The sequence below is a fragment of the Schistocerca gregaria genome, chromosome 6 (genome assembly GCF_023897955.1).
Source record: "Schistocerca gregaria isolate iqSchGreg1 chromosome 6, iqSchGreg1.2, whole genome shotgun sequence".
Classification (NCBI taxonomy): Eukaryota; Metazoa; Arthropoda; class Insecta; order Orthoptera; family Acrididae; genus Schistocerca; species Schistocerca gregaria.
Window position 1 is genome coordinate 158,401,213 of NC_064925.1, and position 144,179 is coordinate 158,545,391.

The 144,179-nt window shown below is 41.3% G+C and overlaps 1 protein-coding gene across 1 annotated transcript; it reads left to right on the top strand.

The window, feature by feature from the left end:
• Positions 1-5,632: 5,632 nt before the first annotated feature.
• On the top strand, positions 5,633-87,930 carry LOC126278198 (uncharacterized). The gene is made up of 5 exons (XM_049978115.1): positions 5,633-5,847; positions 51,556-51,697; positions 61,126-61,257; positions 66,089-66,286; positions 87,400-87,930. Exons 1-5 carry the CDS (start codon positions 5,648-5,650, stop codon positions 87,490-87,492), a joined length of 765 nt encoding a protein of 254 aa, XP_049834072.1. The 5' UTR covers positions 5,633-5,647; the 3' UTR covers positions 87,493-87,930.
• Positions 87,931-144,179: the final 56,249 nt, after the last annotated feature.

Below are 144,179 nucleotides of genomic sequence, written 5' to 3' on the forward strand. Positions count from 1 at the left end.
ACAAGACCATACTGAAATAGATATTGTGCCTGAAACTAATGTGATGGACGATGTTGATCTAGAGTGGCATCATAATTTTGTACAATTAGCGCCTAAAAAAAGATACACTGTGGAGGAAAAGAGGACTCACTTAAATATTTCCTTTTGCCGAGTGGTACAACTGTTACTCTGAGCCGGTGGGTAACCTTGAGAGTCCCTACCAATTTTTAAAAAAATGTGTCACTGATGTTCTTGTACATAAATGTGTGAAATGCACAAATATTTATGCAGTTTACCGAAGTGTAGGTAATTTTACACCTACAACAGAAGAAGAAATATTTTCACTTATAGGAATTCACATTCTGTTGGTAAATTTGAGATACCCCAGGATTATATGATACCGGGAGCTGCAGCTATGTATTTCCCAAATAGCAGACACTATGTCAGTTAAACGTTTCCTAAAACTGAGACAGAACTTGCACTGTGTTGACATAACAAGTGATGCTGATAAAAATGATCGATTTTGGAAAGTCAGACCAATATACAATTCCATAAGAGAACAGTTGCTGCATTTACCAATAGAAGATACTGAATGTAAAACAGTATGTGAAGGGCAAACCGAAACCATGGGGAATAAAAGTATTTGCACTCTGTAGACCAAGCGGTCAAATGTTTGATTCTATAATATATCAAGGCTCGACGGCAGAACTTGAACCAGCAATATAAAAAAAAAATTGGTCTTGGTGCATCAGTAGTGGTGAAATTAGCAGAAAGACTCAATAAAATAAACGTGCTTCTCATTTCCGCTAATTATTTCTCAAGCTATAGTCTCCTGCAGTATTTAAGGAATAAGAATATGCACGGTGCGCCAAAATCACTTCAAGAAGGCACTTATCTTCAAGTGACAAAGACATGAAGAAACGTGATAGCGGCTCTGCTGGGAACAGATAAATGAAGATGGAGAAGGTATAGTAACAAAATGGTATGACAATAAGCCAGTGGTAATGACGTCGAATTTTTTGGAAACTGGAAACAAAGATGTGTGTAAAAGATGCGATAACACTGGAAAGAAATACACTCCTGGAAATGGAAAAAAGAACACATTGACACCGGTGTGTCAGACCCACCATACTTGCTCCGGACACTGCGAGAGGGCTGTACAAGCAATGATCACACGCACGGCACAGCGGACACACCAGGAACCGCGGTGTTGGCCGTCGAATGGCGCTAGCTGCGCAGCAATTGTGCACCGCCGCCGTCAGTGTCAGCCAGTTTGCTGTGGCATACGGAGCTCCATCGCAGTCTTTAACACTGGTAGCATGCCGCGACAGCGTGGACGTGAACCGTATGTGCAGTTGACGGACTTTGAGCGAGGGCGTATAGTGGGCATGCGGGAGGCCGGGTGGACGTACCGCCATATTGCTCAACACGTGGGGCTTGAGGCCTCCACAGTACATCGATGTTGTCGCCAGTGGTCGGCGGAAGGTGCACGTGCCCGTCGACCTGGGACCGGACCGCAGCGACGCACGGATGCACGCCAAGACCGTAGGATCCTACGCAGTGCCGTAGGGGACCGCACCGCCACTTCCCAGCAAATTAGGGACACTATTGCTCCTGGGCTATCGGCGAGGACCATTCGCAACCGTCTCCATGAAGCTGGGCTACGGTCCCTCACACCGTCAGGCCGTCTTCCGCTCACGCCCCAACATCGTGCAGCCCGCCTCCAGTGGTTTCGCGACAGCCGTGAATAGAGGGACGAATGGAGACGTGTCGTCTTCAGCGATGAGAGTCGCTTCTGCCTTGGTGACAATGATGGTCGTATGCGTGTTTGGCGCCGTGCAGGTGAGCGCCACAATCAGGACTGCATACGACCGAGGCACACAGGGCCAACACCCGGCATCATGGTGTGGGGAGCGATCTCCTACACTGGCCGTACACCTCTGGTGATCGTCGAGGGGACACTGAATAGTGCACGGTACATCCAAACCGTCATCGAACCCATCGTTCTACCATTCTTAGACCGGCAAGGGAACTTGGTGTTCCAACAGGACAATGCACGTCCGCATGTATCCCGTGCCACCCAACGTGCTCTAGAAGGTGTAAGTCAACTACCCTGGCCAGCAAGACCTCCGGATCTGTCCCCCATTGAGCATGTTTGGGACTGGATGAAGCGTCGTCTCACGCGGTCTGCACGTCAAGCACGAACGCTGGTCCAACTGAGGCGCCTGGTGGAAATGGCATGCCAAGCCGTTCCACAGGACTACATCCAGCATCTCTACGATCGTCTCCATGGGAGAATAGCAGCCTGCATTGCTGCGAAAGGTGGATATACACTGTACTAGTGCCGACATTGTGCATGCTCTGTTGCCTGTGTCTATGTGCCTGTGGTTCTGTCAGTGTGATCATGTGATGTATCTGACCCCAGGAATGTGTCAATAAAGTTTCCCCTTCCTGGGACAATGAATTCACGGTGTTCTTATTTCAATTTCCAGGACTGTATATTGAAATCGAGCAGCCGAAAATTATTTAAGTTTACAATCAACATATGGGAGGGGTCTACAAGATGGATTTTCTGATCACAATTTGTCGCACTTTCATCAGATCGCGGAAGTGGACACAGTTGATATTGCATGTGTAAATGCATTGAATGAGTAAAAGAAAAAAGGCCTCAAAATTAGGTGTTCCTAAAAATAAGACCCTTGATTTCCTTCACTTTAGGGCAAGTGTGGCCAAGGTATCGACAAAAATAGATAAGCCATCTGTCAGGAAAAGGGGGCGTCCCACTAGTGAGAGTTCAATGCCATCTTCAAGTACTTCAAAATTAGTCAGTGCGGATGTTCGTCCAAGAGCTCGAAGAACTGGATAGAAAAGCCATGATATATTTTTTTCAGGAAAAAATAATTTGTGACCGAAAGTGTTAATACAGGATTTTGGCGCATAGCCTGGTGAACAGCGACTGCACCTCGCCTCTCCTCGTAGGACAAATCTCAGCGATAAAAATTTCTCCCATCGCCATTAACAACCTACTGTTCGGGCCGAGTGTCATCTCCTAGCAAGGCCACGAAGACAGATAGTGTGACAAGAAATTTTATTTCTTTAAGAAGTGACATATTGTCGGTTATAAGTATGCGACCTTAGTAAATGTTTATACAGAAATTTACTGTCTCACTATTGCTTAAATATATACAAAATATTTACATTACCGGCTTCGCCAAGTAGTTGCCGTTCTAAGATATGCTTAATTGTCTAATGACTTGCCGAAGTCGGTCAAGTGAATATTTTATATATATTTGAGCGATCGTGACGCAATAAATTACTATACAAATTTCATTTCAATCAAAATTATTCTGCAACGTGAAGTATTCATTCTGGAAGGTTGCCATGTCAACTGGTCGTTATTGATAGTCCATCAACATCGATTGATGTGTCGCTCACTTGATTGTGCGTAGGCAGAACATTGATGTTATTGATGACCTACTTTTTCTTCTCGCATACCCATAAATGACCCTTATTGGTTTGGTTCTTCTTGTGTAAATGCCTACTAATATCTTCAGACTTTTCTTAATTATTGTTTTCACGGATTTTTCCAACTGACAATGCGTAGTCTTTTTGTGACATGGACATAGTGAAAGACAAATTTGCTTCTTATTTGTTGTCAAGTAACCAAACGTCTTTTGACTATACCCGGCGGTTCGTCATTCTCTACGAAAGTTACGAGGCTATTCCTGCAACTGCTGAGGTTGACCAACGACGGTAGAGCCAGTTGTTGGTCGTGTTGTGATAACGTCTGAACCTTCCCATTAATGTACCGCTGGCTTCGCTCCAGGTAGTTTCTGTGTAATTATTGCCTTCGGGTAAAAGTGACATTTCTGCTCATCTCATTGCGTATTTCTTCCACTCACCTGTACTGTGTTGTATTTGTCTTTCTACGTATTGTCAAAGCTTTGTTGAGCTGTGTTACTTGGCAGTGACACATCAATCGAAAGTTACTGTCGTCCAATGTTTTACACATCAGAGTAGATTTGAAGTGCAGTTCATGGTGTATAAAAAGATGTCCTTCATTAGGCATACCCTAAGACAAAAGAACAACGCATCACGAAGGAATTGTCCGAATAGGACGAAAATCGATAGATGTGATGAATATGTGCGAACAAACAAATGATTGCAATTTTAGAAAAACTGGATGATTTATCACAAACTTAGCTAGTCAAAGAGGCGGTCCACATTTGGTCCTTATGCAAGTAGTTATTTGGCTTGGCATTGCCTGGCAGAATCGTTGGATGTCCTGCGAATATCGTAACCAATTCTGTCCAAATGGTGCGTTAGAACGTCAAAATCCCGAGATGGTTGGAGGACCCTGTCCATAATGCTGCAAACATTCTCAGTTGAGGAGATATCCGGCGACCATAATGGCCAAGGAAGGGTTTGGCAACACGAAGATAAGCAGTAGAGACTGTCACCTTGTGCTGAAATGGAAACCCAGGATGGAAAACAAAATGGGATGTAGAATATCGTGACGTACCGATGTGCAGTAAGGGTGGCGCCGATGACAACCAAAGGGGTCGTGTTATAAATATAAATGACACCCCAGTCCATCACTCCTGGTTTTCAGGCTGTATGGTGGGCGGTCGTCAGGTTGGTACCCTACCACTGTCTGGGGCGTCGCCAGACATGTCTTCAGCGTGGAATCTCACTGACTGGAGTAGAACTGTCTTCAGTGATGTGTCACGCTTCAAATTAAATTCCGATGGCGAGAAATGTCTGGAGATTCGCCAGACACTGGTGTGATACTAGTCTGCCGCCGGCCGCTGTGGCCGAGCGGTTCTAGGCGCTTCAGTCCGGAACGGCGCTGCTGCTACGGTCTCAGGTTCGAATCCTGCCTCGGTCATGGACGTGTGTGATGTCCTTAGGTTAGCTACGGTTAAGTAGTTCTAAGTCTAGGGGACTGATGACCTCAGATGTTAAGTCCCATAGTGCTTGGAGCCATTTGAATCATTTGATGTTGCCCACCTTACGGCGTGATAAAAAGGAATGATGGGCTGGGGTGCCATTTCATTCCATGGCAGGATCCATTGGGTTGTCAACCACGGCACCTGCACAGCTCTTCATTACGTCGATGATATTCCACGTTTTGTTGTCGTTTGTGGCAAGCCATCCTAGCATTACATTCCACCAAGCTAATGCCTGCCCACACGCGACAAGAGTTTCTACTACTCGTCTACGTGCTAGCCAAACCCTACCTTGACCAGTAAGATCGCCTGTCTCTCCCCATTTGAGAACTTTGGAGCATTATGAACAAGGCCTTTCAACCACCTCGGAATTTTGAGGATCTAACACCCCATGAGACAGAAATTGGGAATATACCCCTCAGGAGCACATCAAATAGCTGCATCAATAAATACCAAGCCGAATAATTGCTTGCGTAAGTGCCAGAGGTGGACCAACGTATTATTGACTTGCTCAACTTGTGAAGCTCTTTCGCTTGAATAAATGATCCATTTTTTCTGGAATTGTGCTCATTTCTTCATCTGCACAACTACATCACATCTACTGATTTCCGACCCATTCGGATTTGTAGATTAGGTTGGATTTGATTCTCTGTTGCTGAAGCTTCAAGGTGAATTTGTGCCTGTTGACAGCAGGTGAGGCCATGTCTGAGCTGAGCGCCATGTGGACGACGCTGCAGCTGCTGGCTCAGGTGCCCGGCCCTCGAAGCGACAGGGACAAGGTTCAGCGCTGGCTGGACGCCGCCGTCAGCCGGATCTCGGCGGCCAGCCGGTTGCCCCTCCAGCTCCAGACCCCTACCCCGCTGCCTCCAGCGGTGCGGCCGAGGCGCAGGACACACTCGTACAATGATACAACCTCCAGGTGAGTTACAGCTGTGCGTACATCGCATAAGAGTCACTAAAGGTCACAGGGTAGTTTTCGGCTCCATATTTTGTGAAAAGCGTCGCCTATTTCTTTCAAGCGCTACAGGGAGGTGAAAGATGTCATGGGAAGCCTCCTAATATCGTGTCAGACCTCTTTTTTCCAGGCGTAGTACTGCAGCTCACCGTAGCAAGCACTCAGTAAGTCGTTGCAAGCCCTTTACAGCAATATTGAGCCATGCTGCCTCTATAGCCGTCCATAATTGCGAAAATGTTGCTGGTGCAGGATGTTGTGCACGAACTGATCTCTCCATTATGTCCACTAAATGTTGATGGGATTCATGTCGGGCGTTCAAATCAATCGCGACAATTATTCCCTGTGAGGTGGCGCATAGCCAAGCATGAAAATCCCATCGATTTTCGGGAACATGATGTTCCTGAATGGCTGCGAATGGTCTCAGTGCAGCCGAACATAGCCATTTCCAGTCAAATATCGGTTCAGCTGGTCCAGAGGACCCAGTGGTTCAAATGGCTCTGAGCACTACGGGACTTAACATCTGTGATCATCAGTCCCCTAGAACTTAGAACTATTTAAACATAACTAACCTAAGGACGTCACACACATCCATGCCAGAGGCAGGATTCGAACCTGCGACCATAGCAGTCGCGCGGTTCCGGACTGAGCGCCTAGAACCACTCGGCCACCGCGGCCGGCGAGGACATAATTTCGCTGTCTTTTTAGTCATCTTACGGTGATTTCACAGTGCCCCGAGCCAAAGACAGAGGAAGGCCTCTTACTGAAATTGACGATCCATTCACTTTAAACACAGCCCATACTATTGCATACAATTGTGGAACTACCACCAGCTTGCACAATGCATTGTTGACAACTTGCGTCCATGCCTTCGTGGGCTCTGCGCCACACTCGAGGCCTATCGTCAGCTCTTACCAACTGAAATCGAGACTCATCTGACCAGGCCACGGTTTTCCAGTCGCCAGGGGCCAACGGATATGGTCACGAGCCCAAGAGAGGCTATGCAGGCGATGTCGTGCTGTTAGCAAAGGCGATCGCGTCGGTCGTCAGCTGCTGTAGGGCCGAACTGTCCAAAGGGATACGTTCGCCACACATCCCAAATTGATTTCTGCAATTATTTAAAGCAGTGTTGCTTGTCTGTTAGCAGTAACAACTCTACCCATGCGCCACTGCTCTAGGCCGATTAATAAAGTCCGTTGGTTACTACGTTCTTTGTGGAGAGCGGTAATGCCTGAAATTTGGTATTCTCTGCACATTCTTGACACTGTGGATCTCGGAATTGTGAATTCCCTACCGATTTCCGAAATGGAATGTCCATGCATCTAGCTGCAACTACCATTCCGCGTTCAAAGTATGTTAATTGCCGTCGTGCTGCCACAGTCACATCGGACACCTTTTCACATGGACCACCTGAGTACGAATGACAGCTTCGCAAATGCACTGCCCTTTTATACATTGTGTACATGATACTACCGCCATCTGTATATGTTCATATCGCTATCTCATGACCTTACAAGTTAGTGTAAAATTCCCTTTACAAGCTTCTAGGACTTGTAGACAGGACTGAATAGACAATATTTTGAATTGAAATTCATGTTCGGAAACGTACCGTTTGAAAATATGTTTGCTAGGTAGGTATGCAACAGCGTAACCATGGTGGAAGCGCTTACGTCAAATTAGCTGATATCACTTGACGCCTGTCCTACCTCTCGGACCTGGTTCGAGCCGCATTCAGGTGTCTTGTTAGAGCAAAGTGTTTGAGTACACGTTTGCAGAATACATCGACATGATCCCTCTGTATGCTGAAGCTGATGGTCATGATACAGCTGCTCGTCGGCTTTATCAAGTTCGTTATCCACAACATCCGGCTCCATCGCATACCCTTATCGCCACAATAAACCAGCGGCCCCGAGACAGGGGTACCTTCACCGTCAGCAGGTGTGACTGTTGTGTTCCAAGGAGATGTCACACAGAGACACCAGGTGTGCTAGAGCGTGTGTACCACAACACCATTCGTAAGTACAATATTGAATGATACCTATCGTCTTTTACTACTGTAAGGTCCTGGAAGACGAGCAGCGCAAAATATCTTTTTACTGGTTCCCTAACTCCCAAGAATGACTCTGCGCAAGTTGATGCTACGTTTGCTTGCCTGCAACAAGATGGGCTTGCAGCAGTACAGCCGGGCGGAGTGACCTTGCGGTTCTAGGTGCTACAGTCTGGAACAGCGTGACCGCTACGGTCTAAGTTCGAATCCTGCCTCGGGCATGTATGTGTGTGATGTCCTTAGGTTAGTTAGGTTTAAGCTGATGACCACAGCAGTTAAGTCCCATAGTGCTCAGAGCCATTTGAACCATTTTATGCAGCGGTACATTTCCGCTTTTTGGCCGAAAGCGTGATAAAATACAGCATTATGGAATATTCCGTTGGTACCTGGAGGAAAATAGACTTTCTAACAACTGAAATACACAGTATCAATGTTTCACAATTACATTTATTTTATATTTTGTTGCGGAGCGGCTTTCTGCTTTACAGTCTATCAGCAGACAGCGTAAGACTGAACGGGCTGTACACACCTCAGTGAGAGCTTCCACTTGCAGAAAGACTGTTATTTCCAAAGGTGTGAGACGATTTTACAATTATATATCGATGCGAAAAACAAGCACTGCAATATGTGGGAATGTTTAGTGTAGGACAGTGGGAGGATGGAGACGTGGAGTGACGGATAGGAGTTACTTGGATGGACGACGGAACATGGTTATGAACAGAGAAGAAAAGAATAGGGCGTAGAAGTAGATGGCTACACTGTTGTAATAAATAGACACGAATGGGATAGATTTGATAGGAATGATAAACTTCATGGCTTATTTGACTGCCGGACGGGAGAGACTGTAGAAGTTTCGTAGGAAAAGTCATGGTGGGTGTTTTGGTGTAGATTCGGTGAGATATAGGAAGATTGTAATTAATATTCCAGTTTCAAAACGCCGTAAAAACATAACCGCTGCTGAGAATGATATTACCCGACAAACTTCTTCCAATTTTGATTCTTGTCTCTAAACCCTCGTAAACCTTTTTAAGCGAAGGAAAATATTTATTACTCCCGAAATAAAATAATTCCAGTTCCTGTGGCCGATTGGAGATTTCGGGAAGAAAAAATTGAGAGTGGAAGACCCAAGAAATATGGCAGACGGAAATTTTTTGCAGCAAACGAAAGCTGTTTTGAATTATGCTTGGAACAATGGAAAACACTGTCGCATACATAATTTAAAAATAGTGTTAGATTTTCATATGTTTTCTGCCATTGTAAATATTTCACCTTTACTGCATGGGACAAAGATTCATGAGCGCGCTGCACAAGTACTGGATGACATCTGTGACACTTTGTTTAATGTAATCTGTGGTGCGCGTGGTCGCCAGTCAGTTGTGTAGCGTTAGGACATTCTTATTAGAGGCATCGTTGCGAGTAGTTGAGGTTTAGAGAGGGAGATCTGATATTTGTGATTCTGGGAGAAATTATCTAGAACAGAGATGAAAAGTTGCTTGTAAAGACATTGTCTTGACTGTGTGAAGGGAGAAGATTTTTGGAGGAATATTTCAAGGCAACCTATTCACGCGCAAGAATGAAATGTTTGTTTGTCAGAACTATTAATTCACGGAAATCTTTGTCCCTTATATAATCAATAATATGCATGACTAATGTTAATTTGATCTCTTTGTCTTCATTGTCTCAAAATAGTGCAATTGGTTTAAATGTCTCTAATTTTTGTAATGAGTCAATTTCGTTATTGTTAGTCTTCTTATGTTGTACAGTCTTTTTCGACAAAAATCAGAGTTTAATTTTTGAAGAACGCCGTCTTTTAAAAAGTGAAATCCTCCTCCATCATTCTTAGTAAAGTTTTAAATATTTTGTCGTGTGTGCAAAGCACCTTTCCCCACACGCAGCCATAGACTGTTTCTGAAAAGAAAAAAAAAAGATTTTGTAGTGAGTAGGGTTTTTTCTTTAGCTGCTGCTTTTGCTGATTTCAGCTTGCTTTCGAGAACGTCAGTGCAGCAAACACGAAATAGAATGCTGAGCAAGACATAAGCTATTTTTCTTTCAGGACAGATCTCACTTTGTATTCTTGTGAGCAAACAGTACGCAGTCAGGATTTTCAGGTGTGGTGCTAAGTAAGCAGATTAATTTACAGTGAACAGTGAAGGCAATGTTAAAAAGTTATTTTCTTCCGAGTTGACTAATATTTTATTTTGTGGATATTACAAGTCTGACATTGCACTTCATGTTACGTAACTTTCATACCGTTCTTCAGCATTGAGTTTCAGTTAATAGTTTTCATTGTGCATACAGTTTTTTTTCTTTTGGGATTTAATTAGATTCATTTTCATTATTTCAAATTCAACATTTTTCTAAGATTACAGTTTTGTTTCACAAGCGCAATACAGAACTAACCAACAGTCAGTATTGCTCAGCAGTTGAATACGATATATAAGGACACGTACACGAGGAGAAAGTTTTTGAAAAAGAATGTATAGAATATACAGATAAATTACATAGGAAGCTTACAATGATACCAGTCCCCCAGTTCTCTTTATGGTGCTGTGGAGATTTCTCTTGGTTATAAGGCAATTGTCGGGACCCTCTCATTTATTCCCAACTGGGAACCCATTTACCACACCTGCCAGCTTGCTTGAAAATTGGCTGAAAAGAACAGCCACTATGGATAAGAGGTCGGATCCCAAACAGTCCGCTCCACGCCTTGGATCAGAGAATAACAAGAGAGAGAGAAAATAAGACACAGACGTGTCGTACTCTCATGCAAGAAAACTAAAAGGATATTTTCTATTAGTATACATTTCATCCTCAGGTCGCACTAATGGTGTCATTACGAGTTTCGAATCCTTATGAAATCATCAGATGATTTTTATCTGAGTTTCAGCTTCTGGCTAGGCACACAGACTAGAGATTATAATTAGAAAAATTATAATAGTGTCACTTCAGTTCCCTAAGGCAGTTTATCTAGTCCGTGTTGGAAAGTACCGCTCGTGCGAAACTCAGCTTACCATTTCCTAACAGGATATTTTGCAAACGTTGTATGAAGAGGAAAAGGGAAGATTCCATATTTTTAGATTTCCAAAAAGCATTGGACAGTGCCCCAATGCACAATGTTAATGAAGGTACGAGCATATGGAACTTAAGTAACAGAACCCAGTACGTTGTCCTCGACAGCGAGTGTTCATCAGAGACAAGGGTATCGTCTGGAAAGTGTGATAGGACTGCTGTTACTTTCTGTATGCATAAATGATCTGGCGGTCAGAGTGGGCAGCAATACGCAGTTCTTCACTGATGATGCTGAGGTGTACGGCAAGGCGTCGAAATTGAGTAACTGCAAGATGACTTAGACAATATATCTTAATGGCAGCTAGATCTACATGCAGAAAAAGTAAGTTAATGCTGCTGAATAGGACAAACAAACCCGTAATGTTCGGATGCAGCAATAATAGTGTCCTGTTTGACACAGTTATGTCGTTTAAATATCTGGGCGAAAGTTGCATAGCGATATGGAATGGTAGGAGCATATGAGGGTTGTGGTAGGCGAATGGTAGACTGGGGTTTATCTGGAGAATTTTAGGGAAGTGTAGTTCATCTGTAAAGGAGGCCGCATATAGGCCGCTAGTGCGATCTGTTCTTGAGTAGGGCTTGTTAGGGATCCACATCAGGTCGGATTATAGAGGCAATATAGAGACGGGCTGCTAGATTTGTTACCCGTAGGCTATAAAACAAACAAGCAGCTATTACGGAGATGCTTCGGAGAATCAAATGGGGATCCCTGGAGGAAAGGCAACTTTCTTCTCGAGGAACAGTATTTCGAAAATTTAGAGAACCGGCATTTGACGCTGACTGCAGCCGACTGTGCTGCCGCCAATATACGTTTCGCTTAAGGCCCTCGAAGTGAAATAAGAGAAATTATGGCTCGTACGGAAGTTATATAGACAGTCGTTTCTCCCTCGTTTGCGAGAACAGGTAAAGAAGTACCTAACAGTGGTACAAGGTTCCACCCACCATGCATCATCTAGTGCCTTGCGGAGTATGTATTCTGTAGTAGACTAAGTCTACGAAACGCGCCAAGCTAAAAGTTATTCTAAAGATGAGTGTAAGCACTGTTTTAATTTGCAAAAAAACTGATCTCTGGCAATTTACATATATGTTACGCCACTTGGATATTTGCTTACTGCCACTAGAGGTGCCTTCTTGCAGTACTCCTTACTAGTGACTGCTGACACGTGCTTTTTTTTTTTTAAAAAAAGAAAATAGTTGTTCTATCGCTCAATATCTTTCAGTGTGCAGCTGCACACGAAAGGCTTCCGTGCCAACACGAGTCCACGATTTAAGACAACAGACAGCCGTCTCGGAAGGAGCCAATAATCTGATAAGAGGTTTCCCTTGTCGGCTCCACACACTTCAAATAAGAAAGAGCTCTTCCTTGTATAGCACCAGTTCAACAGCTATCGTGAGGTGTATAACGCGATAAACATGCAACTACCAGAATTTGTCCTGAGAGTGTTTATATTTCTGAGCGTATGATAAAATGTCTCACAGTAATAACGAGAGTAACTCTTTTTAAAACGTGATAACTTCAGACTTATTTATATTACTAAGCGACTGTCCCGGATTCTGGAACCCAGTATCAGTTGCTAGTTACCTATCTAATGGTTTCAAGGGCCAAAAAATTTCATTCTCAACATTTCGCGTAATTGTTGACATAATTTAAAAATTTAAAAAGCCGTGATAAACCACTCATTAAGAGGTATAATCTTAAGTTAAAAGTTTAAACGGGCATTGTATGTCCTAAGTCGCCAATGTTAAATTGTCGAATTTTGTGACCCATTATCCTGGAAACTTTTTAAGACACCAACTTACAATTTTCCATAATTATTGAATGCACTTTTCTAGATACACTGAACTAGAATTATTACTAAAATTATATTGTGGGGAATGTTATCTTTTTTCAAACACTCAATTTTTGACAGAATTTTGTAAACAAATGAACATAAAAACAAAACAACTCAGGATATTTTAATTATTCTAGTTCCATATGTGTTGAATCTCACACTTGGCATGTTTTAAAAATTTCATGTCTCTACCGTCAGTACTTTTTTAGAAAACGGGTTATTTATCGCAAAAATGTAGTTAAGAGATATTGAGGTTTAAAATTTTTTTATTACAAATTCTTATACATACTTATTTTATGCGTCTTTTATGCACTGGAATTGCCCTGGCCCACAGTCTGCGTCTGTTTCAGTATCACAACAGCCCAGTGCTTGCCTCCTCCTTTTCTTTCTTGCTTCTTTTGTCATTTGCTGAGCAGCAACTCTGCTTCACGTACACGAAGCTCATCCAGTTCCTGCAGTCCTTTAGCGGTGTTCTATTCAAATCTTACCCCTAACTTCTCCAGAACCTTAAGTATTTCATAATTCCCACCATTAAAAGTTATTACAGCATCAGACACTGCTGACTTTAGAGTCATAAGACTAAAAAATACATTTTTAGTCACACGGCACCACACAACATTATTGAAGGACTCATTCACATTCTGGGTCTTCTCATGTAAACACTTCTTTAGTAGCTCATAATTCGCCAAATTTCTGTAAGTAGGTTTGATTGCCTCCATTACTACCAAAGGAAGAGAATGTTTATGTGTAAATTCATGCAGGGTGCCAGAAAATTCAGCTTGCCTATATTTACACCAAGTGTTTGGTGGAGGTGGACACAAAGCATGAGCCGGCCATGGTGGCCGAGTGGTTCTAGGCGGTACAGCCTCGAAGAGCGCGAGCGCTACGGTCGCAGGTTCGAATCCTGCCTCGGGAATGGATGTGTGTGATGTCCTTAGATTAGTTAGGTTTAAGTAGTTCTAAATTCTAGGGGACTGATGACCTCACAAGTTAAGTCCCATAGTGCTAAGAGCCACTTGAAACCATTTGAACAAAGCATGAAATGGCTTTTCAACGGTTGATATTCGATGAAATAGTGTCTACACAACTCTTTTCATCTAGCGTTTCTTGAAGTTCTCATGAAAGATAGAGCAATTCTCCTTCTGTACACCATTTCACTTACACTGTCTGTATTACAAATGCAGTCCACGCTTACAGCTTAAACTTCACGTTCACAGAGTGCGGCAGCACGCAGGAAATCGATTGTAATTATTTTACTCAGAAGAGATCCACACTTCAGTTTTTGAAATATGTATTTACATAATTTACTTGTGAAATGTAACTTGCACTGCTTGTACTCTTAGTCCCTCACTTGTTCAAAATACATTTTATTAGTTCCCAAAACATTTACTATTGCTTCTGAGGGAGTGCATATATGTGCCAACCATAAATGCACATGACAGTGAAATTTTTTTAAAAAAGTTTTCGATAATGTTAGTCAGATCGTAAACTGTGTCAAAGGGGACAACAGAATTCATCCGTCAGTAAGAGAAAGAGCAGAAAATAGTGGAAGAGTTCACTCTTGATAGATGAATTGAGACTTATGAAAGATTAATAGATTTCCGTGCTCAGTACGAATTAGTCATTGCACAACCGCTTTTAAAGAACACTTTGAGAGGGATATATATATATGAAAGACGTTAGGAAATTAAAAAAAGACATCAGGTCGACTATATGTTGGTAAGACAAAGGTTCAGGACTCAAATTAAGAACTGCAAGAGTTATCCAGGTACTCAGATTAGTAGTGACAGTTATCTATTACAAAAGAAATGGCAGTTGAAATTCAAGGAGTTAAATGGAAAACCGAACCGTTGGACAAAGTTGAAGGACCTCAAAACTCCGATTCCGTTGCACGGATGAAATAAATAATGACGCTTCAAGGAGTCACTGGTGTCAAAGACTGATAAAATCGCCTTAAAAGAAGTTTAGAAAATGCACCAGAAAAGGTAGATAAAAGAAAAGTAAGAGAAAACCGTGCATAACAGATGGCATTCTGCAATTAACAAATAAATGGACACAATGTAAAAAAGTTTAAAGTGAACAGCAACAATACAGATCACTTAGAAGCGAAATTAGATGGAAATGCAGAAAAAGTAAAGAATGATGTGTCATAGTCTGCCCTTTGTATCTGCACAGTGAGTGTACCCATGTGTGCAAACTTAGCTTACCACCTAGCGCGCAAATGGACAAAACATTTGAACTGTCTTCTCAAGTCCAGGATGTCAAACAGACATTCTACATAACCTCGCCCTGTAAGACAGCTCATGTTAGGTGCAGATAATAACAAAAATCATTAGAAATGGTGCAGCAAGTAACTAGATTGCATGAGTTAATAAAGGTGAAAGTTTGGGGTCTATTCTAGAAAGACAAAACAGCTATTCCTTTTTTTATTCTACATATACTTTATCAGCTGTGCTTTCTGTGGTCAAGTGATATGCAACAGTCATGTTCAATTGCGTTTGACACTCAATAACAAAATATTTAACTCTTGGACATATTGATCTGACGATTATTAAAATCGCTGCCTCTACATATGAAAAGTTTTTTTATCACAGGAAAGAATGATTAAAAATCTTCATCAACTCATTTACATCTGCGTTGTCGTAGCTGGTCAATGCACTGAGTTGGTGGGGAATAAATTTACTTTTTGTATTAATGAAAAAATTCTCATGTACTCAATGTGAGGGTAGGTTAGTATCGTGGCTTTTGATATTCAATGGCCAAAGTGTTGAGTGTTGGAGTGAGCAAAATCTAGACTCAACATTTACTGTGGCCTAATGCGCAGTGGTACTTTACCAAGCGGCATCTGCAATTGTCTCCAAGCTGGATCTGAAACACTAATTCCGTACTCTGGCCTTGACTGAATTTAGTCAGTCTCAAATTTCCTGCATTCTGTAGATCGTTAATCTTTCCCTAGTCGAAATAATGGCCGTTGCACACCCGCTAATTGTTGCAGCAACGTGCACAATTTCTTTGCCTGCAAAAATTTCTGCAAGAATAATTAACTACTTTGCTATCTGTCGCCACGATACGTGAAATGTATCGTCCTCACTTCGCAGAAAGCAAAGCTCACAACACCCTCGCTATTTTCCACACTCTTATACAGTCTGCCGCGAGATGAGAGAGAGATCTCCCCACTGTGTAGGATCTGCGTCGTCCAGTATGGCTTCAGCCAATCACCGTCTTTCTAGTTGGTTAAATGTTATCCTTGAGCAAGGGACTCTAGAAGAGGTGCATGTATATTTTATCTCAGAAATAGAATAGATAAAGAATGAAGAAGGCACCGATCCAGGGCTCAGATCGGATCTCTTCCCCTTGATATGTCATGTACAGATAAAGCGATCAGATTTATTGATAATGGCGTCGATGATTACAGAGTAGGTCCCGGCTCAAATTTTCATAGCCACAACCTTTAACTAGACAAGCCTGTTCGCTAGAGAGACGTCTTAGGAAGCTGAATTCCAGTAGCCATCCCTACAAGCCACCAAGGTGACTTTTTTTCTGAAAAAGTAGGAAGATTGATAATTTCTGTGACGAGAAGTAGGGGATGCGTTGAGATGGGGGGTTGTAAATTGTCCAGTAGGGCTCTCTCTCTCTCTGTCAGTTGATGCACTTAGAAGTTCTAGCACGCTTAGGCAGTAGACAGTGAATTAACGAACACTGGGATCACAAAGAACTTTGGTTTCGAATTATGTTGCACATTACTAAGCAACAAACATCTGCAGTGTTAGTTAACTCTCATTACTAAGCTGAACCCCGTCCGAACAGGCCTCGGAAGGCCCACGATACTGACCGACCGCCGCGTTATCCTCAACCTGCAGGCGTCATTGGATGAGGATTCGGAGGGGCATGTGGTCAGCACACCACTCTCCCGAGCGTGGTCAGTTTTCGTGACCGGAGACGCTACTTCTCAGTCAGGTAGCCCCTCAATTTGCCTCCCAAGGGTTGAGTGTACTCCGTTTGCCAACAGCGCTCGACAGACCAGACAGTCACCCAACCAAGCACTAGCCAAGGCCGACAACTCTTAATTTCGGTGATATGAGGGGAACCGGTCTTACCACTGCGACAAGACTGTGGGCTAGCTAACTCTCTTCGCTTCAAGTAATAGCTATTTACTATACGGTAGTCATAGTTCTGATGGGGTGTTCGGCGTTTTTATTAGTTTTGCACTTATCTCTGATAGGGCACGCATTTTTCTTGCGACAATGACCATGTTGTGTGACCTTGAATGGTTAGAACCGCACGAAAATGTGCTTAGAATATAAATCGCTTATCCTAAAACAAGCAGTTTTAGCCATTCGTATGCGAAACTGCAAGTCGTAACTCCGAGAAACATTGAATTATCATCTATACACAGTCTAAGTGAGGAACTTTGGTAACGTTAAGAAACAAAATATCGATATAATAGGCCAAAAGACATGTATTTCAATATAGTGTCTTACTGCTGTATCCCTTTGCTTAAAGTAATTACGCTCTCTGAACAGCAAACGGTTGCCACTGAAAGCGTTGGACGGCTATTGAAAGTACACGTGTGGAATTTCAACGAAGTGGTCAAAGTAGTGTAGAACAAAACAGTACGCAAGTCTGAATAAAGGCAATTTTTCGCTTTCAACATCACTTCTGCTTTCAAACAGTCCAATATCAAACGTCAAGTTTGAAAATGTAATTGATGTGGTGGCGTTTGATATAGGACGGCTTCAGTGCAGAAGTGAAATTGAATGTGACAAAGTGACTTCAGTCAGATGCGCAGTTTGTTCCGTCCCACTTTGCTTGGACCACTTCACAGAAATCCTATGCCTGCACTTTGAAGACTGAATAGCTGACAAGCATTGTCAGGCACGTAGAAAAAGTTTGCTGTTCAGACGGCGTAATTATTTTAAGCGGAGGGAAATATAGCTGTTAGACACGACACTGGAATTTAGGTTTTTGGTCCCATTATATCGACATTTTGTTTCTTAGTTTCACCGTAGTTCCTCTCTTAGATCTTGTATAGGTAATCATTCATATGTATCTCGTGAAAAGAAGCACAGTCTTGCATGCGAGTGTCTAATACTAGTTTTTTCGGGGACAGTGTTTTATATTCGAAGCGCATTTTCGTAGAGTGCTGAGCGTTAGAAGCCACGAACTTCCCCTGTCAGATGGTCGCCTAAACTCAATTTGTCAAACGAAAGTGTGTCGTAATGATCTGACGCAGCTCTATAGATTATTGTGTGAAACGCAGAAACGAGTGACGGAAATCAATTTTCGTGTGACAGCGCGAGAAGTCACAGGTGCTAGGAAGTTGTAGGGATTCCGCTCGCGTATTTCGCAGAAACGTGACACATATTTGGCATATTTCTCACGGAAATGTTCAATAGACCATTATCACACAGTTACAAGGACCGACAAATTTTCCTACGACAGAAAGCTTTTTTTTTTTTTTTTAAATAACACGGAACTCCGTGCTCCTTTTTCCACAAGGGGACCACATGGCAATTGGAGTTTCTTTATAAAGGGCTGTTCAAAAAGGTGGAGGCAATTTAATTGTTCTGTATTTCATGAGGCATATATTGCCCATAAACAGTTTACATATCAATGAAAGGATAAAATTTTAAAGGTTTTCTTCCCCCCTGTCTCTGACAGGGGAATCCCCATCGCATCTAGAAATAAAAAAACATTCGCGCAAACAAAAAGGGACGTAGCTCTACTAGCTGAGCCGAATAAACCAGAACCGGTGAATGCCAATCGCTGTTTGTTTATGTGGTTGTTTGGATGTGCGAATGATAAGCGTCGTTATAATTATTAGCGAAATCCATAGATTCACACTACCAGAATGGAAATAAACGGCTAACAGGAATAACAGGTAAAAAAGATTACGTGTTATCTTCTCGATGTACCCAAGAAAATGAGATTTTGACAGAAAATTTTTGTTAGATCGCTACCTACTAAGGGCCAGTTGTACAGTCCCCGGTTAGGAGCCGCATAAGTTCTATTCACGGAACAACGCGGAAAACGCGTTGTACGAACACGTATCGTGCGTAAGCGTTTGTCATGTGAGCCTGCTCTTATTCAGCGCTTTACAACTGCTGAATAACGGCGCGAGTACTCTAGCGGCCATTTACGCAGCTATCACCGCCCTAGCGGCCGTGTACGCGTCTAGCGGTTAACAAAACAAAACTTTAGCCCTTCGTCTTTCCTCCGGTTTAAAGGGTGAACATGAATAAAACCGACAAGCTGCAGGGACGGATTCCTAACTGGATATTGAGGAAAATAGGTTCCATAAACATGTGTCTGGAAATGGACGGTGTGCATGCAACGACAACAAATCCTCTCGGAACACAGTACGGTGAATCGCATTCACGTCACAATACACTTGTATGTTCAAAGTGGCCTCTCTGGCATCCAGAACACGAGTTCACACGTCGCATCATGGACTACCGCAATCTTTCGCACAGTCCGTCCTCTCCCCGAATAGCGTCACAGATGTCGCGAACACGCTGTTGAAGGGGCTGCACAGCAGGAACTGGTTCAGCATACACAACGTTATTCAGATGCCCCCAGAGGTAAAAATCCAGGGGATTCAAGTCCGGTGATTTAGCAGGCCATGCTACATGATCTCCGCGTCCTATGCAACGCCCTGGAAAGATGTTTTTGAGGTGTCGGCGAGCTGTAATGCGGAAGTGAGACGGTGCTCCGTCACGCAGAATCCACGTAAGCTGTCATATTGCCAAAGTCACATTCTTAAGCACCCCAGGCAGAGTACTCCGTAGGATGTCCACATAGTTCGTCCGTCGAGGAGTTGTGGAATAATAACCGGTCCTAGTATGTGGTTGCCAAGAACTTCCTTTCGTCAGCGCTGAGCCATGCCGATTTTGCTGCTGTCGATATTTGTTCAGAGATGCTAACCTTTCAGCGTTTGTGAGTCCGTCGCGAGGCGGCGCGGCAGTGAGCGGATCGAGAGGGGAACGCGAGTGAGTTTAGTTGGAAGGTGGAGAGAAGACGGTGCGATTGTCAGAGGAGGAGAGGTAACCCAGTCGGTGAAGAGGTGTTTTGAAAAGGCATTATACAGGCGACAGTCCTAACGGTTGTCTTGAGATGGTCTGCGCAGCCAAGCAGTTGGTGGCCGTTAACCGATTATACCTTATTGGTAGTCTGTAGTGTCGACCTACTTCTCTGATGCTGCTGGACGTTTATTTCGCCGACCTGATAAGGTGACATCCTTCTAGTTACGTCTTTCACCGGCCATGCATTTTCTGCCTTGCAAGTTTACCTCACCTGAAACAAACTACACTCCTGGAAATTGAAATAAGAACACCGTGAATTCATTGTCCCAGGAAGGGGAAACTTCATTGACACATTCCTGGGGTCAGATACATCACATAATCACACTGACAGAACCACAGGCACATAGACACAGGCAACAGAGCATGCACAATGTCGGCACTAGTACAGTGTGTATCCACCTTTCGCAGCAATGCAGGCTGCTATTCTCCCATGGAGACGATCGTAGAGATGCTGGATGTAGTCCTGTGGAACGGCTTGCCATGCCATTTCCACCTGGTGCCTCAGTTGGACCAGCGTTCGTGCTGGACGTGGAGGCCGCGTGAGACGACGCTTCATCCAGTCCCAAACACGCTCAATGGGGGACAGATCCGGAGATTTTGCTGGCAGGGTAGTTGACTTACACCTTCTAGAGCACGTTGGGTGGCACGGGATACATGCGAACGTGCATTGTCCTGTTGGAACAGCAAGTTCCCTTGCCGGTCTAGGAATGGTAGAACGATGGGTTCGGCATGCTACCAGTGTTAAAGATTGCGATGGAGCTCCGTATGCCACGGCAAACTGGCTGACACTGACAGCGGCGGTGCACAAATGCTGCGCAGCTAGCGCCATTCGACGGCCAACACCGCGGTTCCTGGTGTGTCCGCTGTGCCGTGCGTGTGATCATTGCTTGTACAGCACTCTCGCAGTGTCCCGAGCAAGTATGGTGGGTCTGACACACCGGTGTCAATGTGTTCTTTTTTCCATTTCCAGGAGTGTATTAGAGAGTGCTGAGTTATGAAAATCTGTTAGTAATCCATGTTGTGGTCGGACTCTACGCAATTTGTTGCACCATTTTGATGGAACTCATGTTGCTTGGTGTCTAGTAGCGTCGGCATTCTACATTACCACCCAAGTCGTGGGGCTTATTGTGTATAACGTTTTAAGACCGAGTATTTAGTTTGTTCCAGACAATCGGGTGGAGCTTGAACTGTACCAAAGTACCCTAACTCCGTGAGACACTTGTGCGGAGATATGAATGTCGGCATCCACCAAGGGCTCAATTATCGTAAGGATAAAACATCATTTGGTGTTTTCTGGGGAGCTCAATGCGTTACTTAAAATATCTCAACCCAGAATGTGTTGAAGTGTTACTGGTAATCTAAATTTAGCAGTCGCAGCTTGTTTTAATTCTTGCAATGCTGCTGCTATGCCTTTTTTATTTTAAGTTGTTTTAAGTGGTTGATTTTGGTTGTATTAACATAGCATTGTTTGAGGCATTTGGTTATAGCGTGTTGTTGCTGCGTCAGCACACGCGATTTGTTGGACTATAATTGTTGACAATTTCTTCCACATCTGTGCCTAGGTGGTGGGTCTGGGTTCGCGCTTGTTCTTGAATCGTTCCGTTAAGACCCAGGTGCGCACAATGACAGCCCTCTGGATTAACAGTTTGGGGGGTAGGAGCACCCGGGAAGTGAAGTCGGTCACACCTACTGTACTCCGCGCCCTCGGTCAGGTAGATAAGTCGGGCCCGAACGTCACAACCAGGTGTGGTCCAACAAATTGGCCGCACCGCAGGACGTTCATGTGCGCACTTGGCAGATGCCGTGAGGTGAGAACTATTTGTAAGAGAAGTGTCCGATGTGGATTATTGCCTGTCTAGTTGGGAGTCCGTATGTAAGGTCATTCTTTCTTTTAAATGAATGTATTTGGGTAAGGTTTTAAAACTGTCTGTAAGTGTACTTACGACAGCCCTTTAGACTGCAGTCTTTTCTATTTTCTATAAAAAGGTATTACCTGCCTCATTTGGAAAGTTGTACGTTTGTTAGTAACTAAAGCCAAGTGATAGGCTTCATGTATAAATGTTCTCTGACTGGGAGTTTATTATTATAAATGTTATTTCTTCATTATTTAATGCAAAATACAGTTATTCACAGTTCATTTGTAAGATTACTCTTTCTTTTAAATGAGTATATTTGGGCAAGGTTTTAAAACTGTAAGTGAACTTGTTGTAGCACCTTAGGCGTTCAGTGTATCCTACTTTTTTTTAATATCAAAAGGTATTATCTTTCTCACCTGAAGAGTTGTTATACTTGCTTTCGTATCGAAAGCTAACTGATGGGTTTGATGTACAAATGTTATCTCGCTTGAAGTTTATGACAATTGTTATGTGTTGACTGACTTTCATAAATATTGTGAACGCCGGACGTTGTGGCCGAGCGGTTCTAGACGTTTCAGTCCGGAACCGCGCGACCGCTACGGTCACAGGTTCGAATCCTGCCTCGGGCATGGATGTGTGTGATGTCTTTAGGTTAGTTAGGTTTAAGTAGTTCTAAGTTCTAAGAGACTGATGACCTCAGATGTTAAGTCCCATAGTGCTCAGAGCCATTTGAACCATTTGAAATATTGTGAACAATAAAAGGTGAATGCTCCCCCGCCCTAAGGTCCACTCCTTCCGCTTAGTCCTGTGGGCGTTTTATGATACGCCGTGGTAAAACCTGTTTCAAGCGTCATGTACCGTGACAATGATACATTTCAGGACACATGTTCATAGGACCTTTCTTTCCTCAATTTGCAGTCACGAATCCGTCTCTGAAGTTTGTCGTTTTTTTAACGTTCACCCTGTACAGACCGTCCATGTCCAATTTATATGAAGTGAAATGCAAATTAAATTGGGTCCTTTTTTTGAATACCTCCGTATTTGTGATAGGCGAAGTTCAGAACTCAAGTATCAATCCCCAAATGCCGTTCGATGCAATTCTCAAAAATTATCGGGAGAATCTACTTCGAAGTTTTCCAAGCGTCCAATACCCTGAAATAAGCTGTAATTTTGTACAAGCGGTGTGGCTCTGTGGTATAATGTTCACTTGCCTCGACTGTCTGCAAATGGAAATTTTTATCAATCGGTAGCTCTCGAGACTGGCAATAGCTGGATCGCTTGTTCGAGTCTCATTTCGATCATTGTTTTTAGACTTTTTTCCTGTTCAGTACAAATACTTACATCATTTAAATATAAAGTACATCAAATATGTGCTGATTAACACATATCTAATTGTCATTGTTAGGAAAAATACACATCACCTTGTTTCTAGTTACATGCCATACACAAAAATCGAGTTTTCATTGCAAAACCGATCGTTTTAAAATATTGTTAGTAAAGATTTCTTAGATTAAAAAATATTACGAACTGAATTTTTTCATTTTTGTATGTTTTAAGCTTCACGGATATGCTCATGGAAAGTGTACCTTTGTTTAAATTTTACCAAAGCTGGGAGCTGAACGTAGCCCTCTACCGTGGCAAGTAAGCATCCTACCACAGAGCCCGGAGGTCCTTCGAAAACCGCTATCGTAACGTGGGAAATCCAGGTTTGAGTCCTGGTCCGGCACAAATTTTCATTGTGGTTATCCCATTACACAGTTGATAGTTGTCCAAGTTGTCCAAGTTAGCCTGTTTATGGCTGGAACTCCGGTGAGGACATTTTCAGTGCGGTATCTGAGTCTCGGCTTTCCATTCTTCAACAGGTGAAACTATGGTAGGTAGCGATGTTGGGTGCTGGGGTAGTGTTGGCTCACCCTTACCCTTAATGACAGCTTCCACTCTCGCAGTCATACGTTCAGTCAGGTGCTGGACGGTTTCTTGGGGAATTGCAGCCCATTCTTAGCATAGTGCTGCACTGAGGAGGGGTATCGATGTCGGTCGGTGTGGCCTGGTACGAAGTCGGCGTTCCAAAACATCCCAAAGGTGCTCTGTAGGATTCAGGTCAGGACTCTGTGCAGGCCAGTCCATTACAGGGATGTTATTGTCGTGTAACCACTCGGACACAGGCCGTGCCTTATGAACAGGTGTTCGATCGTGTTGAAAGATACAATCGCCGTCTCCGAATTGCTCTTCAACAGTGGGAATCAAGAAGGTGCTTAAAACATAAGTGTAGGCCTGTGCTGTGATAGTGACACGCAAAACAACAAGGGGTAAAGGCTCCCATAAAAACACGACCACACCGTAACACCACCGACTCCGAATTGTATTGTCGGCGCTTCACATGCTGGCAGATGACACTGTTCCAAAACAGTGTCAAGGTTCTGACTCACCCCAAAGGTGCTCCACTGGGTTCACGTTGGTATTATGAGTAGAACACTCCATTTCAGGAATATTATTGTCCACAAATCACTGCCTCACAGATGCTGCTTCAAGACAAAGCATTGTTATTCTGACGCATGCATCATTTCCGAACTGTTCGTTTACTGAACGCAGTAAACAGTGCTGCTAAATGTGTTTATGTCCTCCTGTATTTAGCGTTTTCTTAAGCGCAGTAAGGGAAGTACAGCCTACACTATCTGATCAAAAGTATCCTGACATCACCAAAAACATACTTTTTCATATTAGGTGCATTGTGCTGCCACTTACTGCCAGGTACTCCATATTATCGACCTCAGTAGTCATTAGACAACGTGAGATAGCAGAATGGGGCGCTCCGCGCAACTCACGGACTTCGAACGTGGTCAGCTGGTTGGGTGTCACTTGTGTCATACGCGAGATTTCCACACTCCTAAACATCCCTATGTCGACTGTTTCCGATGTGATAGTGAAGTCGAAACGTGTATGGGCACGTACAGTACGAAAGCGTACAGGTCGACCTCCTCTGTTGACTGACAGAGACCGCCGTCAGTTGAAGAGGGGCGTAATGTGTAACAGGCAGACATCTATCCAGACCATCACACAGGAATTCTAAACTGCATCAGGATCTACTGCAAGTACTATTACAGTTAGGCGAGAGGTGAGAAAACTTGGAATTCATGATTGAGCGTCTGATCATAAGTCACGTATCGCGCCCGTAAATGTCAAACGACGCCTCGCTTGGTGTAAGGAGCGAAAACATTAGGCGATTGAACAGTGGAAAAACGTTGTGTGGAGTGTCGAATCACGGTACACAATGTGGCGATCCGATGGCAGGGTGTGGGTATGGCGAATGTCCGGTGAACATCATCTGCCAGCCAACAGTAAAATTCGGAGGCGGTGGTGTTATGATGTGGTCGTGTTTTTCATGGAGGGGGCTTGCACCCCTTGTTGTTCTGCATGCTACTATCACAGCACAGGCTTACACTGATGTTTTGACCACCTTCTTGCTTCCACTTTTGAAGAGCAATTCAGGGATGGTGATAGCACCTTTCAACACGATCTAACACCAATTCATAATGCACTGCCTGTGGCGGAGTGGTTACACGACAATAACATCCCTGTTATGGACTGGCCTGCAGAGAGTCCTGACATGAATTCTACAGAGCACCTTTGGGATGTTTCGGAACGCTGACTTCGTACCAGGCCTCACCGACTGACAGCGATACCTCTCGTCAGTGCAGCACTCCGTGAAGAATGGGCTGCCATTCCCCAAGAAACCTTCCAGCACCCGATTGAACGTATGCCTGCGAGAGCGGAAGCTGTCATCAAGGGTAAGGGTGAGCTAACATAATGAATTACAGCATTGCCGATGGAGGGCGCCACGAACTTATGGTTTTCAGCCAGGTGTTCGGATACTTTTGATCGCATAGTGTAACTATGAAAAACACTCCCATTCCGTAACACTATGTCCTCGATACTTAACTGTTGGCACTACATATGGTGGCAGATAATGTTCTCCAGACATTCGCCAAATCCAAACGCACAGGGCACAGGCTGGTTCACAACTGCATTCACTCGTTGTCAGTCACCCACTGTCCAGTGGCGTCTCTCTTCTCACCGCCTCAAATGCCATTTAGCATTGACTACAGAAATGTGTGGCTTATGAGGAGCTGCTGGACCATTCTTTTAAGATCCTACACACAATCACGGAGCTAGCTGGACTGCTGGTAGCACTCTCGATCTCGCGAGGCATTCATTTGCTGATTTCTTGATATTTCCAGAATAAGCCTTTCAGTATGCAGTGGAGTGTGCGCTAATATGACGCTTCCTGGCAGATTTAAACTGTGTAAGGTAGGAGATGAGGTACTGGCGAAAGTAAAGCTGTAAGGAGGAGTCGTGAGTCGTGCTAGGGTAGCCCAGTTGGCAGAGTAAATGCCCCCTCATTCGAGTCGCAGTCGAATGCACACCTTCAATCCGGTAGGAAGTTTCATATCATTTGGCGGATGCCAATGTGTTTTCTAACACGACTTTTATGAAATATGTTGCAACAAGCATCAGTCTGCCTCTATAGTGCAATGGTGCGCATCTCTGACTGCTATGCACGTTCAAGTCCCAATACTGCCAAGGATTTTTCTTTGGTGGGAGGACTGGGACGGAGTACATTCAGCCTCGTGATGCCAACTGAAAGGTCTACTTGTAAGGAGCAGTGGCTCCAAGGATTAGAAATAAGACAACGACCTGAAGAGTGGTGTGCTGACCCCATGCCCTTCCATACTGCAACCAAATAACGGGAGGTGACACGGCGGCCGGTAGGTCCCGATTTCCCTGTCTGGACCGGAACACTAAGGTTTGCTTTTGGAACACTCTGTATAGAAAAATTTTCAGAATGATGTTTCGGTTAAGGAGGCCAAACACGACAGAGAATTTAGTGATTCTGAACTCTCAGCCACCACTTCCGTAAGCATATTGAGAGCTACAGCCAGGAATTATGCAACAAAGAATAGCAGGAGTCTCGGAAAGTAGGAGAATATCTTAATCACAAATATACCCTTTGTTACCAGTGCGTCAGTGGAAAGAAAACTGCCAATGTTCAGTGGGCTTCAGTACCACCATCACTCGCTTTAAACTTAACATCAGATAAAAAAAATGTGTGTAAATCAAATTTTCATGCACAAACACTAACTTTTCATTTATTATCAGGAAGTTTTATGCTTATTTTTCGTTAAAATATAAAAAAGAGATAATGATATTTATAAGGACACATATCTACAAAGAAATTTACCGTTAATATCAACTAAACAAAATTTTTAAACAATGCAGACTCAGAAACAAATAATCTTAATTTTTGACATCCCAGTCACTATTCTGCTGTACCGCCCTTGACAACAGATATTGTGAAATACTTGTTTTAATCCCTGTCTAGACTCAACACCTGTTTAGCAGTATTTCCTCCAGTCCTTCCACTTTTCACCAAATGTGATCGGATTTGATAATAATATTTCTTTGTGTTATATAAACCTAAAAAAGTCTAAAAATGGAGACATAATTATAAATACACCATTGGCCATTAAAATTGCTACACCACGAAGATGGCGTGCTACAGACGCGAAATGTAACCAACAGGAAGAAGATACTATGATATGCAAATGATTAGCTTTTCAGAGCATTCACACAAGGCTGGCGCCGCTGGCGACACCTACAACGTGCTGACATGAGGGAAGTTTCCAACCGATTTCCCATACACAAACAGCAGTTGACCGACGTTGCCTGGTGAAACGTTGTTGCGATGCCTCGTGTAAGGAGGAGAAATGCGTACCATCAAGTTTCCGACTTTGATCAAGGTCGGATTGTAGTCTATCGCGATTGCGGTTTATCGTATCGCGACATTGCTGCTCGCGTTGGTTGAGATCCAATGACTGTTAGCAGAATATGGAGTCGGTGGGTTCGGGAGGGTAATACGGAACGCCGTGTTGAATCCCAACGGCCTCGTATCACTAGCAGTCGAGATGACAGGCATCTTATCCGCCTGGCTGTAACGGATCGTGCAGACACGTCTCGATCCCTGAGTCAACAAATGGAGACGCTTGCGAGACAACAACCATTTGCACGAACAGTTCGACGACGTTTGCAGCAGCATGGACTATCAGTTCGGAGACCATGGCTGCCGTTACCCTTGACGCTGCATCACAGACAGGAGCGCCTGCGATGGTGTACTCAACGACGAATCTGGATGCACGAATGGCAAAACGTCATTTTTTCGGGTGAATCCAGGTTCTGTTTACTACATCAGGATGGTCGCATCCGTGTTTGGCGATATCGCGGTGAACGCACATCGGAAGCGTGTATTCGTCATCGCCATACTGGCATATCACCCGGCGTGACGGTATGGGGTGCCATTGGTGACACTCTCGATCACTTCTTGTTTGCATTGACGGCACTTTGAACAGTGGACGTTATATTTAAGATGTGTTACGACCCGTGGCTCTACCCTTCATTCGATCCATGCGAAACCCCACTACATTTGAGCAGGATAATGCACGACCGCATGTTGCAGGTCCTGTACGGACCTTTCTGGACACAAAAAATGTTCGACTGCTGCCCTGGCCAGCATATTCTCCAGATCTCTCACCAATTGAAACCGCCTGGTCAATGCTGGCCGAGCAACTGGCTCGTCACAATACGCCAGTCACTACTCTTGATGAACTGTGGTATCGTGTTGAGGCTGCATGGGCAGCTGTTCCTGTACACGCCATCCAAGCTGTGTTTGACTCAATGCCCAGGCATATGAAGGCCGTTATTATGGCCAGAGGTGGTTGTTCTGGGTACTGATTTCTCAGGATCTATGCATCCAAATTGCGTGAAAATGTAATCACATGTCAGTTCTAGTACAATATATTTGTCCAATGACTACCCGTTTATCATCTGCATTTCTTCTTGGTGTAGCAATTTTAATGGCCAGTAGTGTAACTTGTATTATTATCTATCCACATATTGCTTTCCTATCTTTGGGAACGCTAAATATCATAGAGTTCCTCAACTATCCTAATTAAATTTTAGCGTACATTTGTTTGAGAGAAAGAATGAAAAACGAGAGACAAGCGCTCAGATTGAATGGAGTAAAGCAATAAGCAGACTTTCTTCTATACTACTCAACCCATACATTGAAGAAGCAATGAAGGAAATAAAAGAACAGTTCATAAGTGGGATAAAAATTCGGGGTGAATAAATATAAATGGTAACTTTTGCTGTGACCTAGTAAACTTTCCTGGAACAACAACTTGAAGAGGGAAATTTAAATGAAGGACAGAATAAGCCCAGATCCTACATTACTTCCATACTACCAAAAATACTACAATATTTTAAGGTAAGTCATTAAAATGTCAATAAATATGGTCCTGATGGAAATTAATAGTGTAGATAAGATTAAAACTATATGAGGTGTTGTCAAATGAGACACAGTGCCGGCAGTCAGTGCACAATATGCCATAACAATTAAACTAAATAATGTTGTGACTTATAATTCACATGTTTTGAGCTAATAATCGTTTTGTAAATGTAGAAACAGAAACAGGACTAAATGATTCAGTTGAAGGAACAAGAGACTAGATTACAAATGTCATTCCACAACACTTTAAGCAGCTAAAAGTAACACCAACATCCTTCAAAGAAATTAATAACAATTCTATGAAACAAAAGCCCATATGGTGTTGATGGAATTTCAAAAAATATTTTGAAAAATTATTATAACTTAACAATTAACGACCTAAGTGGTATACTGGGTGGACAGAAACAGTCTGGAAAGCTTGTAAGGGTGTTGCAGGGCTGGTTGTGTTAAGAAATATGTTCGAGACCTTTCTCCGTTTCCGACTTAATTAGCAGATACAACTAGTTGTTCCCATAGCGCAGATGTTAGCACACGACGCTGCTTAGCCTCAACCTCGAGTTTGGTCACTGTTCCATGTCCAGTTTTTGTTTCGCCCTCTTGCTAGGATTTAGTAAACCAAACGAAAACGTGTTGGTGACACCATCTACGAATTTGCGTGTGCAACAGCCTTATTGGCTAACTTCGGTGCAAACTAACTCGGAAACGGTGCAGCGTAACGAAATTTTTTCTTAACATTTATTTCTCAACACTACCTACCCTGTAGCCACTTTACAAACTTTTCAGACTGTTTCTGACCAACCTGTATAACGACCTATCATTATTATTTGTACTGTAGTGCCATTGTTTTACTTTTAGTCCCCTCTGCCTTGCAGTACGGCAGATGATACTAACAATACGGTAAAAACGCGTTGGAAGAGACAAACAACGAAGTCCTGATCTTCTCATCACTATGTTTGCTTCTAAGAGTCCTGTGTCATATATTGATATTCATGACAGGCTCTACACATTATTTAAGTATGACAAATGTAATGTGGTGGCTTAAACCATTTCCACAGTTCCGTGAAGATGGTCCATGATTGAAACGGTTGATATTTCGGTTTAAAATAAAAGCAGCTGATGGTCAAACATGCATTTTATACAGTAACTTAAAATATCGGTGTGTATGGCATATGTTGAAAGACACACATATACACACACGCTGTAAACACTAGCGCCACCACACATCTGAAGACAACTCACGTCGGAAGTAATCGATAGCGAATATTGATTACAATGGCTGAGGTAGCATTAACTCTGTTCCTCTGGTTGTTTACCAGGGAGAGAGCAGAATTCCAATCAGATTTTAAGAAAAAAAAACTCTATCCTTGTTTCTAACGGCACTTAATAATTTAATCTCTCGTTAACAACAATTTGCCTGTAGCTGTAACTGCATGCCAGAATCTCTGTGTAGTTATATGCCGTGGGATGACCATTCTCAAAGCGATGTTCTTCACGGCTGTTATAAAGTGTGAGACGACTATGCTTAATCAACTGTTCCTCTCTGGTACCGATGGTGTGACCAGTTTATGGTATATCAAACCTACAAGGATTGTGGTGGACACCCATCATACGCAAACTAAGATGGTCCTCTGGAGAACCTAAAAGGGTCTTAATCTTAGAACGTAGTTGAAAAACACGTTTCACACCACTTTTCCACAGAAAACTGCCAATACTGTTGGAAACGCTACCTGTGTAAGGCAAAAGGTCCTTAGACTTTGACATCACCTCGTTATTTACGCGACTCGCCTGATTTACGGTCGGTCGATAATGCAATGAGCGTCTGGTCTGTATTTCTGCTTATAATCCTGCTCTTTCCCTAATAAAACAACAGAAGGTCAGAGTTTTATGCTACCTCGCCCGTTGGTAATAACAATCGATAACATCTGAAGTTATCATTTTTGGTTGTGTGGAGGCGTTAGTGTTTACGATGTGGGTCTGTTTCAAAATGTGTCCCTCGTACTGTAGTTTTAAACTTCCTTGCATCGTTCTCTCTCGTTGTATTTGTACCTTGAAAATGACAGGATATACATCTGTCGAAATATCAGCGGTTATCGAAGACGGCATCCGGCTGAATTCTTGCAAGCTGTTTGGACATTTTATACACTGCGAGAAGCTCAAGTGGAAGTACATTCCATACCAGACTGTCCATCACGGAAGCGCAGCTCCAGGAAGAGTAGCCAAAACCGAAATTTTACTTATTGTGTGTATACCTTGTAATAGGAAGAGTGCATGATCTGAAGGTGATTTTGTGTTGTAGGAGGTGCGAAATTTACTTCACAAGGCTGAAACCACTGGCACCGACAATGTCTTGAACGTGGTTGGCCAAAGAAGTTGAATTGAGCTTGGACAACACATGTATATACGTTATTCCATACTGCTTTTACTCTGTGTCAGAAGTCATCAATCGTAGTGGCTTGTGATAGATCGGTGCGAGGCTTTCGACAACTTTCTGGCCCGGCCATCAGTTCAACAGCCTCTCAGTCGAGGAAGGTCAAGACAGCATACGCAACATGCTGTCTTATAATATCTTGGTGAAAGATAACGTCAGAGAGACCTCGAAGATATCGTACTGCTGCGGGCCTGAACACGTCAGAAATGTAACGCCTGCTGTTCAAATTAGCGGCTATGCGAACCGGATGTGATCATTGCAAGTGGGTCGAAAGCTTCTATCCAGAAAGTCGTGGACCGATCTGGGTAGCAATGGAAGAGAGCAGAAGGAATGCTGAAACTGAAATTTAGCGCTTAAGAAGACATACAAACACACCGTTTGTTGGAATCGCACAGACTCCCTCATGGAGGATACACGCTGCCCAAAAGGATTAGGGAAACGTGACTTTGGGCGTCTGCCATACTCAATTGAGCTGTAATTGAGAACTGGGTATGTTACCAAATTACACCTTTATCTTTCACAAATTAAGTATACAACAAAATACCATTACACCCTCGATAGTTTACATAAAAAGAATTGAAATGTAGACAGGTGTCGAAAACATAGTGGATTCAGTCATTCATCCCATCATCCTGGGTGCTTTTCATTGGACTTTGAAGGCTTCTATAACGCGCATGCCGTCCGTGAGTATGTGTGTCTGCCTGACACCTATGTGGCTTGCTCTGTGGAGGCTATCTGTGGTATGTTTCCATTCTTCAATGAGAGTCCTTGAAGAGTCTGTGATGGAACAGGACGACTACAAACACGTCTGTCAAGCATGTTCCACATATGCAAGAGGAGGTTTACGTTGGGAATCACCGCAGCTGTCCATTATTTCAATTTCCAGGCTTCACATGACATCCCTGATGAAGCCCACCGCATAGGCCATGGCATTACAAGGAATTCAGGGCCACCACTGTACGCATAGTCCAACAATATCTATTTTGTGTACTGCCTGGCTGTAAGGCGACAATGGTCAACAGTAATATCCATATAGCTATCAACGCTGAAGTCTCCCTACACCATCACAGATCCTTGGAAATCTGTTGATTTCTTTGGCAACACTTGGCAAGTGCCGTTCACGATGAGTCTCCGCACGCGGCCGGCTGGTGTGGCCGAGTGGTTCTAGGCGCTTCAGTGTGGAACCGCGCGACCGCTACGGTCGCAAGTTCGAATCCTGCCTCGGGCATGGATGTGTGTGATGTCCTTAGGTTAGTTAGGTTTAAGTAGTTCTAAGTTCTAGTGGACTGATGACCTCTGATGTTAAGTCCCATGTGGTCAGAGCCATTTGAACTATTTCTCCGCACACGAACACGGCCATCTCCCTTCGTCCGAGATACCTGGACTCCTCTGTGAATAACGTTTCGCCAGAGCCTAGGTAACCAGGTGATATGGGAACGACAGAACTGTAGGTTATTTTGATGCTTACTGGCGCTCAACGGCAAGATTATCAGAGTACAGAACTGAAGGCGAGCAGCTAAATGTTGTCGTGGCAAGCGGGGTACTCGCATAGAACATCTGTTTCGTAAGGTTCTTTCTCGCAACCTGTTCATTACAGTCTCATCGGACCCAGCGGCTCCAGCGACTCTTCTGAGATCGTCTTTCAGTGCTCTGGTAGTATCCGTACGACGCTACAACGCAGAGATATCGGTCTTCACATAGGGTTGTAATGCGTCGGCGACCTTGTCCAGGAAGCTTTGTGTACTGATATGTCCGCTACTGCGTGTCCAGAACCTATGGATGACACATGGAGAGGCATTGGCATCTGCCTCAACACGACCGGAAGTCAATTATTTTTGGATCAAACAGACCGTCATTGCAACTTGTATAGATTTGTTGTATACAATGCCCTCGCTAGAAAACGCTGGGTCGCTGGTACTCACTTCCTTCTGAGAGGTCACCTAACACTGTAGTGCGTTAACACAGCCAACAGATGGCGAGTGATTTAATTGTTACCTATATTGAAAGCGAAGATCTCAAGCGATGCAATAAGACCTGTAATCCTGAACCAAAATACATTAACATTCCTGACGTTTATACATGTGTTCCCCTACTTTTTTTGAACTGTGTAGGAATAGGCATCCCGGGCGTAGAGAAGTAGATGAAAGAGCTGAAAACAAGTGAGTCGCCAGGTCCCAATTCTGTTTCACATACAGTATTCTGCGGCATTGACCGCTTGCTTAGCTCGCCTTTATCAAGAACCTCTCGCCCTGCTCAAAGTGCCAAGCGACTGAAAAAAAAAAAAAAAAAAAAACTGCAGGTGATTCGAGTAGATAAGAGAGGTAAGATACTGAACCTGCTTAATTACAGACCAATATCCTTATCATCAATTTGCTGCAAATTTCTTGCCCCACAGCAGGCTGTTCACGAAGGCCTGCTTATACGGATTAGGTTCTGAAATGTACCCGTGGCTCGAGTAATTTTTGAGTAACAGAAGCCAGTACGTTGTCCTCGACGGCGGATGTTCATCAGAGACGAGGGTATTGTCAGGAGTGCCCCAGGGAAGAGTGATAGGACTGCTCTTATTCTCTCTGTACATAAATGATATGACGGGCAGGGTGACCAGGAATTTACGACTGTTTGCTGATGAGGCTGTGGTGTACGGGAAGGTGTTGTCGTTGAGTGACTGTAGGAGATCAAGATGACTTACAATAGAATTTATAGTTGGTGTGATGAATGGCAGCTTGCTCTAAATGTCGAAAGATTTACGAGGTGCGACAATAAAGTAATGAGACTGATGTGTTTTAGTCAAGTTTAGTGTTGTCTCCTTCAAAGTAGTTCCCTTCTGATTGCACACACTTTTTCCAGCGCTTCTGCCATTGATGGTAACATTTCCGGAACTCATCTTCTGTAACATCCTCCTAGACCCTCGTCACAGCTTTTTGGACATCTTGCGTTGTTTGAAAATGGTCCCTTGACCTTGACTCTTGGAAATAGAAAAAAGTCGCACGGAGCGTTATCTGGTGAATAAGGTGGCTGTGGTAGTACTGAAATTTGTTTTGAGGTTAAAAATTGCTGTACTGACAGAGCAGTATGGGATGGCGCATTATCGTGATGCAGAATCCAATTATCAGCAATGTTGGCACGGAAACGAAGAACTCTTTTACGAGGTCTTTTTAAAATTTCTTTGTACTAATATTGGTTAACTGTTTGCCCAGGAGGCACCCACTCTTTATTAACAATTCCCTTGGAATCAAATAAGCACACAGTCATGCATTTCACTTTTGACTTTGACACGCGAGCTTTTTTTCTTCTGGGTGATCCCATTGAGCATCATTGTGAACTTTGTCGTATTGTCTCAGGATCGTACTGAAAAAACCAACTTTCATCATCAGTGGCAACATGGTTCAACAATTCTGGATTGATTTCCGTTTGCTCTAACAGATCGGCTGCCACATTTTTCCGTGTTTCTCGCTGTTGTGAGAGATTTTTGGGAACCATTTTTGCACAAATCTTTCTCATATCAAGATCTTCAGTTATTATTAGATGAACCGTTTCTCGATTGATGTTCAGTTCTTCTGCAATCATTTTCATGGATAATCTTCGATCAGATCATACGAGTTCACACACCCTGGCCAAGTTGACATCCGTCTGTGAGGTTGATGGTTGTCCACTGTGGTCTTCATCTTCAACATTCGTCCTGCCTTCACTAGACATTTTATGCCAACGAAAAACTTGAGCTCTTTACATAACCTCCTCTACAAAAGCCTTCTGAAGCTTACCGTAAGTTGTCGTCGCGTTTTCACCCAATTTAACCCAAAAAGGAATGGCATACCGTTGCGCAATATTATGCGGTTCCATTCCATGACGAGAGATACAAACATGTGTTAACTTATTACAGCACAACTCACGGCCAAGCAGTTGCATAAATGTGCCACTTGGACTAGAAGCAGGTTACAGACCAAGGTCAAAGATATAGTGCCAACGCAAGCCTGCATAGTTGCCACATCTTGCAAAGAAAATCAGTCTCATTACTTTATTGTCACATCTCGTAAGTTAATGCGGAGGAGTGGGAAAAACAATCCTGTAACGTTTAAATATAGCATTACTAGTGTGATGCATGACACAGTCACATCGATTAAATATCTAGGCGTAATGTTGCAAAGCAGTATTAAATGGAATGAGAATGTCACATACACCCAACAATTTGGAACATTCCATCCTATTTACTGACTCTTTTTGACGTGCTTGAATGTTTGGAATGTCTCTCTTTATTGTACAAAACTATATAGTGTTTTTTTTTTTTTTCAAAACTGAGGGAGAGTCCAGTTTCAGAGAAGCTCTTAGTAATTCTCTTAGAAACATTTGCAATCGCTTCTGTGGCTTTGTCTGTAAAATACTAGTATCGTCTGAAAAACGTACCAATTCTCCTTGTTGTATGATAATTGGAAGGTTTTTCATGTATATAAGTGTATCCAAAATTGAACGTTGTGGACTCCCTTTGTGATTTCTCCCCAGTAACTAAAATATTATACCTTTCCAACATGATTGGAGTTACTCAGCACCACTTTTTGCATTCAATTTGTTAAGTTTAATTCAAACCAGCTATGTGTGAAGCAATTAATTCCATAAAACTTTAATTTTTCTGATAATATAATATTATCTATAGAAGCAAATGCCTTTGAAGGATCACAAAAATACCAACTGGTGATATCTTATTATTTAAGGCTTGTGATATGCGATGAGTGAATGTATAACTAGCATTCTCAATTGAGCAAACCTTCTGGAATCCAAACTGTGATATGGCAAGTAAATTGTTTCTACTTAAATATTTGTACGTTACTTTACTAAATATATATCAATACGCTTTAGTTTCAAAATAATTTACTGATGACCTGGGTCTTACCGACACTATACTACTCAACCTGGAGATGTATTCTAGGAGAGAAAACGTGCGTCATGAATAAAAAAGCAATAAAATCAATTCTGCAACCAAGGCTGTTGTTTTGACCACATTCTGCATAGTGGTTGCTGCACCAACACACCATGAAGCGGAAATCCTTTTACTTAAATGTGAGACTACTCTTGATTATATTAATTTTTCGAATATTTTGGAAGAAAACTGAGCAACAGATATTCTAGTCTTTGTGGTCAGCTTTGTTATAAAGAGGTTTAGCAACTGCATATTTTAATTAATCTAGAAAAATTCCATGCACCAGTGATGTATCCCATATATCACTAGGACACTGCCTGTCAAGTTAGAACAAATTTTCAACATTCTGTCTGAAATTTTATCAACATCGAATGAACTTTTGATTTTTCAAGTGAGGACTAATTGGCTTCACATTTGTACACCGTATTGAATAATGACAATATGCCGTTAAATGAGTCACAGGAATTAAATAGACTGAGAGTGTTTGTAAACGTTCACTCGCAAGCATGAAACCTGATTAACCAGTACCTTACAAAACAATGTAATCCTTACTATTCAAAAAATTAGATATAAAACTGACCATCCGTTTTCATCATTGCTATAATAATATTTTTTAAAGATTCTTTCGATTTCACAACACTTATTTTCTTCAATGACAACAACAGAAACTTCCAGTTTTAGCTTACACATCGATACTAAAATTTCACTTTGACCCCATTTGGAAGTCACTAGTTCACGTAGTTGTCTGCAGCTCGTGGTCTTGCGCTAGCGTTCTCGCTTCCCGCGCATGGGGTCCCGGCGGTGTCAGGGATTTCCCTGCCTCGAGATGACTGGGTGTTGTTGTCATCAACATTCATCCCCATTACGGCCGGAAGAGGGCAATGGCAAACCATCTCCGCTAGGACCTTGCCTAGTCGGCGGTGCGGGTCTCCCGCATCGTCCCCTACGCTCCTCGGAATATTGGACCTCATCATTTTCATCAGTTCACGTGGTTGTTGGTAGGGATCTCTCTCGTGCAGCTAGCTTGCTCACTCTTTCATTACATTGCGAGAACATGCAAAAAGTTTGATTTTCACCAGGGACGGAGCGCAACCACACTGTTATGTGCATGTAAGAGCGTTTCTTAACTATGAGCTGAAAATAGCGCGGCGTGGCACATAGGTGGTGTGGATAACAAAGAAATTTTGATTTTTTTTTGGTGTGTTATGAGCGCAGCTTAACCTTCTTCAGCATCATTTTCACACTAACAGAATTACAAACCTCCTCAGTGGAAAAACATCGTCTGTGGCTTGAAAACGTCTTGAGTTCGTTGAAGAGGGAGGCTATGACAGATGTAAATAGCTATGCTGCAGACGTTTCGATGATCGCATGAACTGAATTAACTTTGAGCAAGGTGCAGTAACCTAAAAGGAATTACGACCGAAGAGGTGATTTTCACTGCCAAGCAGAGATCTTTTCGCCCTGTACTCTGTAGGGAATATGATAATGCCGTGCCGTATCTTGGAGATGAGAGACGTCAACAGTTATATTGTCTCGTGCGAATGTCGGGGCGTACATTACGTTAATGCGACTATTACAAGCGTATCTTATGTTGTTACGGGGAGTAACGCATTCGCTCTGTTATTGATTTTCTCTTGATGAGCCACTTTCCGTCTTGATGGGCTACCAGCAAAACGTGTTTTGCTATCGATTGTACAGGGTGGAATGTGACCAAATGCTTATGAAGTGGGTTAAATCATTCGTCTGAGAGATTATGATTTTGTTTTATGTTTCAAGCAAGCCAATTCAAATGTCAGTCTTTACAGAAAATGTTAGTGACATTGTGACCGCAAGAAGTGATGAAATAATAGCATTCATTGCAGATTTGGAGAATGAGCAGTATTCGTCCGCTTTGGTGTTAAGCACTTCGTTTTACTAATGTTAACATTCCAGCAGCGCTAGCCGTTGCGCTTAACGGAACCTCATCATCTATGACAATTTGCTGCTAATGGAATATGGTGCATGTGAGAGTGTTTATTCTATCATCCCATACACCTCGAGATAAATAAGGACGCTAAAACTGTATGTAAGCTTATCTGTTTTCTGCCATCGTAAATAATTCCCCTTTACTGTATTGGAAAAAAGATGTATGAGAGCACTGTAGGAGTAATGAATAAGGATCCTCGACTCTGTGTTTAGTTTTATGTGCGGTTGACTTGCTAGTCAGTTGTGCAACGCTGGAGCATTCTTTGAGGCATAGCAGCGTGCAGTTGAATTTTCCAGAGGAACAGATACGTTATTCGTGAATCTGGAAGAAATTATCTTGAATACTTTACTGAGGAGGTGAAAACACATTTATAATACTTTCTTGTTCTGTATATTGACGGAGAAGATTTTGGGGGTATTTTTAAGGTATGTTTGTAATTTTTGTAATGAGAGAATTTTGTAATTGTTAGTCTTCTTATGTTGTGCTGACTGTTTCTCAATAATGAGACTTTCATTTCTCAAAACCGATTTTATTTAAAGTAAAACCCACCTCCGTGATTCATAGTAGCGTTTTTAATTTTTATCGTGTGTGCATTGCACCTTACGCCACACGAAGTTACTGACAAGCAGATTTAGCTGCTGCACCAGCTGATTTGTCAGTGTTGAGATATAAAAACAGCATGCTGGGCAAGAGGTAAGTCACTTTTATTTGAGGGCAGATCTCAACACGCATTGTTGTGCAAATAGTGTGTAGTCAGCATTGTCAGGTATCGTGCTAGCAAGAATATTAATCTTCAGTGAACAGTGTCGGTAATTTCAGACAGTTATTTTGTCCCGAGTAGAGCAGTGATTTATTTTTGTGTATTTCCTAGTTTACCATTGAAGTTCATTTGACGCATTGTTCATAATGCGCTTCGGTACTGTGTTTTAGTTATATAGTTTGATCACACAATTAGTTCCTTTTGGCATGTAATTAGATTCATTTTCTTTATTTCAACTGTTGCATTTCATGAAGTTTGAAGTTTTATTTCACGATACTGTTCACCTGCACAATACAGGGCCAACCAATAGTCTGTTTTGCTCAGCAGTTGAATGTGTTATCTAAAGTACATGTTACATGAAGGAGAAAATTTTGAAACCAGTATACTCAGTTTCTCACAAACAGACGATATTTTTATAGCAAGCTTACAAAATAAGTGAAGTGTCCTCTGTATCGACTCGCAACGGTATTTCAAAGATGCACTTTTGTGCTGCTAAACCATGCTTCGGTGTGTGGGGGAAGGGACTTCGTGGACAACTACTATTTCCCAATCTACTGTTCCATTCACTAATAGGACGTGTGGAAAACAATGGTCGGTAGTATTAGGTATAAATTCGAATTTCTCAGATTTTTACCGTCTGTATCTGGCCATTGCGTTAGACAAACAAAATTTAAGGGTCACAATTCTACAGGTGGCAGAAATTCCGAAATTGAGTATTTCGTGGTAAGGAACCAATGATCGGTATTAAATACACTCCTGGAAATTGAAATAAGAACACCGTGAATTCATTGTCCCAGGAAGGGGAAACTTTATTGACACATTCCTGGGGACAGATACATCACATGATCACACTGACAGAACCACAGGCACATACACAGGCAACAGAGCGTGCACAATGTCGGCACTAGTACTGTGTATATCCACCTTTCGCAGCAATGCAGGCTGCTATTCTCCCATGGAGACGATCGTAGAGATGCTGGATGTAGTCCTGTGGAACGGCTTGCCATGCCATTTCCACCTGGCGCATCAGTTGGACCAGCGTTCGTGCTGGACGTTCAGACCGCGTGAGACGACGCTTCATCCAGTCCCAAACATGCTCAATGGGGGACAGATGCGGAGATCTTGCTGGCCAGGGTAGTTGACTTACACCTTCTAGAGCACGTTGGGTGGCACGGGATACATGCGGACGTGCATTGTCCTGTTGGAACAGCAAGTTCCCTTGCCGGTCTAGGAATGGTAGAACGATGGGTTCGATGACGGTTTGGATGTACCGTGCACTATTCAGTGTCCCCTCGACGATCACCAGAGGTGTACGGCCAGTGTAGGAGATCGCTCCCCACACCATGATGGCGGGTGTTGGCCCTGTGTGCCTCGGTCGTATGCAGTCCTGATTGTGACGCTCACCTGCACGGCGCCAAACACACATACGACCATCATTGGCACCAAGGCAGAAGCGACTCTCATCGCTGAAGACGACACGTCTCCATTCGTCCCTGTCGCCTGTCGCGACACCACTGGAGGCGGGCTGCATGATGTTGGGGCGTGAGCGGAAGACGGCCTAACGGTGTGCGGGACCGTAGCCCAGCTTCATGGAGACGGTTGCGAATGGTCCTCGCCGATACCCCAGGAGCAACAGTGTCCCTAATTTGCTGGGAAGTGGCGGTGCGGTCCCCACGGCACTGCGTAGGATCCTACGGTCTTGGCGTGCATCCGTGCGTCGCTGCGGTCCGGTCCTAGGTCGACGGGCACGTGCACCTTCCGCCGACCACTGGCGACAACATCGATGTACTGTGGAGACCTCACGCCCCACGTGTTGAGCAATTCAGCGGTACGTCCACCCGGCCTCCCGCATGCCCACTATACGCCCTCGCTCAAAGTCCGTCAAGTGCACATACGGTTCACGTCCACGCTGTCGCGGCATGCTACCAGTGTTAAAGACTGCGATGGAGCTCCGTATGCCACGGTAAACTGGCTGACACTGACGGCGGCGGTGCACAAATGCTGCGCAGCTAGCGCCATTCGACGGCCAACACCGCGGTTCCTGGTGTGTCCGCTGTGCCGTGCGTGTGATCATTGCTTGTACAGCCCTCTCGCAGTGTCCGGAGCAAGTATGGTGGGTCTGACACGCAGGTGTCAATGTGTTCTTTTTTCATTTCCAGGAGTGTACTTCAGGCGCCGCGAGGCCTCGAATGAGCACTGTGCGTGAGGCAAGTTTTCTTCAGCAGTTTGTGTTTCGTAACAAACAACTGATGCGTCGATGTTGGTGGTGCTACCTTGAAAAACAATTTAAAATCGGTTGTGATGTTTTCATGATGCTTGTACTACTGTTTACATTTCACGACTGGTGGGTTACTATTGATAGGTTCTGCATTTAATGTGTCGAACAGTAGGATGTATTGCTCAGAAAAGACGAACGAAAGTTTAGAAAGAAGCCGTTACACTCACTGGAAGAATGCAAAAGCCATTTAAAGTATAGTGCAGCAAGGAGTACGCGTAGTGTTCATTCGAGATATTCTGTCATATTTCTTGGAAAGTGTATGTCTTTTTGTTCGAGAGAGGGTGATGTTTCAATATAGTATTGTTTCACTTCGATGTTAGTATTAGCGTGTTTCTGAACAGTACGTAACCCTATTGTTGGATTTGAAGGAAAGGTCTTCCAGGGTCGCTAACTGATTGGTAGGCTCCTAGCTGTTTGATTGTGCAACAGGTAACTGAGCGAACGCGACAAAATTTTATGCGTTGTTATGAGGCATGCGTAGATACATGCGGTTATCTGAACAGCTGCTATGAGCTTAATTTGTTAGTTTATGCTGTAAGCTGCTTGCCTCAGTAAAAATATCTTTATTTCCGGTCGTTAGTTTCTGATATCTATGTACTCGTCTTAGGATCCTCTACCGTGTATATAGCTTGGACTGCCAGGCTTTGCGTCGCAGTGTGGGGGAGGAAGTAACATGCAGCATGGCTTATCTTAGAATGCAAGCTGTCAGAATCTGAACAGTAACGAAGCATATGACGCCACTGCCACTGGAGTTTGATTCGCTGATGCTTTCCTACTTACCGACCGAATCCGTGGCAACACGTGCTGTTCTCTTTTGCATCATCTTTTTCTCCTCTATCAATGGATTTTAGATTATGATTAATTTTTTTCTTCTCTGGAACATCTATTTGTCATCTGTTAATGTATTTTAGGTTAGGATTCAGGCAATGAATTTCAGTTTGGTAACTGTTTCTCCTACAACTAGTTCTGTGTTGACATTCCGATTTAAATCGCTCCTGATGTATTCTCCCAGCTGTTCAGTGTCGTCCTAGCGCAGATGTACTACAGCTTGTCCTCACCTATTGTTTCCAGATGGAGGGACCTCTGCCTTGGCAGTCCCATTCACCAGTTTTTACAGCCTTAGATTTTTTCTCTATGTAGAAAGCTAACAGATAATGTTTACAAGGACATAACGACTACACGATATGTTGTTAAACGACCTATTACCGCTGCTTGCGCTGAAATTTCTAATGACATCCTAAAACGTTTGATCAGACTTTACAAGGCAGACTGGATGCATGCACTGAAGCAGGTGGTCAGCATTTGAAGACGAGCTTTTAATGTCAATTCTCTTTCTTCTTGAGATCTGAAAGCATTTGCTTATTCCCTCTTTTTTCTCTTAAACTGATAACACATGGAGTAGACAACTGCTGGTATATACAATTTTCTGATTGTGATTGCTCGTTGACTGCTTCTAGAATCCGGAAAAAAAGACATTCAAATTTAGCGACGAAAACAACCGAATGAACACAATAGATTTAGTCGGTTGTTGGAAAGCAGTCTACTCATTCGGTTGTAGCTTCATGTATCGGTTGAATTATTCATTCATTCTTTTGAGTGAAATAAGTCTGTGAGAGCAACCGAATGGAAACAATCGCATCAGTCGGTCGCAGTTTTACGTATCGGTGGATTTTTATTCATTCATTTCTTTCGCATGAAACCAGTCTCAGGAAGAAACTGAATGAAAACATTCAACGTAGTCTTTCCTTGCCAAGTGAAAGCAGTCTCTAGTTTTTAAACAGCCGGATGGCCCATCACTATTCAAATTTACTCTACTTTCATTTTTTAATGTCATCAGCATTGTTCCATTTTTTAAAATGTGGCTTCCTAAAATAAATACACAATATAGTGATTGTTGAAGTATATGTCTAGACTCTAGAGTGCAATTGTAGGCCTTTGGTAACATTTCTTGTCTATAAAAACAGCACATCAGTAGCAACTTTGGAGTGCAACTTTTAGTTTATTCAGTATTCGATTACGTAGAGGCTTAACTGACAGTAGATGTAGCAAGTATCGTTCCTCTGTGCGTCTTCCTGAATTTCTGTCACTGTTCTGTCAGGTCTGTAAGTAATTAATTAGAGGAAGAAATCACATACACCGCCTACCACTGTTTCCCTTTTAACAAGTAAAGATAATCTTACCTGCCAGTCTTCTGTCCACTGACCGTGGAAATGTCAGACTAATTCTCCTACTACAGGTGTTCCAGCTACCAGAAGAAATAATGTAGGGATGGAGGAAAGAGGGGGAAAACCACAGACCAAGCAAAGACAACGAATTTCAAACAAATCAGTATACTATCTGTTCAAATAATTTAAATGCTAGGTAGTACCGTTACAAAAATGGAACGAGATCAATCCAGAGTGTTGATTACTTGCCACGTGGCTGTCTTGCTGTAGGATAACAAAATTACGTGTAGAATCTACAAAAACATGACATTCGTTCACTCCAGAGTTGTGGACCCGAATTCAAAGACAAGGGAATCGCGAAAAAGCTTAGTGCGCCAGCATTGATGAAATCACACTGCTCACTGCTAACGAAGTAACCATGAGCGTTCTCTTGGAATCGACCGTGCACAAACCTGGCAGCAAGGTAATGGAAACCAATACATGCAGAATAAGATAGCGGTAACTTCCGCACTACCACCAGTAACGATGTGGTACCGAGGAAGAACTGCTGAGGAATGGCGGCTCAAGTCTGGTCCACAGTGGAATGAGGGACCGTCTAAGGTCCACAATGGAATGGGGCTCGCAGAACGGTCCCACCGTGGTTTTAGAAACTCGGGCGCAGCTCCTAGTGAAAGAAGTTCCTATGGACAGTTTTACTGTGGGTGACAGTCCAGACGGGTCCTACTGCTTCAGGCTGGCGGGCGACTCGCCCTCCGTCGTTTAAGTTGGCTAACCTGTCCTGGCGCCAGGTCAGTAGACGCTGGAGAAACTAATGTTGCTATCCATACGAAATTTGAGCATAACAGCTCTAAACTTCTACTGATTGTCCCTATTTTGTAGCTTTTCTACGGTATGTGATTAGTGATCGTGAAACTGACCGACTCTCTGCGAATTTGAACGACCGTCCAACCCCGCCGTCGCGGTCAGCGCGTACCGCCAAAGTGACTTCGGCCCAGTGTGTGATTTGCAGGAGGGGGGGAGGATGGGGGGATTTCCCCCCCCTCTGCATCAGACCATCCCCTGGTCTGGTTTTAGTTTCTCCATCCCAACCTGGGATGTTTATTTCCCAAGCACTGGAGTAAAACTTTACATATAATTTAAATTTGTGGAGCCGAACACTGAAAGTTTACTATTAATACTATTAATACTATTAATATGTTTGCTTATTAATTTTGAAAAAGTGTTATGCAGTAGTTAAGCAATTCAAAACATTTAGAACTAAATGACAAGACTACGCACGCCACATTTCCGTGGCATGCCACAATGTTGCAAGACGTCGCCCCAGCATAAACGAGGCTTTAGAGTCTGGTCTGTATTGTATGGTGGATGTGATGTGTTCCGTACGAAACTAAAACCTGCAATCAGATCCAAACGTCGTGGAAAACTGTGAAGAGGTGTCATATTGCAACAAGATAACGCTCGCCCACATTCTGCCGACGCAATAAAGGAGTTGAGATTCGAGGTTCTGGAACATCCACCATATAGTCCAAACCTGGCTCCAAGCGATTTTCACATGTTTGGACCCTTAACGAAAGCACTACAGGGAAGAAGATTTGAAAGTGATGAAGAGTCATTGCTGCGGTGAAAAATTGGTTACATATGCAAACCGATAAACGTATTTTCTGATGAAATAAAAAGACTCCTAAAACGTCGAGAAAACTCCAGGGAGGTTACGTAGAAAAATAACGCATGTTTCAGTTTCCTATCATCAGAATAAGTATAACTTTTCACAAATGTGCCTTTACTTTTTGAATTCCCCTCGTATACCTGTATGTAGATGATTTTGTAAATAAGCTTAACCTATAATATACTTTTAATGATATAACAAGGGATGGCTTTTCTGATAGTATATACGCGTGAATAGTGAGTTTCGGCATTAACATCTATTTATAAATAACTGTTCAACCATGATTAACGCCACGGTACAAGCTAGTAACATATATAATTATACTAACCCCCTAAAACATCCCCCCCACTTGTAAAAGCACAAATTGCACACTGCTTCGGCCACACCTGTCGAGACTGCGCTACGCGACCGCTTCGGCGCTGTCACCTTTTCCTGTGGTCAGGATTCCTGTGAGAGGACCAGCAAGTGAAGACGGCAGAAACCACTTGGACTGCATGGGCACGTCTTGCTGGATGTGCCGGCCGGGAATCGTTGACAGATCTTCCACCCAGGATATGATGTCGCAACATTGGCTTGCTCAGTTTTTCTTGTCTGTATGTAATGTTTGGCCAACTGGAAAGTTGTACAAAGGCAACCTTTACTGGGTTTTTGAGGCTCTGTGAAACTCCAAGTCTAATTCTGGATCACCTGTATCCCCCATAATGACTCAGATTTCTTCTTTTGTCACGTCATGAGACACTTCCTCCCCATAATCGTGGCTTTCAATGTACTCTTTCCACTTGTCACCTCCTGCGTCTGCGTTTACCATTGAAATTCCCACTGCACTCTTAATGTTGCCGCCCCCGCTTTTAATGTCGCCGAAAGTTGCTGTTTACTTCCTTCTTTCAGACATCAGTTAAAGTATCTCCTCTGTTATCTAAGGTTTCTACGCACTTATTTGTCTTGTTCCTATATTTGTCTGTCCAATTTCTGTGATTGTCCTTCTTACAGATGTCCATTCCTCTTCAACTGAACTGCCTATTGTTTTATTCGTTATCACAGTAGACAAGTTCAGACGTATATCATTTCTCAGCGTTCAGTAATTCACTTCTCTGCACACTGATTCTTCCGGACGATTCTTTTAAACTTAAGCCTTCATTACTACAAACTTTTGATCCCAGTCTCTTTGCTTGTGGACACGCCTTACTATCCAGTATCTTATTTTGAAATCTCTCTCTGACCACGCTGTATTCCAGCCGGAATCGTCTCGTATCCCTTGGTCGTTTCCCAGTATAACCTCTCCCCTTGTGACTTTTGAACAAAGTATTTGCTATTGCCATTTGAAATGTATTGTAGTGCTTAGTATTTATCGTCTCTCATTCCCACAACCTAGCCAATACTCTCCCATAATTCTTTCCACTGGTTCGCCTACTACAACGTCTCAATCTCTCATGGTTATTGGATTTTTCATTCTCTTTACATATTGAAGGCAACGGCCTTGCCGCAGTGGTAAAACCGGTTCCCGCCAGATCACCGCAGTTAAGCGCTGTCGGGCTGGGCTAGCACTTGGATGGGTGACCATCCGGTCTGCCGAGTGCTGTTGGGTGCGCTCAACTCTTGTGAGGCAAACTGATGAGCTACTTGACTGATTAGAAGTAGCGGCTCCGGTCTCGTAAACTGACATACGGCCGGGAGAGTGGTGTGCTGACCACATGCCCCTCCATTTCCGCATCCAGTGACGCCTGTGGGCTGAGGATGACACGGCGGCCGGTTGGTACCGTTAGGCCTTCGAAGGCCTGTTCGGACAGAGTTAGTTTACTTTAGTTTACATATTGAACTATCCATTCAGTATTGTCATATACACTCCTGGAAATTGAAATAAGAACACCGTGAATTCATTGTCCCAGGAAGGGGAAACTTTATTGACACATTCCTGGGGTCAAATACATCACATGATCACACTGACAGAACCACAGGCACATAGACACAGGCAACAGAGCATGCACAATGTCGGCACTAGTACAGTGTATATCCACCTTTCGCAGCAATGCAGGCTGCTATTCTCCCATGGAGACGATCGTAGAGATGCTGGATGTAGTCCTCTGGAACGGCTTGCCATGCCATTTCCACCTGGCGCCTCAGTTGGACCAGCGTTCGTGCTTGACGTGCAGACCGCGTGAGACGACGCTTCATCCAGTACCAAACATGCTCAATGGGGGACAGATCCGGAGATCTTACTGGCCAGGGTAGTTGACTTACATCTTCTAGAGCACGTTGGGTGGCACGGGATACATGTGGACGTGCATTGTCCTGTTGGAACAGCAAGTTCCCTTGCCCGGTCTAGGAATGGTAGAACGATGGGTTCGATGACGGTTTGGATGTACCATGCACTATTCAGTGTCCCCTCGACGATCACCAGAGGTGTACGGCCAGTGTAGGAGATCGCTCCCCACACCATGATGGCGGGTGTTGTCCCTGTGTGCCTCGGTCGTATGCAGTCCTGATTGTGGCGCTCACCTGCACTGCGCCAAACACGCATACGACCATCATTGGCACCAAGGCAGAAGCGACTCTCATCGCTGAAGACGACACGTCTCCATTCGTCCCTCCATTCACGCCTGTCGCGACACCACTTTAGGCGGGCTGCACGATGTTGGGGCGTGAGCGGAAGACGGCCTAACGGTGTGCGGGACCGTAGCCCAGCTTCATGGAGACGGTTGCGAATGGTCCTCGCCGATACCCCAGGAGCAACAGTGTCCCTAATTTGCTGGGAAGTGGCGGTGCGGTCCCCTACGGCACTGCGTAGGATCCTACGGTCTTGGCGTGCATCCGTGCGTCGATGCGGTCCTGTCCCAGGTCGACGGGCATGTGCACCTTCCGCCGACCACTGGCGACAACATCGATGTACTGTGGAGACCTCACCCCCCACGTGTTGAGCAATTCGGCGGTACGTCCACCCGGCCTCCCGCATGCCCACTATACGCCCTCGCTCAAAGTCCGTCAAGTGCACATACGGTTCACGTCCACGCTGTCGCGGGATGCTACCAGTGTTAAAGACTGCGATGGAGCTCCGTATGCCACGGCAAACTGGCTGACACTGACGGCGGCGGTGTACAAATGCTGCGCAGCTAGCGCCATTCGACGGCCAACACCGCGGTTCCTGGTGTGTCCGCTGTGCCGTGCGTGTGATCATTGCTTGTACAGCCCTCTCGCAGTGTCCGGAGCAAGTATGGTGGGTCTGACACACCGGTGTCAATGTGTTCTTTTTTCCACTTCCAGGAGTGTACTTTATCTCTTCATGCTCTACTTGCGACGTCGACACGTGTACCTAAGCTGTTGCTGGCACTGGGTTGCTGTTGATTCTGATGAGAATAATTCTGTCGCTGGTTCACAGTAACTCACTTTCTGTTCTACCTTCCTATTAATGACGAATCCTACTGCCATTACACTATGTTTTGCTGCTATTGATATGACCCTCTATTCTTCTGACAAAAAACTCTTTTATCTTCTTTCCATTTCTATTCATTGAGCCACACAACGAGATTAGACTGTGCCTATGCATTTTTCCTTGCAAGTTTTCAAGCTTCCCTACGACATTGAGACTTCTGGCATTTTACGTTCCTGTTCGTAGAATATTATCCTTTGAATGGTTATTCAGCCTTCTTCTCATGATCACCTTCATGGCGGTTCTGTTCTCGAGAACCAAACGGGGGATTAATCCAGATTTTTTTCCAATGAAGAGATAACCACAATACTTTTTCATTTATATTCGACATGTCCTGTGGATACACATTACGTACATTTAATGTATTGCTTTCCATTGCCTTCGGCATAATAACAATACTGACCATTAGTGATACTTCTAATTTTTTGGGGCGGTTTCTCACCCCAACTGCATGAGGATGCCTCAAGCTTCTGTCCACTCCGTCGCCCTCTTTGACAAGGCCATTGGTAACACGGGAATGACTCCTAGTAGACTTTGGCTGCCATTGATACTGATTTCTATTCAAAATGATTAGTGAATGTTTTCCGCTAGAGTTGGTGGGTTGGGGAGCAACAAATGCAGTTTATTGTCAATACTAGCCTATATTTATATTCCAACAGTATTTACTGGTAGCTCAGGCTCGTGCCCACGTCACGAGGGCCCTGGGGGGTGAGAATTGTGCTCTCAGACGTTGGTGCACGGAGCGTTGTCGTAGCGCAGCCTGGTCGCTTGTACATCTAGCTCAGCACAGCGGCGCACGGTCCTTGTGACGTCAGCATACTCAGGCCGCTGGTGGTGCTGTTTCATTGGTGACACGAGGTGGCACTTTCGGGATGGGCTGCAGACCAAGCTGGCTGGCAGGTGGTCAGTCAGGTGTGAGGCAATATAGGCAAACAGTGTACGAACGCTCGACCTGCGTCAAACTGCCGGCGTCTGATGCTGGTGGATTCCCAGTGGCTTGGCATCTAGGAGGGCTTCAGTTCACCCATCAGGTCATCAGTGCAGCAGCCAGACGCCCTGACAGGCGGTCCTGTCAGGAAGACGGTGAAGTGAGCGATAGTGGCTTCACAGTGGAAGGCAACACTATAACAGGCGTCAACCCGATCACTTAACGATTTTCTGACCAGTCTGGCCAGACAACCAGTATTTATAAGTGCCAAATAGAGTTTATTGTGTTGCAGCTGCCACAGATATGATGCACGTTACATGTCGACGTGTCTTTCGTTTCCGGAACTGACATGTGGGCTCTTTTACCTATGTGGGTGCCTTGGTGCGATGTCATGCCAGCATACTGCAGCAAATAGCTGATCTATGGCAAGGAGCCCTCTTGAATTAAGCTTACGCCATTATATGAAAGACGTTAACTTTAGCGATTCCAAATCAGTATTATCCACCTGACCCCCCACGACACATGTACTACTAGCCATTAAAATTGCTAACCCACGAAGATAACGTGCTACAGACGCGAAATTTAACCGACAGAAGAAGATGCTGTGATATGCAAATGATTAGCTTTTCAGAGCATTCACACAAGGTTGGCGCCGGTGGCGACACATACAATGTGCTGACATGAGGAAAGTTTCCAACCGATTTCTCATACACAAACAGCAGTTGACCGACGTTGCCTGGTGAAACGTTGTTGTGATGCCTCGTGTAAGGAGGAGGAATGCGTACCATCACCTTTCCGACTTTGATTAAGGTCGGATTGTAGCCTATCGCGATTGCGGTTTATCGTATCACAGATTGCCGCTCGCGTTGGTTGAGATCCAATGACTGTTAGCAGAATATCGAATCGGTGGGTTCGTGAGGGTAATACGAAACGCCGTGCTGGATCCCAACGCCCTCGTATCACTAGCAGTCGAGATGACAGGCATCTTATCCGCATGGCTGTAACGGATCGTGCAGACACTTCTCGGTCCCTGAGTCAACAGATGGGGACGTTTGCAACACAATAACCATCTGCACGAACAATTCGACGACGTTTGCACCAGCATGGACTGTCAACTCGGAGAACATGGCTGTGGTTACCCTTGACGCTGCATCACAGACAGGAGCGCCTGCGATGGTGTACTCAACGACGAACCTGGTTGCACGAATGGGAAAACGTCATTTTTTCAGATGAATCCAGGTTCTGTTTACAGCATCATGACGGTCGCATCCGTGTTTGGCGACATCGCGGTGAACGCACGTTGGAAGCGTGTATTCGTCATTGCCATACTGGCGTATCACCCGGCGTGATGTTGTGGAGTGCCATTGGTTACACGTCTCGGTCACCTCTTGTTTGCATTGACGGCACTTTGAACAGTGGACGTTACATTTCAGACGTATTCCACGCTACACAGACTTGCCTCATCCTTTTCCATACAGCATCCTCTCTAATACATACCATATCTCAGTGTGTAGCCACAGTTATCAGAAGTCCCGTCATATCAGTCTTAATAAAGTTGGGTACATCACATTAATCGTGTCTTAAATATCATCTTTTTGCCATCTTAAATCTTCTAATATTTAAATTGTAAACTATTGAATGTAGTGGCTGAATTGTGACATTTTTGCTGCTGCAAGCTCATCATCATTAGGGAAATTGTAAGTAAATCTTTAAGATAAAATACCAATACGATTGTTGTACAAAAGCTTAGCATAAGGAAAGAGAAAAGTGCACAGGCTCCAGCATTGCAACATGCAAGGTTTGCTGCTCTGTATCAGCAAACCTATCCTCAGTAGCGTTTGATACACTGGAGACTCGAGAAAAGGTGAAATCTTGTACGATGCTCCTCATATACCGTGGTTAATGTACAGTGTATTCCAGCGGCAGCTACCAGTGGCTGCCTCAGCAGATAACCACCGCCAGAGGCCTGCGCCTGATGGACCGCCAGTACATGCTGGCGCTGCAGAGGCGCACTCTGGAGAAACACCTGCAGGCGCAGAGGGAGCGCATCCAGCACAGGGAGGTGAGCGAGCTCAGGGAGCGCTCTCTGTTATCTCTTAATTCTAAAACATAGATTAACACTTATCTGCACTGCAGCTCCACAACAAATTGTTTAACGATAAGATCTTGTAAGTTCCATTTCATATTCCTCAACACTTCAATCCCTCGGGTACGATTTTCTTTAGAGTCGTTCTGTCGTCCCAAGATAACTCAATACTGTAGAAAACTGTATCGACTCCATTTATAAAAAGCTGTTTTCCCATGCTTTTTCGAAGGAGCTACTGGGTTAGAACCTTCAGGCTGCCATTTGTGGGCAATCATTAGATTACTACAAATAACAGATAAGGAAAGAGAGAAGGAAGGTTATCACAACACACTCTGAGTAAAGAAAAACGTCATACCATTATCTGAATGGACGGAAATCGTTAGATGTGTTGTCCATGAACACACAAACAAATGCCTAAAATTTTAGAAAAAACGGATAAGTTCTTTAAAAGAAAAAGCTTCACAAATTCGGCAAGTCAATAATCAACAAGTTGTTGGTCGATAGCCTTCAATTAACGACCGAGAATAGCGGCTTTTGCGTAGAATTGTCAGTGCTGGCAGACAAGTAAGACCGCATGTAGTAACTGCAGAAATCAACGAAAATATACGAACTAAATTGCAAAATCGTATTATGAGCATACTATTGCATTTTCTAGAAGCAGGTCATACAAAAAATTAAAATAATGTTCAATAATTCACTTTATATTTCTATATAATTCTAAAACAAAAATTTACAGTTTTCATTATAATGTTATGAAACTACAATATGGTGATAATATTGATATATGTTAATATGGATACTGCTTCTTTTATTTATAACAACTAAAGCCTTCTACAAAGATATGAAATGAATGAATTTGACGCTAGTGATTACCCAAATGATAATATTCATATAATTCCACAAATCAATTAGACAGTTCTAGAAAAATTGAAAGATGAATACCATGGAAAAATTATGATAGACTATGTTAGTTTAAGATACAAAATGTATACATATCAAGTTGGTGATAAAGAAGAGAAAAAATCTAAAGGAGATAAGAAATTTGTGGTAAACAGAGAAATTAGTTTTGTTCATTAAAAAATTGTTTAGATAACAAAAATAAAACAATATAGAAAAATAAATTTGATTAAGATCATTTAAACACCTATTGTATACAGTTGAATGTAAAAAAATTGTTTTAGGTGCTGATGATGGTAAATGTGTTTTATTACAAGATAGAATTAATATATTGAAACATGGTCATTATAAATTAAAACCAAATAAAATAATAAATGGTAAAAATAAATTCTTATAGGAAATAAACAATTGCAAAGATAATATAAATAATTTCGTATAGGAATTAAACAATTGCATAGAAAATAAAAATGATTTCTTGTGGGCAGTTAAACAGTTCTGTAGGTGAAAAAAAGATCTGATGGGAATTAAACAGTTGCACAGAAGATTAAATAAAAGAAAACAATGAATCAGTTTTTAATATTTTTTCATGATATGATAATTTTTAAGTCATTATTGTTAACATTTATTTGAATATCAAAATATATTCTATCTTCTTTAATGAAAGGATGAGTGTAATGAACATTATATTCAATAGCAAACATGTTTAAATTATCCATAACATATTCAATAGCAAACATGTTTAGATTATCCATAACTAACTCCATTTGTGTATAATTTTTTTATTAATATTTAAAAAAAAATTACATGACTTTTATTTGCCCCCCCTATTGTGCCAATCATTGAACCTAACCATTAAACATATACATTATTATATTTTTTATTTAACACTTTTTCAACAAGATTATCATCTAAAAAATAATTTTTCATTAACCGTCGTTCTTAGAAGTTGCCTTTTATATGTTTGCCATTGAAATGTTAGATTTGATATGTAATTGGACTAGAATGAATAATATCTTCAATTTCAAACATTTCTGTGACCAGTTGGCACTATGTCCTTTTTCAAAATTTCTTTTGAAGTACTTATTCTTACTTTATCACCAATTTGATATTTAGCACTAGTTACGTTTTCAATAACATTTCATCATTTTCTTTGTTTACATTTTGGCTTCATTTTTATTGCAAAATATTTTGTGTTGTTATATTGATCAACTAATTTTGAAACTAAGCCAATCTATTTATAATTTCTGTGAAGAGCAAATTTTTTCCACATCTTTCTGTGTTCTATTAAATTGTTCAACAACAGATGCTTAAAATTCACTAAAAGTTGAGTAACGTTTAATTTTAAATTTTTCTTTAATTCTTGAAATTCTTTATTATAAAATTCTTGACCAGTGCCTGTTTTTAGTTTTTTTGAAATTTCTTGACTCAAGTATTTTTTCTAAAGAATCAACCTGTATTATCTTTATCTGAAGAGCCCAAGCAAATTTTGTAAAAACATCTGTAACAGTTAATAAAAAGTTATATCCTTTATATATCACTGAATTTCCTTGCAAATTACCAGAAACCATTTCAATTAAATCATCGTGTCATAAATCAACTAGTCCAAAATAAATTATATTTTTTCTTTTCAAGTTTTTTCCATTGATGCATGTAATTCATAAATAATTTATTGACGAATATTTAGCCCTTTGGCCACGAAATTTTTTACCAGATCTACTCCTTTTAATTTACCTTCGATTCTTTGTCATCAAACATTAATTGGTAATCTTTGAGGATTACATATTTCAGCAAACTTTTTGCACTTCAACCAGTAAATGTGATTATCATTCTTCATACATATAGAATAAAAATAATTATTTTACTTTTAATTGTTTGATCCAAAAACTTCAGTTCTTCTAGATATTTTACACCTTTCTAATCTAACTTATTAATTTTCGAAACTAATGACATATGTTTACTTTCTGGTGAAACAATTTTAACTAATACATGATGGAGACTTGTTCCCTTTTTACTTATTTCTTTATTATGACATTCCATGATGACATCATAAAGATTATTTTTCTGCTTTGAGTCTGTGAGCATCTTGTTGTATTCTGGTTTTGTAATAAGAATTGATAAATCTTTCTGTAAATATTGTTTGATCACTATATCTTTTATTTCTAATGAATCATTCACATTTCTTCTACCTTTAGAACCACTATAAACTCTAGTTACTTTGAAAAAGTTATTTGATTGTTTTTGAAATTATTTATTTACATTAATTATTATAATGTTGCTCTTGCTCTTCATTATTAATTTTTGGGTCTAATGATTGATAACCTTTTATTTTTTTAAACGTTATTGAGTTCAGCTTATAACTTATTTACAAAAATATTTAAATTTAAAATATCACTAAACTTATAGTTTAAGCCCAGAAGAAAAATGTCCACAAATTACTTCATCAAAGATTTGTATTCTCTGACTATTGTAGTGTAGATTGTTTTATGCCAAGTAGTTAACTAGTTGCTTAGGTACATTCCCTCCATATGAATCAGAACAACTTTCAAATTTTTGATTACAATAACAAAACAAGTGAGTAACTACATGATCAGAAGTATCTAAATTTACTATTCCAGATAGTTGGCTTATGAGGACGTTCGTGAATCAGAGAAATCCAATAAAATATTTAATTCTTCAATGTCAAAATTAGATCAATTATTAAATTTTGTGATGATTTATTTGAAATTTTTTTCCACATCCAGCTCCAGCTGAAGCAAGCTTAGGACTGTGCCACCTTCCTATAATTTCCATTACTAAATTATATCATTTTTGTTCTTCTAATACTTTATTTTCAATAAAACGAGCATTCTTCTCATTAAATTTATCATTAACTTTTTCACACCATTTTATAAATTCTTGAAACTTTTGTTGCTCTAAACTTTATGATTAAACATATCAGTGATTAATATTTTCCACTTTAACCATCCATGTTGTTGTAGTTGTTGTTGCTGTGGTCTTCAGTCCTCAGAGTGGTTTGATGCAGCTCTTCATGCTACTCTATCCTGTGCAAGCTTCTTCATCTCCCAGTACCTACTGCAACCTACATCCTTCTGAATCTGCTTAGTGTATTCATCTCTTGGTCTCCCTCTACGATTTTTACCCTCCACACTGCCCTCCAATACTAAATTGGTGATCCCTTGATGCCTCAGAACATGTCCTACCAACCGATCACTTGTTCTGTTCAACTTCTGCCACAAACGTCTCTTCTCCCCAATCCTATTCAATACTTCCTCGCCGTGCGGTTCTAGGCAGGTCAGTCTGGAACCGTGTGACCGCTACAGTCGCAGGTTCGAACCCTGCCTTGGGCATGGATATGTGTGATGTCCTTAGGTTAGATAGATAGTGTTCAGAGCCATTTGAACCATTAAAAAAAATACTTCCTCATTAGTTATGTGATCTACCCATCTAATCTTAAGCATTCATCTGTAGCACCACATTTCGGGATGCTTCTATTCTCTTCTTGTCCAAACTATTTATCGTTCATTTTTCACTTCCATACATGGCTACACTCCATACAAATACTTTCAGAAGTTACTTCCTAACACTTAAATCTATACTCGATGTTAACAAATTGCTCTTCTTCAGAAACGCTTTCCTTGCCATTGCCAGTCTATATTTTATATCCTCTCTACTTCGACCATAATCAGTTATTTTGCTCCCCAAATAGCAAAATTACTTTACTACTTTAAGTGTCTCATTTCCTAATCTAATTCCCTCAGCATCACCCAACTTAATCCGACTACATTCTATTATCCTTGTTTTGCTTTTGTTGATGTTCATATTAAATCTTCCTTTCAAGACACTTTTTTATTTCTTCTCCATGAATTTTAATACCTACTCCGAATTTTTCTTTTGTTTCCTTTACTGCTTGGTCAATATACAAATTGAATAACATCGGGGAGAGGCTACAACACTGTCTCACTCCCTTCCCAACCACTGCTTCCCTTTCATACCCCTCGACTCTTATAACTGCCATCTGGTTTCTGTACAAATTGTAAATAGCCTTTCGTTCCCTGTATTTTACTGCTGCCACCTTTAGAATTTGAAAGAGAGTATTCCAGTCAACATTGTCATAAGCTTTCTCTAAGCCTACAAATGCTAGAAACGTAGGTTTGCCTTTCCTTAATCTTTCTTCTAAGATAAGTCGTAAGGTAAGTATTGCCTCACATGTTCCAGTATTTCTACGGAATCCAAACTGATCCTCCCCAAGGTCGGCTTCTACCAGTTTTTCCATTCGTCTTTAAAGAATTCGTCTTAGTATTTTGCAGCTGTGGCTTATTAAACTGATTGTTTGGTAATTTTCACATCTGTCAACACCTGCCTTCTTTGGGATTGGAATTATTATATTCTTCTTGAAGTCTGAGGGTATTACCATCCATGTGCTAGAATATAATTATCAGACATTAATTTTGTTTATCCATAACAACTTGGTCCTATAATTGCATATTGAATTGCACTTGGTAACAGTTTTCTATGTATATCTTCAGATTTCTTTTCTGGAATTCTTATTTTTTGTTCCAGAATTGTCATTTATTTTTGTAATTTTTATTAATATTAATGAGTAGATTGTTTGAAGTGAGTGATAATTCAGCTGTTCTAAAATAAGATTAACTGTTCCAGTAAGAGAAACTTACAAAAGCATTTCACTTGTTGGTTTTTATTTAACTTAATTAACTTCAGATACTACATAGAAAAATAATAAATTTTACTGTGGTGCAGAAATAACAACGTTATTACAAAACTAAAGTATATATTAACAAAGGAACAAGAGAAATTGTTATTCATCAGTATAGGTTGAAAACTTTAGAAAAAGGTATGCACTCGGAAAAACCTAATACACACATTAAGAAGATAAAACTCTAAATAGAGTTGTTATTAAAAGTGATTTTAAAGATTTTAAATTACTTATAGGTAAAGAAGATTGTGTTGTCATGTTTTAGGATTTAACAATCAAATTATTGAAGCAAATGAAAAACTGTAGCTATAAATAATTCTAAAATTATTCCATTTGAATTAATAAATGTAAACTGTAAACTAGCTGATGGAATGTTTGTTAAACATAATGAGAATTTTCATTGAGAAATTAATGTTATTGCTTCATTCGAACCTACTGCTGAATTTGGTGGTCCAATAATTTGTCAACCAAATCCTTCCAGAAATATTCCAATTTTTGATTCTATTCAGAATTTAGAATTAACTATAAGTGATGAAAACGATTGCTTGATTGACTTTAATGGTGCTTATGTGACAGTTGTTTTACCAATGAATTAATGAATTTTTCTCTTAATAAATCTTATGAGATGGCGAGAGTTGTCAGTTTCACTCATTTCCTGTTAATGAAAAAACAAAAAATAATTTAACTCATCCTAAGTAGGAAACAGAAATCAATACTAGTCTTGGTGATCATTAGATTCATCCTAATTGTTCACAACTTTATATGAGATTTGATGTTATTCTCATAGGTGGAACTGATTTTTCAGCATGCAGTTGTAACTCAAATATTAAACTAATTGATTACTTTGTTTTATATTCATTGATGTTATTACAATTAAAAAAGGAAACAATATTTTATGTAGAATAGAACATCCATTTATTTCTTCTTCAGCTCTTATTGGTTAACTTTATTCCTGATCAAATGAATTAAGTATGCTTAATGAAGTAAAAATTAAAACTAAACTGTACTTTATCGATTAGAATTATTTGGTGGATTTTTAAAGATTGTAAAGAAATTATCTAGGAAGAAAATTTAACAGTAATTTTGACTTGCAGTTATAGAAAAGATCAAGAAGATTATGTTCTTTGCTAGACTACTGATAATGATAGTAGTATGCTCCCAAAAGAAGGAAAAATTGTTGTCAAAAGTATGGAAATTCGTGTTCCTGTTGTTAAATATTAATCAGGATATTCACTTGAACTAGAACAAGAAAGTCTGAAAAATCCAAAAATTCCAACCTCTTTCTTTGAACTAGAAACAACTGAATTTGCTGGATTATGTGGATAAAGAAATTTTGACCTACATATCACTAATTATTATTATTCTCTCGAGTTTTATTTGTCCTAGATTATTTTCGTTGTTTTCCAAACTAATTCAAAAAATAATCAGTTGAATAACTCTTCTTTATTCGCCCATGTTACAATATAAATTACCTACTGAAGTTTTTCCATGCAAGTTATGGAATCCTTATTTCCTGAATAACTTTTTAAAAGATTACGATGCTTTTAGAGGTTTTAAAAGAATAACCCACTTAAATAACGATGTAAATGTAAGTCCATTCAGTTTTATTCAAGATTATCCTATCTATGTTGTAAATATGTCTAGAAGAATGAACATTGCAACTACTCAAGAAACAACAGTGAAATTGTGTGCATTCTTAAATGAAAATGTACTTAATGAATAATTGCATACGTTATTATGTATGACAGAAAAAGTTGTCTTACAATTCATAACATGGAATGCATAGGGAAAATTTTTAATTAGATAGAAGAATAAAAATAAGAAAATGTAAAGGAAATTTATTTTCATGTTTTTATTTTCTTTCGAAACATTTTCATAAAAGTAGAGAAAGTAAAACTCAACATTTTAAATTTTCAAAATTTACAACGTTTCAGGGGAACAAATCATCTATCTTAAACTTTCCAGTGTTTGAAACCTTGCAAAAAACTTAAATTTTTTCTATATTAATAAAAAAAATGAACAAATTTTATAGCATTCAAAATTTAGTAAGTGAACTTAGCAGTTATAGTAATTGTTGTGCAGAAGTGTTCATTAAATTATGAGAGCTGAAAAAATGTAAATCTTTCACTGTTTCAAAAGTGAAAATTTTGTCATAAGTATGATGAAAAAGTTTTATTACTTTTGGATGATACATTAACATTACTCTTCCATACAGTTACACTAAAATCTTTTCAGAAGAACATGAAAAATTAGGGACAATTGTTGGATTAAATTTTATTTATTGAGGTAAAAAACAAAATAAAAGTCATTCAATTCATGTTCTTGCATTTGAATAAATTTTAGATTTTTTAAATTTAAATTTTGTATATTAAATCATAACTGAATAATTTATTTGTTAATTAAATTTAAATTTTTTTTGTGGGTATAGATAAATTTTTGGTGTGGGCATATGGCAAAATTGGAATTGGTTTACATCCTGGGTTTTTAGTCCAATATGCTCTTTGTGCAGAATTGGCATTCATATACTACTTACATGTAAACACATAATATTACAGATCTGAAGATAAAAGTATTACCTCTCAAAGCAAGTCAACAGACAACAGTTCTGATCGCAATGTTTGCTACAAAATATTTCTTTAAAATAAATGCAGATCCTGGTTTCACATCTCTCAAGCTGAGAAACTTCAAACAAATATAAGTATTCACCACCGCAATAACTCGAACATTATTGGGGAAGGGGATACTGTTTTTACCACTGCCACAATGTGGTGCTACCTGACAGTACCATTACATGAGTGTACAACCAAAATATCCTGACGTGTTTACAGGAAGCAGCCAAGACCAAGCATTGTGGAACAAAGTCCTAGCTCATTTTCCACAGGATAAAGGCAAACATGCTGCCTCTTTGGGATATCAGATATTCCCTTCCCCCAGCCACGTATTCTCCTGATATGGCACCCAGTGATCTTATTGTCTACCTTTGGAAGAGGAAATCGTTGCATCCCACGAATTTCTGGAATGACAGTGAGATGATTTTCGAAGTGAAACAGCTAAAATGCCGATTTCTACAACTAAGGTCTCCACCAAGGTATCCATGATTGGGGAAAATGTGTCAGGTTGAACGGTGAATGTGTAGAGGAGGGCTAAGCCATCACGAAGTTTCATGGTCATATTCTGAATTTTTCTAGATGATAATCAAAACATAACGACCTCACCTTGTATTTTTTATTGGATGGTGAATTAGAGATGTAGTGTCTCAATACTATTCTGCCATTTTTACATATTGACTCAAAAATTTTACAATTGGTACCTGTGCCCAGAAAGAATGTTGTGTAGGTGCTGATAACCTAGGAGTTGAGCGCATGAAATCCAGAAAACATCAACAAGAATTGAGTGATGTGGTTAAGGCACTGGAATGACGCTAGGAACCACCAAATTTAGTTTTCCCTAAGTCACTTAAGACCAATGCAAGGGTCGTTCCTTTGAATCACGGAATGGCCAGTTTTCTGCCACATCACTGCCCAATCAGATATTCTGTTCTGTCTGTGATGATATCATTGCGAGTGAGACATTGGAACCATTATCTTACTTCATTGTGCTGAGGTTAAATCCTGCACTACATGAACAGTGTTACAGAATTCCTGTGTAAATAATTCAAGAGCTGTACACACCTACTGCGTGACGAAGTACATGTGTATATAACAGGTGAAAGGTAGTTCAGCAACAGTAATGATGATTAAGATATTTCAGTTAGCTCAGTAACCGTCTGTACACAAGTTGCGTTCTGTTGCAGGCTGCAGAAAGAGAACGTGAAAAGCAACTGGCTCTGCAGAAAACGCCGCCTTTTCTACAGAAGCTGATTCACAACTCTGCAATGGGCGGCCACCCAGGAAGTAGATACGCCACTACAAAGCGCAGGCTGCAGGTGAGAACGATTAGGGGACCCATCGAATCTTGGTTAAGAGTAGCGTATAATGCTAATCCACAGAAAAATGATGTACTTGACTGAACATCTAAAGTCCTTACATATAGCAGTCACTGCAACATTGTGTGTGTACTGACCTGGGACAAATGTATCACAAGGGGCAATACGTTTTCAAATTTTATACCAATCTATTACTCCGATTCCACTACCATTTCATCTGTTCCTTATCTCATGTTTTCATTCCCTAAAGATATGTGAACAACTGCCGCCCAAACAGAACGTTAAACTGCAATTCACTGATGTGGAAAAGATTACCCAGTGCTCACCTAACGCCATTTATTTAGGGTTTATGGTTTTAGTGGAATTACACCACTTTCCAAAGAAAACACACAACACAATGTGAATACAAATTGTACTGCCAAGCTTTCAGGAATTATTTGATTTATATGTTAAGTTCCAATTGTCTTGATATAACGCTCACACAATTAGTGAGTAGCTACATGTCTCAAGAAATTATATCAGGACTTCTATGAAAATGTGTCTAACTAAGACGCCCCAAACTTCGACAACACTGTGCAATGTGCAATCAAGTGTATTTGGATAGTAGTTAAGATATTGTGAAGACACTCAGAGTCGTGGAGATTTTGATATATCTATACGGTCAAAATTCAAGAACTTAATTAAATGGTAGTGTGGTTTTTGTTTAGTGTGTAAGTTAAGAGTTAATAAGTACAAAAATGTGCATAAAGATTTTTTATGTGTTTGGAGATGAGAGAGAGAGATACTTCGCTAGGTATGTAATTATTTGATTATTTCACTTTGCAATTTGTGATTATTAATTGTTATGAAGATGGTGGTCACCGTTAGATAGTTTCTTTTGTACAAAGATGGTTCGTTGGTTGGTTGGTTTGGGGGAGAGGACCAAACAGCGAGGTCATTGTTCCCATCGGATTAGGAAAGGATGGGGAAGGAAGTCAGCTGTGTCCTTTCGAAGGAACCATCCCACAATTTGCCTAAACCGATTTAGGGAAATCATGGGTAACCTAAACCGTATGAAGAACGACGCCATGAGTGCAAGAATACGTCTACTATATAGTTGGCACTTCGCAGTTAGGACGAAACATGCAGAGGCAACATAACAGATTTGTTTCTTTTCTGGGATCAAGTCATGAAACATATTGGTTGTTTTCAGATTGGAAATTGTTTAGGTTTCTTCAGTTGCGTTGATTCAGCAGTCTTATGCTGGCTCGTCTGTTGTTTGGTTTCTAGGCTACATCCTTAACATAATGTCTCGTCACTGTAATGATTCTAGACAGTAACTTGGTGTTAGCATGTTGTTATGCCATATCTAGAACTGCACCATACATGTGGAACACCGATTACGATTCAAGCACTGTGACATAACTTTTTCTACTGTTTGTAGTAAAGGCAGCAGGCGGCTGCACCCATCGTACTATCCCTCCACCTTAAGGAATGAAACTGTGGCTACCCTTGCAACCACTACTGTATACTTGTGTCTCGTATAATATTCATGAGTACCAGATACATAGGCGGCTTGGACAGCTGTCTGTGTGTGTGTGTGTGTGTGTGTGTGTGTGTGTGTGTGTGTGTGCGCATTCCTGAGTCATCAAGAAGGTTTGCAACACAACAACAAGCCCACTTATTTGTAAGGAAATGCTTGTACTTCGCTCATATGTCTTCATGCATTTGGGACTGAGCGGTGTCCCTCAGCTATCAGTAAGACATTGAATAAAATAACCCCTTTAGAGCGATGAACATACTTGAATTAAGCCGAACCTGCAGGCTTTTGGGAAAGCCTCTATGTCCAGGTTGTAGCTTAAACAGAATACCCACGTTCTCAGTGCCTGGTGGCGAAGTATTACAATACAAAGCATTGAAGAGCTGCTGGTAGACCAAGCCCTATGTTTCTGAGCTTATTTGCCGACGTTTTTTGTGACACCCCAGCAATCAAATGTTGCCTGTATCCTCACAGTCTGTGATTATCTTCGTAATAAATCAAGCATCTTTGAGTGAGTGCATCAGTGGATGGAATGCATGTGACAGTTGTGCTGCGACTGTAATGTCAGGCACATCCAAAATATCTTGTAGCCTAATACGATTTATTTTTTCTTCTAGAATCTTAAGAAGGCTTCTGGTCTCAACTACGACTTACGCTGCATTATCTCAGTTCCAGTTGATGTGAACACATCTTTAAAATTGATGCTGTGTGTAATTGAGATCAAATAAGCAACAGCTTCTGTCCTACTAACTATCTGTGCAGGTGATTAGCTGTTGTTCTAAAGATGGGTATATGTGTTATATCACATCTGGTCTCAAGAGAGCATCACAAAAATTGATAACAAATGCGAACTTGTAAATACGAAATGTTTTAAAAATTTTTGAAAAGTATTGCGGTACATAATGGGAAAGAACAATTAGAAGTACAGCAATTTGGTACAAAAGCAAATAGCATAAAAGATCTTAACATGCGCTACTGTCTCCAACTGTACGAACCCATTTTTTCCTGTATGTTTTCTTTCATCAACTACCAATTTCCATTATGTAGTCATTTTGTGGTTTTCTTATCTATTGGAATCGTGGCTAAATGTCCGACGCATGTCCATTTGATTTTCATGACAGTTTAATTATATCTTCCACTCTAGTCTGTTCCAGGATCCATTCGTTTACCTGTAGTTCCAGCTAACTGCTAAGGTGCATACCTCGAGCCATTTTCAGTTTTTGATTAGCTTTACCTTTAAAAGTCCATGCCTCCCTGCCGCGCTTCGTCCATTTCTCTTCGATATGCTGATTACACTGGCCTACTTTCAAACTTGCTCTATGAAATTCTTTTATTTACGAGAACTCTAAATCCTCACAGAGGACAAGATTTATATATATTTGCTTTCGTGCACTAGTTTACGTATTCTTTCACGCCATGGTTAGTCTGTGTCAACCTCCAAGCCAGTTCATCATCTGTTTGTTGTTCCTAACCGTCAGCTATTACATCACGACACTTTAAAATCTGTTACTATACATCTCTAAGGAGTGCTAACCTCCCCGACATGGGCGCATCTCGAGAAATCTTGTGCACTTGGTTGGGTGAGGACTCGGTACGCTCCATTCACTCATGAAACGTGGAATGTAGCGGTCTACTTCTGGTCGGTTGCAGATTAAATCGGTGACGGTGCTGCAGGGAGGGCTGCTCAATGACAGTGTGAGAGGGGGTCTTTCAGTCTCTAATTTTACCCTAAGACTGCGAGAATACTCTGTGACTCCCATCAGCATAGATATAGATCGTAAATTAAGCACTATGCTCGAGGTGTTAGAAATACGCAGAGCGCTGTCTGATATACCTATGATGATGTATGTGTTCGAGAGTTATCAATGAATGGATGTACTGCATAGTCATCTATCCACATTTGCTATGATACTCGCTAAGTGTGGAAGGGGTGGTTTAGCTATTATACTGAAATTGGGAAACACACTATCACATTATTGGTCGGTGATGAAATTAGTGTAAAATTGCTAAAATTATTCACAGTATCAACTGTGATGCTTATTATTTAAGTACATCGATGGCGTCTTTTCCATCCCATCCGTCCACCAGCACGCTGTTTGTTACGATGCAATGATTGACTGACAGCGCTTGTTTGAGTTGGAGAAGGAGTTTTGTGGAGGGGTGACACCTCCTAGTGATGGCTAGAACCAAAACATTGACCACATACTTGACTGAAACATGAGGAAACAGTCTAAACGGAATGCAGAGCCATCAGCTATTTAGTCAATGTGACAAATGAGTTTAAATGTAGTTTGGAAAACCACAACATCGCCGTAAAACTCCTCCAATTTCCTTATGTTGTAAATGACTTTTATTTAAAATCATCCAGTGTGTGCGGTGTGTGTTATGATAACAGCAGTAACAATATGATTTACACAGTGCGACGTCTAGAGGTAGCCCAATTGACCTGTCTTCCCTCCAAAATTCAAACTTCCCGCCAGAGGGGCTTGACAGGAGGTTGTAGCACTTTCCAGCTACCTTTGTAATGGTACTCGCGTCATCAGCGTATTTGTTTTCGATATATGGGAGCAGGAAGATGCAGTGAAAATCTTAACTAGTTCTCTATCGAATGAAGTTAGTTGAGCTTTTGTAGTTCGTAATTTTTCTCTGATGGGCGGCACAAATAACGAAGGTAGCATGTTGGGGAGATAGATGTGAATGGGCGTGGATCCGACTTACATTGGAGCGATCACATGCACAAAGCTGCATTGATGGTAGCGCAGAGAGGCTAAAAATGTGATCCAACTAAAAGATTCATATTTCTTTGCGTTCTACACGAGTATGTAATAAAAAATGGGTGTTCCTATTTTGATATCCATTTGACCTATGGCAGCGCCATCTAGCGGACCAACAATAGCGCCATCTGGTTTCCCCCTTCAAGCTAGATGAGTTTCGTTATTTGTAGTTTTTTCGTTGGATGCTTATTTCGTGAGATATTTGGCCCCGTCACTATCAATGGACCACCCTGTATATTTACAGGCGCTTGCGCTTATAACTTCGATGTTCCGCTGCGTCGTTGGATGCATTATCCGGACATGGGTACCTATGTAAAACTTGATCCCCTTCACAAGATCTGGAAGTGTGTAACGTAGATTGTGAAACATATTGTGCATAATTTTTGCTGATCTTAGAATTTTTCTGTACACACCTTTAAAAATAAAAAAATGAGAAGCGTAAGAGATATATATTACGAATTTCAGAGAGAGTGCTTTCTACTGACATTATTTTGTCCGAGAAAGTAGGAAGAAAGAAAACTGTTCCGTCTGTTTCCAGGCGAAGCGTCGCCGGAGAGCGATACGCGCGATAGAGGACTTCTGGTTGGACCGGGACCCTCTGACGATGATCGCCATCTCTGCGCCGTGGCCGCCACAGCAACAACAGCAACTGCATGGGCTGCCCGCGGCCCCTGCTGCAGAAGATGACGACGGGACCCCCGCTCCGCCAGACATACAGAAGCTTTTGGAAGCCCAGGTCGGCACTGAGCTGGCATTCCTCAAGTAGTGCTTAACGATTTACGTGCACCAAGCCACATTACTGTCACTTCCAAAGCTGCGACCACCAAAGCACACACTCCCACCATATTCGTCTCTCTCTGTAATTGTGCCACAGGATCAACATTTCCCCCAGACATGCGACCTGCGTTCGCAGACCCCTAGAGCTGGTCATGAGTTTCATTGTTATTTGTTCATCAGTCTCCTGACTGGCTTGACGAGACCCGACACGGCTTCCTCTCTTGTACGAAACTTTTCATTTTAGACTATACTTACACCCAACGTCTTCCATTATCTACTGGATAAATTTCAGTTTCTGTCTTACGCTGCAGTTTTTATTTTCCACGCCTTTAATACCATTATTTATCAACTATAAATTTATATTCCTTGCACAGCCACTAATAATGTCCAAAGGTAGTAGACACACCAAACCCTAGGACAGGCAGTGACCTCCCACACCCACATAACCACCAAGCAACGACTGAAGGAAGATACTTCCTGACGTCTGACTCAACTAATAATGGGAACCTACGAATTTCCCCTCGCCGAATTTATTCATACTGACATGGCGTGTACAGCACGGCTAGGACTTCAACGTACGTAATGAGGAACATCAAGTTCTGAAAATTTTAGGCCTGCTCTTACACTTTGAATGATAGCTTAATATGCAAGAAGCTTACAGCCGAACGGGTGAGTGCCTTTCGGCACTTCGGCACACTGGCGGCACGGACGCCTTGTTTACGACCTCGCCGCGCAGCTCGCTCACGGAGTTGTTTACGTGATTCTGCCGTCTTAGCGAGCTATATTTCCTTCGACAGAGAATGGCTTATGCCCACAGAAAATCGACACTGAAGATTAGCTTTGCAACTGAAAATGCTCGGACAAAAGCACTGTAAATCGAACAGTTTATCAGAGGTGAAGTCAAGACTGGACTGCGGACGATACGTGTATTTGAACTCCCTTTCGAGGTGCCTTCAGAGGTAGTGGTATCTGCATTTCGTCCATATGGGAAGGCGATTAGTCATACAGCTGGGTTGGGTTGTTTGGGGAAGGAGACCAGACAGCGAGGTCATCGGTCTCATCGGATTAGGTAAGGATGGGGAAGGAAGTCGGCCGTGCCCTTTCAAAGGAACCATCCCGGTATTTGTCTGGAGCGATTTAGGGAAATCACGGAAAACCTAAATCAGGATGGCCGGACGCGGGACTGAATCGTCATCCTCCCGAATGCGAGTCCAGTGTGCTAAGCACTGCGCCACCTCGCTCGGTGTCATACAACTGAAAAGTGGGTTCAGTTCACTACATACCCGATTCTCAGTGGAGTACGACAGATCCGCATAGAGCTAACCAAACATGTGCCGTCCTTATATATTGGTGGCTGCCGTGCAATTATTATTTACGATGGCCAGCCGAAGACATGCTCGGGATGTGGCAAAGAAGGACACCTCCGTTCCAGCTGCCCGCAGCGCAGAATCACACAGTTACCGCCTGGGTACCTGCCCGCCACGAGCGCTCCGGCGACGCTACCTCTGACGTTCGTCGAAGTTCCGAAGTTTTCCATAACGACCCCTGACCGCGATCACCACTGGCTAGTACTACTGCCACATCGTCGTCTCCGGTAATGCCTCAGGCTGTTGCGGAAGGACCGACGCCTTTGCCTCCTCCTCCCGACATGCACATTGGTGTGCAATCTCTAGGACAGGGGACGGCCCTTGACTCCATGGTTGTGCCTACCAATGCTTTTGTGCCCGAACATCCAGATCCTCAGGCGTCTTCGGACACTGAAGATCACGTGCGCAAGCAACGGTCGCCGAAGAGACGTCGGAAACGGCGGATCGCCCCATCTGATACCTGCAGGACGCAGTCTCAAGACGATGATTATCACACCTACCAAGATGTTGCCCCGATGGACGATTCCATGGTGGAAGCACCAGTCTGCACCCCGTCGGAGGTGCAACCATCTCTGCATGCACCAGACGCTGTACCTATGGACGTTGAACAGCAGCTGAGCCAGCACCATTCTTCCACCGGCGACGTGACGCCGCCTTCGGACTCCACAGCTGCTTCACCGGACGCACACAGTTCACGCACCTTTGCGTGGTCTGACGATGTAGACGACGAACCACCCACCGTTGAGACAGCAGCGAATGCTGCTGCTCCAACCCACGACTGCTAATCGACAGGGTTGCTGGATGGGGATGTGCAGCCTACTGGGACAACATTCCTGAACACTGCTGCTCTTCGCGCCTCCATGAGCGTTCCAGTAGTCCAAATTCCACGACAAACTTACAGGATTGGCTCCATCAATGTCAACACCATTGGCACCCCTGTCAAACTACAATTGCTCCGTGAAATGTTGAGGGCGTCGGACCTCGACGTTTCCCTTTTACAGGAAGTTCGCCTGGCGACGTTTCCTAATATCTATGGCTATGTTTCCTACCTCACGCCGCGTGCTGGCGGAGGCAGTGGGACAGCTGTTCTTTTAAAGAAAGGCATTGAGGTAGACGACGTGATTTACCTACCATCGCCTAGGAATCTTGCTGTGACTGTCCACGGTGTCCGAATCATGAATGCTCCCTTGGACATGGCCAAGCGTCGGGAACGGTCGCGATTCTGTTCCATACAGATCGCTCCTTTGTTTGTAGGCCGCTACAACCATATTATTCTCGGCGGCGAATTAAATTGTGTGTTATTCTAGAAGGACCAACATCCCCATTCCACCACATGCCAGGAACTCAAGCTGCTCGTGCATGAACTGAACTCACCAATACTTGGGACCGCGTGCATGGTGATCGGCCTGGATATATACGTACATCACCAGCCATTCAGCAAGTCGTCTTGACCGTGTCTACGTTTCCCAAGGAATCGTAACTGCCACACTTGACACTGAGTTATGGCCTACCACCTTTTCCGACCATTTGCACTGTTTCGTTCCAGAGGCAGAAGGTGTGGTGCGGTCGAGGCCTGTGGAAGCTGAATGTCGCCCATCTCAAAGATCCGGATTGCAGGCACGTCGTAGAAACAACGTGGAACAACTGCGTGAGACGCCTTCCAGCGTATCCTTCAACACTCCGGTGGTGGCTCGACTGCACCAGGCCTGCTTTACGTCGTTCGATGATGAATTACGGTCTCGACCAAATGCTGTGGCAACGACATACCATGGAATACTATTTCACAATTCTCCGGGAACTCTCGAACGATGCCCCTCTGTTCAACGACAGGTTGAAATTCAACGTATTAAGGCGAAGATAATTTATCTTACGCGTCACTGCCTTGAACGCACAATAGTAGACGCAAGATGTCGTGATTGTGTACTAAGAGAGCCTCCGTCCATGCATCATATTATCCGAGAGAAGCAGCGGTGTCGGAGAAAGCTGGTCAACGCCCTCGACATGCCAGATGGTCGTCTATTGACGTCCCAGAATGACATCGTAAAAGCCTTTGTGGATCACTACAACCAGTTCTATGCAGCAGAGGACCATAACATAGCGGTAACGACTGATGTCCTCCATTCCTTGACGGATACCCTGGATGAGGCTGCTGAGAAGATACTCACTGCGACAATTACGGCTGATGACGTCGCCGATGCAAATAAAGCCCCAGGTCCAGATGGGTTCCCGCTGGAGTTTTACCGCACATTCCACTACATCATGAGCTCACACTGGACTGCGATGTATGAAGAACTGATGAATCCCTCCCACCCTAATTCGTAGAAGGCGTGCTTATTCCGGTCCCCAGGCCATTGGTAGGTCGGGGAGTTGGGCATTATCGGCCTTTGACCATGTTAAATTGTGACTTCAAGATTTTTACCTTGATTCTCGCCGCTCTCCTTCTTCGACTCATTCCTCAAGTCCTAGTCAGTGGCCGTGTGGCGGGCCCTATTGTCATGCGGTCGGTCCGTCAAGGATGTCCGCTGTCGATGCTGCTTTTCGCCATCGCCCTTGAGCCACTGTTATATGTTTTGAGGAGCCGGCTCACAGGGATAACAATGAGGGGGAATGCTTTCATCTGCCGCTCCTATGCAGATGACGTGGTGTTCTTGGTTCTATTGGGGGGACGAAGTGCGAGAGGCACTGACTGGCATGGATCAACCAGTACGGGACTGCAGCGGGCAGCCGCGTGAACCTGACCGTCGGTAGAGGTCTTCCAGCAGAGAGTGTGGCTCCATTACCATTAGTGGACAAGCTCAAATGTTTGGGGATCACCTTCATGCGTGATATACAGCGCACGATCTCATTTAACTTTAAACGCCTGCTTCAAACTACCCGCACGAACGTTCGTGGCAACCTCCTGAGAGCATTGGACATGTTACAAAGGGTGGATTTTGTTAACACTCATCTAGTCTCGCGACTACCCTATTTAGCACAGATTTTACCGATGCCAAAGGCAATGGAACGCAGACTTCAGGCTACTTTGTAAGCGCGGGTCTTATTTTCAAAGTCCGCTACGACACGCTGACACTTCCTCCTCGAGATGGCGGCCTCGGCCTTGTCAACGTCGAAGCGAGAGCAGCTGCCCTTTATGTAAGTGCGATGGTTAAATTGTGGACCCACCGCCGAACTAGATTATTGGGAAGCTTGTTTGACGAACTGGCCCTCCCTCTCGAGTGGCACCTGTGACAGTAGCCCATATTTCTTCCTCGCTCTCACATGTCAGGACTTTTTTCATCGAATACAGTTATGTCTATGCCGACTTGCCTACTTCGAGAATCCCTACCGCTCGTGATGTTTACCGCCTAATGATGAGAAATCATACTCGGAATGCTGTGGAACCCGGATATCCTACGATCGCATGGCCCGTGGTTCTGCTTTCTGTACACCATATCCTCCTCGACACGAGCGCTCGTGCGACCCGGTATCTGGTCGTTAATGGAAAATGCATGACACGACTTCGTCTACATGCCATAAAAATGACAGATTCGCCTCTGTGTCCTCCTTGTCACACGCTTGATACGGACGAACATCGACTGATGAGTGGATCTTCTGCAGAGGTGTGGCAGCTGATTCAGAAGAAGCTTGCCTTTCTTCTACGTACGGCTCCTTATACCATTACACCGAAATCTCTTCTGTTCCCAGATGAGACATACTTCCCACGTACGAAGACCAATGTTGTGATCTGGATGAAAGGCCTCTCGATCTCTTATTTTTTGTGTGAAGGTGATAAGAGTGTTCTTGATTTTTGGACGTTCATGCAAGGTCGCTTTACTTTTCTCGTGCACCATCCGCGATACCATCAGTACTATGCCAACTTTTTGGGTCGTGCATTCTTCGATCCCCCCAGCAGCTGGGGTTTCGTAGGTATGAGGTGATTTCAGTGAGATTGTGTAATATTAGGAATCGGTCCAATGTACCGGCAAAATGCAATATTCTTCGTGAAGACGTGCTTGGAACATGCCTGACTGCCTCGGGATTCAGTGTGCGTCTGCCCACAAGTGGGAGGGATGTGGACGCCATTTTGTCTGTTCTGCCAGGAGGGCGTTTTCTTTATTTTCTACAATTCCCTTTTTATTTTGTTTTTATTAACGGTAATTACACATAACTGTGTTTCGCCTGGAGGGCGTCCTATGTGATCTTAACAAATATATAAAAATAAATAAATTACCATGATACACGATCTGAAAACCAAAAACCTGATATCAAAAAAGTTTACTTACTTACATTTTCAAGAAATATTTTTTTTTTATTTTATACAGAAGGCCGTCATTTATTTTAGAACACCATATATTTTTATTTTCTTTGTAAAAGAAAACAAAAGAAAAAACATAAAAACGGGTAGGCGATTAGCTTCAAAAGCCGGAGGTCTCTAGAGCTGATGTCGCTGGCGGTACCACCTTGTTTTGTGAGCTGTTTCTACCAATGCTTGAGAATATGCTTCGAAATGTGTGATACGCTACGAAACTGGGTGACGACCGAGTACCGTTTATGATTGTGAACCAGATTTTTTTGCACTGAAAAAAAACCACGCACATGCAAAAATTCAGCGTTCATTAAATGTGCTGTATGTCGCAATAATTGTTTTTCATGTTCTATTATCAGTATAATACTGATTCGTGCAGTGCTCATAGATCACACATCGCACTTGTCAGAAATGTAGATACAATAATAACAATAAAAATAAAGTCACTATACTGATTTGATTGATTGATTAGGAAGATAGTAAATGAATGAGTAAATATTGATAATTTGCACGTCCGTAATAAATCCGATGTTAGAATTACGTGGTAATGAAAAAAAGAAAACTACTGACAGCCAAATTAGATCAAGAGACATGGCGCTTATGAAACTACGCGCCTACTCACTCGGCAGCGAGCTCCAAACGCAATTCCGTCCCTAGGAAGTATGTAAGCACGCCTAAAATTTTCAAGCTCGATTTCCTCGAAAACAGTTGAGAGTTGCGTCTTCCTATTTACAAACGTTACAGTGCCCTATACACCCTGTCAACAGAAATGAAATCGGTGGGGGAAGTTCGTATCTTCCCCGCGTATGCGCAAAACTTTTTGCCGTCGTAATGGTAGCGAATGCCGGATCTACGCAAGAATGATACCACAACAGTATCAGATAAGCAATTCAGTGTCCCTTCATTAATTGCGATGAAGTGCATTTCACCTACCGCGAGCTCATATCGTGAGCATAAAAGGTGCGCTACTGGTTACCTGCCCATCTTTCATTCGCTCCTGACAAGTAAAAAGGGGGCGATTAATCAGAGTTGTTAAAGGAGACGAGTATTGGCGTCCTGTCCAACGATGGCGCTACGTCTTCAGGCTAGCGATTTGTAACGTTCCCTCTTCTATTGTGATGAAAGCGTATAGTTACTGGGGGAATGGCAGCATCACAAATGATGCGAATTCTATCACGAGGTCAAAGTATATTCTCTTGCTTGTCGACAGATGTGATCTATATAGTCACCGACAGGTTTGTTAAACGCAGCTGTGAAATATCAGTTCTGTGAATCATGCTATGTGTGCGACCCGGTACGTACATGATAGCCATTTCGTCTTTGTTTCTTTACTGCGTTACTCTTTACTTTGTTTTTACTTTTTTTTATTGGCATTACATGTTTCTGTTATACACCCTCATCATCAGGTGACGATAAATTAAATTATTTTCGGATGATGAATGTTTCTGTAACCATGTGTTACTTTCAGCCCTGAAACGTAAATCTGGACTTGAAACTGTTCAAGAGAGTGTCGCCGTCTTATTTAGCTTCTCTTCTCAAACGTACTCATCACTAGAATGATCATGGTCATCGATTTTAGTTTTAGGGCATCTAATAGGAACGATCGAGTAAGATGAGGAGCATTCTTTGCACATCAGTTTTTCGGGAGAGAGGGGGAGATATACAGGGTGTCGAGCGAAAGAATCCCTGATTTTATAATTAAATACCTCGAAAGCTAAGACTGGTAGACGAGAGCAACGTAAGATTGCTTGTTGTGAGAGCTGTAAGAATTTCATACGGAAGTTTGCCGCGCGGGATTATCAGCGCGACCTTAGGCGCTGCAGTCATGGGCTGTGCGGCTGGTCCCGGCGGAGGTTCGAGTCCTCCCTCGGGCATGAGTGTGTGTGTTTGTCCATAGGACAATTTAGGTTAAGTAGTCTGTAAGCTGGGGAACTGATGACGTTAGCAGTTAAGTCCCATAAGATTTCACACATATTTTGAATATACGGAAGTTTCGAAATAGTTCGAAAAGCTGCAAACAGATGACGCTGTATGCAGTGCACCTCGTACTGTATCAGCGTGCAAAATTAAACTCGTCCTGTGCAAGCAGTCTGTGCAATCACGTCACAATCTTTTCGAAATGTGCACCGCTCGCGGTACGGAGATGGCGACAATGAACAATGAAAGTTGGCCTCATACTGTCTCAACGGAAATGGATTCAAATGCCACACTGATCGCCGATTCAAGCTCTTTCAACGTGATGAGGTGGTTCCGGTAGACAGTGTCTTCCAACGTGCGCCACAAAAATTAGTCATAACGAGAATATGAAGGCCTGTCCATACCTGCGCAAATAAATTTACAATAATCCGCCGCTATGACTCTATTCTCGTAATATTCAACGAGAAAGACAAACACCTGTTCGGTGAGATGTGGTCTGGCCCCATCTTGGATGAAGCACTCGGTCTCTAGTCGTTTGTTCAACACTAATTCTGTGACGACAAATTGTTCAAAAACTGCAACGTAGGCTACTGTTTATTAGTGATCGTGTCTAACATTAAAAAAAGGCTTATAATGCGCCTACTGCATATTGCAACCCAATCAGTATCTTCAGAAGAATACTGTGGTCTCGCTTCACACAAACGCGACTTTTCGGAAACCCAAAGTCGCCAGTTTTGTTTATTCACATCCAAGTTCAGCTGAAAGTGTGCTTCGTATGTGAACCAGATACAGTCAACATCAAATTCTTCATTATCAGATGGCCGCGGTGACCGTGCGGTTCTAGGCGCTTCAGTCCGGAACCGCGGGACTGCTACGGTCGCAGGTTCGAATCCTGCCTCGAGCATGGATGTGTGTGATGTCCTTAGGTTAGTTAGGTTTAAGTAGTTCTAAGTTCTAGGAGACTGATGACCTCAGATATTAAGTCCCATAGTGCTCAGAGCCATTTGAACCATTTTTTTTTTCTTCATTATCAATCATCGTGAGAATACGGTTCGCAAAGTCAGCCCTCTGTCGCACAACTCGCGAGGGTATGGCCTGTTAGCTTTGAATTTTGAGTCAGTATTTTCTGGGCACTGGAATGCTTAAAACTACTAGTCTCTGCTGAAATTCTTCGAAGTGATTTCCTTCGATCTTGCTTAAAGATTCCAGAAACCGTGGCCACGTTTTCAGGAGTAACTACGGACTGCCTGGGACTAAAATTCCCCGCTAGATCATCAGCCACGCTTATTGTCAGTTGGAATTTGGCGAAGAGCTTACGAACGGTTTTCGCATCGCGTCCTTTACTAACAGCAAATCATGTTTGAGAACTGTGCCTTGTTGCCGCAGGACTGTGTCCTAACCTGAGGTATTCCGGTACCAGAAAACATGTTGTTCAATGGAATACACAATTTCAGTATCTTCCTTTGGTGTGCTAACCTCCGTTTATGTTCCAAAGGCGGAAACGATCGCTTTGAGCTGGAGCACCGGCACTTTATTTATTGGCGCTATTTATTAGCAGCTTTTCGAAACATTTCGAAACTTCTGCATAAATATCTTACAGCTTGACATACCTCTGTTGCACCTTTCTATCGATCTTAGTTTTTGAGATATTTGATTTTGAAATCAAACTTTCGCTGGACGAGAGAGAGAGAGAGAGAGAGTGAGAGTGAGAGAGAGAGAGAGAGAGAGGCGTCAGCAGACACAGCGCCCCTTCCAGTAGTCATACTCAGCTGTACTTGTTGCTAGAAGAATAACATTCTCTTCATACAGGGTGGACAAAATTAAATGCCACCAGTACTAACGATGGTAGTTTCAATCAGCATAGCAGTATCAGAAATGTTCCAGTGCTGGTTGGCGAATATTGTCTTTCTTTGTTGACTCCTGCTTTGAACCTTATGAGAGTCAATACATCAGACGAAAAGCTGCAGAAAAGAGTCAACACAACGCGAGCACTGCTGGGAGAATTAAGATTCTGGCAGCTGCCCTACTGTCTCGAAATTCTTTCTGACCATTCCTCTTTATAAGTAGTGTTCTGAACGTGAGAACGACAGCTGTTGATTACTGGCAAAAGATATTTTTGTTTATCTTCAGCTTTATTTATTTGTTTTAGTTTTACACGAATTCGAAGGTAGATAGCTTAATTTTCGGGCTCCTTTATAGGACCGCATGAATGAAATGAGATCTGCAAAACTGTGTTGTCTCACACAAATACGGAGTTTGTACATGCAATGATAAATTGTTACCGAACGACATACAGGGGCGTGCTGAAAAGTAACGTCTCCAAATTTTGTATGTGGAAACTCTAAGAGCTTTTTAGATAAAACAAACAATATTAACATTCTACATCTTTATTCTTCATGTCTACATATTTATTCATCAGCATAGTATCCCTGGTGACGAACACATTTCTGTCAGTTTGTTGATATGTCACTGTACAATGTTTGCATTTCTTGACGGAGCCACAATCTCACCTCTGTTCGCACCGCTTCGTCACTGTGAAGTGAAGTCGTTACAGTGTTCTTTAAGTTTTCGAAACAGATGAAAATCGGATAGGACCAAGTCGGGACTGTATGCGGGATGATCGGTGACAATGAACCCAAAGCTTCAGATTGTTGCAGAACTCGCAGCGCTCGTGTGTGGTGTGGCATTGTCATGCTGAAGGAGAGGTTAGAAACTCGATTACAGTAGGCTGTTCTTCACGCGCCGCCATAGTTACGTTAAGCACCGCCATGTTATAACACTACACCTCGGAGCCCTCTAGCGGCAGAGGGTTGCAACTTGCATCAGCGAAGTGGAAAAGGCGACTGAGTAATATGCATGATATATATTTAATACCACGGTCGAACACAGGGCTTCCCAACCTTTTCAGCAGGTGGACCCCTTCTTCAATCGAAAATGCATGGCGGACCCCTAGTCTGTTCCCAATGATCCCCCCCCCCCCCCCCCCCCGAATTATCAATAATCTTTGCTTTAGAAATGAATGGAAACAACTTGAAGGTCAAAAATCAGCTTATGAAATAGGTAGTGCACTGACAAAGCAAGTTTAACATTTAGTGATGCCTGGGGCCTCATACGTGCCAGCGAGTGCTGTGATTGGTCGACAAAGCTCGCTCCGCGCAGGCGTGAAAGATTTCAGCGCATCTACCGCCGTGAGCCGGCGCACAAACGACCTCCGTATTGCTGCGAAACAGTCGATCAGAGAAGCCGCATTCACCGGCACTAAACTGTGTTTGCGTTCTCACTAATAAACCGCAAAGGCTGCTTGGGAATACGACCTGAAGTAAATGTACATTTTTTTTCACACGAAAAAAAAGTGATGAATTTCATTTTCACATTTTTATTCAAAAATGTTACTCATTATTTTACACGATTTGGTGAAGGGTCGCTGCGGACCCCCTAGATAGAGCCGGCGGACCCCTAAGGGGCCCGAGGACCACACGTTGGGAAGCCCTGGTCTAACATACAGTCGCGACACTTCGCCTTGATTTTATTGCCTACCGCGCCAGCAGCGTCCCAAGCGGCCAGTAACTTAAACTGTGAGGCTGCGCGATCGTGAAAGCGAATAGTGGTTGTTTATTTTGTATTTCTAAAATGGTTTTTACAAGCGGGAGCGTTTGTAGCGCAATAAATTGCAGCAACAACGGGAAGACGACACCACAGCAGTTTTTTTAGGTTTCCTAAGGATCATGTTACTAAACTGTATCGTCAGGATTCACTTGCTAACTACATGTGTATTAACAAACTATGTGTGTATTAATGAGTAATGTTTCGTTTTGGGAGCAGAAAATGCCTAGTTATAAACAGACGAGAAGACCTTATGAAAAAAGACCCAGTTTACCTGCATAATAATAGCTGGTTTTGTTCACTACATTTCGAACAAAACCGGTTCATGAATGCAGACGATAATAAATTCGTGTGGAATTCAGTACCCACACTGTTCGCCATCCCATATAAGCGACCTTAACTGACCATGAAGAGGAAATTGCCACAAAGATTCGATAATCCATCTAAAGCTGTAAAACAGTCCTATGGCACAGAAGCAGCCAGTTCAACTCTCCATGTATCAGTGCCAGATTTGTATGAATCGTCAACATAGACCTGCTTTGACGATGAAGTGGTTAGATTAAGTGCAGTTATCGTGTCTCACAAAAGCGCAATGTTTGGTATGTATTTCATTCACTTGTGTTGTTAGTCACTTAATTTTCCTTGCTTCCTTCGTGTGGTGACTTTATTTTGTTAGCATCTGTTCACTGACAGATTGTTTGAAAATTATTCAAATAATTGATTTTGCATGAAATGTAATGTTGTGGTGGTGGTGGTTAGTGTTTAACGTCCCGTCGACAACGAGGTCATTAGAGACGGAGCGCAAGCTCGGGTTAGGGAAGGATTGGGAAGGAAATCGGCCGTGCCCTTTCAAAGGAACCATCCCGGCATTTGCCTGAAACGATTTAGGGAAATCACGGAAAACCTAAATCAGTATGGCTGGAGACGGGATTGAACCGTCGTCCTCCCGAATGCGAGCCCAGTGTGCTAACCACTGCGCCACCTCGCTCGGTGAAATGTAATGTAATCAGCTCATTACAATGTTTTCAACATATGTCTCCCACTATTTGGCGGTTGTTTGCCCCACTTAGAATAATATAGAGATGAAGGTCGTACTTGTGGCAACGGGCGACGGAAATGACAAACACAGTAGGCGTACAGAACGATAAATGAGCTGTCGATCGCTTTTGCATGTCGAGGTACTTGTCTGTGCTTCTTACGTGTGAATATGTGTGTTTATAATCTTTTGATATCAACGTGGTAAGCTGCAGTTCTATCCAACGTCACAAGTGTTTCTTCACGAATGTGTTATAGCTTGCCACTGGATTCACGGTTTTTGTCCTTACTTGCGCTTATTTTAGAATCATTTTTAGAAACATATATGCCTTCTGATACTACACAAACTCTTGGAGGCAAGGAAATAACTCAAATATTTCGTAAATTACGTGGGAAATGGATGCGACACAAACATTACGCTTACGACGCGTCTGACGTTCACCTTAGTCGCCGCTTGGAGCGCGAGTGTCGCTCCATCTGTCACACGGTAACAACTTTTACAGCAGTGAGTGTCGCGACTGTTATGTTAGACTGTGGTAATACCTCAACAAATTTTGACAAAAGATAAAAAAATTCAGAGGTATTACTTTTTAGCATGCCCTCATACTTTACCAGCGTTCGGTAATTTTTGATTAAAGGGGTACAGTGATTTACCGCATGTCAATGTGGGTAGCGAAACACCTAGAAAAAAAAGTGAGACCAAAGTGTGCAGACTAAGTTCAGCTGCAGTCTTATTAGGCCATGTAGGCAAGAAAGTACACAGTGCAAGAAAGGATCGTCCTTGCATTTTGGACATTTTCCGATTTTTCTGAAGTCTTTCGTCGTGTACACTGCTTGTATTAGTTCACAACCACTTGTCGTTACCGAATGCTCCACGGAAGTGTACAGATTGAAATTCTGATAGCCTACATTCCAAGAAGGGCTAGGTACTACATGACTTCTTTCCACTTCCGTCTCGCAAAACAGCCAAAGTGTGATAAACTAAATGTCAAAAAATGTTCAAATGTGTGTGAAATCTTATGGGACTTAACTGCTAAGTTTATCGTCCTTAAGCTTACACACTACTTAACCTAAATTATCCTAAGACAAACACACACACCCAAGCCCGAGGAAGGACTCGAACCTCCGATGGGAACAATTAAATGTCATTCTGAGGTTTATGAACTGCCTTGTTTCATTATACATCATTAGTGAATGGAATAGGGAATGAGGCAAATGAGTTTGTTGCAGAATTATCCTCCGCCAAACAGCGTAAAGTGCATCCTGGGGTATAGATGTCGATGTAGATTCAGTTGAGATAAATGATATACAGTACTGGCCATTGAAATTGCTACACCACGAAGATGACGTACTACAGACGAGAAATTTAACCGACGGGAAGAAGATGCTGTGATATGCAAATGATTAGCTTTTCAGAGCATTCGGACAAGGCTGGCGCCAGTGGCAACACCTACAACGTGCCGACGTGAGGAAAGTTTCCAACCGATTTCTGATACACAAACAGCAGTTGACCGGCGTTGCCTGGTGAAACGTTGTTGTGATGCCTCGTGTAAGGAGGAGAAATGCATACCTTCACCTTTCCGACTTTGATAAAGGTCGGATTGTAGCGTATCGCGATTGCGGTTTATCGTATCGCGACATTGCTGCTCGCATTGGTAGAGATCCAATGACTGTTAGCAGAATATGGTATCGGTGGGTTCAGGAGGGTAATACGGAACGCCGTGCCGGATCCCAACGGCCTCGTATCACTAGCAGTCGAGATGACAGGTATCTTATCCGCATGGCTGTAACGGATCGTGCAGCCACTTCTCGATCCCTGAGTCAACAGTTGGGGACGTTTTGCAAGACAATAAACATCTGCACGAACAATTCGACGACGTTTGCACCAGCATGGACTATCAGCTCGGAGACCATGGCTGCTGTTACCCTTGACGCTGCATCAGAAAGGTGCGCGTGCGATGGTGTACTCAACGACGAACCTGGTTGCACGAATGCCAAAACGTCATTTTTTCGGATGAATCTAGGTTCTGTTTCCAGCATCATGATGATCACATCCGTGTTTGGCGACATCGCGGTGAACGCACATTGGAAGCGTGTATTCATCATCGCCATACTGGCGTATCACCGGGCGTGATGGTATGGGGTGCCATTGGTTACACGTCTTGTTCACACTGACTGCACTTTGAAAAGTGGACGTTACATTTCAGATGTGTTACGACCCGTGGCTCTACCCTTCTTTCGATCCCTGCGAAACCCTACATTTCCGCAGGATAATGCACGACCGCATATTGCAGGTCCTGTACGGGCCTTTCTGGATGCAGAAAATGTTTCACTTCTGCTCTGGCCAGCACATTCTCCAGATCTCTCACCAAATGAAAACGTCTGGTCAATGGTGGCCGAGCAACTGGCTCGTCACAATACGCCAGTCACTACTCTTGATGAACTGTGGTATCGTGTTGAAGCTGCATGGGCAGATGTACCTGTACACCGCATCCAAGCTCTGTTTGACCCAATGTCCAGGCGTATCAAGGCCGTTATTACGGCCAGAGGTGATTGATCTGGGTACTGATTTCTCAGGATCTATGCACCCAAATTGCGTGAAAATGTAATCACATGTAAGTTCTAGTCTATCTGTCCAATTAATACCCGTTTATCATCTGCATTTCTTCTTAGTGTAGCAGTTTTAATGGCCAGTAGTGTAGCTCTTTATACGTTCCAGTCCCATTAATGTGACCACCGCCTATGTTCGACGTCAGCGTGCAACAACCACTCAGACGGTAGGTGGCAGTACTAGCAGTCTATGGTGTACAACGGGTGTCGGGAGAGGGGGCGACGAAACAACCGCGGAGTCGTTATCATTATTCGGAAACGGAGTGATTTATCTGCCATCCAAAAGGGTAGTGGCTTTCAGGCTAAGGGTAGCATTTTCGAAATGCCGAAATTTGTAAACTGTTCCACTAGCGCCGTGGTTAAAATATACCGCGCATGGCAAAATGGCGCGATCAAAGACCGGCGCCTTGGCAACTGTGGTGTACCACGGATCATAGATGACAGAAATGAGTGCGGGCTAACAGACTTGCAACTGTCGAGCAACTGACCACACAGATAAACCAAGGAGCTATCAACAGTGTCTCGTCAACGACCGTTCAGCGGATGTTGCTGCATAAAGGCCTCTGCAGTGGGCCCCTTGTTCATGCACCATTGTTGACTACCGTTCACTGGCGACAATGCCTGGAATTTGCACGGCAGTACCACAACTAAACGTCTGCTGAGTGGCGACAGGTGGCCTTTCCTGATGAATCACGTTTGTCTCTCCACCGGACAGATGGCTTTGTCATGTCCGGCGTAAAACATCTGAAAGCAAACGCCCTGCAGCAATCGTCCGAAGGGTTCATTGAATTCGAAAGTAAAGTTCTATGTACTGACTTGGCAGGAAAACCTAAGAAATTTTGATCTTATGTCAAAGCGGTAGGTGGATCGAAACAAAATGTCCGCACTCTGTGACCAAAATGGTACTGAAACAGAGGATAACAGACTAAAGGCCGAAATACTAAATGTCTTTTTCCAAAGCTGTTTCACAAAGGAAGACTGCACTGTATTTCCTTCTCTAGATTGTCACACAAATGACAAAATGGTAGATATCGAAAAAGACGACAGAGGGATAGAGAAATAATTAAAATCGCTCAAAAGAGGAAAGGCCGCTGGACCTGATGAGATACCAGTTCGATTTTACACAGAGTACGCGAAGGAACTTGCCCCTCTTCTTGCAGCGGTGTACCGAAGTTCTCTAGAAGAGCGTAGCGTTCCAAAGGATTGGAAAAGGGCACAGGTCATCCCCGTTTTCAAGAAGGGACGTCGAACAGATGTGCAGAACTATAGACCTATATCTCTAACGTCGATCAGTTGTAGAATTTTGGAACATGTATTATGTTCGAGTGTAAGGACTTTTCTGGAGACTAGAAATCTACTCTGTAGGAATCAGCGTGGGTTTCGAAAAAGACGGTCGTGTGAAACCCAGCTCGCGCTAATAGTCCATGAGACTCAGAGGGCTACAGACACAGGTTCCCAGGTAGATGCCGTGTTTCTTGACTTCCGCAAGGTGTTCGATACAGTTTCCCACAGTCGTTTAATGAACAAAGTAAGGACATATGGACTATCAGACGAATTGTGTGATTGGATTGAAGAGTTCCTAGATAACAGAACGCAGCATGTCATTCTCAATGTAGGGAAGTCTTCCGTAGTAAGAGTGATTTCAGGTGTGCAGCAGGGGAGTGTTGTAGGACCGTTGCTATTCACAGTATACATAAATGACCTGGTGGATGACATCGGCAGTTCACTGAGGCTTTTTGCAGGTGATGCTGTGGTGTATCGAGAGGTTGTAACAATGGAAAATTGTACTGAAATGCAGGAGGATGTGCAGCGAATTGATGCATGGTGCAGGGAATGGCAATTGAATCTCAATGTAGACAAGTGTAATGTGCTGCGAATACATAGAAAGATAGATCCCTTATCATTTAGCTACAAAATAGCAGGTCAGCAACTGGAATCAGTTAATTCCATAAATTATCTGGGAGTAGGCATTAGGAGTGATTTAAAATGGAATGATCATATAAAGTTGATCGTTGGTAAAGCAGATGCCAGACTGAGATTCATTGGAAGAATCCTAAGGAAATGCAATCCGAAAACAAAGGAAGTAGGTTACAGTATGCTTGTTCGCCCACTGCTTGAATACTGCTCAGCAGTGTGGGATCCGTACCAGATAGGGTTGATAGAAGAGACAGAGGAGATCCAACGGAGAGCAGCCCTCTTCGTTACAGGATCATTTAGTAATCACGAAAGCGTTACGGAGATGATAGATAAACTCCAGTGGAAGACTCTGCAGAAGAGATGCTCAGTAGCTCGGTACAGGCTTTTGTTGAAGTTTCGAGAACATACCTTCACCGAGGAGTCTAGCAGTATATTGCTCCCTCCTACGTATATCTCGCGAAGAGACCATGAGGATAAAATCAGAGAGATTAGAGCTCGCACAGAGGCATACCGTCAATCTTTCTTTCCACAAACAATACGAGACTGGAATAGAAGGAACAACCGATAGAGGTACTCAAGGTACCCTCCGCCAGACACCGTCCGGTGGCTAGCGGAGTATGGATGTAGATGTAGATATAGAAGGGTTCAGGAGAAGGGTTCAGGCTGCAGGAGGAGCGTTGTGGTTTGGGGAATGTTTTCTTGGCTTTCCCTGGGTGATCTCGTCATTCTGAAAGGCACAGTGGACTAACACAAGTATGTGTCTCTCCTCTTGGGGACCAAGTCCACTCCTCCATGCACTTTGTTTTTTCTCGGCACTGGCACGATGGCATCTACCAGCAGGACAACGTAATGTATCACGCAACTCGCGATGTACGTGTGTCGTTCAAAGAGCACCAGGATGTTTACTGAACTCCCCTCGCCACCACACTGCTCGCATTTAAACCCAATCGAGAATCTGTGGGACCACCTTATCAGGCTGTTTGCGTCATGGGTCCTACATCGAGAAACCTATCGCAGCTGGCCACGGCACTGGAGTCAGTAAGGCTACACATCCTTGTTGGACCTTCCATTACCTAACTGACTCTCTTCCTTGTAACGTCACCGGTTTTTCTGGTTGGTAGTTGATAGATTAGTATTGATCGGCCCTGGCTAAAACTAGGCGATAGTCGATAGAGCGATGATACTGTTATTACGTAAAGACGACGTTACAAAAAAACAGTGCTGAACTGAACTCTCGACATGTGCGTGATATTTACTTCACCAGTTGTGACCAATATTACGCTACTCATCGTAATTAACTCGTTTATATTCGATGGTTTAACAGTTGCTATAAAAATATTAATTATAAAATCCATTCAGTTCCACCGACACAAACTTCTCCATAGTTTGGTTGTAATTTCAAATCTCTAGTAAGTGGAAACATTGCGATTGCTTCTTAACGTCAAAGAGTTTCTATATATGCGCCGAGCGCTTCAGTCAAATATTATCGCAGCACGCGAAAGATCACAGTTATGTTTCTAAACAATTTTGTAATTTGGAATCACAAAAAAGTAAATTGGCACGAAAGGGTAGTTTATTTCACAATAACAATCACTTCCTAACAAGGCCGTAAGGAAGAAGCCTTCCCAGGCGGTGGTGGTGTTGGGGAGGGGGCGGAGGGGGAGGGAGATTTATAATTTATCTGCTTTAAAACTATTGCCAAGTCCCAGAGTTCACTTGCAATTACGAATGAAGTTAATTGTCTATCACTGTTCAATGCCTAACTAGAGTTGAGTTCGAGTTATCTAATTAAAATTTTCACTTCAGTCTAATATGAGGTAGTCCTCTAGCTGAATTCTAAACGATGTTGTAGTTGAAGTCAGTGTTTCCTTTCACTGCGTCATAGTAGATCGCAGTTATCAATCCTCGCAGAAAATTCTAACCGCGCCTACATATACGAGTATTCAAACAAGTCTGATCAGCTTCAGGTACCTCTCGTAACGTAGTGTCAATGGATCAAATTTTCCTTTGCCATTACTCACGATTCTCAAAGAGTACTCAACACGAAGTATTCTTTGAGATCGTTGGTTCTACTTTGCTAATTTTAATTATAATGAGTTTGCGATTTACTATGATTTTGAGTTTGAGTTTACTGAGATTCTTTCTTTTGCAAGTGATAAATTACTAAGTATAAGGTTCTCCTTTCAGTTGCTGGTTATTATCCAAATAATAGTGTTAAATGGAACTTTGGTTAATTGTTCACTTTTAATGGAATTTGGAACTTGTTCTTGGGGAAATTTTTGGGGTATTGGTTGCTATCTTTTCTTTTTTCATTTTTCGCCTGAGGAAGTGGCATTAACATCCTGCACTTCTCGCACTGTCGTTTATCGAATAATACAGTCATCAGAAGATAAAAAAACTGCAAAACGATTTAGAAAAAATATCTGAATGGTGCGAAAAGTGGCAGTTGATTCTAAATAACGAAAAGTGTGAGGTCATCCACATGAGTGCTAAAAGGAACTCGTTAAACTTCGGTTACACGATAAATCACTCAAATCTAAAAGCCGTAAATTCAACTAAATACCTAGGTTTCAGAATTATGAACAACTTAAATTGGAAAGAACATTTAGAAAATGTTGTGGGGATGGCTAACCAAAGACAGCGTTTTATTGGCAGGACACTTAGAAAATGTAACGGATCTACGAGGGAGACTGCCCACACTACCCTTGACCGTCCTATTTTAGATTACTGCTACGCGGTGTGGGATCCTTACCAGAGAGGACTGACGGAGTACATCGAAAAAGTTTAAAAAAAGGCAGCACTTTTGTATTATCGCGAAATATGGGAGAAAGTGTCACAGAGATGATACAGGACTTGGGCTAGAAATCATTAAAAGAAAGGCGTTTTTCGTTAGGACGGAATCTTCTCACGAAATTCCAATCACAAACTTTCTCCACCGAATGCGAAAATATTATGTTGACACCGACCTACGTAGGGAGGAACGAGCACCACGATAAAAATAAGGAAAACAAGAGCTCGTGCGGAAAGATATGGTTCAAATGGCTCTGAGCACTATGGGACTTAACATCTATGGTCATCAGTCCCCTAGAACTTAGAACTACTTAAACCTAACTAACCTAAGGACATCACACAACACCCAGCCATCACGAAGCAGAGAAAATCCCTGACCCCGCCGGGAATCGAACCCGGGAACCCCGGGGTGGGAAGCGAGAACGCTAGGAAAGATATAGGTGTTCATTCTTTCCGCGCGCTATACGAGTTTGGAATAATGGAGAATTGTGAAAGTGGTTCGATGAACCCACAGCCAGGCATTTAAATGTGATTTGCAGAGTATCCATGTAGATGTAGATGTAGATGTAACTCGAACCATTCATAAGGGGAATTCAAAAGGAAACGACCTGGAGGCATAATTATTGAAACCAGTGCCTGTATGGTAGAAGTATTGACCCTGGCTGTGGAGACATTTGTCCCACTGTGACACAAGGCGGCGAGTGGCTGTCTCATAAAACTCCCGGGGCTGCGATGTTAACTAGTTCTACACGTACAGCTGGACGTCGTCGTCCGAGGTGAATCGTTTGACGTTCTTCTTTGACCAAGGTGGCCCCCTTCTGATTCACTTCCTGCAGCACGGGACAACAGTGAATGCCCAACGTTACTCGCAAACCTTGGGCACCCTTCGCCAAGCGATCGAATCAAAACGACCAGGCAATCTCACCCGTGGGGTCGTTTGCTCCACGACAATGTAAAGCTTCATACGGCGAAAACAGTCGCGGCACTTCTACAGAAATTCAAATAGGAGGTTCTCGGCCGCCCTCCATACAGTCCGAACCTCTCGTCCTGTGATTACGCCACTTCTAGTTCCCTTAAAAAGGCCCTGACGGGCAAACGATTCACCTCGGACGGCGACGTCCAGCTGTACGTAAGGGACTGGTTAACATCGGAGGCCCGGGAATTTTATGAGACAGCCTTTCGCCGCCTTGTGTCACAGTGGGACAAGTGTCTCGACAGTCAGGGTCAATACTACTAGCATAAAGGTACTGGTTTCTGTAATTTCGCCTTCGGTTCGTTTCTTTTTGAACGCCCCTTATAGATATCCGCCGATGTGTAGGTGTATGAAGTTACACTGATACTCGGCCACGTCTTCTGCATGCTCCACTTTTGTTGTCAGACAGTGTCCAGTGAAGATGAATGGAAAATGGTGCCTTTCATACGTGGAAATGTCTGTTTTCTTACGATTTTTTCTCTGCATAAAATCATAATAAATATGACATGTGCTAAATTAATTAATTTTTACTTTTCACATACAGTACGCATTAATAGTTCCATTTGATGTTCCAGACATTGGAAGAAATGTACGCGTTAGCGGAGGAGATCTTGCGTAAGAAGAAAGCACCGACGCCAAACCAGCGACCAGGAAAGCACTCTTTCTGAGGACGTGGCTACTAGATTATGTTACACTCCAGACTTTGGGACACCAGCGCAGAAAGATTCCTGGCATGAGTTTTGCGCCGCTTCAGTAGTCGTCAAGACATCAACAGCTTAAGTAACGAGTAACGATGGTGTGAGCCGGCAGTAAAGAGACCTGACGTATTCTCTCAACTGCAACGTTATTCTACACGGTCTGTTAAACATTAACTGGTTATATGGTGTGTTCCTCGTCTCAAATTAAGAAAGACAGCAAAAAATGGAAAACTTTGTGGACATTTGTTTGGATAATCTACTATTGAAAGTATACTTCACATGTTATTACCATAAAAGTCAATATGCTTATGAAATCTTCCAGGAATACTACAAAATATGGCTTATGTAACACATGATTTCAGCACAAATTAATCAGATTGTTCGACATGCACCAGCCAATAAATATTGTCAAGTGGATGATTACAAAAGGACACTTTCTGTACGATCGTCCGACCACAAACACTTGGACTTTCAACAAGAATTATTTTCTGCCTCGGACTTTCCACACATGATGATGTTTGTCATGGAAATTTGCTACATGTGGGAAGGGATTCTACCAAATCTGATTTTGGCACCTCTAGCGATGTGCTACGGTATTGTGGCGTAGAGATTTCAATGTATGCCAGGACAGCAGACATGTACCTGCCCGAACAAAATTTTCAGGGGCCGGCCGGAGTGGCCGAGCGGTTCTAGGCGCTACCGTCTGGAACCGCGCGACCGCTGCGGTCGCAGGTTCGAATCTTGCCTCGGGCGTGGATGTGTGTGATGTCCTTAGGTTAGTTAGGTTTAAGTAGTTCTGAGTTCTAGGGGACTGATAAGCTCAGAAGTTAAGTCACATAGTGCTCAGAGCCATTTGAACCATTTGAAAATTATCTGGTTGGTGCATAAGTTCTTTGCGTTTTTGTTTTGTATGTTAGTATTCCGGTCACTAAGCGTTTATTTATCGATTGGTATTTTTATTTGTGGTTCACTGTTGTTACTTGAGCTTACAAATTGTCATTTTTCCACTTGGAGATAACGAGTGGAGCTCCGGACTCAAGGAAATGGTGTGCTAAGTGAAGAAATCGAAACATTTCCGACGTATTCTTCTGTTTGGATTCAATAGGGGGTGACAGCAGTGGAGGCAGCCAGAAACATTTGCATCGTCTGTGGGGGTAATGGCACTGGGCAGAGCACGGAAAGTAAATGGTTTTCTCTTTTTAAGTAAAATTGTTTTGACATCAGTAACTCTGCACATTCAGGAAGACATTCGGGATTTGATGAAGGTTGTTTAGACGCATTAATCCTCAATGATCCGCGTCAGTGTGAACTATGATCATTCCACCACCGTGCGATGTTTGTAAAAATCGGGTGTACGGCTACCGCATGCTCTAAGCCAAAATTACAAAAGTCAGCGGTGACCATATGTGCAACTCTGCTTGCTCGTCATCAACTGACTCGTGAACGACACCTATCTTGTATCGTTACTGGTGACGAGAAGTGGTATCTTTATGCTAACGTAAGGAAAGGAAAGGTTGAGCTCAAACAAAGCAGTAACTCTCCGTACAAAGACATGTGCGCAGCCACAAAAGATGAGGGTATGCATCTGATGGAACAGCGACGGTGAGAGGTACTACGAATTGCTTGGCGAGTTGGAACCATCAACGCTGACATTTATTGTCAAGAACTGAGACGTCTTGAAGATGCAATCCAAGAACAACGACCAAGAAGAAGTGACGCCCGACCGCATTCTACTAGACTGACGAAATACACTATGCAGGAGTTGCGTTCGGAAGTCATTACGCACCAAACTTATTTACTTGACCTTGGACTCTCAGACTTTTCACCTTTTCCGCTCTCTATCTCAGAAATTTCAGGGAACTTTCTTTCAGGATGAAAATACGCTGCGAACATGGCTCGACTAGTTCTTCGCCTCAGTCTACAGTCGCAAAATAGAATAAAAAGGTGCAAATCGCTCTGAGCACTATGGGACTTAACATCTATGGTCATCAGTCCCCTAGAACAACTTAAAACTATCTAACCTAAAGACAGCACACAACACCCAGTCATCACGAGGCAGAGAAAATCCCTGTCCCCGCCGGGAATCGAACCCTGAAACCCGGGCGTGGGAAGCGAGAACGCTACCGCACGACCACGAGCTGCGGACGCAGAATACAAAAGTTACCCCTGCGTTGGCAGACTGTCGCAAATAGTGAAGGAGACTATATTTTTGATTACTAAAGTCTCTGTTATATGTAGCTATTGTGCTTATTAAACTTGTGGAAAAACGCTACAAGTTATGCGCCAACCAAATAATGACATTAACTTTATTTATTAATTTCCAGCTTGTAAATAAATCTTTATGACTACCGCTCGTAGTGCATTGGGCACCGTTTGCAGAACTTCGAGGGAGTGCTGTTATCCATGATTCGATGAGTTTATACATAAGTACAAATGGGCGGGACAGTACTTTAAATATTTTCTTTGATTTTCTGAAACCATAATACACTCCTGGAAATTGAAATAAGAACACCGTGAATTCATTGTCCCAGGAAGGGGAAACTTTATTGACACATTCCTGGGGTCAGATACATCACATGATCACACTGACAGGACCACAGGCACATAGACACAGGCAACAGAGCATGCACAATGTCGGCACTAGTACAGTGTATACCCACCTTTCGCAGCAATGCAGGCTGCTATTCTCCCATGGAGACGATCGTAGAGATGCTGGATGTAGTCCTGTGGAACGGCTTGCCATGCCATTTCCACCTGGCGCCTCAGTTGGACCAGCGTTCGTGCTGGACGTACAGACCACGTGAGACGACGCTTCATCCAGTCCCAAACATGCTCAATGGGGGACAGATCCGGAGATCTTGCTGGCCATGGTAGTTGACTTACACCTTCTAGAGCACGTTGGGTGGCACGGGATACATGCGGACGTGCATTGTCCTGTTGGAACAGCAAGTTCCCTTGCCGGTCTAGGAATGGTAGAACGTTGGGTTCGATGACGGTTTGGATGTACCGTGCACTATTCAGTGTCCCCTCGATGATCACCAGAGGTGTACTGCCAGTGTAGGAGATCGCTCCCCACACCATGATGCCGGGTGTTGGCCCTGTGTGCCTCGGTCGTATGCAGTCCTGATTGTGGCGCTCACCTGCACGGCGCCAAACACGCATACGACCATCATTGGCACCAAGGCAGAAGCGACTCTCATCGCTGAAGACGACACGTCTCCATTCGTCCCTCCATTCACGCCTGTCGCGACACCACTGGAGGCGGGCTGCACGAATTTGGGGCGAGAGCGGAAGACGGCCTAACGGTGTGCGGAACCGTAGCCCAGCTTCAAGGAGACGGTTGCGAATGGTCCTCGCCGATACCCTAGGAGCAACAGTGTCCCTAATTTGCTGGGAAGTGGCGGTGCGGTTCCCTACGGCACTGCGTACGATCCTACGGTCTTGGCGCGCATCCGTGCGTCGCTGCGGTCCGGTCCCAGGTCGACGGGCACGTGAACCTTCCGCCGGCCACTGGCGACAACATCGATGTACTGTGGAGACCTCACGCCCCACGTGTTGAGCAATTAGGCTGTACATCCACCCGGCCTCCCGCATGCCCACTATACGCCCTCGCTCAAAGTCCTTCAACTGCACATACGGTTCACGTCCACGCTGTCGCGGCATGCTACCAGTGTTAAAGACTGCGATGGAGCTTCGTATGCCACGGCAAACTGGCTGACACTGACGGCGGCGGTGCACAAATGCTGCGCAGCTAGCGCCATTCGACGGCCAACACCGCGGTTCCTGGTGTGTCCGCTGTGCTGTGCGTGTGATCATTGCTTGTACAGCCCTCTCGCAGTGTCCGGAGCAAGTATGGTGGGTCTGACACACCGGTGTCAATGTGTTCTTTTTTCCATTTCCAGGAGTGTACGTTTTCTGTCTCACTCAGTCCCTTTTATTATCCTTAAAAAACGTTAAGTAGGATACTTTTCGACACCATATAGATAAATATACGCGATACTGTATACAAAAAATTGTTTTTGGCGCATGTAAAACGCTCTGTGTAGGCTACATAGCCAGAGATTTCCACAATCGCCACGCTGATCACTTCAGTGTCTATCACGTAAAAAATTACTCAAGATCAGCAATAGCTACCCACATTAAGGGCACTGATCAGACCCTGATCAATTACCTTTTGTCTGGTACGCCAGCCAGCCTTTGTAGAGTTTAGGCGGTGTTGGGCTATTTTTCAATCTCCGCCTCAGAAAATACGATATAGAAACAGTTAAAATACGATAACGTAGAATAAAGTCCACATTATTTACAGACTGATAGTGCACACGTCTTCCCTCCCTTAGGGTAAACGACGGCTGTGGCCAGAAGAAGGGAACGCAACCACAAAGGTATATGAAATACATTGCCAAATCATGAAAATAGTGGACCCCACAGAATGGGATAAATGACAGGAAGGAGAAATAAAGGACGCTGTCAGCGACCCGTCCATAGCTCGTGGTCTGGTGGCTAGTGTTTCTGCCTCTGGATCATGGGGTCTCGGGTTCGATTCCAGGTCGGGTTAGGGTTTTTCTCTGCCGAGGACTGGGTGTTTATGTTGTTCTCATCATCATTCGTGACAGGGCTAGATTGGGCTGTGTGAAAAGAATCTGACTGTGTAAAAATTGGGACTTCGTACGGGCGCTGATGACCGCAAAGTTGAGCGCCCCACACATCACTGGTCACCTACCCCACGAAATGGAAGCTATTCATCTTGTGTTAAGTAAAGTAGACGAGGGACGTCACATGATTTACATAAAAAAATCTGAATTCTTTATCATTCCATAATAGATGGAAAGAAGAGCCTAAATGATAGAGTAACATTGTATTTTTCTAAAAATCTACACTTTGGTGATTGTTCTATCGACATAAAAAATATTTATTTGTGACTCTTACATTAACTTTAAAATATTATTCAGTAACAACGTCAGTCATAAGATTATATAATTGCATGTTTGTTTGAAAGTGATTGTGACATTTGTCTAGAGGTGGCATATCACGAAATGGGGAACAATTTTCGTTAGAGACAGAAGTTTCGTGACGTTAGACATCGTTCAAGACCGCTTATGCCCCTGGGAGTAGGCAGGTCATAGATGCTCTGCAGCGTTCGTGTGCAAAGTGTGCTACCTATCCTCCAGTCATCTGCTCTGCGTAAAAGGCATGGGCCTAGTAAAACCAAAGTTCTTTATTCACTTCTAGAATATCTTTCTGTGCTTAGAGACACTCATTGTTATGTGTGTAAGGAAGTCATGTGTAACCCAGAAATTGATAACATATTTGTAGTGTTCATTAATTGGTGCTTTTTGTGTCATTATACATAAATTATTTTATGTATAGGATGGTACAGAGTAATTTGTATTAATTTCACTGGTTCCTATATTTTGACAAAAAACCCAACTGGCACCCAAGCAGCAACATCTAGCCACAAAGAAATGCGCTGCTTCAGAGCATCGTTTCAAACTAGTTTCGATCATGAAAGTTAATGAAGCAGAAGATGTGTGAAATATAAGATTGTAATATGGATGAATTTAAGGTTATATTAGTTGGTAACAGTGTGAATAATTCGTACGACCGTTGGTAAAAGACAGTGTTACGTTTTTTGTGTAACATGTAACAATTTGGCTTGGTTCTGTTTATGATGCAATGCTAAGGAGGGTCTGACTCAACTACTAATGTGAATTCTCTGGCTTTCCCAAGCGGTAAAATGTTACTAAATTGTCTTCGTGTTATAATGGTCGCAACAATAGTTCCGCAGTCTGAATAGTTTTGGCTGCAGTATCAACCAGGTTCAATTATACAACATCTGCATGGTGAAACCGGAAGTTCGACAAACTGCGACATAGCCGCAGTATAAAACAGTGAGGAAGTGTAGAATAAATCATAAAACTTTTTGGTCCTTAGCCTAGTTTCCACTATATTGTAAGTACGTGCAACGACACTAAGCTGATTTTGTGTATATTTCTTGACGTGTCACTGTGGCTTTATTTTATTATACATATTGTAAAACAGGTATATCTCGTATTTTACGCTCATGTTTCCACATCCATGAAAGTTATAGTTCTCATTATGGCATGTTTTATTATTTTAAGATGTAAACTGACCACCAGTTATACAGGGTGATTCAAAAAGAATACCACAACTTTAAAAATGTGTATTTAATGAAAGAAACATAATATAACCTTCTGTTATACATAATTACAAAGAGTATTTAAAAGGTTTTTTTTTCACTCAAAAACAAGTTCAGAGATGTTCAATATGGCCCCCTCCAGACACTCGAGCAGTATCAACCCGATACTCCAACTCGTTCCACACTCTCTGTAGCATATCAGGCGTAACAGTTTGGATAGCTGCTGTTATTTCTCGTTTCAAATCATCAATGGTGGCTGGGAGAGGTGGCCGAAACACCATATCCTTAACATACCCCCATAAGAAAAAATCGCAGGGGGTAAGATCAGGGCTTCTTGGAGGCCAGTGATGAAGTGCTCTGTCACGGGCTGCCTGGTGGCCGATCCATCGCCTCGGGTAGTGGGCCTTCAGGTAGTTACGGACAGATAAGTGCCAATGTGGTGGCGCTCCATCCTGCTGAAATATGAATTGTTGTGCTTCTTGTTCGAGCTGAGGGAACAGCCAATTCTCTAACATCTCCAGATACTGTAGTCCAGTTACAGTAGCAACCTCAAAGAAAAAGGGACCAAAAACTTTATTGGCCGAAATGGCACAGAAAACGTTCACCTTAGGCGAGTCACGTTCATACTGAGTTGTTTCCCGCGGTTTCTCAGTGCCCCATATACAGACATTGTGACGGTTGACTTTCCTGTAAGTGTGGAAAGTTGCTTCATCACTAAACACAATCTTTGAAACGAAAGATTCATCTGTTTCCATTTCAGCAAGGATAAAATCACAGAAATCGATTCTTTTAATCTTATCAGCTGCAGACAGTGCTTGAACCAATTTCAGACGACAAGGTTTCATAACTAACCTTTTTCGTAGGACTCTCCATACAGTTGATTGTGGAATTTGCAGCTCTCTGATAGTTCTGCGAGTCGATTTTCCTGGGCTGCGAACAAATGCTTGCTGGATGTGTGCTACATTTTCATCACTCGTTCTCGGCCGTCCAGAACTTTTCCCTTTGCACAAACACACAGTCTCTGTAAACTATTTATACCAACATTTAATACACCACCTATCAGGAGGTTTAACACCATACTTCGTTCGAAATGCACGCTGAACAACTGTCGTCGATTCACTTCTGCCGTACTCAATAACACAAAAAGCTTTCTGTTGAGCGGTCGCCATCTTAGCATCAACTGACGCTGACGCCTAGTCAACAGCGCCTCAAGCGAACAAATGTACAACTAAATGAAACTTTATAGCTCCCGTAATTCGCCGACAGATAGTGCTTAGCTCTGCCTTTTTCGATGAAGAGTTTTAAATTCCTAAAGTTGTGGTATTCTTTTTAAATCACCCTGTATTTGTTTTCCCATGTTTTGTTACCGATCCGCAGAAGGACATCGCTGACTGAAACCAGTGGAGTAAGGACCAAAATGTTTTGCGGTCGTTGACTGAAGTAAAAGAACTTTATTGTAAATCGAAAGTTCTTGAGCGAAGAAATTTAAGTGGAGTGGGGTCTCGGCTAGGGATTGTACAGACATGGAGCTCAATGTAACAGTTATTTTATTTAGCATCAAAATTTTCAATTAACAAAACATAAACTATTTATAAAAAATAAATATAATTTTCTGTATCCTGAAAGAACTTACCTAAAGCTAAAATAACCAAGCCAAAATATGTTTTTGACAACAACAGAACAGGGTCAAATATAGAAAAATTCAATCTAGCAATAAAGTGGGTCACCAGGAAACAACGTACACCTTAAAATGTCTGGCAGTCTACCATATTCTTTGCTAGTCTTATACAATTCAGCCACTGCAGTTTCCACACCCTCAACAACAGCGTAGGTTTCTTGTAATTTTGTTATTTGATTGCAGAAGGTGTGAGGAAGAAAAAGCGAACTCGCTTTACGTGCCACCTTATCTCAGAGACGCTTAACTTCCTTTGTAGATTCTACAGAGGCGCACACGGTGCGGCAAATTTTAACACCGTTTGATGAAGGCGCTGCTTGTACATGCAAAAACTATAGCCATAGTTAAGAGGTGGGATTTTCGAAAAATGTTTTAAAATATTTGAGCATTTATCACTGCTCAGAAAATAGCTTTTTAAGGGCTGAAATATTTTTAAAATATATACTTTCAAGGGCCGGCATTAACGCGAGCCACCTGGTTTTGCTGTAGCCCAGCAGTTTCTGATACTCTGTGTCACTGGGATCACAGAACTCTTTGGAGCTTGACTCGAACACCGTAGGTATAAAAAATGAGTTAATTTTCGCAGTGATACTTTCTAATTCCACTGGGAGACACTCTGAAACTGTTCTGATGGCATTGTGAACTGTATGGGCCCCACACCCAATCCCAGTGCGTTGCCTTCCAAGTGACAGTTCAGTTTTGTGTAAACATTATTACTTCCTTTTCTGTTCTTTCCTCCAAAATTGCAGTTAGTATTATCTCCACAAAATACAACAATTTTCTTATTTAAACCATTGCACGATAATACCTCTTTTAAACAATCAACAACAATATCCTATGTTTCACCTGGCTGCTCTCGAAACTCTAAAATGTTTACTTTCACACATTCATAAGGTAAAAAATATCGAATCAAAACAGGACATAATTTTACTGAGCCATGGTTTGAAGCATCCGTTAATAAAGATTTGCAGTGGACTTCACAAAGATGCTCTTCCAATTTATGCATCGCCATAGGTACCAGCACATCTACAACAATAACCTGGGATTTTGTAAGAGTACATCCAAATTTTTTCACAAAACATGTTTGAATTAAATTGGAGGCTCAGCCATTTGAGCAAAAGCTGCGGTTTTCTTGAACCATGTGATACGCCCATACATCTTCTGCTGCAGCTACATCCAAACCCTTCGGAGTCGGCTAATCCGTTCTTTTGGGGGGAAAAAGGGCAAGCACTGACGAGCTGGAAGCAGCAGCTTGATCGGAAAGCCTGTGTATTACCGATTTTAAATGTTTCTTAGTATCGCTGGCACCGCCGTGACCAACGCTAAAATCAGTACGACATTTATCACTTGGTTCAAGAATCATAAAAGAAGGTTGTATACAAGGAAGAAGCCTGGAGATACTAAAAGGTTTCAGATAGATTATACAGGGTGATTCAAAAAGAATACCACAACTTTAAAAATGTGTATTTAATGAAAGAAACATAATATAACCTTCTGTTATACATCATTACAAAGAGTATTTAAAAGGTTTTTTTTCACTCAAACACAAGTTCAGAGATGTTCAATATGGCCCCCTCCAGACACTCGAGCAATATCAACCCGATATTCCAACTCGTTCCACACTCTCTGTAGCATATCAGGCGTAACAGTTTGGATAGCTGCTGTTATTTCTCGTTTCAAATCATCAATGGTGGCTGGGAGAGGTGGCCGAAACACCATATCCTTAACATACCTCCATAAGAAAAAATCGCAGGGGGTAAGATCAGGGCTTCTTGGAGGCCAGTGATGAAGTGCTCTGTCACGGGCTGCCTGGCGGCCGATCCATCGCCTCGGGTAGTTGACGCTCAGGTAGTTACGGTCAGATAAGTGCCAATGTGGTGGCGCTCCATCCTGCTGAAATATGAATTGTTGTGCTTCTTGTTCGAGCTGAGGGAACAGCCAATTCTCTAACATCTCCAGATACTGTAGTCCAGTTAAAGTAGCACCTTCGAAGAAAAAGGGACCAAAAACTTTATTGGCTGAAATGGCACAGAAAACGTTCACCTTAGGCGAGTAAACTGTTTATACCAACGTTTAATACACCACCTATCAGGAGGTTGAACACCATACTTCGTTCGAAATGCACGCTGAACAACTGTCGTCGATTCACTTCTGCCGTACTCAATAACACAAAAAGCTTTCTGTTGAGCGGTCGCCATGTTAGCATCAACTGACGCTGACGCCTAGTCAACAGCGCCTCAAGCGAACATATGAACAACTAAATGAAACTTTATAGCTCCCTTAATTCGCCGACAGATAGTGCTTAGCTCTGCCTTTTGTCGTTGCAGAGTTTTAAATTCCTAAAGTTGTGGTATTCTTTTTGAATCACCCTGTATAATGGTAAGACAGAGATTTAGGAACCAGGTTTTAAATTGTAAGACATTTCCAGGGGCAGATGTGGACTCTGACCACAATATATAGGTTATGATCTGTAGATTAAAACTGAAGAAACTGCAAAAAGGTGGAAATTTAAGAAGATGGGACCTGGATAAACTAAAAGAACCAGAGATTGTACAGAATCTCAGGGAGAGCATAAGGGAACAATTGACAGGAATTGGGGAAAGAAATACAGTAGAAGTAGAATGGGTAGCTTTGAGGGATGAAATAATGAAGGCAGCAGAGGATCAATTAGGTAAAAAGACGAGGGCTAGTAGAAATCCTTGGGTAACAGCAGAAATATGAACTTAATTGATGAAAGGAGAAAATATAAAAATGTAGTAAATGAAGCAGGCAAAAAGGAATACAAACATCTCAAAAATGAGATCGACAGGAAGTGCAAAATGCCTAAGCAGAGATGGCTAGAGGACAAATGTAAGGATGTAGAGGCTTATCTCAGTAGGGGTAAGATAGATACTGCCTACAGGAAAATTAAAGAGACCTTTGGAGAAAAGACAACAACTTGTATGAATATCAAGAGCTCAGAAGGAAACCCAGTTCTAAGCAAATTAGGGAAAGCAGAAAGGTGGAAGGAGTATATAGAGGGTCTATACAAAGGTAATATGCTTAAGGACAATATTATGGAAATGGAATAGGATATAGATGAAGATGAAATGGGAGATATGATACTGCGTGAAGAGTTTGCCAGAGCACTGAAAGACCTGACTCGAAACAAGCCCACGGGCGTAGACAACATTCCATTAGAACTGCTGACAGCCTTGGGAGAGCCAGCCCTGACAAAACTCTACCATCTGGTGAGCAAGATATATGAGTCAGGCGAAATACCCTCAGACTTCAAGAAGGCATCAAGGGATCCCCAATTTAGTATTGGAGGGCAGCGAGGAGGGTAAAAATCGTAGAGGGAGACCATGAAGAAGCTTGCACAGGATAGAGTAGCATGGAGAGCTGCATCAAACCAGTCTTAGGACTGAAGAACAAAACAACAACTACAACAACTACAACATCTGATGCACCACTTCTTTGTTTTATAAATAGATACTTACTTTGCAAGGTAATATTAAAGGCACACTCGCGTTTGTGCTCTTGTGACCGAACATTTCAGTACTAACTAAAGCTAAACAATGTTGCCGCACATCAAGTTCGCACTCGCGCGATGTGATTGTTGGGTTGAATCCCTTTTAAATAACCTTGGACTGAATTGAGCGGCAGCATGTCTCGCTTTCGCATGTTATTCGCTCTCTCTTCTCCAAGCCTCCCTCGCTGCCGCCGTTACCTGCGCGTTTCGAATATAATGGATATAGGTAGATAGCCAATTATCATTTGGTCTGTTTGCAGAAGCGGGACATTTTTGCTCTGGCTGGGGACAATGGCACAGATAGCCTGAAAGCGGGACTGTTCCGCCCAAAGTGGAACGTATGGTGACGTCAAATATGCACTACTGGGCAGCTGGAAATCCACTCTGGCTTCGTTAGACGCAACAACAACAACCGTGAAGCGTAAACTTGCGGCGTGGCATCATTGGAAATTCCATTGTGAGACCTTACTTCATCTCAGGAATGTTAAATCGGAACGTGTATGCACTCTTTCTTACGAACTTTCTGCCCTTCTAGAAGATGCACCACTTGGAATGCTGCTGTGTGTCCGTTTCCAACATGACGGCTGCCCAGCGGACTCTTTCCATGTGCAACGTAAATACTGAATGCATAGTTGGATAGGGCCGAATGCTGCAGTAAATGGCTGGCCAGGTCTCTTGATTTCTTTCAAGGGGGAGCACCGAAAGGTTCAGTCTCTCATGAATCCCCGACTATGCCAGACGATACGCGTCGTCGAAATGCCACAGCATGCAACGGCATATCGTCCAATGTACTTTCATCTGTTCATCTACCTCTTGAACTGCTATTGCAGATGTGCCTTCTAGTCACTGACGAACACTGTGAGGACATACTTCAGGAAAGTGTAAAACTGCGTTTCCTTTAGAAAAATATTTATTTTGTGGGTGACATGTAGTCAGTCATCCTGAATAAAATGTTTAGCTTATTCGATTACAGCTAATTAGAATTTCGAATAATATTTATAGGCACGCTTGTCCGACAGCAGGCGGTTTACTTTAAGAAGCATTCAGGCGTCTACAGGCAAAGACAGGTCAGGTACTGCTACACTACTGGCCATTAAAATTGCTACACCGAGAAGAAATGCAGATGATAAACGGGTATTCATTGGACAAACATATTATACTAGAACTGACATGTGATTACATTTTCACGTAATTTGGGTGCATAGATCCTGAGAAATCAGAACCCAGAACAACCACATCTGGCCGTAATAACGGCCTTGATACGCCTGGGCATTGAGTCAAACAGAGCTCGGAAGACGTGTACAGGTACAGCTGCCCATGTAGCTTCAACACGATACCACAATTCAGCAACAGTAGTGACTGGCGTATTGTGAAGAGCCAGTTGATCGACCGCCATTGACCAGACGTTTTCAATTGGTGAGAGATCTGGAGAATGTACTGGCCAGGGCAACAGTCGAACATTTTCTGTATCCAGAAAGGCTCGTACAGGACCTGCAACATGTGGTCGTGCATTATCCTGCTGAAATGTAGGGTTTCGCAGGGATCGAATGAAGGGTAGAGCCACGGGTCGTAACCATGTGAAATGTAACGTCCACTGTTCAAAGTGCCGTCAATGCGAAAAGAGGTGACCGAGACGTGTCACCCCATACCATCTCACGCCAATATAGCGATGACCAATAGACGCTTCCAACGTGCGTTCACCGCGATGTCGCCAAACACGGATGCGACCATCATGATGCTGGAAACAGAACCTAGATTCATCCAGAAAAACGTCGTTTTGCCATTCGTGCACCCAGATTCGTCGTTGAGTACACCATCGCAGGCGCTCCTGTCTGTGATGCAACGTCAAGGGTAACCGCAGCCATGGTCTCCGAGCTGATAGTCCATGCTGCTGCAAACGTCGTCGAACTGTTCGTGCAGATGGTTGTTGTCTTGCAAACGTCCCCATCTGTTGACTCAGGGATCGAGACGTGGCTGCACGATCCGTTACAGCAATGCGGATAAGATGCATGTCATCTCGACAGCTAGTGATACGAGGCCGTTGGGATCCAGCACGGCGTTCCATATTACCCTCCTGAACCCATCGATTCCACATTCTGCTAACAGTCATTGGATCTCGACCAACACGAGCAGTAATGTCGCGATACGATAAACCGCAATCGCGATAGGCTACAATCTGACCTTTATCAAAGTCGGAAACGTGATGGAACGCATTTCTCCTCCTTACACGGGGCATCACAACAAAGTTTCACCAGGCAACGCCGGTCAACTGCTGTTTGTGTATGAGAAATCGGTTGGAAACTCTGCTCATGTCAGCACGTTGTAGGTGTCGCCACCGGCGCCAACCTTGTGTGAATGCTCTGAAAAGCTAATCATTTGCATATCACAGCATCTTCTTCCTGTCAGTTAAATTTCGCGTCTGTAGCACGTCATCTTCCTGGTGTAGCAATTTTAATGGCCAGTAGTGTTTTTTTTTAATTAATAAAGTTAGCACAGTAGTTTCCTTTATTCCCATGAACAGGGCTCTTTATCACTATGAAGTATGAATGACCGACGCTTCTGTTACGGCTTCGACAAGTAAGTTGACGAAACTGTATTTGTTTCAATAGAAGCATCTTCAGCAAACCTGCGCTATGGCCGTGGTCGGTGTGTGCGGCGCGCCGTCGACAGACAGAGCGGGCAGTCACCGAGGTTGACAGCGCGGGCTGTGCTTCGAGACAGCAGCAAAGCAAGTCTGGGGCTGCACAGCCCCCTAGCCGGAAGAGAATACAGTGCAAGTTGCTGGAGTGACAGAAAGCAGCGAGTCTTGACCAAGGCCAGGTCTGATGCCCTCAAGAACTGGTGTGAGTAGGTCAGTTGCTGGACGGGACGATCGCCGGCATAGCTGGCACGGTAACTCAGCGTGTTCGGTCAGAGGGTTAGATGGCCCTCTGTAATAAAAAAAACTGAGTCAATGGATCAAAGACGAACTGAAACGGGTCTATTGCGACGTCCACACCGAGCGGATGCTACGAACAAAAACGAACAAAATGAGGTTTTAAAAAAAAGCTGGCATGGACGGGGCTGCCGTTGGCACAACGCCGTAGCGGAGCGGTCGCTGTCTTTACCCAGCCAGACGCACAGGATTCCAGAAGAGGCAAAGAAACAGCTTCTCCTGGTCATAAGGACCACTACTTGAACGCTTTCGCACCTGATGGTGGTAACCCGATTGCTTTGTGGTTGAAGCGGTGCAGTGTCACGTGCGAACATGTAGGCATAATAGTATAAATACACCCCGCGAGCGTGATCAAGTAAAGTAAACAGAAGTTGATTGTTTTTCACTACGAGTTTGATCACTTGTTTACTCAGTGGTTTTAAGAGTTGGTTGTATTTTGAATTCCTGTGAAAGGACCAATGGTTCACTCTTGTGCATTAAGTTCTCTTGTTGAATTGTGTGAATGGGTTGTGACACACAGATGACAAAAGTCATGGGATATCTCCCAATATCGTGTCGGACTTCCTTTTCCCTGGCGTATTGCAGCAACTCGACATGGCATGTACTCAACAAGCCGTTGGACGCCGCTGCAGAAATATAAAGTCATGCTGCCTGTGTAGCCGACCATAAATGCGGAAGCGTTGCCCGTGCAGGATTTTGTGCACAAACTGACTTCTGGATTACGTCTATAAATGGTGGATGGGATTCGTGTTGGGCGATGTGGATGACCGAATCATTCGCCCGAATTGTCCAAAATGTTCTTAAAATCAACTTAACCCTCCCGCCACCAAGCTTTTTCACACCTCTATTTTACCAGGCAGGGTATTTGGACTGCCCCAAAAGAGTTTTGTGTTTTATTGTAATATTTGTTCTCAGATTTCGTTATTTCCATTGTATGGGTTTATTTAGTATTGAAAAATATCTTTTCAGGTTATTAGAAGTATTTAATCAGATCACAGATACAAAGTACAAATTTTTTTATATCTTTCACTAAATTCAGTACTCAACGAACAGAAAATTAATAATCTATGTACCTCAACAGTCACTGGAGTAAAATGACACAAGACTTTTTGCAGCTTTTAATTCAAGTACACTTTTGCACTGCATGCACTTCACAGTGACAGTTTCTTCTCTGTGTACATTACAAACAGGTTTCTTGCACGTTACACAACAGAATTTTGTTTTCTGATCTTCGTTTCTCTTGCAATCTTGACATCGTTGTGGCGTTGGTAACTTGGAACTCTGGGTCTGGAACACTGCTGTAGGAATTGCAATACCACAAGCTTTCAGTGCGTCTTGTACATCTTTATGAAGACCGTTGATATTTTCGGCTCTTTCTTCCATGTTGCCTTTGCTGAGTCCAAATGCCAGCTCAGTCGTGAAGAGTTTATGTCGGTTTCGGTTATTCTTTTGCCATTCACGAAATCTTGGAGTGTACAGAATATATGCATTCAGTGCTGCAATATCTATCATTTCCATGAAGATTCTTAGTGGCCACCGCAGGCGTTCCTCTAACACAACTATATTCTCTTGTCATTTTGTCCCCATTATCTACAGCACCTTTGGTTTTGTTGTAGTGCAGTATGATTTTGGGTTTGTGTTCACTTTCTTCACCATTCACTTGTCTCCCATTACGCTGTGTAGAGAGTAGTATTACTGTCTTTCCAGTTTTTGGAACGTAGTAAACTAGGGTCAAGTCATTTGTGGAACCAAACATTGAAGAGTGAAACTCTCTCTTTCTGTTTGGCAAGAATTCCTTCCGAATCTCTTTGTTCTTGGAACGCAAGGTACCAACCAACGTCGTGTTTCGTTTTAGTAGTTTAGCAGCCAATGGAAAACTGGTGAAAAAAATTCAGTTGTTACACCACGACCGTTATTCAGAAATGGTTCCATGAGATCCAAAACAAATCTCTGTCCTTGATTCACTTCCCGAGTATTGTCCACCATTCCTTTGTAAATTTGGATCCGTAATAAATAAGATGTCTTCACATCAGCACAAACCCAAATTCTAATGCCATACTTGCCAGGCTTGCTCTTCATATAAACCCTAAAAGGGCAGTTTCCTCGGTACGTATTCATAAGGATAGAAATTCTTGCACAAGTTAGATTGAAATTTGTCGAACACTACCCAGATGGCTTGTAGCTTGTCCTTGATTTCTTCAATTGTCTGTGCTCTTGTGTCTCTGTTGTCAAATCGCAAGAATTTCAGTACAGACTACATGTTCACGTGAATGTGTAGTGTCTTCTGATATTTCATCATCAGCTTCATCTGATGCTATGATATGGTCTTTGTCAAGAGGTTCCGTATACTCATTCAGTTCATTATCAATGGCCCATTCATTTTCATCGTCACTGACATCAGAATTCTATAGGATTTCCATGGTCTCTTCGCTAGAAAGTCCTTTGGACATCCTTACTTGCAGATGAAATACTGACTCGTGTAATGTCAGCTAAACAGTGAATGTCAAATTCAAATCAACAATAGTAACCAGCAACAATAACAAACATTGGATCCATGGCAAAACTCAACAAAGAAGATGAATGACAGATGTATTTCCCAAAATATTCCTTTACTACAAATAAGAAAATAAGACGTTTCAGACCAAGCAGGGTAGTCTCACAATCCCACCCGTAAATAACTTGAATAACAATGATAAATCCAAAAAAATTAGACAGTCATGAAATTACAGGCATGTGGCCCTTCAAGTAACATTATTATAGAGAAAAAAACAACCTGGGCTAGTTAGAATACCCAGCATGGCAATGCGAGGGTTAACAACTGTGGCCTGGCGACATAGTGCGTTGTCATCCATAAAAACTCCACCGCTGTTTGAGAACAAGAGGTCCATGAATGGCTGCAAATCGTCACAAAGTAGCCGAACATAACCATTTCCAGTCAATGATCGATTCAGATGCACCAGAGGGTCCAGTCCATTCCATGTAAATACATCCCAAGCCATTATGGTGCCACCACCAGCTTGCACAGTGCCTTGTCAACAGTTTGAATCCACGGTTTCGTGGGGTCTGCGTCACACTTGACCCTAACATCAGCTCTTACGACTAAAATCGGGATTCATCCGACCAAGCCAGGTTTTTCCAGTCGTCAGCGCCCAACCGATATGGTCACGATCCAAGAGGAGACACTGCAGGTGATGTTGTGCTGTTAACAAAGCCACTCGCGTCGGTCGTCTGCTGCCATAGCCTATTAATGCCACATTTCGCCAGAGGGGTTCGAATCCTGTCTCGGGCATGGATGTGTGTGATGTCTTTAGGTTAGTTAGGTTTAAGTAGTTCTAAGTCTAGGAGACTGATGACCTCACACGTTAAGTCCCATAGCGCTTAGAGCCATTTGAACCATTTTTCGGTCGTTACGTGAAGGCCGTCGGCCACTGTGTTGACCATGGTAATGCCTGAAATCTGGTATTCTTGGCACATTCTTGACGCTGTGGATCTCGTAATATTGAATTCCGTAACAATTTCTGAAGTGGAATGTCCCATGCATCTAGCTCTAGCTACCATTCCGGGTTCAAAGTCTGTTAAGATGAATCACCTGAGTACAAAACCAGAGCTCTGCCAAAGCAATGTCCTTTTATACCTTGTGTACGTGATATACCGCCATCTGTATGCAGGGTGAACATTAATAAAACCAACAAACTGTAGGGACGCATTCCTGACTTAAAATGGAGGAAATTTTGGGAATTCGTGGTAAGGTTTTGTGGGACCAAACTGCTGAAGTCATCGGTCCCTAGGCTTACACACTACTTAATCTAACTTAAACTAACTAACGCTAAGGACAACATAAATACCATGCCCGAGGGAGGACTCGAAGCTCCGACGGGAGAAGTCATGGCATAGCGCCCTCAGACCACGCGGCTACCCCGCGTGGCTGAAAATGGAGGGAGAAAGGTCCTATGAACATGTTTTCGGAAATGGACGGTATGCGTGCACCGATAACAAATCGTACTGGAACGCAGTACAGAGCTGCATCGCATCCACGATACAACACATATTGAAAGTGGCCTCCATGGAATGTAATGTCATGCAGGATACCCATAATCGTATTTTGGCTTACACCATGTTGGTGGGCCACTTGTCTGGAGCTTGTACTAGGGTTCATCTTAATAACCTTCAAATATAGTGTACGCACATCCACCGCCTCCCTGTACGTTTGTCTGTCTGAAAGTACCCAAGGTCACACAAGCGGCCAAAATGGCTTAAAATGTTTTGTGATGTGGCTGGTGTCTGTGAGGGTACTTGTTTATGTCTAGCTACGCTGCTTCTGGACGGTTTCCATCTGTTTGGACGTACACAGACATTTCGGCTTGTTACCGACCTGAATTCCGGACCACTCTGCTGCTTAAAGTACGCTGCGTCAGTCACACAGCCTGCAATACCCAAGGAACACACAGCACATGGTCAGACGAACTGTCGGTCGTCAGCGCCATCCGCCGTGGTAACGATGCATTTCCAGACATATATTAATAGACCTTTTCTCCTCCATTTCTAGTCAGGAATCGACCGATGTAGTCCGTCGCTCTTATTAATGTTCACACTGTATGTGTATATCACTAACCCATGAATTTTGTCACCTCAGTGTATATGTACTATACAGGGTGGTCCATTGATAGTGACCGGGAGTAGTATGTGGGTCACTTGGGACCACCCCCTCTTCTAGGGTTAAATTCGACCATAATTCTATTTAACTTTTAAGGTCCTATTTAACCTTAAAAATCAATTCTCAATTTTTTATTTATGGTTCAAGTTCACCTTAAATTCATTTTATTTTTAACCTTGTTTGTGGTTAAAACCAACCACACAAACACCAATGGGGTTTTCAAAACTAAGGTTAACACAACCATACAACACAATCAACAGTTATGGTTCAAACCAACCACACTCTCCCCAATGAGGTTTCCAAAAGTATATCTTGTTTAAGGTTAAAACTAGCCATAAAACGTAATTGAAAATAATGAACCTATTTTATGGTTCACCCAATCTTGAAAAGTTAACCTATTTTAAGGTTAAAACTAAACTTAAAAAACGTCATAAGATTTTATTAAAAAATATGGTTCAAACTAATCTTAAAAAAGATTAAAACACATTGAAAAGTGTTGAGAAAGATTATGGTTAAGCTTCATCTTAAACAAGTATTAAATGTGTGGTGAGAACCATCCATTCTATTTAAATAAATAATTTCACAAATGTGAAATAAAAAGTGGTACAAATAATGGTTAATCTTAACCTTAAAATGTAATCGAAGATTTTTTCAAAACTTACACCAAACCAACCATCTTCTAGGCTCCTATTAACCTTAAAAATTATTTTACTTACCTATAGGATACGCTTCAAGTCAACCTTAATACAATTATTTATCTTATGGTATAAGGGTACCATTAACTTAATTATCAGTCTAGATATATTTTATGGTTAACATCAACCATAATATTATTTCAAAATAATTTTTGACATTATTTCACACATCCTTATTTTATGGTTAAAATCAACCTTAACTTATATTTACTTTTAAAGTCCTAATTAACCTTAAAAATAATTTCATAGAACACCGGTAGACCAACCTCTTTTACAACTACTACAAACCTCTCCTACCCATGTATTGTCTCCATTACAATTCTCGTTCTTTACTTTTCCATTCTTTTTCTCTTTGGGTGTAACCATCAATTGTTCTGTTTAACGCCACTATACGAACATCTTTCTCTTGTAGTAACATTTTTTGATATCTACTTTTAATCACAAGTTTTTCATTTTTAGTCATAATTTTATCCATCTTTTGTATCAACTTCTCCACTTGACTTTCTAATTCATCAAAGTCTTTTAAACAACATCGTGGTGATAAATCACTATAAACACACTCTAAGATCTTAAATTCTAATTCCCGTAGGGCTACTTGGCCACGGCATACTAGATCAATACTACTATTATGCGAGGGCTCCATATTTATTATTTATTTTAATTTATATTAAAAAATCAATTCTAAATTTTTGCAAAACTCCAACTCTGTGGAGAAACACCTAACCGCATTAAGTTTTAATGGTTCAAGAAACAATTAAAATTAAAACATCTCAGTAATTAAGCTATGCTTAATTAAAAGTTCTCAGTAATTATTCCATGCTTAAGATCATAAGTCAAGTTTCTTTTACCATACATAATTATGTATGCTAAAGTGTTGTCAGGAATTGGTGAATTAAAAGTAGCTGACAATTTCATGGCAGTTTTTTGTGCAGTGACAACATTCTTTCTCCTGCTCATATTTATTACATATACAGGGTACGAATTAATGAAATTGTATGCACTAATTTTATGGTCATCTTTCAATTCAGTTATTCTCTTAAAGTCTGCAAATGCATTGTATGCCTTCAAACAAGTGTCTGGAGGATCTATGTTCCACAGTTCTTCAGGAAATATCTCATTTCTGCCATTCTTTAGATAAATGTTTTGGAGATGCACGTGATCATACACTGATGAGTCTGCATCTTGGTTTCCTTTCCTGTTGGTCTGAAACACCACAAATACAAAATAAGGCATGTCAAACTCCATAGAATTGTAGTAATTCGTTATGTCTAGCTCAAAGTTTCTCTTACCACTAATTCCTGCTATTTCCTGCGTCTGAAGATCAAAAAATGAAATCGGAATCTTAGGATCCTTTAGCATCTTTTCTCTTAGCTCTAATTCATAGTTAGGCTCATACTTAACAATGGGTACTCTAATCTCCATATTTGTAATGGTTACTTTACCCAACTCAGGTCGAGAGCCTTCAATATCTGCACCACTATTATTTTTTGAAAACCATCTAAACAAGGCATCGCCAGCGTTTGCGCTTCCCACAAAAGTTACTGTTAGGTCTCCTTCCCACATGATTTCTTTGTAATCTTTAAAAAATCCACCCAACATTTTTAACGGATACAGTACCTCGTTTTCCTTTTTTCGTAACTTACCATTGTTAATGAAATTACCCTCGAATCTAATGTCATCGTCGAGAGAAGAAGTAAGGTGGTATAAAACCGTCGACGAAATGCTTGGATGCTCTAACCTGTAGATTATGTGACCTCTTTTCTTAACAATTACTGCACTCCATAACTGTGTCGGAAAGTTGTCAACGAGTTTAACATTTCGATTTACCTTCGTAAGAAGTGTAATCTGATCCATTTGCATGAGTAACATTATAGGTCATATACAAGTAAGCATTGTTGTCAAACCAACCATCACCAACTTTGATGTCTATTTCTACATCTTTGTTCGGTAGGTTTACATTATTCCTAGTCTTCTCATTTACTGGAAAAGACTGCCACTGATAACTTTCTATTTTATTCATTTTATTTACTGCAAGATTTTAATTAAAACATTTCTAAAAGAACTGTTACCGACGCTCCTCCAAAATCTATCGCAGCATCATTTTCATCCGTTACACTTACTTCCAGGTTTTGAACTTTATCGTGCACAAGGAAAAATAATGGATAACACGGTTCGTATATAATTGGACTGCCAAACTGTAAGTGACCACACATTTCCAACTTGGGTTTAAAACAAGCAATAATATTTGTCTCTCGATGAAAGTGGTCAGAATCCTTTACAAACATACCATCAGCTAAGTTAAAATGCACTTTAATTTTTTCAAAAGGGATTATTTTCGGTAGCTCATTTGCTACAACTTTTGTTGCAGGTTCCACAATTTCGTCTCTAAAACCTAGCATCCTCCCAATACTACATTCCTTATTAAAATACAGCTTAAAGTCTAAGCTTTCTATCTCAACTCTATTTAGGATTTCGTTAGCCTTAATCTTTATATTACTAGCATTGAAAGGTTCCTGGCTCTGAATACACCTCTCTAAATTGTCTAGACTGTACTGCCCTGATGGAATATTTAAAGTATTAACCACACCATCTTTCTCATAGTGTAATCTGTTATTATCCTTTGTGACATTTGGAGTTAAGAATGTTGAATAAAATCCGACCAAACCAACCTTTGTATACATGTTTCTTATTGGTACATTTAGCCTCTTTTTTAAGTTTGAGGATGTACCACTAATTTCAAAAATTCTATTCATTTATTAATTAAGTAATAAGTAGTAAATAAAAAAGTAAAATGACTGATTGGGATCCAAAGATCAGAATTCGAGAAAAACGAATCAAAAGCAGACATGGGAAGTTATTACCTAGTTCAATTCGTTGCGCCATCGTTGGACCAAGTGGATGTGGTAAAACAACTTTAATGGTTCATAATTACCTTCTGTGACCTGGATGGCTTAACTGGAACACCATTAAACACTTGTACATCTACTCGAAAAGCTTAGAACAGTTTAAGTACAAACATCTTATGGAAGAATGTGAAAGAATTGAAAATGAACACAATGAGAAGGTAGCTACATTTGTTAGTAACTGTGATGACATTATACCATTAGATGAATGTGAAGAGTGCTCCATTGTAGTGTTTGACGACTTTATATCAGAAAACCAAGATATTGTAAGAGAATACTTTACCAGAGGAAGACATAAGAATATTGACTGTTTCTACTTAGCGCAAACGTATTCTAAAATACCCAAGCAGTTGGTGAGAGACAACCTTAACTTTTTGAACATATTTAGACAAGATGACATTAATTTGAAACACATCTACGACGAATTTGTAGGTGGAGACTTTAAATGGAATGACTTTAAAGAGCTTTGCAGTAAGGTGTGGAACGAGGACTTTGGATTCGTAACTGTTGACTTGACTCGAAAGCTGTATGACGGTAGGTACCGTAATAAAATTAAAACTTTTATCAGATTTTAATGGTTTTTTAACCATTAAAACAACACATTTTTTCTGTTTACCCAACTATTGTGTGAGCTATCAAAACCTAGCCACTTAACAAATACTTTGTCACCCTTTTTTCTTAAAACTTTTTCTACAAGATACACATCTGGATACTTTGTCTTTTGTAACTCCTGTTCGTAAAAACTTCCTTTAATTTCTTCTTCACTTGTATCTTTTAACTTGTATGTAGTCGGACTTGTGTTATTAATCTGAGTCACTTCAAATATTTCTGTTGACCAATTAGCAGTATAGCCTTTCTCGAACAAGCCTTTAAGTTTACTTATCCTGACTTTGTCACCTATCTTGAACTTGGGTGCATCTGTTTTGAGTTCCGCTGTAAAAGCGGCCTTCACCACCTTTTTTGCATTCTTTTCATCTACCTCTATAGGTTTCATCCCTATTGTCCTATGTTTTCTATTGTTGTAGTCATATACCAGTTTAGGTAGTAAGTCAACCCACTTTTGATTGCCCTGAAGAGCAAATTGTTTCCACATTCTTTTCTTTAAAGTCCTATTGAATCTTTCAACTACTGAAGCCTTAAGTTCTGTAAACGTAGAGTAATGATTTACACCTTCAATCTTCATGAGCTCTTTAAAGTGTTTATTGTAGAATTCTTTGCCATTATCTGTTTGTAAGTGTTTTGGCTTCCTTTCTTGTAGTATACCTTTAAAAGCGCTGGTAATACTTTCACCTGATTTATCTTTAACAGGAATAGCCCAAGCATACTTTGAAAATACGTCTATTACAGTCAGTAAATACTTCATACCGTTGTTGAATTTTGATATACCTTTAAGGTGACCAGAATCCATCTCAACCAAGTCAGCTTGCCACAAATCATCTATTCCATAGGATGTAACAGGTTTTCTTGGAAAATTCTTTCTCAGTGGTTTGTGAAGCTCATGTATAATTTCTTCACGAATACTTTTACTTGTCGCAGACATTACTTTATTTTTATAAACTTACTTTTCTTGGTATTACACACCCCACAATAGCCCTCAATCCTATGACGACCGTTTTTCGTGGCAACATTGTGAGGCTGAAGTGTAGCAGTAAATCTCTTGCACCTTAGGCACCAAATATGTTTCTGTTCTATCATTTATTTAATTGAAAATTAAAGATCAAGATTCTAAGTCCTCATCAATAGCATCTTTAAATGATGCTAGTTCGCCAAATAGTAAGAGTTTTACGTCCACAGGGACTGTCTTCGCCGACTCTTTTAGTCTTACGGTTAGGAAATTTCCTTTATGAATTAATATTGGGTTATGCTTATTCTCAATTACGTGTACTTTGTCATACATACTTACTGCAACATCAAAATCATTAAATGTTAAATCTTTGTTTATATCTTTTCCAATGACAATAACTTTTTTCAGTACAAAATCATACTCGAAGGTGTACATTTGTTGTTCTAATCCAGTCATAAAAGTGAATTGAACTGTTTGTTTATCACATATTTTGTTCAGGCCTTGTTAAGTTTTGTTGATGTATTGAGATAAATCACCTTTTGTATAATAATCTGAGAAAACTTTTTCTAGGTCCTTTTTACTGTAATAATGGTCGAGGTTGGTTTTACTTACATAATTATTAAGGGTTGTTAGTATACTTGTGTATTTGGCATTAGCAACATCATTAACAGCATCGAGCTGGCTTTTAGTGACTGCATCATATCCACCTATGGCATCTGCTATGTTTACAATGCGCCTTCCTTTCAATGATACCCAGTTCTTTGAAAATGAGAAATACTTCTTAATATTAAGTTTACTGATACTAGATTCTAGCCCGTTTATAACTTCTCTGACATCGTCTAGTTGTTCAATACCCTTCTTTACCTTATTTCCAAAAATATCCATTTATTGTATCAAGAATTTTAATAAAACTCCATCCATCTATAAATAGCTTCAGTACCATCACACACAAATGACCGCATATAAACTGATCGAAATTCTGAATTCTTTCTGAGTTGTAAAACAGATTGTGAGGACCCAGGTATTTCACTAAAGTTTGTGGTATACTGCCACCGAATGAGTCAAAAACGTATTTTTCATCACCTTTCTTGAAGTAGCATATCCAGTGAGTACCTACGTGATCAGATGTATCCAAGTTAACTACCCCTGATTCTACTTCTTTAGGTTCTAACGGTAACTCGTCGGCCATGAATACACCTCTAAAATTTTTGATTTTTAAAGACTTTGCTAACCTCTCGATATCATAGTTGCTCAACGGGTGATCATATTTTTGCACAATTTTTTCGACTTTTTTCTTTAAAAAAATACCATATACCGCTTTCATTTCCATTTCAAGATTATGCCTCTTTTGCTCTGCTAACTCTGCGTCTTCCTTTTGCTTTTTGTGCACAGCACTTGTTATTGCCGCAGCACCACCAGCTAAAGACCCGATTGCTCCCAACGCTGCAAGTATCAGTGGTAGAAATCCACCTTCGTGCTTATTCAATCCAGAACCTGCTTTCAATCTCTTAGAGTTTAGGTACTCGAGTATCTTCTTCACAACAGGTATAGAAAATGTTATCAGTAAGCTACCACCTTTTTTAAGTTTATTACCTTTCTGTTTCATTTGAGTCTCTGTAAGATAAGCATCTAGAAAGCCATGATTTTTCAGGTCGTCATTGGACAGTTTTATTTTAATAGATTTCGCTCTCGGATTCCCACTGGAGGGAATGTTGTAGTCAATACTAAATCCTTTCATTTATTATCTCAAATAAATTAAATATTTTAGTGCTACACTCATATTAAATTTTAATGGGTTGTGACCCATTAAAATTACACCTCTTCATTCACATTCACAATACCCATCCATTATCATCTAAGCCTAGACCTAGCTTCCTTTTCCTAAACATTATTCCAGCGACAGCTATTGAAACTAATCTTTCTCCTAGGGAAGCATCTTTACTGAAAATCCTTTCCTTTGCCGCTTTCTGCAGTTCTTTATCAGCTTGATGTCTTTGTTCCAAATCTTTATGATCCCTGTATGCGATATCATGCCTTTTGCAAGCTTCATCTAGAGGATTTATTCCAGCATCTCCTCTTTCTAATCGTTCTTCTAGTTTGGTACCAGGGCCGCAGTAATTGTATCCAGGTAAATGCATTTCAACAGGAAGATTATTAATTAACGTGTTCAATAAGCCCTTTCCATAACTTTCTGCCTTCCAGAATGTATGAGGGAGATTGTTTAGAAATCTAATTAGGTAAGGTATCCCCTTTGGATTATTTACTATGAAGTCATTAAATTTACTCGTAAGCATCTTGGTTATTCCAACCTTCTCATTGTGGAAGTTATTATTTCCCGCATTCTCTTCACCATGAATAACCATTAGCCTATCAATTAAGTCTCTGACGTCATTCATCCACACGTACTCCACCGGTTTGTCTGTATACCTCTTTACAAAACCCATACCACCCTTTGTGTTTGGCGAGTTACCACGTTCTTTCTTGAGTGACTGCCATATTGGTTTAATGATGTTGTTGTATTTTTCGCTACTGCTTGACTTGGGTTTATTCCCCTTTGGATCATTGTTCTGATATATCGCATTGGTAACCTTCAGCATAGTTGTATAGGTATCAAGATCGTCAGATGTGTACTCTTCAGGTGATACGGTTTTCTGAGTCAGGAGCTTCATAAACCCATTGGTGGCTTTAAAGGCGTTACCCTTCACCATAATATTATCGTTGTTGAATGTTACTTCGGAGTCACGCATGTAATGCCTTCCATTGTCAAAACGGAGACCAAAAATTGTGTCACCTAGAGCGCCTAAGTATTTTGAAACTTTTGGGCCCAGGTAAGTTGTTGAGTAGTCTGAAACAGCCTTCATCTTCTGCCGTTCTTTGTCTTCAATTTGTTCCAACATAGGCTCCAACCTCTTACGTGTCTTTGGTGTGATGGGGTCATCAACAAATAAGCTTCTCTCAAACGATGTTACCTCAGGAGTAGGTGGTATAGGGAACATATCGTCAAACCCCCCATCGTAAGGTAGTAGCTGCTTTTCAATCTCACGATTTTTTTCTATAGCGTCAATCACTTCTTTCCCTATCGCATCTAATTTGTCAATTACTGGTTGGTCCTCCTTTTTGTATTTTTCATATTCGGTTATAGGCTTAATTTTCCATTCTTTAAATTGGTCTTTGATTTGTTCAAATTTCTTTCTGTTCTTTTTTGCTTGCTTAACAAGCTTTTCATCATATTTTGCAAACATTTATTTAAGGAAAAATAATAAAATTATTCGTTGGGACGTTGACGTTGGGACGTTTGGACGTTGACGTTGGGACGTTTGGACGTTGACGTTGGGACGTTTGGACGTTGACGTTGGGACGTTGACGTTGGTACGGTGGAGATTTTAAGGGTAAAAAACCATTAAAATCAATTTAAAAGAACTCAATATCGTGTATCTTGTTGTCTTTGTTTGTTTCTTTGGTACCATTGTATAACATCTTTAATCCAATCAAAGTATTGCAATCATCCCAGCTTAATAATTTGGTGTATCTATCGGGTAATATAATCTTGTATTTACTGTCGAGTTGTAGAAAAATCTTTTGGCCATATTTTGTACTTATATTCTCAGCATTTGTAATGGTATAAGTGTGTCCCTTTTCTAACTCATTCAGCTTTGTAAACGTTTTGTTGGTGCTGTTAAGTTTCAATAGCAGTTGATTTCGTTCCATTTATTTACTGCAATATTTTTAAAAAAAATTCTCGTTAGGGTTTTAATGTTTCTAGCTGAGTCACAGTATCTTTTAAACTCTTCACTAGTGCCGTAAAGAAGATGACTTCTTGGGACAGTTTATGCCAAATAAAGAAAGATCGAATTTACCTGCTCTTACTAGTACGTTTGAGAATTCATTCTATTCATATAATATACCATCCTTGAAGAAGTACAGCAAACCGTTTATGTATCTAAAAACAGAATCAAATGCTGAAGGTACTCCTGGGAAGCTTCTACTAATCACACCATAAGCTTTTGCTTTCAAGCTACATTCATCGATTTCTGCAAAATATATATGGTCATAAAAAATGAAGGTTCTACCAGAGTAAGTGTTCACAGCTCCATGTACAACAGAATTTTGTCGCAACCCTATATCAGATACTCTTTTTGGGTAACCAGGTTGTAACGTTAAACTCGGTATCTGAACCATGTATATCATGTTATTAATGATAAGAACGACTTCACCTGATGGTCTCTGATAAACAGCAGATACATTTTCGAATTGTTGAGGTAGAAACGTTAACCAGTCTGTGATTAGTTGCGGTTTTGAAAGCTCGTCATTACTATTAAGAGCAGTCATCCAAACCCACGTTCCATAAAAAATGTATAGAAACTCATTCACAATTACGGAACTTCCAAACTGCTTCAGTGTGCACAGTTCAGGCTCTTTTTTGGGTACTGCTTCAGGCGAGGGTGAAGCCGGAGTAGAAGTAGGGCGCTGTTCCGTATCGCTAGAAGCACGTTTCCCATATAAACTTTGAATACCACGTATATCATCTTCAGATAGGCTCAGGATAGTGTTATTGTAAAATGCGTACATCACCGATTCAGAGAAATCTGAATGTGCCATACCCAACGTGTGACCAATCTCGTGAACTAGAACAACAAACAGGTTTGTCTGTGAAGAAGGTGTGTTACCGTCCATTTCCATGTACCAATATTCATCCTGATCAACGTGGATTTCAATGGGGTCGTTGTACAAATTAGGAAAATCTGCATGAGCTAGCACGCTTCCTCTACCATCAAAACTTCGTTGACAGAACTGTAGGGCTGAGTTTTGACGTCGGTGTGCTCCTCTCTTAGTCTAAATGACAATATCAGGACTTTGGTTGCTGTTCTCAAAAGTAAGATCTGTGTGTTCTTGCCACATTTTAAATGCAGATTGTGCCACCTGTAACATTTTTCTAGTTGCGAGATAGTAATGCCATTTTATATTCTTCTTATTCCACTTGTAGATGTGTGTAGTAAAGCTTAAAACGTTATCTTCCACGCCACACCTCGGGTTCTTCATTAATTGTAAAGTTTCATCAGTCAGCTCACCATTAGCCACGAGATGATATTTCTGTTGGAATAACGTAAGTGCATCTTTGTACGCTTCTTCACTCAGTTGAGAAAGTTGATCTTCTTGATAGTCCAAGTACCCAAAGCTGTGCAAATATTTTACTGCTGCTTCATCGTGAGCAGATACAAATGATAATATTGAAAGTAGAATTATTCTGTTCATTTATTTGAATAGAAATAATAAACATGATTTTTTAAAAATAAAATAAATAAGTAAAAAATGAATAGCAACAATGAGTTTGTCACCTGAAGCACTTAGACTATGTGAGGAATTTGGTGGGTTCTGGAAGCTTGTGGAGAGTCTGGAATTTAAGTTTTATGAAGCTAACGCAAAAGTTTTAGAGAACATACTACACGAATATAAAGAGTACAAGTTCTGTGAAGACTTAGCAAAAGAGAGATTTCTCGCGACCTCGTCCAGTAACGAGGAGAAGGTAAGCCCCCATTTACACACTTTGAAACAAGTTAAAGAGTACCTTAAGGAAAGGAAAATTAGATTCACTAAGGAGGATTGTGAAGATAAATTGAGAATACTAGCTTACGATGAAGCAAAAGACAAAACTTTGATAAGACATTTTGATATGAAGGTTAGCTTTTACCTTAAAATTTTGGTATCTCTGAATATTCTTTAATGGTTAAATTGGACCATTAAAGGAAGATTTTTTCGAGTTTCTAAAAATTGATTTTTTCAAAATAAAATAAATGAATATGCCGGAAGGAAATAAATATAACTATGCAGATAAATACTGCAACAAGTGTGGGTGGGAAATCACTTATAAGAATTGGTCTAGGCACTTGAAATCAAAGGGTCATCTTAAGAATGACCCAAACAATGAAGAGAAGGAGGAGCACAACAAAGATAAAATATACCGCGAAGATCTTAAGATCTTGGCTAAGGATTATAATCTTAGTGGTGTTTTTCGAAAATGAAGAAATCGCAACTTAAAGAAGCTTTGGAAAAGACTAAGGACATGTTGTATAAGAAGCAGGACTTGGAAAAGCTAAGGGTACCACAGCTGCGAGAGATTGGAAGAAATAATAACATTAAGGCGACTGTTAGGATGAGGAAGGCTGAAATAATCGAATCCATTTTGAAGACGCAAGACATTGTCTTTTGTAATAAGGTAGCTCAAGAGTTAGGCTTCCATGAAGACTTGATAGAACCACCCAAGGAAGAAAGAAAACCACCATACACCATCACAGAGACCAACTCACGATTCATTAAAAAATTTAATGCGACTGAAGTAGATTACACCATAAAGGTAAGTAAGATAATGGAAGTAGAGAACGCCATCAACGCAATGATTAAACTGGCCAAAGAGAAGGGAAACTACAAAAAAGGAGACAAACTGACTATAGTAGCAAGCAATCCGAATTTTCACCACGACATTTCGACTGTTGTTCAATCAGACGTCAGTGCTAGAACATTCATGAGCCATATAGGCAAAATTCTATCTTCTAACGAGAACTTAAATATCACACAAACCAGGTTTAATATTAAGATTCTGAATATACCAAGAGGCCAAAAAGCACAGAAAATAATTAATCTAGCAGAAGACATGAGAACAAAAAGATGCATCACCCAAATAAAGAACAACGATAACTTGTGCTGCCCACGAGCCATAGTAACAGCACTGACCTACCACTCGAATGAGGTTCTCGGTAGACAACTGACAGATATAAATATTAAGCATGTCAGAATGGGTAGAAAAATTCAAACAGAGTTAACTGAAGAGTTGTGTAAGAGACTTGGTAGTTACAACGAGGAAGGATTCACATTAGAGGATATAAAGAACGTGGAAAAATTATTGAATATTCAAATAAAGGTTGTCTGCACCGAAAATTTTAATTCTGTTATATACTCGGGAGAAGAGAGGGATACTAAAATTTATTTATACAAAAATGGAAACCATTTCGATGTCATAAACAGTACGAAAGCGTTTCTAGGAAGCTGTTATTACTGCAAAGCTTGTGACTCACCTTACAACAACAAGGATATGCATAAGTGTAAGACGAACACAAAAGTATGTATATTATGCAAGAAACCAGCACATTCCCCTGAAGATAAAGCTAAAGTCTACTGTAAGGATTGTAATAGGTATTGTTATAACCAGGCTTGTTTAAGCCATCATTCTGAGGTGTGCAAGGAAATTTACAAGTGTAGAGGGTGTAATATGATTCTTCAGAGATCTAAAGAGCACAGATGCGGGTACTCCTTTTGCTTCAATTGCATGGAACCATATAAGATTGGCGAACATCAATGTTACATCCAGTCCAAACAACAAAAGGGTGGAAAGTGTGAAAACGAATGTATCTGTAATGCTAACGATAAAAAGAAGTTTCTACAAAGTTTTTTAGATGAAAATAGGTTACAATTGTTCAAGAAGCCAAAGATTAAAGACCTTCAGAAAAGATTCTTAGCTAGAGAAATTTCGGAAGAAAGGTACAAAGTGCTATTAAACATCACTTTGATTGACATTATCACACGCATAAACGGTTGCAGTTACACAGAGAAGTATATTTGGTTTGATTATGAAGCAGAACAAGAGACCGGGGTGCACATTCCCAACCTAGTTGTAGTCCATTACGTCGATGGGACTAAGGTGTACTTCAAGACAAACGAAGAATTTTGTAAATGGTTGTTGTCAAAGGATCACAAAGGATACATAGCCATAGCACACAATGCAAAAGGTTACGATGCTCAATTCATCTTGAAATACTGCATAGAGAACACCCTGAAGCCGTATACCATATACAACGGAACCAAGTTAATGATGCTTGAGGTAAACAGTTTGATTAAGATTATCGATAGCCATAATTTTGTAGCTTCACCCCTGAGCGAGTTTCCTAAAACATTCGGACTGAAAGAACTTAAGAAGGGTTACTTCCCCCATTTCTTCAACACACGAAAGAATCAAAGCTATGTAGGACCTATACCTGATACCAAATACTACGGAATTGATACTATGAAGGCGAAGGCTAGAAAAGAATTCCTTGAGTGGTATCATCAAAAGGTTAAAGAAAATTATATATTTGACTTTCAAAAGGAATTTATGGACTACTGTAACTCTGATGTAGATATTCTGCGTAGAGGTTGTTTGGAGTTAAGGAAACAATTTTTAGAGATTGCTAATATAGATCCATTTCAGTACATAATGATAGCGAGTGTATGTATGGCAATCTACCGTTCCAAGTATCTTCAGGAAAATACTATGGCTGTTATTAAGACCGATAAGAAAGAAATGTTCAGCAAAGAGTCCATTGCTTGGTTATCCACGTTCAAAAACGTACAGCACGCTCTCAATGGAGGGGAAGAAAGGATTCTAGGAGCAAAAGTTGATGGGTACGATAAAGATACCAAGACTGTATACCAGTATCATGGCTGTTTTTGGCACGGTTGTCCTGACTGTTATGATTGTGAAACCATTAATAATGTAAACAATGAGAGTATGGACGACCTTTGGACAAAGACACAGGCACGAACTCAATCCTTACGAGATGCTGGTTATAAAGTAGTAGAAATTTGGAATTGTGAATGGGTAAAATCGAGAGCTTACCGGCAAAGCTTAAATAAGAAAACTGAAATTGTTGAACCTCTCAATCCTCGAGATGCCTTTTATGGAGGAAGGACAAATGCAAGCAAGCTTAAAGTCACAGTTAAATTATTACGATACATAGACGTCTGTAGTCTCTACCCTACAGTACAGTATTTTGATTACTACCCAGTCGGCCATCCCATAAGAATTTATAAACCAAAAAAATACGATCGGAATTGGTATGGTTTGATTAAGTGCAAAGTACTACCACCGAGGAAACTGTACCACCCTGTGCTACCGGTAAAGAACGATAAGCTGATGTTTGGGTTGTGTAGGGCGTGTATTGAGGATAAATGTGGTGTTTGTAAACACACAGACGACGAAAGGGCAATAACAGGAACATGGACAACAGATGAAGTTAACAAAGCTTTAGAGAAAGGTTACGAGATGGTAGAAGTATACGAGGTTTGGCATTTCAAAGGAAAGAGTAATGATCTGTTTAAAGGATACGTCAAAGACTTTATGAAAATAAAGCTAGAAACGAGTGGGTGGAAAGATGACTTCAATTCAATTGAAGAGTACATCACATCAGTTAAGAAATGCCTTGATATTGACCTGAATCCCGAAGATGTGGTTCCAAACCCTGGCAAACGGGCTGTTTCTAAGATTTGCTTAAACTCATTGTGGGGGAAATTCGGACAAAGACAAAACTTGACCCAGAGTGAATACGTAGTAGATGTTAAAAGGTGGTACCAGATAATGTTGGATGATAGGCTTGACGTAAGCAATATGATATTTATTAACGATAATATAGTACAAGTGACATACAAGTATAAAGATCATTTCGTTGAGGATAGTTTATCCACTAATGTGTTTATAGCAGCATTCACTACTTCAAATGCACGACTACGGCTTTACGATATGCTAGACAGGTTAGGGTCAAATGTAGTCTACTATGATACGGATAGTATTGTTTATATTGATGATGGTAGGAATACCATTGAAACAGGTTGTATGTTGGGGGAATGGACTGATGAACTGGGAAAGGATGATCACATAACAGACTGGATCTCTACAGGACCTAAAAGCTATGGGTACAGGACAAAAAACGGAAAGGAAACTATTAAGGTGAAAGGTTTCACACTAAACTATGAAAACTCCAAAGCCTTGAACATAAATACCATGAAAAACATTGTGGATAATGAGATCGATAAGGTTAAATTAAAATATAAAATGATTATGAGAGATACAAAATCTAAATGCTTGATTAATAAGGACGTTAGTAAAGAATTCAAATTCGAATATGATAAGAGAAAGATTGAACCTGAGGTAGATGGTATTATTGAAACATATCCTTGGGGTTATTAGGCAAGAAAGAAATAGAAATTTACTTAAATAAATAGGTAGACACAAACTTAAATAAGATTAGATAATAAGATAAGTTAAGGTTAAAATAGGCTACAGTTAATAAGATAAGTTAAGGGTAGACACAATCTTAAATAATAGTTAGAGTAATCTTTTGTAAGACAGGTAAAAATAATTTTTAAGGTAAACACAAACCACCCCGTAAAGGTAAGTAAAATAATTTTTAAGGTTAATAGGAGCCTAGAAGATGGTTGGTTTGGTGTAGGAATAAGTTTTGAAAAAATCTTCGATTACATTTTAAGGTTAAGATTAACCATTATTTGTACCACTTTTTATTTCACATTTGTGAAATTATTTATTTAAATAAAATGGATGGTTCCACCATAATTTTTAATACTTTTTAAATCTTGTTTAAGATTAAGATTAGCCACACTCTTTCTCAACATTTTTGAATGTTTTTTATGATGACTTTGAACCATATTTTTTAATAAAATCTTATGACGTTTTTTAAGTTTAGTTTTAACCTTAAAATAGGTTAACTTTTCAAGATTGGGTGAACCATAAAATAGGTTCATTATTTTCGATTAAGTTTTATGGCTAGTTTTAACCTTAAACCAGATATACTTTTGGAAACCTCATTGGGGAGAGTGTGGTTGGTTTGAACCATAACTGTTGATTGTGTTGTATGGTTGTGTTAACCTTAGTTTTGAAAACCCCATTGGTGTTTGTGTGGTTGGTTTTAACCACAAACAAGGTTAAAAATAAAATGAATTTAAGGTGAACTTGAACCATAAATAAAAAATTGAGAATTGATTTTTAAGGTTAAATAGGACCTTAAAAGTTAAATAGAATTATGGTCGAATTTAACCCTAGAAGAGGGGGTGGTCCCTACGTACCCACATACTACTACCGGGCCAAATATCTCACGAAATAAGCGTCAAAGGAAAAAACTACAAAGAACGAAACTTCTCTGGCTTGAAAGGAGAAACAGATGGCGCTATGGTTGGCCCGCTAGATGGCACTGCCATAGGTCAAACGGATATGAACTGCATTTTTTTAAAAAATACGAACCCCCATTTTTTTTAATTACATATTCGTGTAGTACGTAAAGAAATATGAATGTTTTAGTTGGACCACTTTTTTCGCTTTGTGATAGATGGCGCTGTAATAGTCAAAAACGTATAAGTACGTGGTATCACGTAACATTCCGCCAGTGCGGACGGTATTTGCTTCGTGATACATTACCCATGTTAAAATGGACCGTTTACCAATTGCGGAAAAGGTCGACATCGTGTTGATGTATGGCTATTGTGGTCAAAATGCCCAACGGGCGAGTGTTATGTATGCTGCTCGGTATCCTGGACGACAGCATCCAAGTGTCTGGACCGTTTGCCGGATAGTTAAGTTATTTAAGGAAACAGGAAGTGTTCAGCCACATGTGAAACGTCAGCCACGACTTGCAATAAATGATGATGCCCAAGTACGTGTTTTAGCAGCTATCGCGGCTAATTCGCACATCAGTAGCAGACAAATTGCGCGAGAATCGGAATTCTCCAAATCGTCGATGTTGAGAATTCTACATCAACATCGACTGCACCCGTACCATATTTCTATGCACCAGGAATTGCATGGCGACGACTCTGAACATTGTGTACAGTTCTGTCACTGGCCAACAACTCTGAACGTTATGTTCTGTCACTGGGCGCAACTCCGCAGCTCATGGTCTTGCGGTAGCGTTCTCGCTTCCTGCGCGCGAGGTCCCGGGTTCGATTCCCGGCGGGCTCACGGATTTTCTCTACCTTGTGATGACTGGGTGTTGTGTGTTCTTCATCATCATTGACTTGCAAGTCACCGAAGTGGCGTCAACTAAAAAGGACTTGCAATACTGCGGCCGAACTTCCCCGCAAGGGGCCTCCTGGCCAACAATGCCATACGATCATTCCATTCCACTGGGCACAAGAGAAATTACAGGACGATGACAAATTTTTGCACCCGTTCTATTTAGCGACGAAGCGTCATTCACCAACAGTGGTATCGTAAAACGGAATAATATGCACTATTGGGCAACGGAAAATCCACGATGGCTGCGACAAGTGGAACATAGCGACCTTGGTTGATGTATGGTATGGCATTATGGGAGGAAGGATAATTAGCCCCCATTTTATCGATGGCAATCTAAATGGTACAATGTATGCTGATTTCCTACGCAATGTTCTACCGATTTTACTACAAGATGTTTCACTGTATGACAGAATGGCGATGTACTTCCAACATGATGGATGTCCGGCACATAGCGCGCATGCGGTTAAAGCGGTATTGAATAGCATATTTCATGACAGGTGGATTGGTCGTCGAAGCACGTTCACCGAATCTGACGTCCCCGGATTTCTTACTGTGGGGAGAGTTGAAGGATATTAACTATCGTGATCCACCGACAATGCCTGACAACATGCGTCAGCGCATTGTCAATGCATGTGCGAACATTACGGAAGGCGAAGAGAAATGTCGTTACACGTATTTCCAAATGCAATGAGGTTAACGGACATAATTTTGAGGATTTATTGCATTAATGTGGTATTTACAGGTAATCACGCCGTAACAGCATGCGTTCTCAGAAATGATAAGTTCACAAAGGTACATGTATCACATTGGAACAACTGAAATAAAATGTTCCAACGTACCTACGTTCTGTATTTTAATTTTAAAAACCTACCTATTACCAACTGTTCGTCTAAAATTGTGAGCCATATGTTTGTGACTATTACAGCGCCATCTGTCACAAAGCGAAAAAAGTGGTCCAACTAAAACAATCATATTTCTTTACATACTACACGAATATGTAATAAAAATGGGGGTTCGTATTTTAAAAAAACGCAGTTGATATCCGTTTGACCTATGGCAGCGCCATCTAGCGGGCCAACTATAGCGCCATCTGGTTTCTCCCTTCAAGCTAGACAAGTTTCGTTCTTTGTAGTTTTTTCGTTTGACGCTTATTTTGTGAGATATTTGGCCCGGTCACGATCAATGGACCACCCTGTATACGAAGTAAGGTGACTGCTCAGTAACGAAGTTATTCAGAAATATGGGTTGCTTGGTAGTGGTGTTGGTAGCTGGTGTCTAACAAGGAGATATCGCCAGCTCGACCTCATATTGGAAGGAGAAGGAGCAAGATAATCAGCCCAAACAACCGACTAAGCGCAAAAATTTCTGCCGTAATTCTCATAGTATGCAGTTATTGCCTTCTGAATGCACAGCTTTTAAACATTCATGTGTACCAGTTGTTTAACATTAGCTAAACCCTATTGGAGTCGCATTATGCCCAAGCGTCGTGTTGTATAGCACGAGTGGCAACCAGCGCCCTCCTGTAAGTGTGATGTTGAAGACGAGGAAGAGAAGGTGGAAGGGGGTAACGTTTGACTGACTTTTTCTGAACTTTACTTCAGGAACAAATGTAAAAGAAGTAAGTGAAATGAGCGTATAATATATCAACCTCAGTAGGACTTCGAACCAGAATCAGCTCCTGTTTAGAGTTTATAATAAGACTTTTATTATCTTCACAGAAACCGATAAACATTTTGAATGGGATAAACACAATAAAGGAACCATCTGTCGATCTGTCTGTGAACAATCCAGCGTTTTTTAAGGTATACAGATTGATGCTGATGCAGAAACATATGTTTCGACTACACCTCTGTTCAGATAGTTGTTTCACAAGTGGCTATTCTCAGTGTTTCCAAAAGAGCAGATTTCTAATTGGACGTGATTCGCTGCGCCATTTCTTTGTGTGCTGCTTAAAAGAGTCGCCACTGTCCATCTTCGTAACATTCATCAGTATTACACAATATATTAATTGATTCTCATACAGAAGACAACAGCAGTCAGCCACTTTTTATAATGTGATTTATTTATTTGAATAGAGCCGTTACCGGCTTTGAACCGACACGTTCATCTTCATACGGCTAGTTCACGTTAAGGTACATGTTACATTAGCTTTCACTTTTTGTTCTCCCAAATGATGAAATTTCTTTGGGGAGATTTAGCCGTTGAAAAACCGCGCCAACCAGTGCTGGTTGCTTGTCATCTTGCAGCAGGGAAGATTGAATGATGCACTTCTTTAAGCCTATGAATACACATAATCTGAAGCACCATTGACAGACCACGAAGTTTCACAAAGATGGCGATATCTCAACCGTAAACTTGAACTAGATGTCTGAAGATGAACTTTTGGTTCGAAACCGACAACTGTGCTATTTAAATAAACAAATAGCATTGTAAAAAGTGGCTGGTTGCTGTTGTCCTCTCTGTGGGAGTCAACCTATATTTTGTACACAGCCACGGGCTACGAATGTCAGTTTTCGACAAGATAGTGTTGTACAATGTCCTGTAACGAAAATTTTTGAAAAAATGTAATTATAGCAGTAACGTTACAAACTCTCCCTTAAAAATAATAATATAGGAATGAAGCATTTGTTGTATGTTTAAGTGACTGTTTTCTTTGTTTTGGACTAGCATAGATCAAAATTGCCTTTTTATGAGAATGGGGAACCCGAGAGAGCAAAAGATGCAGGGTACATATCGAAATGTTTATAATGAAATATACAAGTAACGCAATGTGTGGAAAGCTTAATTACTATCGCTCAGCAGGAAGGATGTGAAATGTGCGTGGCGAAATATGCTGCCTATGATTAAGTGTCTCAGATGAATGTTCGTGAGACGACTTTTATCACTTCTGGACAAGTACAAAATACATAGTCTCTTAAATAGAAAGTTCCTTGTGCACTGAATAGTGCAACACCATTAATTTGAGCAATAGTTTAACACAGTTTGACTCACTGATACTGGAATCAAGATTGTCCTTTTGCAGGCAACATACATCTACATCTACGTTCATCTACATTTATACTCCACAAGCCACCCATCGGTGTGTGGCGGAGGGCACTTTTCGTGCCACTGTCATTACCTCCCTTTTCTGTTCCAGTCGCGTATGGTTCGCGGGAAGAAAGAGTGCCGGAAAGACTCCGTGCGCGCTCGAATCTCTAATTTTACATTCGTAATATCCTCGGGAGGTATAAGTAGGGGTAAACAATATATTGGATACCTCATCCAGAAACGCACCCTCTCGAAACCTGTACAGCAAGCTACACCGCGATGCAGAGCGCCTCTCTTGCATATCTGACACTTGAGTTTGCTAAACATCTCCGTAACGCTATCACGCTTACCAAATAACCCTGTGACGAAACGCGTCACTCTTCTTTGGATCTTCTCTATCTCCTCTGTCAACCAGATCTGGTACAGATCCCACACCGATGAGCAATACTCAAGTATAGGTCGAACGAGTGTTTTGTTAGCCACCTCCTTTGTTGATGGACTACATTTTCTAAGGACTCTCCCAATGAATCTCAAACTGGCACCCACCTTACCAACAATTAATTTTATATGATCATTCCACTTCAAATCGTTCCGCACGCATACTCCCAGATATTTTACAGAAGTAACTGCTACCTGTGTTTGTTCTACTATCATATAATCATACAATAAAGGATCCTTCTTTTATGTACTCGCAATACATTACATTTGTCTATATTAAGGGTCAGTTGCCACTCCCTGCACCAAGTGCCTATCCGCTGCAGATCTTCCTGCATTTCGCTACAATTTTCTAATGCTGCATCTTCTCTGTATACTACAGCATCATACTGTCAACTTGTGACATTTATGCCACTCTGCAAGACCTTTCCCCTTGCATCTTTGTATAAAAAGCATATCTGCATTCGAGGATGCAGTGCTCAACAAATTTGATGCGTGTTTTGAGGGTGGAACTATAGTACAATATTTTTACTTTCTGAGGTAGCACTGCTATAACGGACAAAAGACAAGGCCCGTTTTTTCCCCATGAGTGGAAGCTTGTAACCGGTAATGGCTAAAACAGAGAAACGAGATAGTACAACAACAAAGCTATACCAATTGTGTGGTATAAAGCAGTTCGGGTGTGGAAACCTGGAAATACATTGCGACCTAGTTTCACACCGAAGCAAACATAAATTTATAAGCAGAAGAGTTCTATTTGTATTTGACATAGTGTGAGCTATCGCCGATTGCAGAGATGAAGCCTCGGTAGCTCGAAGCAGTCAGTACCCACTCATCAACGACGCAAACAGGCACTGTTGAAAATCTGCTGTAAGTTCTCAGCCCATCGGTTAGAGAAGATATACAAACCGTTGTAAACACACGTCTGCCTTCATGTAACCCTAGGAGCACCAAGTTATTTTAGGTTACATGGAGCAGCAACTAGAGATGGGTCAGTGCGAGTTTCCAAAGCGGATTAACTCAGGTTGAGGGGATTTCAAGTCAACCCGAGTTAGATTTTGCTCAACTCGAGTTGTGTTACGTGGTGCACTGTGGCCGCCACTACCGGTGACGGTTCCGCACGAGGTTGGAATTTATCGCCATCGCACCGACCGAACCCCGAGTTGAACCAAGTTGAGTCTACAAAACGGGATGTTTTGATTGGTTAACTGTTGTTGACTTATGTTAACAACATACGTTTTAAAGTGGCAGTGATGTGTTAGTAGGGCCCTGAACCTGAACATATTGAATACTAGCTTAGAACCCACTGCTTCAGTCGTGTAGACTGTATGGTCTGAATAGACTTTTTTTTCCTTAATAGAAATTTTGTGTTGTTCACAAATTGCTACACATTCTGAACTTTTCACTCTAAATAAGGTCACAGAAGCATGGTACTTGCCGAATGTACTTCTGATCAAAAAGCGATTCTGGTAGCTGCAGTCCAAGGTGTTTGTTAATCATTCCTTTTGTGTTCATATGGTGGTATTTTCATGGAAACTTCATTCATTCACACGTTTCTTTACATCTAACAGAGAAGTGAAATACCAGTTTTCATAGATTTACCTTCAAAAAATTTTAATGTAAAGAAATATTTTCTTAAAAATTTTCATCCCCTATTTTACTCCCTTAGAAGTTGAATTTCCAAAAACTCTGAAACAAATTTCTTTTATTTCTGGCTGAGAAACCATATATCAATTTTGGTAGTTTTAGCTTCAGAACTGCCTGAATAGCAACATGTTTACAAAAAGCCTTTCATTCCCTATTTCTCCCCCTTAGGTGCGTACCTTCGAACAATCGCTTCTTAAACAATGCCAACAGTATAAGATCCACACCATCTCCAAATGTCAAGCTCTTATCCTTAGCAGTTTGGGCTGTGCAATGATCTGACCCTATTCCACCTCCTTAGGGGTTGAATTTCCAAGAACAGTGAAACACATATTTTTTCAATTGCAGCTGAGAAGCCAGATACCAATTGTCATAGATATAGCTTTAAAAATGTATTCATAATGAAATTTTTAATAAGACATTTTACCTCCCTATTTCATGCCCTTAGCGGTCGAGTGTCCAAAAACAGTGAAATACGTATTTTTTACATATCTAACAGAGAAGCCAAATACAAATTTTCATAGATTCATCTTCAAAACTGCTTGTATAATCTAATATTTCCATAAAAACTTACATCCCTATTTCATCCCCATAGGGTTCGGTTCTCAAAAACGTATCTTTTATTTCTAGTGAAGAACCCAAATTCAAAATGTCATACATTTAGATTTAAAAATGCTTCCATAATGAAATATTTAAAAAACACCCCCTAAACTGTCAAATTTCCAGAAACATTGAAACAAGTATTTTTTTTTTATTTCTAACCGAAAACTCAGTACCAGTTTTCATAGATGAAGCTTTAAAAATACCTTAGTAATACTTTAATCATAATTTATTTTCAAAAAAACTTTCACCCAGTGGTTTACCGCCATAGGTACTAAATTTCAAAAAATACTTGTACACTTATTTCTTTACTTCTGACCGAGAAACTAAGTACTGATTTTCGTAGGTCTAGCTTCAAAATTGCCTTAATAGCGACAAGTTTCCAAAAAACCTTTCATCCCCGAAGATCAGTACCCTCTACAAATTTCAAGTTTCTATCCTCAGTGGTTTGGGCTGGGCAACAATTGCTCGTGAGTGAGCGAGTCAGTCGGAACACTCTTTTATGCATAGAGATACATTCATTGTGGAAAGGGACATCACTATTAAGACTTAAATTCTTTGGTTAAGGTGCAGTAGCCATTCGTGCCTGTAGCAGGGCATTCAGCTACAAAATCACCGATTCTGAGCTGTTCTTCAGGAAAAAGCTGACTGATATGTTAGAAGATTTGTAATAATGTTAAGTGTATAGCTTGTAAGAAATGAATTGCAATATGGAACATATTGCTATGACATCATTCATTTGGATGTCAGGCAATAAAAAAAGATGTTTTCAGTATGATCGCCGATTTCATATAAGAAACAAAACTGCAATCAAAAAGGTATCCAAACTATGCAGATGATAATGAGAGGAATGAACGCTAGAAGAATTCTTCTATCAACCTGATCTGGTTACGGTACCGGTATGTTAAGAGAAGTTACAACCCAAGCAGACGCGAAACCTACAAAACGACATCGAATGCTAATTTAGCTTTTCCTGCCAACTCGGTCTGAACTTGGTTACGGTGAACTCAATTTATAAAATGGGCTAACTTGGGTTGGATTATTATAACTTGAGCTGAACATGTTGCAGAGCGGGCAGTGCTGAGTTACGGTTTGTTTCGCACTAGTTCGGAGCTCACCAGCGCTTTCACAGTGACCGAACTCAAATTTATCCGAGTCAGATGTCTATAGCTTCATTAATGCGCACAAACTGAACATTATCTCAAGTCTATCTCTAAAATTTCATGCCTAAAGACTAGAAATTGCATCCTATGCAGTATCCATAACGATCGTGACTAATATACCATAAACTGGGGCTACTTTGGCTCTGGTGGGGTAAAATTAGGACAGTGACACTTAAATTCGTTTTAAATTTCCCGCCGCCGCAACTTGCGTGATACGAGGGTCAGTCAAAAAGTAATGCCTCCTATTTTTTTTCTACGTTTAATTGTCAGGAAATTTAAATGCAATTACATAGGTTGAAAACCACAACATTGAGGATCATTTTGTCATTTTTCAATGTAATCTCCGCCCATCTCTACAGTTTTGGTCCATCTTTGAACAAGGGCATGTATCCCAGCACGGTAAAAATCACAGCTCTGCTTCCTAAGCCATTGACGCACGGATGTTTTGACGGCCTCCTCATCTTCAAAATGAATCCCACGATGAGCTTCTTTTAGTGGCCCGAACAGATGGAAGTCTGATGGTGCCAGGTCAGGGCTATATGGGGGATGAGGCAAAACTCCCATCCAATTTTGACAATCTCGTCAGAGGTGTGACGACTGGTGTGTGGTCTTGCATTGTCATGCAAAAGAAGAACATCTGCCATTGATTTTGTTGGGCGAACTCGCTGAAGACGTGCTTTAAGTTTTTTGAGGGTTGTGACGTATTGAACAGAATTTATTGTGCATCCCTGCTCCAAAAAATCAACCAGAATCACACCCTCTGTATCCCAGAAAACTGTTGCCATACTCGTAACTTTCCCTGCCGATTGCACAGTTTTGAATTTTTTCTTCCTCGGCGAGCTTGTGTGACGCCACTCCATTGACTGCCTCTTTGATTCGGGTTCAAAAAAATGCACCCATGTTTCGTCCCCGGTCACAATTTTTTTCAGAAACTCATCTCCCTCCAAACGGAAGCGCTGCAAGTGTTGGGAGGCTATTGTTTTCCTTGCCTCTTTATTCTGATCGGTTAACATTCTTGGCACCCACCGTGCACAAACTTTTGAGTACCCCAATTGTTTAATAATCGTGATCACACTGCCTTTACTAAGAGAAATAATGCGACACACTTCATCTGCAGTCACCCGACGGTCACCACGAATGTCATCAACTTGCTGAATGTTGTGTGGAGTCACTGCACTCACCGGCCTGCCGCTCCGCTTTTCGTCAGTCAACGGTGTTTGCCCTTCAGCTTCCTTACAACGACGAACCCATCGTTTAACAGTGCTGACATCCACTGTCACAACACCATACACCTTCTTCAGTCTTTCATGAATGGGTATGGGCATTTCACCTTCTGCATTCAAGAATTCAATCACACAACGCTGTCTCAAACGAACATCGATGTCGGCCATCTTACAAACTTCTGCTGTGCTGCCACCTGTTGACACAGAAAGTTACTACTGCAGTGGATTGCAGAAGAAGGTTTGAGGAATGGCGCCAAATTCAAATTTTTCACTTAACTTAATTTTTTTAAGTAGAAAAAAATGGGAGGCATTACTTTTTGACCGACCCTCGTACATTGTTGCTTCTGAGTTCTCTACAATCTTTGTTCATTCCTGCCATCTATGGCCGTCTCCAAAGTTTCCAGATACAACCTGTGCCTAACTTTAATAAAACACCTGCAAGAATCATTCTGAGAAAATAGCTAGATCTACTGATGCGCCCCCTTGTGCGACGTTCAGCATCCATTTTAATATTCGTGTCATTGTTGACATGTTATACGTTCGCAGCAAACTTTCACATACACAAGTGGAACGATATTTGGACCACAATAGACAGGTAAATATAACAAACCATACATGCTTTAGCTACAATTTCTCTGGATATGGAATAAAACATCCTAGAATTAGTATATAGTTTGACTGCTTTTGTCAATAATGAGACTTTCATGGGGCCACTTTGGGACTGTTTCAAAATTACCCCACAGATACGTTTTAAGTGATTTTGGTTAAGGTATCTCTTTTGTTTTAGGAACCATCAAAGTATAGTATAGAAATATAAATGGGCCATTGGGTCAAGGATATACAAAAATTATACCGAGGAAAGTCTCCAATGCTATTGAACGAAAACCCTGACGTACCAGAAAGTCGTCTCAAAAGTATGGCAATCAAAAAGGTATCCAAACTATGCAGATGATAATGAGAGGAATGAACGCTAGAAGAATTCTTCTATCAACCTGATTTGGTTACGGTACCGGTATGTTAAGAGAAGTTACAACCCAAGCAGACGCGAAACCTACAAAACGACATCGAATGCTAATTTAGCTTTTCCTGCCAACTCGGTTTGAACTTGGTTACGGTGAACTCAATTTATAAAACGGGCTAACTTGGGTTGGATTATTATAACTTGAGCTAAACATGTTGCAGAGCGGGCAGTGTTGAGTTACGGTTTGTTTCGCACTAGTTCGGAGCTCACCAGCGCTTTCACAGTGACCGAACTCAAATTTATCCGAGTCAGATGTCTATAGCTTCATTAATGCGCACAAACTGAACATTATCTCAAGTCTATCTCTAAAATTTCATGCCTAAAGACTAGAAATTGCATCCTATGCAGTATCCATAACGATCGTGACTAATATACCATAAACTGGGGCTACTTTGGCTCTGGTGGGGTAAAATTAGGACAGTGACACTTAAATTCGTTTTAAATTTCCCGCCGCCGCAACTTGCGTGATACATTGTTGCTTCTGAGTTCTCTACAATCTTTGTTCATTCCTGCCATCTATGGCCGTCTCCAAAGTTTCCAGATACAACCTGTGCCTAACTTTAATAAAACACCTGCAAGAATCATTCTGAGAAAATAGCTAGATCTACTGATGCGCCCCCTTGTGCGACGTTCAGCATCCATTTTAATATTCGTGTCATTGTTGACATGTTATACGTTCGCAGCAAACTTTCACATACACAAGCGGAACGATATTTGGACCACAATAGACAGGTAAATATAACAAACCATACATGCTTTAGCTACAATTTCTCTGGATATGGAATAAAACATCCTAGAATTAGTATATAGTTTGACTGCTTTTGTCAATAATGAGACTTTCATGGGGCCACTTTGGGACTGTTTCAAAATTACCCCACAGATACGTTTTAAGTGATTTTGGTTACGGTATCTCTTTTGTTTTAGGAACCATCAAAGTATAGTACAGAAATATAAATGGGCCATTGGGTCAAGGATATATAAAAATTATACCGAGGAAAGTCTCCAATGCTAATAAACGAAAACCCTGACGTACCAGAAAGGCGTCTCAAAATTATGGCACTCCAAAGAACACACTTCGACATAAGTTAAAGAAAGGTGTAGGAACAATTGGCAGGCACTGTGTATTTACAGAGTTGGAAGAGGAGCAGTTTGTTTCCCTTACAATAGCTTTATCATGTTTTGGATTCCCTATGAGGACATTCGACCTCCGATGTACGGTACAGGCATACCTTGACAGATGTTGCAGGAAGGAAGCCAGATTTAAAAATAACTTTCCAGGAATAGACTGGGCAAGGCAATTTATGCAAAGGCAGAATGCTGTTTTGACACACAGGATGGGAAAGAACATTGTGTATGCAAGAGCAGCAGACGACAAAGAAATCGTGAATGCATTCTTTGACAGTTTGGAGAAAGAGATGGAAGGTGTTCCCCCTGAGAATGTGTGGAACTATGATGAAACTAATTTAGCTGATGATCCAGGGTGTCTGAAAATATTTACTAAAAAGGGAACAAAGTATTCAGAACAAATATGGAACTCGTCAAATGTATGCACCTCCTTAATGGTATGTGGTAATGCAGTAAATTACAAGGCCAAAAAATTGTGGGACACATGGACACAAAATGGGCCACTGGGAGCTAGGTATAACAGAACCAAGAGTGGATGGTTTGACAGTGTGCTTTGAGGACTGGTTTATCAAATTACTCCTGCCTATTTTGAAATGACAAGGTGGTGTTAAGTTTATTATAGGTGACAAACTAGGGTCGTATCTAAATCTTGAAGTGTTCCAGTTGTGTAAAGAGTACAACATAAAATTCGTTGCATTTCCACCGAATGCCATCATCTGCTGCATCCACTTGTTGCATGTTTTCGACCTTTGAAAGCAGAATGGCGGAAGATCATTGAGAACTGGAAACATATGACAGTGGGCAGCAGGTGCAGCTTTGTTCCCAAGTACCAATTCTGTACCTTCCTTAAGAAGCTGTAGAACTGTGTGACCTTGAGAGGAAGTAACTTGAAAGCAGGCTTCTGGAAACCTGGCATCTACCCCTCTAATTGCCAAATAGTGCTGGAAAGGCTTCCATCATTCATGGTGGCCTGGGAAAGAAAACTCACTTGAATCATCAGTGACACCTTTATGGATCACCTTATGCAGAAGAGAAATGAAGCAACTCAGAAGTGCCAAATGGTGAGGCGTAGAAGGTTAAGTGTTCCTGCAGTAAAGAGTATTTCTGCAGAAGATGTTCTTGCTACCAGGATGAACGAGTCATCCACTTCAAGAGGAAGAACTAAAACTGCACACAGTGCTCCCCACCTGACAAAGACAACAGTAAACAAAAAGAATACACAGTGACACTCACGAGAGCTCATCTTCTGTACCTTATGCAGAATCAGATGACAGTGTTAACTGTGGATTTTCTGGATGTGGAAGATGGATCCGATGTCACTGACGAGTCTGCATCAACCCACTTCATTATGTCCCATGAGGACCAAACAGAGAATGTGTGTGAGTGGATGTATGTAGTTGTCACATACAAAAGTAAACTGTATCCAGGACGAGTCACAAAAAGAACAACAACTGGATACATGGTGTCTGACATGGAAAAATGTGGAAGCAAGTGAAAGTGGCACAAGAAAGAAGATGGTCTAGAATATGCTGCAGAAGGTGTTATCCAAATCATCAGCCCACTGGAGCAAGTTTTTGTCAAGGTATTTTCTACGTAAAGGAGTTAGGACTGTATGAAATGGACTGAAATTTATCAAATGCCTTTTTTACTTTTTTATTTGCATTTTTTCGTGATTTTGTATCATTTGTATCTGTTCACAGTTTCTCAAACTCGATAAGTGTTAAATCTATTTTTTTTTAAATTTCTATGTTGCTAATTACTTTTATCGTATTGTAGTGGAGCAAATACTGGTCCAAATAAAGAGTTGATAGCCTAACATTCGGATAGTTATTTCTATTTATTGATTTTAACCTGCAAAATGACTTGTCCCAATGTTTCCCCACCCGATGGGGTAAAATCAGGAGGAGCTCACTTTGCAACGAATGGTTACAGAACAAAATGCCTCTCATACTAGAAAAAGAGGAAGGTTAAATCTACCAAACTAACTTACATTTAGTCATTTGATGCACTAAACCTTTTCAGAAAACGAGGAAAATACTAAAATCTATCACAAAGTAGTTCTAGTTTGCAGTATATATAATCATAGATTGGGACACTGCGAATCTCGGGTTAGTTAACTGAACTTAACTGTAATCTGCTGAGATGCGAAAGAGGGATGGTGTTGAATGTTATCTTAGTTTCCTTTTGTTCCCAACTCAGTTTATGCAAACTTTCAACTCAGTTAACTTGGTCTAGCGTAAACCTAAGTTGGCCCATCAGTAGCACCAACCAGAGCAAAATTTTCCATTATTACAATACCCTATAAATGGTGTAGTATGTATTTATTTAAGTGATTGTGTTCCCAGTGAGGGAGCAGTTCAAAATTGCTCATTGGCATTATAACTAAAAATGTTGTGTTTGGAACATGAAGGGTCTCCAAAAATGTCTAAGTCAATATACTGTTTTCTGTGGTAAGAGGTGTAACAAGCAGCAGTAGCAAAACTTGGACAATGAAAGTTGATATAAACTAGAAACATAAAGTCTGTACCCGAATATCCAGGCTGTCCAAAATTTTTATTCGCTCTTTGATCTAATAACTGAATAATATATTGTTGTCCTTGACATAACATTTAAAAAATAGAAATAAAAATACTTGCATAAATGCAGGTTACAGTATATTGAAAACTTTTTAGAAACATTCTTTAATTGGAAAAAATACTGTCATTTACAGATGACATTACTCCCTCCACACAAAATGATTGATTCTGAACGAATTCAAAACTAATAACAGTGTACATGGCTACAACACTAGGAGAAAGGATGATCTTCACTACTCAAGGGTAAATCTAACTTTGGCTCAGAAGGGGGTAAATTATGCTGCCACAAAAGTCTTTGGTCACCCACCTAATAGCAACAAAAGTCTGACGGATAGCCATATAGCATTTAAAAGGAACTTAAAAGAATTTCTTAATGGCAGCTCCTTCTACTCATTAGATGAATTTTTGGATATAGTAAGTGGGTAATTTCCCAAACCCCACAACAATAACAACAAATTATCGAGTGTCATGTAATATTTTGTCTAATGTAATATCTTGTATAGACACCTTTTATTAACCTGACATGTTCCACATCATTACGAAGTGTCGTATTCATGATCTATGGAACAAGTACTAATCTAATCTAATCTACCTTTACACAGATGTCGCCAAGTTCGAGATCCAGAGGAGTTTGTGTATATGAATAAACAAATGGAGACAGTACTTAAATGTAATAAAGAAGTGTACATAAGTTTACTTGAAAAAACAGTAGTTTTTTGAATGAGTTACTGTATTTTTTACATGCCAAGATTGCCAAATTAAATTTAGACACAATTTGAATTATGGTGACAGGTACCTTTTTATTTTATTTTACACATAAAGTTTTGTAGCACCAAAATTGAGGAGCAAATCTCCATGGTCATGGAGTGTGTCAGTATATGAAATTACAAAAGAAAATAATAATACATAAAACAAATGTTCATGTATCCTAAAAAGACGACAAGGTATAAGTTCGTATAAACTAAATCATCAACACAACACAGGTATCAGCTTAATCTTTTGAGGATCTCCTCGACAGAATAGGAGTGACCCATGACAAAACTCTACAGTTTACATTTGAAAGCAAGTGGATTATTGCTAAGACTTTTGAATTCTTGTGGTAGGTTATTGAAAATGGATGCAGAAGAGTATTACATGCCTTTCTGCACAAGAGTCAAGGAGGTGGGATCCAAGTACAGACTAGATTTCTGCCTAGTATTAACTAAGTAAACACTGCTAATTCTGGGGAATTTGTTAGCAAGAAACAAAATTACAGAAAATGTATACATTGAAAGGTGAATGTCAGAATAACCAGATTAATGAGCAGGGGTCGACAAGAGGCTTCCCTGAACTGTTCGTTTCTGAGTAAAAAATACTCTATGAGAATGTGAAGAATGACCCTAAAATATAATACCATACATAATAAGCAAATGAAAATAAGCAAAGTAGACTACTTTTTGTGTCAAACTATCACTTACTTCAGCTACTGTTCTAATAGTAAAAATGGCATCAATAAGTAATTGAACTAGATCCTGAACATGGGCTTTCCAAGATAGTTTACTATATATCTGAACACCTAGCCATTCGAACTGTTCTGTCTCACTAATCATATGCCCATTCTGTATAACTAAAATGTCAAGTTTTCTCGAATTGTATTTTTAGAAATTGTAAAAACTGATTCTAACTGTGATTTAGTGTTAGTTTGTTTTTCTACAAGCCATGGACTTACGTCTTGAACTGCTCTTTTGAAACTGTGCCAACAATGCACACAACATCCTTTACCAACAAGCTAGCACTGTATTCAACCAGAAATATTTTACAATCACCTGTAATACTAGAAGTAATATCATTTATACAAATGAGGAGTGGGAGTGGCCCCAGCACTGACCCCTGGGGCACTCCCCATTTAACCATGCCCCACTCCTATCCTTCATCATAGTCATTCTCAGTAATGTGAAGAATGATCTTTTGTCATTTGTTCTTAAAGTAAGAGGTGAACCAATTGTGAGCTACTCCCTATATTCCATAATGGTTCAACTTCTGGAGCTATATTTTGCGATCAACACCATCAAATGTCTCAATTGTATAAAAAAGATAACTAGTGTTCAAAACCTTTGTTTAATCCGTGCAGTACCTCCAGACAAAGAAGAATATTGGACTTTTAGTTGTTAAACTACTAAAACCAAACTTTACATTTGACAACAAATTATGTGAAATGAAATGATCCCTTATCCTTACATACACAGCATTTTCAATTACTTTAGCAAATACTGATGGCACTGAAATAGGTCTAAAATTGTCTGCATTATCCTTTCTCCCTTTTTAATAAAGTGGCTTTACTACTAAGTACTTTAATCAATCAGGAAACCTACCATTCCTAAAGAAAAAATTGCAGACATGTTTAAGCAATGGCTAACATGTGCAGCACAGTACTTTAGTATTCTGCTAGATACTCCATCATATCCATGAGAATCCTTGGTCTTCATTGATTTAATTATTGACTCTATTCTCCCACTGTCAGTATCATGGAGGAATATTTCAGATATCAGTCTCGAAAGAAATTTTCCGAGGGAGTTTTATGATTCCTTGTAGAAACTAAGTTTTCATTTGATTCACCAGCTATATTCAGAAAGTGATTGTTAAGTACTGTTCAGGTACTACATGACTTATCAGTAACAGAATTTTTTTTGTTATGTACTGATTTTTTATCCTCAGCCTTGTGCTGTCGACCACACACTTTGTTCATGACTGATCATATGGTTTTAATTTTATCCTGTGAATTAGTAATTCTATTTGTGTACCACATATTCTTTGCCTTCCTAATAACATTTTTAAGCACGATATAGTACCGTTTGTAATTGGCAACTGTTGCTCGACTGTGACTACTACTAACATTTTGGTATAGTTCCCACATCATTCTACATGATATCTTTATCCCACTAGTCAGAATCTCAGGCTGCCTTTTACTCCTAGTACCCTGTTTTGAACTTTATAATAGTAAGCAACTTTCAAAGATTGTGAGAAATATGATAAGGCTGTCATCTATGTTATCTCCACTCTAAACATCCTGCCACTTTTGTTGCTTAACGAGGTTTACAAAGCTCTCTATTGCCATTGAATTTGGCTTTTCTACATGGTTTATAATTATACATGACATTTGCTTGAGTACAACAACCTTTTAGCATTAAAATTTGTGTAATCATGCTCCAAAAGGCGATTCACACTTTTACGAACAAAATGCCCACCTAGTAATGAAGAATGAATGAAAATATTGTCTGTGGTTGTGCTACAGTTCCCCTGCAAACCTGGTTGTACTGAATACAGTTTGCATCAGATCATATGAATTTAGGAGATCTTACAACATCCTTTTTCTCACACAATCACATACAAAATTAATAATGAAGTCACCACAGACAACTATTTTTTTTACTTCGTATAAAGTGAGCCAAGAAATCTGTTTAGCTTAAGCAAAAATGCTTACCAACCTAGTGCAAATGTGTCCTTGAGCATAAAAATTGTACTTTGTGTTTCCAGGTTTTAAGATTGTAACCATATTTTGTGTAGTATAGCATTCTGTAAGGTTAAGGACAAAGAGAACACAGGATATTTTTTATGATTTTTTATTACAACAAAATTGTACAGGCAATTTTTGCCTGTGTTTGGTGATTCTAGGGTTAATAATGATTTTACATGGCATCTTGCACTTCTTTTTTTGAAAGACCAGCATTTTTTCCTACTTGAGTGTAGGTAGAAACAAAGTGCGACATCACTTTCACAGATAATGATATGGTGGTAGGTGGAACAAACAGGTCGTTCCATGTGGCCAGTAATGAGAGCTTTCATGTAGTGAACCGCTGATCAGAAGCAAGTCCAGAATACAGAAAGCTGTAAAGTGCGAGTAATCCATTCAGAGAGTAAAAGATGTAAACAGACAAGGTTGAACTCAGAATGACCATATGGTGTGCAGACAATGACCTTCTAGAGTAATTGAGTCAGTGACTTCCAAGTGACAAGCAGCATTGTTTCTCAGTGGTGGTGTCGCATAATCAGCCATGTCCACCTCACGTGTCAGATGCACTCTCCACGGGCCCATGCATCAACTCCATGGGTACACAGTCCGATGCATACTGCGGGTCTATACTGATACTTGGGATGGACAAGAACTCTGAATCACTTTCTTATACAGAATCAGCCACTGTTAATTTCAGATGCAACAAGTGCATCTGGGGCATCAGCTGATGGGCAGCAGCACTGATGAGATGCATAGAGAGGCTTGATGCTGACCAGTGTTTATCATAAGACTAATCTGTCAGCAATGACTCTAGTTCCTGGGGACAAATCTATGTTATGGATGATCCAAAGTCTGGAGCTCTCAAGTGTTAAGAAATTATCTAAGTTACAGGGATTTCTTCAGACAATTATCATTTGTCTATTGAAATAAAAAGTGTGTTGCAGGATAGTAATCACTGCTTAACAGGAACACTCCTTTATTACATTCAGCATGATGTGTACAACTCTCAGTACACATATGAGGGTTTTCAAGTACAGCCTCTTCCCCTCTCCTCCCCCATATCCCCGCATTTTTCAGTCACACTCACAAGGACTCAGAAGGACCACAAAAGGATTAAAGCTTCTCATAGAACTGAAGATCCTGGTGTTTTTTTTCCCTCTCTTTCCTACGTGGGCATTGCCCATTGCAATTACCTACTGAGCTGCAGCTCAGTGCAAGAGAGAGAATCTGTGCACTGGAATAGATCTAGAACTACATAACAACACTTCTGCAGCTCAGGAAGAGTAACCTGTCCCCAATTTCCTGATCACATATAGGATTTCATAAGTTCAAGTGCATGGGAATATGCAGAAATTTATCCAAGAGAGGGCCAAATTTTAAAATTGCCATTTTTAATATAACTGGTTCTGTGAATTCAAATAATAATTCAAGTAATATTTTTGGTAGGAAGAACAGAAAACTAACCTATCTGAAATGACTGATATCCACTTAGTACTATTTAGCTACATTACTTTTGAAAGTTAAACAATGCAGTGCAGTGCTGTATGCTATTTTTTGATATTATTAATGTGAATATGGATTGTCCCAGTGGTGGCTGCTGTGTAAGAACGCAAGAGCATGTGAACACCCTAGCTTTCAACACCTTGCATATTTGTTGATTATTTTTCTTTGAATGATGTACGTAACATAGATACTGCAATCTGAAAGATATGGCACTTAAATCTACTGCACTACTGCTCCTCTAGACTCCGTGAAATTTGGCAACAGAGTCAAGAGCACATTTTGAGTTGTGCACATTTTAAGGAGCTTTTGCGCATGTGCAATTCGTGTGAGGGAATTGTACTACGGGAGAAATACATACAGATTTGATTAGCAACATGCACGACTCAATGTGCACAGTTAGCCCTTTCCACTTAACTAGAAGTTTATGTCACTGCCACCACATAGTAGTACACTTTGGCAAACTTTTATCCCTGTTCACTTGGCATAAATCCTGCAAGATGACAGCTCACTCCTCAGATATGCTAATGTCCGTTTGCAAAAACGAGGTGTAAGGAAGGGACCTATAATCACAATTCATTCTACACAGCTACTCTATTAGCAGCCAAAAGGAAGTGGCTTTCAAATGGGAACCAACAATTGATGACAAGGTGACAAGTGAACCAAATCCTCCACAGTAAAGACATCTGATGTGCCATTAGATTGGATGTCAGTACATGTAATGGCAGTGAAGGTATTTTGCGGGTTTCTGAATGAGTTATTGTATATTAAGTTGAGTTTCATCATACAGGTTCTGACAAGGGAAACTCTGCATCACACCCCCTCTGAGAGCCCAGTGGTCAGCCCCTCAAAACCTGAACACAGATCAAGCTTGAAAACAGGAATAAGGTGTACTGAACTGTGAAAAAAAGTAAAATAAAAACAACAAATGATCCAATGAAAAGAAGTTCAGTATAGGGCAAGCTGCAGGGCTGATGACGATGTGCTTAAGTGATCAAGATGTTGGATTACCATGCAGGTGAGCAGTGTTCAAACACATTATATGCTACCTTTTTTTTCCGCTGCTTGTTGTATTCAAATTTGTGTCCGTATCATGGTGTAATGTCTGTTTGCAAAAACGAGGTGTAAGGAAGGGAACTATAATGACAATTCATTCTGCACAGCTACTCTATTAGCAGCCAAAAGCAAGTGGCATTCAAATGGGAACCAACAGTTGATGACAAGTGAACCAAATCCTCCACAGTAAAGACATCTGATGTGCCATACATGGCATTAGTAACAGTATGTGTGTTATATGATAGGAATCTCTTGCTGACGCACCTATTTGTATGCCTGATAAGTGAGTGAGATGTGCCTCCTTGACCGATTTAGGTGTTTGTGTAAGTAAATGTGATGACTCTCATGGAAATGATGAAAACATCATAATTTGTCACAAAAGCTGCAAAATATGAACTCAACAGTTTCACAATCCCACAGTTTTTTTGTGCTCCGTCAAAACATAGTTTTAACATTTTTGAAATTGCATTCCATTTGGGATTTTTGACTCTTGAATTCCTTTGTTGTGACATAGTTTACACCTGTTTATTTTTTGTTTTCATTTCTGTGAGACGTCTATGTGGTATCTTGCTTGCTCTCATTATTAATCATGTTTACTTGTGGTGGTAATGTATTCTTACCATGTGACTCATGTGCTATAACCAATGTAAAGCATGACAACTGCCAAGACTACAGAAAGAGAACAAACATTTCAATGACGCTTTTTTTATTTATTTTTTTATTTACAGTTCAGTATACCTTCTTTCCTGTTTGCATGCTTAATCTGTGTTCAGATCTGAGGGGGGGGGTTGCAATGGGGAGTTTCCCTTGTGAGAACCATAAGGGCCCAAGGCACATCACTGTTGATTGTGAGATTATAGGATTTATTTATGCTTTTGAAATCTGTTGATCTTATGGTGAGTCAGGTTTATCTGTGCTGTATGCCCACAATACATATATGAAAATTCACAAAAAGTTGTATCACTGGTTTCTCTGATATCACATAAATATGGGATTGATGGCACTGTGTTTTAGGCCCTTATGGATCTCAGCGCCTCATTTGCATTCCTATCAAGTGACCATGTTGGTAGACAAAGTTTAATCATTTCGACAAATGGCACTTTGTATTAGGAATTGCTCGTTTATGGGGGAAGGGGGAGTTGGTTTTCATGTGCTATGTAAATATGAACTATGTTGCATCTGTTTTAAATGCTAACAGAAGATAAAGCTGTGAGGATAGGTCGTGAGTTGCACTTGAGTAGCTCAGTCGGTAGAGCACTTGCCAGCGATAGGTAAATGTCCTCAATTCAAGTCGTGCTCCGGTGCACAGCTTTAATCTGCCAGGAAGTTTCATATCAGAGCACACTCTGGTGCAGTGTGAAAATCTCATTCTCAGAACAGAAAAGTAAATTACAAGGAAAAGTTAGCTGCAAAGGAACTAGGGCTTTTAAAAACGAATCCTTTGATTGTGACAGAGACAAGATCAAATAAACGTGACTACAAGCAAACATTTAACAAGGAAGTGTGCATTTAGCAGAAATTGTTATATGGATGAAGAATATGAATATATGAATTTCAGCCCAGAAGTAAAGTTGTGAACTAATACATCTCTTAGGGATCTTGCACATTTGTCTGAAATAATGGAAAAGCATGGAAACTCCCTCTTACACAAAAATGCAAAATAGAGAGTTGTAAAACATTACACATTATTTTATTATCGCCCTAAAAACCATTTGATTATGTACAAAACAACAAAATTCCACAAAAACAATTCTTTCCTTTGTCATATGTTATGCATTTTATGTTATTATTAATGTTGTTATTATTGTTGGTAGTAGCATAGTTGTACAAATTTGTTAATAAGTATAACTGTTATACAGCAGATGCTATT

Coding starts and splice junctions, on each gene's coding strand:
- LOC126278198 (XM_049978115.1), top strand. CDS start 5,648: ATGTGGACGACGCTGCAGCTGCTGGCTCAGGTGCCCGGCCCTCGAAGC. Junction 5,848..51,555: donor TACAATGATACAACCTCCAG/GTGAGTTACAGC, acceptor AGTGTATTCCAG/CGGCAGCTACCAGTGGCTGC. Junction 61,258..66,088: donor CTACAAAGCGCAGGCTGCAG/GTGAGAACGATT, acceptor GTCTGTTTCCAG/GCGAAGCGTCGCCGGAGAGC.